The 140,052-nt window shown below is 50.7% G+C and overlaps 5 protein-coding genes and 1 pseudogene across 11 annotated transcripts in view; 1 reads left to right on the forward strand and 5 right to left on the reverse strand.

Annotated features, from left to right (window-relative positions):
- Positions 1-2,627: 2,627 nt before the first annotated feature.
- LOC108386231 (uncharacterized) lies at positions 2,628-10,464 on the reverse strand. 2 transcript variants are annotated; one of them, XM_073220299.1, is made up of 13 exons: positions 10,313-10,464; positions 9,307-9,608; positions 8,642-8,731; positions 8,150-8,304; positions 7,483-8,006; positions 7,006-7,221; positions 6,592-6,695; positions 6,036-6,105; positions 5,241-5,306; positions 4,831-4,899; positions 3,842-3,963; positions 3,627-3,733; positions 2,628-3,261 (listed from the first exon to the last, which is right to left on the reverse strand). In XM_073220299.1, the coding sequence occupies exons 1-12, from the start codon at positions 10,448-10,450 to the stop codon at positions 3,646-3,648; spliced, it is 1,944 nt and encodes a 647-aa protein (XP_073076400.1). In that variant the 5' UTR covers positions 10,451-10,464; the 3' UTR covers positions 2,628-3,261; positions 3,627-3,645. The 2 variants fall into 2 exon arrangements, with proteins under 2 accessions (XP_073076400.1, XP_073076399.1); XM_073220298.1 differs by lacking the exon at positions 2,628-3,261 and having other exon boundaries at positions 3,314-3,733.
- Positions 10,465-22,163: 11,699 nt separating this feature from the next.
- LOC140845420 (ral-GDS-related protein-like) lies at positions 22,164-27,963 on the reverse strand. The gene is made up of 8 exons (XM_073219495.1): positions 27,752-27,963; positions 27,085-27,608; positions 26,608-26,823; positions 26,194-26,297; positions 25,638-25,707; positions 24,843-24,908; positions 24,433-24,501; positions 22,164-23,565 (listed from the first exon to the last, which is right to left on the reverse strand). The coding sequence occupies exons 1-8, from the start codon at positions 27,897-27,899 to the stop codon at positions 23,440-23,442; spliced, it is 1,323 nt and encodes a 440-aa protein (XP_073075596.1). The 5' UTR covers positions 27,900-27,963; the 3' UTR covers positions 22,164-23,439.
- A 14,566-nt stretch (positions 27,964-42,529) lies between these two features.
- LOC140845882 (ral guanine nucleotide dissociation stimulator-like) lies at positions 42,530-47,107 on the reverse strand. The gene is made up of 8 exons (XM_073221043.1): positions 46,689-47,107; positions 46,212-46,427; positions 45,798-45,901; positions 45,241-45,310; positions 44,446-44,511; positions 44,036-44,104; positions 43,047-43,168; positions 42,530-42,938 (listed from the first exon to the last, which is right to left on the reverse strand). Exons 1-8 carry the CDS (start codon positions 46,983-46,985, stop codon positions 42,851-42,853), a joined length of 1,032 nt encoding a protein of 343 aa, XP_073077144.1. The 5' UTR covers positions 46,986-47,107; the 3' UTR covers positions 42,530-42,850.
- Positions 47,108-61,375: 14,268 nt separating this feature from the next.
- LOC140845421 (ral-GDS-related protein-like) lies at positions 61,376-67,175 on the reverse strand. The gene is made up of 8 exons (XM_073219496.1): positions 66,964-67,175; positions 66,297-66,820; positions 65,820-66,035; positions 65,406-65,509; positions 64,850-64,919; positions 64,055-64,120; positions 63,645-63,713; positions 61,376-62,777 (listed from the first exon to the last, which is right to left on the reverse strand). Exons 1-8 carry the CDS (start codon positions 67,109-67,111, stop codon positions 62,652-62,654), a joined length of 1,323 nt encoding a protein of 440 aa, XP_073075597.1. The 5' UTR covers positions 67,112-67,175; the 3' UTR covers positions 61,376-62,651.
- An 8,702-nt stretch (positions 67,176-75,877) lies between these two features.
- Positions 75,878-79,105, reverse strand: LOC108384621 (uncharacterized; annotated as a pseudogene).
- Positions 79,106-98,424: 19,319 nt separating this feature from the next.
- LOC108384620 (ral-GDS-related protein-like) overlaps positions 98,425-140,052 on the forward strand; it is a 41,992-nt gene continuing 364 nt past the window's right edge. The window contains exons 1-14 of one of the 6 annotated variants that reach the window (XM_073220880.1): positions 98,428-105,763; positions 133,045-133,109; positions 133,507-133,628; positions 133,755-133,968; positions 134,203-134,357; positions 134,497-135,020; positions 135,773-135,988; positions 136,255-136,358; positions 136,844-136,913; positions 137,644-137,709; positions 138,051-138,119; positions 138,978-139,099; positions 139,208-139,314; positions 139,679-140,052. The exon at positions 139,679-140,052 is cut by the window's right edge and continues 364 nt beyond it. In XM_073220880.1, the coding sequence (XP_073076981.1) occupies positions 134,508-135,020; positions 135,773-135,988; positions 136,255-136,358; positions 136,844-136,913; positions 137,644-137,709; positions 138,051-138,119; positions 138,978-139,099; positions 139,208-139,295 (1,248 nt within the window). In that variant the 5' untranslated portion in view covers positions 98,428-105,763; positions 133,045-133,109; positions 133,507-133,628; ... (1 more) ...; positions 134,203-134,357; positions 134,497-134,507 and the 3' untranslated portion in view covers positions 139,296-139,314; positions 139,679-140,052. Of the gene's footprint in view, positions 105,764-129,209; positions 129,338-133,044; positions 133,110-133,506; positions 133,969-134,202; positions 134,358-134,496; positions 135,021-135,772; positions 135,989-136,254; positions 136,359-136,843; positions 136,914-137,643; positions 137,710-138,050; positions 138,120-138,977; positions 139,100-139,207; positions 139,315-139,678 lie in introns of those variants that run through there. The other 5 variants (XR_012124709.1, XM_073220877.1, XM_073220879.1 and 2 more) reach the window with 5 other exon arrangements.

The raw sequence follows: 140,052 nt of genomic DNA on the forward strand, positions 1-140,052 counted from the left end.
GCAAGGTCCTGGAGCAACCCCACCTGAAGGCTGATGTTCACAGGGCTCCCTTCTCCTGGGCCAGCCTGAATGCGAGCCCCCTGCAAGGGGGGGAGCTGGCCTCTCCAACAGGAAAAGTTCTCTTTTTTCTACAGTCCTGGGGGCGCCCATCACCAGGGCTCTTGTCAGGGTTGGGGGACTGGGTGGCACGAAGGACAGAAGCAGGGCTGGGCTGGAGCCCTGTGAGTGCATTCACCGCACCGGGGCCAAGGTCGTGGTGGGAAGGAGGCTGGCAGCAGGCTGGAGGACACAGGTCAACGCCCCCAAAGACAACAGCCATACCGACTTGAACGTGCCAGGTCTCCTCTGCCTTCAAATGGGGTCAAGTTTAAATAGGACTTGGGTGGGAGACTGCCCCCCCTGAGAATCCCGTCTGCGGTGGGCTTTTGCTGCCTGCCCCTTCCCTGCTCCCCCAGCTGGCTACCTGCCTCTCCTCCTGCCGCAGACCTGAACGCAGCTCCCTGCTACTTCCTTTCCTGGGCACCACATTCTGTCACCCTCAGCTACACAGTACCTCCTATCTCACTGGCACACACTGGCACGCCGGTCCTGCCATGGGGGTGCAGGGGCACCTGCGTGTGCTGGTGGACCCACCTGGATACCCCCAATCCTGGTCTGGGGGTGCAACGACGGGGCCATGCACTTGCACGTCCAGTCTCCGGTGGGTGGATGAGGCGAAGCCCTGGCATGGCTGGGACACCTGCGGTCGCTGCGCCCCTCCTGGAGCTCCGCCTCCGGCACCGACGCCACAGCTCTGCTGAGCTCGGAAGAAACATTACACACAAGTGTCCGCCAGGTGGCACCCGACAACCGGCGCAAACGCCAGCGGGACGGATCCAAACCGACGGCGGGCGAGAGAGCAGCGCCCGACCCCGTCCCGATGCCCTTAGAGCAATTCTCTCGGCCTCGAGCGGTCACAGCGCGTATGGCGCGGCGTTCGGACATCCGGCACCGCGCGAACCCCACAGCAGAAAGGGGACTTGAAAAATGTCCTGGACACGTTGTGTTGACAACTGGGGCGTCCTGCCTTTCTTTGCAAACTATGTAACAAATAAGAGGTATTTAATATAAAATATACAAGGACTCATACAACTCAGTAGCAAAACCCCCCAATCATACAATTAACACATCACTAATCATCACAAAAATGCAAATAAAAATACAATTAATACATCACTAATCATCAGGGAAATACAAATAAACACCACCGTGAGGTATCACCTCACACCTGTGAGAAGGGCTATCATCAAAAACTCAGGAGACAAATGCTGGTGAAGATGTGCAGAAAAGGGAACCCTTGTGCACTGTTGATGGAAATGTAAATTACTACAGTCACTGTGAGAAACAGAATGGTGGGTTCATTCAAAAATTAAAACTAGAACTACCATGTGATCCAGCAATCTCACTTCCGGGTGTTTTCTGAAGGAAACAAAATAAATATCTTGAAGAAGTATATGTACCACCATGGTCATTGCAGTATCTTCTAAATACCAAGGCATAAAAACTTAAGTGTTTGCTGATGGATAAAGGAATAAAGAAAATGCGGTAAACATATACCATGGAATACTACTCAGCCATAAAAAAGAAGGAAAGCCTGCCAATTACAACAACATGGATGAACCTTCAGGGCATTAAGCTAAGTGAAATCAGCTGGACAGAGAAACACAAATGGGTATGATCTCATTTTTATGTAACATCGAAAAAAAGCTCAACTCAAGAGAGTAGGCTGCTGGTTGCCAGGGGCAGAGCCTGGGGAAGTGAGATGTTCATCAAAGGTTACAAGCTTCCATTTATAAGAGGAATAATTTCTGTGGACCTAATGTACAGCATGGTGACTATAGCTCATGACACTGTATTGTATACTTGAAAGCAGCTTTGATAGTAAATTTTGTGTTCTCAGTGTAACAAGAAAATGGTCATTATGTGAGGTGAAGGATATGTTAACTAACCTTATTGTGGCAAAATTTCACACATAAACAAACATGTATCAAATCATCACATTGTGCACTTTAAAATGCACACAATGTTACATATCAGATGCAGCTCAGTAAGGCACAGAAGAACCCAGAATGAGATAACACCTCATACTTCCTGTCAAAAAGACATCTGAATTCCATGTTCATTGCTGCATTATTCATAAGAACCAAGATATGGACACAACCTAAATATACTTTGATAAAGGAACTTGGGATATACATACAGTGGAATATCATTTAGCCTCCAAGAAATATGGCAATCCTGCCATATGCTACAATGTGGATGAGCTTTGAGGGCATTTCATGCTAACTGAAATTAGCCAGTATCAGAATGACAAATATTGCATAACTCCATTTACATGAGGCTTCTAAAATAGTAAAAAAGGTAGAAACACAGAGTGAAAGCAATGTTGCCAGGGATTAGGTCAGGGTCCCCTGCATCAGAGAGTTTGAGGCTGGGGTGGGGTGGGCTGGGGCACACGAAGTCCGCAGGAGGGGCAGAGCTTTGAGAAGAAAGAGCAGTGTGGTGGCAATCCGTTCAGCATTTATTACATTCTGCACAGGGATGACCCCAACCCCCAGGAACCATAAACCTCAGACACAACACCCAGAGCACACTGTGCCTGCGGAGGCTAATTCTCAGGGATGAGGGTAGGAAGTTGTACAGGCGGCTCCCCTGTAAGCAAGCCCCAGGACCGTGCAACAGACGGCCACCCCTGCACCCTCCGATGCCTCCGCTGGGCACCAGGAGGCTGTGGTCCCTCGCAGCACTGCGCCGTGTCTATGTCCATCCCGGGAAAGACCGGGCCTGGTGAGGACAGCGCCCACCTATTCGTGGAACCCTGTGGCTACGACTCGGTGGATGACGGCGCCCAGGCAGGAGTTGGTGTCACGGCGGGACGCCACCTGCACAAAGGGGAACATCCTCCACACGGTGGGGCAGCTCGCCTCTGTCCAACGGGCCACAAGCAGAGGCGACGACACAGCACGAAGGTGGCCAGGTGCGCCGCAGCTACATACGGGTCCTTGAGGATGCAGCGGCAGCCTGGGGAGCTGCCCGAGTCGGCCAAAGGAGGAGGTGCCAGAGCAGCTGCCCCGGCAGAGGCTCCGGATGAGCAGTGGGAGGAGGAGGAGCAGCAGGCAGACTGGGGCCCTGGGGCGCCAGGTGCCGCCTGCCCGAAGGGGAAGAAGCTCTCCTCCACATGCAGCCAGGACACCAGCAGGGCCGAGGGCCCGATGACAGCAGCTACAGGGCCACGCGGGTGAGCAGAAGAGGCAGGTTATCCCGGGTTCCCCCCATTATCCTGCTTCCACCCCGTCCCCACTGCCCTCTGGGCTCCGGGCCCTGTGCGGAGGGTCCTGTCAATCACCAGCACCCAGGGAGTCCCTGTTACGGGAAGGCTCCTGAGTGTCACCTACTCACGGAGGAGGAAACTGGGTCCCAGAGGGGGCAGGGAACCACCCTTCAGTCTGGCACAACCGATCGGTGAGTGGAGCGGGATTGCAGCCGCACCGGTCTTTAGGACGCCCCCACACCCAGCAGGGCCCAAAGCTTCCCTAAGGCTGGGGAACAGCCCACCCCCTGCCAATTGCCCCAGCCCAGAAACTCACCTGGCCCTGGCCCGTAAGTTTAAATCTTGCGGGACCTGAAGAACTGTAACAGTCCCTTTCTGCCTGCCCTCTGGCCTGGGGGCTCCAGATGGTAGGACAGGCCGTAGCTGCAGGACAGAGGGACACCTGTGAGCCCCTGGAGCCACATGGCAGGGGACCCTTCCCCCAGAGCCTGCCGGCAGCTACAGCCCACACCCCACTCCTGGCAGCCTCACCTCTGGTCCTCACGCAGGAGCTTCACTGTCCGGAAAAAGGACAGGAAGTGCTCCTTGGGCTCCAGGTCATACTGCCTGGCCAGGAACTTGTATGTGAGGATCTCCTCTAGGAAGTCAGTGATCTGGGGCAGAGGAAGGACAGGATGCAGACGAGGAGGGGGTGAGGAGTGGGGCACTGGGGTGGTCCCGGATCTTTGCTCACGGAAACCCACCTTCCTTCCAATGCCATCCAGCCCTGCCTGTTCCCACTGTTGGGTGTCCAGCTCCTCCTCCAGGAATGCGGCCTTGATGCCACCCCATCCCCCACCTAACAAAGCCTTTAGTGTCCTGAGCTCTGCGTGTCTTAACTCTCTCAACACACGTTAGACCCAGGGCATGGCCCGGACAAGGTCCTGCCCAGGGGGTCTTGACTACGTCCCTCACCTTTCATGGCTGGGCACTCAACTCTCTCTATTTTATACCATCACCCTGGAAGACAGCAAGGCGGCCAAAGTACATCGGAAACAGCCCCCTGAGCCCAGAATGAGGCCGGAACGTCCCCACCCTTTCTCAAGGTGTAGGACCGCCAGGGCCCTCCAAGGGGCAGGCCTGCCCAGAAACAGCACCTGGGTCTGGCCCGGGCTCGGGGCTACCGAGAAGCGGGAACTGCACTGGGGAGCTGAGGCCTCAGGCGGGAAGGCACTACCAGCCCCCCGATGTGCTTCCTGCCCTGAAGGAGCAGCATCCCTCCCCCAGGGCAGGACCTGATGGGGAGACCAGTCCTGCCCACATGCTGCCCCCTGGAGCCCTCAGCCCCGCCTGCCCTGGGGCCAGGACCGGGCTTTAGGTGGGTCCTTCTGGTATTCCTGTCGAAGAAGCCCAGGTCCTGGGGTGGAGGGGGGGGGACTCAGGAGGGGGGTGGCTGGTGCTGAGAGGTCCGGGCTCATTGAGGGCTCTCTCCTCCCTAAAGCTCACCATCCTGCCCCCCTGAGCCCTGCCGGGTCACTCACGTCCACATGATGTTCCTGTTGTTTCTCTAAGGCGTCGTACAGGATCAGTCCGAGCGGCGGGATCATGCCCTGTGCCACCGGGGTGGGGAGGTGATGAGTCCCCACCTGCCTCAGGGGCGCCCACAGAGCCTCCCCTGAACCCCACACCCGCAGCCCCCAGCTCCCTTGGATCACCCTGTGCGGCCTCCCCCCTTCCCTTCGCCCTGCTCTCCCCTCCCGGGCCCTCCCAGGGCTGGCTTTTGGCCAATCCCAGGCCCTGTGGGCCTGGCACCTGTCCTCCAACTTCCCCCTGTACCCAGCTGCTCTCGCCCTCCTTCTGGTCACACCGGAGCTGGCAGTTCAGAGCTGGTGGGACCAGGAGCAGGTGCAGGGTCACCCCACCGCCATGACCCTGGCCACCCCACTCTCACCTGCTGCTTCGTATCCTGGGATGCCCTGGGGGACTGTGGCCATTGCCTCACCATGGCCCTCGCCTCCTGCAAGGTGCACGACACTCAGGTGCTCCTGCTCCCCTCCCACGTGCCTCCCACAGCCAGACCGTGGTGGATGGATGCCTTGCCCGAGCCCCCTGGCACCTACGCTATCCCCACCTCCAGCAGGCTCTCAGCCCAGAGCGACCCCAGCTCCAGCACACACTCATACTCATTCGGGTCCTCGGGCCATGGCCACCGCCCTGAGAGGGTCAGGGGAGGTCCCTCTGCCTCCCAGGGTGCCCTGAGCACTCACTGTCACCCGGCTATCAGCACGGCTCCCCTCACATGACCAGGGGGGTGCACAAAGCTGAAGCGCGTCTTGTGCTCCCTGGACCCTGCTCACCTGGGAGGCCCCCCCGCCAGGCTGACGGGAACCCTCCATGTGCACATGGGGAGCCCGAGGCCACAGAGGGGCCGTGACAGGCTCAGGGGACCCAGGGGAGAAGCCGACCTTGCTCAGCCACAGGCCCCAACCCTGCTGCTGACGCCATGCCATCCCCAACCCTGACCAGGGGTCTGTCCCCTGGGTCCTCACTGGATGCCAGGCCCGCAGCCAAGTGGAGCCAGGGAGGGAGACAGACGAGGCCCTCATGGGCCTGGGGGACCCTACTTTCCACATCACCTTCCCCCGCTCACCCTACACTCCTTGAGTCTTCCCCAAAGCTGTGCCACAGCGTGGCAGAGGACTTGCCCAAAGAACCCCTCCGTTCCAGACCTCCAGCCCCCATTTACCTTGAGGAGCTGCTTCCCTTTGAGCCCCTTGTTCCTCTTTTTAAGTTTTCTGTAGATCCAGGAGCTCTTCCTACGGGGAGGGGAGAGGAGGAGGTAGATACATGGCCAGCAGGCAGAGAGTCTCGGGGCCGACCCCTTTTCCTGGGGATCCTACAAGGCCCACTAGCCCGCAGGAGGCTTTCCACCATGGCCCTGAGCCCTGGGGAATCCGTGGCCTTTGGAGGGGGCTGCATGTTTCCACCCAGGGCCTCCATTCCCAGTTCTCCCGGGGGCGAATGTGCTTTGGGCCAGGTCGCTGTCCTTGGGGCAGAGACCTCCTGCTGCAGAGCACAAGCTCCAGATCTCCAATGGGCTTCACCCCACACCTGACATTGCAGGAAACTGATTCCTGCAGGGGTACCCGTGGCCTAATCCACAGCGGGCCCCAAGAGCCCGCCATCCCCGCCCCTAGGCTCTGCCGCCTCCCAGGATGTCCCAGCCCACTGAGGGACACTGCAAGATGTAGGGGTGTCCCTGTCCACTCAGGTGCCCTGGTCCCAGGGACAGGACTACCCACCAGGAAACTTGTCCCCAGGTGCTCTCCAGGCGACGTACAGGAGGGCGCTGCAGGGCGAAGATGATGGCACGGAAGGACTCAAAATTTCTGAGAGCCAGACACTCCTGGGAGGGAAGACAGAGCTGAGAGTGTGGCCGGCTTCTCTGCTCTGGCCCCCCATGAACTCCTGTCCTTAAGGAGACAGACACCCAGGGAGCCCAGCACACCTGGTACCTGCTGAGCAGCCCTCCTGGGTGGAGGACTGTGGCTCAACCCAAGCAAGGGGCCAGGGATGGCTGTCCCACCCCCGGGGTCTGCGAGTCCAGGTCCGCACGCCCCTGGCAGGAGGGCCCAGGGACCATGCAGGGCAGACCGCAGGCACCCATCCTGAGAGCTGGCGAAGGAGGGGACCCCGGGGGCCGTCCCATGACAGACCTTGGCCACCTGGATCCAGAACTCCACCACTCGGGCCCTGTCCTGGGTGGTCGTGCTCGGGCCCCCGAGGCAGGAGGAGATGACCAAATGAAACGTGGTACCAAAGTGCTTGATGACGTTAAGGATGTTGGGGGCCAGGAGCGCAATGGCTTCCCTCAGTGGTTGTCTCTCTACGTAGACCTTGCATTCACCACATTCAACCCTACTGTACAGCTCCTGGGGATGACAAGAGGTGTCATCCAGCTGTGCCCCTGGTGCCCCTGTTCCCAGGCAGGGATCCCTAAGGGCCGGCCCTACTGTCCCCGTGTGGTTAGGGAGGGCTTGGGGGTGAGGAGAGTCTCTCAGGGCACATGGTGAATCCGTGGGGAAGCTGGGACATGTGCCCAGATCACAGGAGTCCACGTCGGGACGGCAGGTCTGGGGCAGCCCGTGACACAGGGAAGGCCCACCCCTGACCCCGGAGCCCGCTCCGCTCACCGCACACATCAGGGTCAGCTGCTCGGCCACCAGGCGTGGGGCAAACACCAGGATGCCCCGCTTCCTCTTCCTCGGCAAATCCGGGGTGCTCATGGCACAGGGGCTGGTGGGCTCCGGGACCACCTCTGGCTCTGCCAGGCACTGTGCCATTCCTGCAGGTGCCATGGGCCCCGCACCTGAGGACTCACGGGGCTCCAGCTCGCGGCCTGAGACCACTCCTGGGATGTCCCAGGGGCTCGCAGCACAGGGGCTGGTGGGCTCTGGACCTGGACCTGGCTCTGCCACGCCTGGTGCCATTCCACCAAGTGCCCTGGGCCCCAGGCCCGCGGGCTCATGGGGCTCCAGCTCAGGGCCTGGCCCCTGGGCTGAGGCCACTGCTGGGACATCCTCTGGCTCTGCAGGGGCTGAGGCAGGTGACACCTCCCGTCGCTCCAGCACAGGGGTCTCAGGGAGCTCCTGGACGGGCTCTAGGCACGAAGCCGGCCCTCCCCGTGTCTCTGGAGCCAGCTGCTTCTGCCGTGGGTCTGGAGCAGGACACAGAGAAATGGTCACCCCGGGCCTGATTCCCCGTACCTTACAATGACAGAAGAGCCCTCCCTCACTGTCTTGAAGGGAACCCCAGTCCGGGAAGCCCACCCTACATGGTCCTCTGGCCGCAGACCCTCACCTTCCAGCTCTGCCACCGTGGGCCCCAGGTGCTCCTCCTGGACCAAGTGGTGGAGGACTTGGTCCACCAGGGTGGATGAAAGCTGGCTGGCATCGATGGTACAGGGCACATGCTCGAGCTCCCAGGCAAGGCACCTATCCCGTCCCATCCTGGGGCTGGGGGAAGGCCGGCGGGTGGCAGAGTGAGAAGCCTGGTCTTTCCAGCCACACTGCCCTCCGAGTCCACCCTTGTGTGGGCCTGGCCGCTGTGCACTCCCCTGCCTGTCCAGGCACCTGCACCTCCCCCTTCCTGACCCTGCGCGTCTGTCCTGGGACCCCATCCTCTCCCATCCTCCCGAATAGGAAGTCCCCAGTCGTCCGCCCGCCCATGGGAATCCAAAGATGAGTGACCTGCTGGGCTCTGCTGTGCGCCCCCTGCCCCAAGGCCTAAATGCCTCCTCCACCCATTTTGTGCACACAGGCAGTGCCCCCTCCTGGCCCAGTGAACGCTCACTTTCTCAGATCCTCCTCTGGCCCCTCTTCATGCCCCCCATTACATGAGGAGGCGGTGAGGGTATCGCCCGTGATGCTTCCCGGCTGTGACCTGCGGATGACGCCTGAAGTGACTGCCCGACTCCACACGGGACGGGGTCCCAGTACTGTGTCTGCTTCCTTCACTCAGTTATGCTAAGTGACCCCAAAGGGTCTGCACAAAGTGGGTGCCGCATACTTATTGTGACTGAAGGTAGTCCTACCCGAACCTTCCCAGGTACCCCTCTGCTGTCCCCAGAGGTCCCTCGTGTGGCCATGATGAGGACAAGGACCGGGCACAGCCACAGGGAATCGTGAGCCTCCATTCCAAAAGGCTGCTTCCCATGTGCTTTTCCAAATGAGCCAGGCTCCAGGCCACTGATGGGTGAGGCCTAAGGCTTTTCATCGGGTACAGAGAAGTAAGCCCCAAAGTGGCCCAGCTTGGCCGGCAGTCCTTTCTGCACTGCCAGGCACCAGGGGAGCCCCTCTAAGCTCCTCCCGTGTTCCCCACGGGCACCCTAACGGGCTGATCGCCAGCCACCCTGCCCGTCAGAGGAGCACGCTGAGGCTCAGACACGTGGGGAAGCTCAAGACACCGCGGGCTGTGGGCAGAGGCCCGTCTGGGCCGAGGAGGGGCTGGATGCTCACCGGGGGAGCCGCTGGCCCGAGGCTGGCTGGTCAGCATCCTTTGCAGAGAGTAGGGGCCAAGAAGCATTCCGGCTGAGGGTTGCCCCTGAAGATGACCTTGCCGTGAACAGCCCCTGCTTCTCTTTCACACGTGTGGGCTGGTCAGCGTCCTCGGGAGGGAGGGTGGCCTCGGGAGCGCTCCGGCTGGTGTCTGGAGCTGGTTCCACGCGTCCCGTGCGCTTTCTCCCCTCCCTCCTCACGCCTGTCCGAGGAACCCTGCGCTTGGGGACCTCAGTCCCATGGGCAGATGGCTCAGGTTCACGCTGAGGGGGGCAGCAGGGAGATAGTCAGTGGGAAACCCAGGAACCACCAGGACAAGGGAGGTTTGCGCTCACCCGAGAGCCCCCAGCCCTCTGGGATGCAAGCAAGGAGAGGCACGGGGTGCCCCCGGGAGCGAGGTTCCAGGCCGTCTGGAGTGGGTCTCTTGACCAATCTCATGGGGCAGCCCTGGGAGGGTCCTGGCAGGTTACCAGGCTTGGAATGGGGTCCTGGGGTGTAGGCAGCGTGCCCCAGGTCCAGGGAGATGGAGTAGGTAAATCCATCCATCGGCTCCTCCTCGCTCCCCAGGGTGGAGCTCTTCAAAGCCGTAGCCTGGTAGCGGGGTAGGAGGCACCCGGGGCTGCGTGGACCTCCCCGCAGGGGGCCATGTGGAACCCAACCCTTGTCCCTGAGATCAGGCACACAGGGCCATCTGCCTAGACATCCAGTCCCTGAGGGAAGGAGAGGACACCCCCTGGGCTCAGGATTAACATGTGGGTGGAAGTACCTGGTCCCAACACTCACCTCCATGTCCTGAATGATGAGACCAGAGCTGTGACACTCACCGCCCCCTCCTCCCCAGCCTTCAGTCCCCCCAAGCCCCACGCCCACTGCACACACACAAGGAGCCGGGGGAAAAGGTCAGCCCGGGATGGCTCCCACAGTGGCCTGGCCCTGGAGGGGCCCGCTCTGGGCTGCCCTGTGTTACCTCGGGGCTCCTCGGGAGACACAGACAGAGGCGTTGGAAGTGTTCTCTCAGCCAACGCCCAGAGCGAGCAGGAGGACTCTCCGTCTCGGCTTCCGTGACTCCCAAGCCTTCAGAAGGCTCCGCACAGCAAGACCGCATGTTGCTCTGTCGAGCGCCTCCGGTCAAGTGAGCAGGACTGGGGTCTGCGGCCGCCAGAATCTGGGTTCCGTCCGGGTCACAATTCAGGTTCTACTGGGCGTGTCTTCAGTGACATCACTTCTTCAAGGGTCCATTTCCTGGGCTGCTCCCTGAATTCAGACCACATGCCCGTCTGGGCTGCTGACTGCCCACCCGCCTGGCCCTTGCCATGCATGAGTACACAGATCTCCACCAGAGCCCTCCCCTCGCTCTTTGGCAATGACACCAGGGTCCCAGCTCTGACGAGACAAGAGCTGAGCTCAGGCTGCTTTTTGTCACCAGTTCCCTGTCCTGCTGAAGCCACAGCACCTCCCAGGAGCTCCCCAATGTCCCAACCTGCACAGGGAGGGTCATGCCAGACATTCCTCCCTAGGGACATCCCCAGGGATACATGGATGACACCTCCAGCTCCTGGGGGCTGGTGTCACGTGTGTCTGTCGCACAGACTCAGTGACGGAAGAATGCCAGCCAGGCTTGGCACGGAGCGTGGACCACCATGCAGGTCAGGCCGGGGTCTGGGCCTTGTGATCCTGGGCAAGTCAGTCTCATGCTAGGTCGTTTTCAGGTTTGCACCTTGAAGGGGTGGCAGTGAGAGGAGATCCAGGTGTTGCCATCTCCTGCCTTCCACCTTCCAAAGGTCCAGGCTGCTCTCAGACTAGGTGCTTTTCACACCAATCAGTAAATGGCTCAGAGTAGCACACTGGAAATGAGGTCTATGCTGCCTCTGAAATCCGAGGTGGTCTACCAGGCTGCTGTGCCCTTTGTGTGTGTGTGGAGGGGAGGAGGGCTCAGATACAGCACCTTATTCATCACCTTAGGAGAGCTTGGCATGCCCACACGATAGACTTCTAGAAACTTCTCTAAGATGAAAGGTCCCTGAATTTTTGTTGGATTTATTTCCCACCTTCTGACACGTGACTGTGCTATCAATATGCCTAGATGAGCTGTACTTCCCGATTACTGGGTCCAATCAGCCTAGTACCATCACTGGGATGGGACAGTGTGACATCTTCTGGAAGGAAAAGGAGATGAAGGTTCCTTCTGACTAAATGACAACCTAAGTCTGGAGGTCTGATATGCCTCTGAGACAGTTTTCTCTCCTTGCCGGCTGAAAGCTAACTGCCCTGCTGGTCTTTACTCATAGGAGGAGAACAGTAGCTGCAATTTGAGACACTCCGATTACAGTGATAATCATGCACTGTCATCTCCAAGATTCGTCCGTTTTCTGAGTAGGCCAAGTGAGTGACTTCAATAAGGGTCTGTGGAAATCACCACCCCGACACCTTCCAAGTCCTTGGTGTTAACTCCAGTCTGTAACCTCTCCTGGAAGGCAGTACTGCTTTCAACATGTACTTTGGAGGGAGTTCTAGAGGCTTGTGCTTGACCCGCCACACAGCAGGCACTCCTGGCCGGCACAGTCCCCTGTGGCTAGCAAGGAGGAAGCCGGGAGCTCTGCGTCCCTGGCAGCTCGGCCCTGTGGGCTCTTGACACTGAAGGAGCGGCCCTGCGGGCACTTGGTCGGGGTACGGGGGGTGCTGCTCCTGATACCGAGACCCGCTCCTCGTCCCTGAGGTCAAATCACAAAACACAGTGACAAGGTTTTGAGGAAAGGAAAGAATAGTTTATTGACTTGCTAGCAAATGAGGGAGTGGCAGGCTCCTGCCTTAGAGAACCACCATCCTCCTGACACACAAGCGGCCAGGGCTTTTCAAGGGGAAATGGTAGGAGAGAGGCTGGGGTGCAGACACATGAAGTAGCAGCTTGCAAGGGTCCAAAGCAGACATTCCTGCACCAATTCACTAGCGTTTTGTTTTTCTTTTCTGCTCCTCCTCAGTCCCCTGGGACAGAATGCTTTTTGAGTCCCTTTTTTAGTGAACTTTACTGGCCTTAATTGTCTCTCATCCCGCTCATATCTATTTTTCTGCCTAACACTCCCAAGACTGACCAGCCTCTCTGTAAACATCCCATAGACGTGCTAACAGGCCCTTCAGGTCTACAGTGTGTGTCACCCAGGCAAGAATCCTGGCTATAATTTCCATTTTCTCCACACGATCCTGCTCCTTTCAAGAAAAAGATGGAGGTCCTGGGTCAGCCCTTCGTAAACATAGCTACTTGACCGGTGGTGGCAGGAAGAATTTCTTCTATCCCTGAGGTTCCCTTAGCTGGAGCAAGAAACAGGTTGACATGAGACAGATTAACAGGAGAAAAAGTAACAAAATTTAATTAAGTACATACAGGGAAGCCATACACATCTGTTCCACAGACAGGGTGCGGGTAAAATTGCAATATTTGCAGAATCTCTTGGCCTGGCTTTAGTGCATGTCCCTATCCACAGCGGTTTCCAAGGGCTGGAGAGAAGTAGTCCGTCTCCATCAGTGGGTAATCACGTGGGCGAGCGAGGGCTTCCCTGGACCAGAGAGCTTGGTGGGAGTATTGGCTCTCCTCTACTGCAACAGGAGAGACAGAGAGAGAGAGAGAGAGAGAGAGAGAGAGAGAGAGAGAGAGACGCAGGGCGACTCCTTGTAGGCAATAAACGGCCTTTGAACATCATTTCTCCCTTTGCCTGATTTCGCTTTCAAAGGTGTTTTGCCCTGGGATCTCCCCTCCCTGGAGTTAGGCAGGGAGAATGAGGTCTGTGTGTCATCTTGAACCAAGGAGAAGGGGTGAGGGTCTGCGACCTCAAAGGGAAAGGGAAGTAATTCACACGAATATAAAACAGAAAACGTCTGATAAAATACTTGATGAGACACAGAAACAATGAGGGGGCAGAACGGGGAATTTTAACAGACTAAAATGATACCGGGGTTCTTGTTCCCAGAGTCAGAGAATGAACTTTGCAAACACTGATCAAGGTAGGAAAGAAAGCCAGGTAGGCTTTTATCTAGGGAGAAAGTGGGAGAAAAGAGCTCCTGGGGCATGCAGGGGGCGGGGGGACAAGAGAGTCCGCGGCCGCCGGCCCCTCCCACCCGCTCACCGCGGGTGCCCCCCCCTCGCCCAGCCCCTTCCCCGCCCCACCGTGACCACCTGCGGCTGCCGGGCCTCGTCCCCCAGCCCCACAGGCGTCCGGGGGCTGGGGGTGGCGGTGGGCACACCCGCCTTCAGCCTGGCATCCCCGCCCAGAGGCAGGGCCAACCCGCGGGCAGGCCGGCGGGTCCCCCACCCCGCAGGCAGGCCGTGGGCTCCCTCCGCAGCGCGGGAGCCCCTAAGCCCTGCGCTCCGATCACCTCCACTCGCCCCCACCCGCCGGCCAGCGCCGGCCTTAGACCCCCCGTCCCCGGGCCCGGGCTGCGCTCCCGGAGGCAGCGCTTTTCCCCTCCTGGCCACGGTAGGGAGGTAGGGCAGGCCCGGCCCCACAGGAGGGGACCACCGTCCGTGGGCCCCTGGTCGCGCCCGTCGTCCAAGGGTGGTGTCCGTGGCCTCGAGCCCCGCCCCCCACCCGGGCACGGAGCGGGCCGAACGCCCCAGGCCACCGGCGGCCCTGGGCACCCTGCTGCCGCGCGTCCCGCGCTGCTCTCCCGCAACAGCAGGTGCGCTCTGCATGTGCCGGGGCGCCCGCGCCGAAGACACGCAGAGGCAGAGGAACCGGGCCGCGCGCTCACACCCATCTCCATGCATAATGATGAAAGTATAAACTCACCAAGAAGATATATTAATGCACCTACTAAAAGCATCCCAAAATGCTAACAGAAAGAAAAGAAAAACTAATATAACTAAACGGAAAGCACAGACAAGTCCATCAATCTACTTGGATATGTCAACACTTTTTTTCTCAGTAACTGATAGGACAAGTAGATAAAAAACAGCAAAGATGCAGAAAAACTGAATGGTATCCACCAACTAGATCTAGGTAACACTAATAGAACATTCCACTCCACAACAACAGAATTTTCAGGAGCATATAACATATTGATCACATAGGTCACAAAACTGAACTAAATTTCAAAGAATTGAAGTCATACAAAATATGTTTGTTCTCTGACCTCTGACCGTAGTGCATTAAATCACAGATCCGTAATAGAAAGATATTTAGAAAATCCCCAATCCCTTGAAAATTAAATAACTTAATAACAGGTGAGTTATTTACAATAGCCAAGAAATGGAAGCAACCTAAGTGTCCCTCAGTAGATGGATGGATAAGGAAGATGTGGTGCATGTATACAATGGAATATTATTCAGCCATAGGAAGAAAATGAATCCTACCATTTGCAACACCATGGACGGAGCTAGAGGGTATTACGCTCAGTGAAATAAGCCAGGCGGAGAAAGACAAGCACCGAATGATTTCACTCGTGTGGAGCATAAGAACAAAGCAAAAACTGAAGGAACAGAACAGCCGCAGACGCACAGAACCCAAGAGTGGACTGACAGTTACCAGAGGGAAAGGGACTCGGGAGGGTAGGTGGGGAGGGAGGGAGGGACAAGGGGAATGAGGGGCAGCAGGATCAGCGCACAGAAGGCAGGGGGGGGCGCGGGGAGGGCGGTACAACACGGAGACGACAAGTAGTGACTCTACAGCGTCTCACTACGCGGATCGTCAGTGACTGTAATGGGGTGTGGGGGGGGGACTGGATAATGGGGGGAATCTAGTAACCACATTGTTGCTCATGTGATTGCGTATTAAGGACACCTAAATAAATTAATTTAAAAAAAACTGACGCGTGGGACGTCTCATGAGAAATTAGAAAGTATATCGAAGAAAATGAAAGCCCGCGCCTGACGGCCCTCGCGGCCAGTGAGCGCGCAGGTCGCCCGCAGGCCCGCCTCCGACTGACGGCACTCGTGGCCAGTAAGCAAGGCGGCGCCGCGGAGCAGGCAGCCATTGGGCGAGCGCGCAGAAGAAGGGAGTCCGGCGGCTGCTGAGTAGCTGCAGGCGCCGCCGCCGCCACATTCAAGAGTCGGTGGCCTCGCGAGCGCCTTAGGCAGAGGCAGCTCCCGCGGCTCCGTCCATGCTCCGGGCCGCCGTCCCGTCCGCACAGCGGGCCCCGCGGACACCGCGTGAGGGTGGACACGCGCTGTGCTCGGCTGCGCCTTCCTCCCGGCGGACCTGCGGCCGAGCGTCCCGGGCGGGCCCCGCTTCAGGGGTGAAGGCGACAGCGACGGCTCTGCGGGCCGGAAGGTACGTGTCCGCGCGGCGCGGCGGGGCCCGGACGGGGCGCGGGGACCTGTGCCTCCGCCTGCGGGCGCGGGAAGCCGGTGAGGGGGCGGCGCGGGTCCCGAGGGCCCGGAGCGGCCGACGCGGGTGGTGGGCCCGGCCGGGGGCCGCGCCGCCGCCCTGCCGCCGCCGCTCGGGACGGGGGTCCGGGGGCCGCGTAGGCGGGAGGCCGGAGGGTGTCCTGCCGCGTGTGGAGGTCCTCGGCGGCGGCCTCGAGGGCGAGGGGCGGGCGAGCTGAGGGGTCAGGCGGGACCCGCGGCGGGGCGGCGGGGGAGAGGCCTCCGGAGGCCGCGCCTTCGGAATTAGAAGTGTTTTCCCGAGGTGCCTGTCGTCCTTGCCGTTGGGGATTCCCGATTCAGTTTCCTTGCCGGTCCCTGGTCTGTTCAGGTTTTGTTTCTTCCTGGGTCAGCCGTGGGAGGTTCAAGGGTACCTTCCTTACTATCTAAGAATCTATCTTAACTCAGTTAAGTATGCTATTACAAACAATCTAAGGGAGGCTGTTTTTTTAATTTTCCCTCCTCATTCTTTATATATTAGGTGTCATATTCTGTACTCTTTGTCTATCCCCTTTTGTTACCTCTAGTGACAGCTATTTAATGTTAGGAACACTTCCATCTGTAGCAGTCCCTCGAAAATACACTGTAGAGATGGTTGGTGGGAGCTAAATTCTCTCAGCTTTTGCTTATCTAGAAATTGTTTAATCCCTCCTTCAAATTTAAACGATAATCTTTTTTTCCAATTTTTTATGAAGTTGTTATTATTATTATTTTTTGGTATCAAGCTTCAGTTACATGAGCAACATTATGTTTACTAGACTCCCCCCATCATCAAGTCCCCCCCACATACCCAATTACAGTCAGTGTCCATCAGCGTAGTAAGATGCTATAGAATCCCTACTTGTCTTCTCTGTGTTGTACAGTACAGCCCTCCCTGTGGCCCCCCTATATTATGTCTGCTAATAGTAATGCCCCTTTTCTTCCACTGATCCCTCCCCTCCCACCCATCCTCCCCAGTCCCTTTCCCTTTGGTAACTGTTAGTCCATTCTTGGGTTCTGTGAGTCTGCTGCTGTTTTGTTCCTTCAGGTTTTTTTTTCATTGGTGTTATACTCCACAGATGAGTGAAATCATTTGGTACTTGTCTTTCTCTGCCTGGCTTATTTCACTGAGCATAATACCCTCTAGCTCCATCTATGTTGTTGCAAATGGTAGGATTTTCTTCTTCTTCTGGCTGAATAATATTCCACTGTGTATATGTACCACATCTTCTTTATCCATTCATCTACTGAGGGACACTTAGGTTGCTTCCATTTCTTGGATATTGTAAATTCTGCTGCGATAAACAGGGGTGCATATGTCTTTTTCAAACTGGGCTGCTGCATTGTTAGGGTAAATTCCTAGGAGTGGAATTCCGGGGTCAATGGTATTTCTATTTGGAGATTTTTCAGGAACCTCCATACTGCTTTCCACATGGTTGAACTAATTTACATTCCCACCAGCTGTGTAAGACAGTTCCCCTTTCTCCACATCCTCGCCAACATTTGTTGTTTGTCTTTGGGATAGTGGTCATCCTTCCTGGTATGAGGCGATGTATCATTGTGGTTTTAATTTGCATCTCTCTGATGATTAGCAATGTGGGCACCTTTTCATGTGCCTGTAGGCCGTCTGAATTTCTTCTTTGGAGAAGTGTCTGTTCTAATCCTGTGCCCATTTTTTAAATGGATTATTTGCTTTTTGTCTGTTGAGGTTCGTGAGCTCTTTATATACTTTGGATGTCAACCCTTTATCGGATCTGTCATTTATGAACATATTCTCCCATACTGTTGGATGTCTTTTTGTTCTGTTGATGGTGTCCTCTGCTGTACAGAAGCTTTTCAGCTTGATATAGTCCCACTTGTTCATTTTTGCTTTTGTTTCTCTTGCCTGAGGAGATATGTTCATGAAGAAGTTGCTCCTGTTTCTGTCCAGGAGATTTTGTCCTATGTTTTTTTCTAAGAGTTTTATGGTTTCATGACTTACATTCAGGTCTTTGACCCATTTTGACTTTCCTTTTGTGTATGGGGTTAGACAATGATCCAGTTTCCTTCTCTTACATGTAGCTGTCCAGTTCTGCCAACACCAGCTGTTGAAGAGGCTGTCATTTCCCCATTATAAACCCATGGCTCCTTTATCGTCTATTAATTGACCGTATATGTTTGGGTTAATATCTGGACTCTCTATTGTGTTCCACTGGTCTGTGGGTCTGTTCTTGTGCCAGTACCAAATTGTCTTGATTACTGTGTCTTTGTAGTAGATCTTGACTTTTTATGAAGATCTACTAAGATCTGAAGTTTGGAAGTGACATCCCCCTGGCTTTATTCTTCCTTCTCAGGATTGCTTTGGCTATTCGGGGTCTTTTGTGTTTCCCTATGAAGTTCAGAAGGATTGATTCTGGTTCATTGAAGAATGCTGTTGGTATTTTGATAGGGTTTGCATTTGAATCTGTAGATTGCCTTAGGTAGGATTACCATTTTGACAATATTAATTCTTCCTAGGTTACTCACAAGTATCCCAAACCTAAAGTCTTCCAAACTTAGTCCATTATCTTCCTCTGCCCACAACTTTCTTACCAGTATCGGTACCTGTTCCCCAGCCATCCCAGGAAGAAACCCGGGAGACGGCTGCGCCTTCCATCCTGCACATAGCGAGTCAGGCCCGGTTCCAATGACGTTGTTCTTTCTCACGTCTGTGTCTCCTCTCAGTTCTCACCACCACACTGGGTTTCCAAGCCCTCACCGTCTCTCACCTAAGCTGTGCAGTGGCTTCCTACTTGACACCCAATCCTTCAGTGCCTCCCACTTAAATTCTTTCCCCTCACTACTGTAGATGACCTACCTATAAGAACGTGATCATATTTCGCTGCTCAAAATCCTTCTCTGACCCTGTATTGCATATGAGATAGAGTCTGCACTTCTTAATAAGGTGCACGGGGCTCTTTGGCACCTTCTGCTTGTCCCTTCTCTAGGGTAAAAATAGCAAACTAAGAATATAGGCATTCTTCAGTGAGATCAGTTAAAAGTCCAAAAAGCCAGGAGTAACTGGCCTGGAATGCTTGAGTATTCCCCAGATAAAGGAAGGTCTCTCGGCATACCCTTGTCTTTATTGTGTTTAGTAAATCACATCATGGTAAGACTCACTTAGCCTGCTAAGAGGCCCAGCTTATTTTTTTACCTTTACCTGTATGCGGTTTTTCCTCCTCCATCCCCTAATCAAGTAATTTGCGGACTGGACAGTTCACTTAGCAAGCTAGCCCAGCCATAAACAGCAGAGTAAAGACAGGAAAGATTCTATCTTAAAGCTAAGATTGCATTTGAAAACCCAGGAAGTGAAGAAGTAAGAATTTTAATGTCCTGCCAATGGGTTTCAACACTGGGTAAGTTTGCTATGGATTCAATGTGACCAAAGAAATGACAGTAAAATGTTCTTGGGGTGAAAGGGTTATACCCAACTTTATTTCCACTGTGGCAGGTCAGTCCCTAACATCCCACCCAATCAGAGCGAATCTGCATGCAGCAAGCGGGTCTCTGCCTCTGGGCCTCCCTGCCTACACAGCCATCCCACACAGCCATCCTCTGGGCCTCTGACCTCAGCGCTGCCACCGCTCCAGCCTCTGCTCTGCTCTCCTGCAGCCTCGCAGCTGTGTCACCGTGTCACCCAGAGCACTGGGTGGGAGCTCTTTTATATAGAGTCAGTAGCAACCTATTGCCCACATGAGTGGTGAGCTAGCTGACTAGGCCCAGGTGAGAATCCTGGCCACAGGAACTTTCATTTTATCCACACTTAGCACAGTCTTTAGCGAACATACAGTAACTCAGCCGACCTTGGAGGCAGGGAGGGCAGTCTTAACTGATATGCTCCTCAACCAGGAAGCTGCTCTCCTGGAGGGAATCCTAGCAGTGCATTTCTTGTGTTAAGCTAATTTTGCAGAATTACCCAGAGGACTGATAAGAAACTTCACGTCTCATCTTGAGACCACTTAACAGGTCCACACCCCTAGCCCTTTGTCACATTCCTGAAAAAATCCTTCCAAGGGGCAACCCCCACCCTTTCAATGCGCCTCTCTCTGAGGTAGCCCACACTCCCCTCTCTCTGAGTGTGCACTTTCTCTCCGTAAATAAAACTTTTACTCTACTTCACTGCTGTGTCTCTGCGTTTCAGTTCTTTGCTGCAGCGGCGGGGACAAGAACCGAGAAAAATGCACAACGCCCTCCTAACAGGAGTCCCAGCCCAGGGGAGGGGTGGGGGAAGGAGAAGGCTGGGAGGGCGGGGGGAGAGGGGTGCGAGCATGGGATCAGAGAGCTTGGGGAGTGTGGAAGGGAAGCCTGGAGGAGGAACTAGGAGGGAATGGCAGCTGGGGAGGGAAGCCGCGGAGCCTCGGTGCTGGTGAGGCAGGGACCGTGGGTGCAGACAGAGCAGGGTGAGGGCCTCCGGAATAAAACCCCTACTGAAACTCCATATTAGACAAGTAAGCAAAGTCAGTCACATTCATTCTCTAAAGTAATATAAGCATTCTTGTGTGGGATTAATTAAAACCAAAAATCCAGGAGTAACTTGGCCTGAAATGTTTGAATATCCCCCACGTAAGAAAAGACCGCAGCATAGCCCATGTCTTCATTGTGTCAATTAAAGGAGGTTATTGTAAAATGTACCGTAGCCTGATAAAAGGCCCAGCTTATTTTCTTTAACTTTACCCAGATGCTGCTTTTCTTCCTCTAGCCCTATTCAAATGATACGCAATGTAGGCAAGTAATACTGGCAAGTAAGCAAAATAATCTGGAAGACTGATAAGAAATTTAGTGTCTCTTCAAAGATAAGCATTCGGGGACCCTTTAGCAGGTCTGCATCCCTGGCTCTTTGTCTCTCACCTGCCTATAAATCCCCTAGACAGCGCATCACCCCGGGGCTATCTTGTCCCCTCCGGGCAGGGGCAAGCCAGGAGCTCTGTCCTCTGCTTTCTCTCTAAATAAAAGCCTCGCACATGCTCTCCTACCTTGAGTGTTTGCAAAGTTCATTCTCTGAGCCTGTGAACAAGAACTCCATCATCAGCTTCTCTGAAGAGCCCGAAGACGGGGAGCCCCCAGAGCCTGTGCCTGGGTGCAGAGTAGCGCACCAGAGGCCAGAGGGCCCTGCCACCTCCCTAGCACACGCCGGGTGGGGAAGGTGCGCTGCAGCCCACAGCCGTGTGAGCCTGGTGGCCCAGCACCAGCAGCCCAGGCTGTGTTGTGCTTGGAGCCCCTGCACACACTGGGAGAGGACGGACCGCTGACCCAGTGAGCACCCAGCAGGCCCAGGGCTGCTGCTTTATTTCGGGGCCCAGAAGCTCTTCTGTGTCAGGTTGAGGCTGGTGGGCCATGCGGATGACAGGTCTGACTTGTGCCACAGCCCTGCCAGGGGCCCGTGTGCCCTCCTCCTGCCCAAACCTACCTCCCTATGTGGCCCGGGAGCCTGAGGTCGTCCCTTGGGACCACCGTGTAGGCAGATGGCTCTGAGGGTGCTGTGGGCAGGGCCAGGGGAAGGAGGGCAGGGTGGCCTGGGTGTCCCGATTTTACCTCCTGTCACCTGGTCACCTGAGGCTGTCAGGAGGGCCCACGTCTGCTTCCCCAGTCCCAATCTGGGGCTCCACCTGCAGCATAAGGCCTGGAGACTCTCCATCCTGGAGCCCCCCAAGGGGGTGTTTGTGCTGATCCTGGAGCTCCCCTCCAGGCCAGGCCTCCCCTCCTGGGAGGGTGAACACATCCTGAGAGTCCTGGGGGAGCGTGTGGGGAGAATCAGAGCCAAGTGCCTCCGCTCAGCCTCCCAAGCCTTTTGTCGCAGACGTGAGGCCTCTCAGCCAGGACCCAGGAGCGGGACACCAGGGGCCTCACACCAGCCTGGCCTGGGGATGGGCGGCTGAGGGGCACCATGGGGGAGGACTGGGAACCCGGGAGCTTTGGGGGGTGCTCTGAGGTGTGAAGCGTGGAGAAAGTGGGCTCAGACAAAGCCCCCCCAGTGGAAGGCATGCACCTCTTGGAGGTGCTTTGAGAGACCAAGTTCAAAGTTTTTCGCAAACGAATTTTCTGGAATGTGTGGAGCAGCTGTGCCTGATTAGATGGGACAGTGCTACACTGGCGCCCTGCAGCCCTGGGATCTACTTGGGTACATCTGCCGTGGTGTTCAAGACTTGAAAAGACACCCTGGGGCTTCTAATCAACAAGTTTCGGTGTCTGATCATAATCTATAGGTGACAGGAAACAAGGTTCAGTTTCTGTTTGAACAGCCCTCCCCAGTGTTGCCGAGGTGTGCCACCCTCGGGCTTAGAGCACCCCGCTCTTCCTCAGCACCTTACGGGGGGAGGACAGAGGATGGAGGACAACCTGGCGGAGGTCAGGGCCCCCCTGCATCAGAGAGTTTGAGGGCTGGGGTGGGGTGGGCTGGGGCACACGAAGTCCGCAGGAGGGGCAGAGCTTTGAGAAGAAAGAGCAGTGTGGTGGCAATCCGTTCAGCATTTATTACATTCTGCACAAGTATGACCCCAACCCCCAGGAACCATAAACCTCAGAGACAACACCCAGACCACACTGCGCCTGGGGAGGCTATTTCTCAGGGATGAGGGGAGGAAGTTGTACAGGGGGCTCCCCTGTAAGCAAGCCCCGGGACCCTGCAACAGTCGGGCACCCCTGCATCCTCGGATGCCTCCGCTGGGCATCAGGAGGCCGTGGTCCCACGCAGCACTGCACCGTGTCTATGTCCATCCCGGGAAAGGCCGGGCCTGGTGAGGACAGCGCCCACCTATTCGTGGAACCCTGTGGCTACGACTCGGTGGATGACGGCACCCAGGCAGGAGTTGGTGTCACGGCGGGACGCCACCTGCACGAAGGGGAACATCCTCCACACGGTGGGGCAGCTCGCCTCTGTCCAACGGGCCACAAGCAGAGGGGACGACACAGCACAAAGGTGGCCAGGTGCGCCGCAGCTACATATGGGTCCTTGAGGATGCAGCGGCAGCCTGGGGAGCTGCCCGAGTCGGCCGACGGAGGAGGTGCCAGAGCAGCTGCCCCGGCAGAGGCTCCGGATGAGCAGCGGGAGGAGGAGGAGCAGCAGGCAGACTGGGGCCCTGGGGCGCCGGGTGCCGCCTGCCCGAAGGGGAAGAAGCCCTCCTCCACATGCAGCCAGGACACCAGCAGGGCCGAGGGCCCGATGACAGCAGCTACAGGGCCACGCGGGTGAGCAGAAGAGGCAGGTTATCCCGGGTTCCCCCCATTATCCTGCTTCCACCCCGTCCCCACTGCCCTCTGGGCTCTGGGCCCTGTGCGGAGGGTCCTGTCAATCACCAGCACCCAGGGAGTCCCTGTTACGGGAAGGCTCCTGAGTGTCACCTACTCACGGAGGAGGAAACTGGGTCCCAGAGGGGGCAGGGAACCACCCTTCAGTCTGGCACAACCGATCGGTGAGTGGAGCGGGATTGCAGCCGCACCGGTCTTTAGGACGCCCCCACACCCAGCAGGGCCCAAAGCTTCCCTAAGGCTGGGGAACAGCCCACCCCCTGCCAATTGCCCCAGCCCAGAAACTCACCTGGCCCTGGCCCGTAAGTTTAAATCTTGCGGGACCTGAAGAACTGTAACAGTCCCTTTCTGCCTGCCCTCTGGCCTGGGGGCTCCAGGTGGTAGGACAGGCCGTAGCTGCAGGACAGAGGGACACCTGTGAGCCCCTGGAGCCACATGGCAGGGGACCCTTCCCCCAGAGCCTGCCGGCAGCTACAGCCCACACCCCACTCCTGGCAGCCTCACCTCTGGTCCTCACGCAGGAGCTTCACTGTCCGGAAAAAGGACAGGAAGTGCTCCTTGGGCTCCAGGTCATACTGCCTGGCCAGGAACTTGTATGTGAGGATCTCCTCTAGGAAGTCAGTGATCTGGGGCAGAGGAAGGACAGGATGCAGACGAGGAGGGGGTGAGGAGTGGGGCACTGGGGTGGTCCCGGATCTTTGCTCACGGAAACCCACCTTCCTTCCAATGCCATCCAGCCCTGCCTGTTCCCACTGTTGGGTGTCCAGCTCCTCCTCCAGGAATGCGGCCTTGATGCCACCCCATCCCCCACCTAACAAAGCCTTTAGTGTCCTGAGCTCTGCGTGTCTTAACTCTCTCAACACACGTTAGACCCAGGGCATGGCCCGGACAAGGTCCTGCCCAGGGGGTCTTGACTACGTCCCTCACCTTTCATGGCTGGGCACTCAACTCTCTCTATTTTATACCATCACCCTGGAAGACAGCAAGGCAGCCAAAGTACATCGGAAACAGCCCCCTGAGCCCAGAATGAGGCCGGAACGTCCCCACCCTTTCTCAAGGTGTAGGACCGCCAGGGCCCTCCAAGGGGCAGGCCTGCCCAGAAACAGCACCTGGGTCTGGCCCAGGCTCGGGGCTACCGAGAAGCGGGAACTGCACTGGGGAGCTGAGGCCTCAGGCGGTAAGGCACTACCAGCCCCCCGATGTGCTTCCTGCCCTGAAGGAGCAGCATCCCTCCCCCAGGGCAGGACCTGATGGGGAGACCAGTCCTGCCCACATGCTGCCCCCTGGAGCCCTCAGCCCCGCCTGCCCTGGGGCCAGGACCGGGCTTTAGGTGGGTCCTTCTGGTATTCCTGTCGAAGAAGGCCAGGTCCTGGGGTGGAGCGGGGGGGACTCAGGATGGGGGTGGCTGGTGCTGAGAGGTCCGGGCTCATTGAGGGCTCTCTCCTCCCTAAAGCTCACCATCCTGCCCCCCTGAGCCCTGCCGGGTCACTCACGTCCACATGATGTTCCTGTTGTTTCTCTAAGGCGTCGTACAGGATCAGTCCGAGCGGCGGGATCATGCCCTGTGCCACCGGGGTGGGGAGGTGATGAGTCCCCACCTGCCTCAGGGGCGCCCACAGAGCCTCCCCTGAACCCCACACCCGCAGCCCCCAGCTCCCTTGGATCACCCTGTGCGGCCTCCCCCCTTCCCTTCGCCCTGCTCTCCCCTCCCGGGCCCTCCCAGGGCTGGCTTTTGGCCAATCCCAGGCCCTGTGGGCCTGGCACCTGTCCTCCAACTTCCCCCTGTACCCAGCTGCTCTCGCCCTCCTTCTGGTCACACCGGAGCTGGCAGTTCAGAGCTGGTGGGACCAGGAGCAGGTGCAGGGTCACCCCACCGCCATGACCCTGGCCACCCCACTCTCACCTGCTGCTTCGTATCCTGGGATGCCCTGGGGGACTGTGGCCATTGCCTCACCATGGCCCTCGCCTCCTGCAAGGTGCACGACACTCAGGTGCTCCTGCTCCCCTCCCACGTGCCTCCCACAGCCAGACCGTGGTGGATGGATGCCTTGCCCGAGCCCCCTGGCACCTACGCTATCCCCACCTCCAGCAGGCTCTCAGCCCAGAGCGACCCCAGCTCCAGCACACACTCATACTCATTCGGGTCCTCGGGCCATGGCCACCGCCCTGAGAGGGTCAGGGGAGGTCCCTCTGCCTCCCAGGGTGCCCTGAGCACTCACTGTCACCCGGCTATCAGCACGGCTCCCCTCACATGACCAGGGGGGTGCACAAAGCTGAAGCGCGTCTTGTGCTCCCTGGACCCTGCTCACCTGGGAGGCCCCCCCGCCAGGCTGACGGGAACCCTCCATGTGCACATGGGGAGCCCGAGGCCACAGAGGGGCCGTGACAGGCTCAGGGGACCCAGGGGAGAAGCCGACCTTGCTCAGCCACAGGCCCCAACCCTGCTGCTGACGCCATGCCATCCCCAACCCTGACCAGGGGTCTGTCCCCTGGGTCCTCACTGGATGCCAGGCCCGCAGCCAAGTGGAGCCAGGGAGGGAGACAGACGAGGCCCTCATGGGCCTGGGGGACCCTACTTTCCACATCACCTTCCCCCGCTCACCCTACACTCCTTGAGTCTTCCCCAAAGCTGTGCCACAGCGTGGCAGAGGACTTGCCCAAAGAACCCCTCCGTTCCAGACCTCCAGCCCCCATTTACCTTGAGGAGCTGCTTCCCTTTGAGCCCCTTGTTCCTCTTTTTAAGTTTTCTGTAGATCCAGGAGCTCTTCCTACGGGGAGGGGAGAGGAGGAGGTAGATACATGGCCAGCAGGCAGAGAGTCTCGGGGCCGACCCCTTTTCCTGGGGATCCTACAAGGCCCACTAGCCCGCAGGAGGCTTTCCACCATGGCCCTGAGCCCTGGGGAATCCGTGGCCTTTGGAGGGGGCTGCATGTTTCCACCCAGGGCCTCCATTCCCAGTTCTCCCGGGGGCGAATGTGCTTTGGGCCAGGTCGCTGTCCTTGGGGCAGAGACCTCCTGCTGCAGAGCACAAGCTCCAGATCTCCAATGGGCTTCACCCCACACCTGACATTGCAGGAAACTGATTCCTGCAGGGGTACCCGTGGCCTAATCCACAGCGGGCCCCAAGAGCCCACCATCCCCGCCCCTAGGCTCTGCCGCCTCCCAGGATGTCCCAGCCCACTGAGGGACACTGCAAGATGTAGGGGTGTCCCTGTCCACTCAGGTGCCCTGGTCCCAGGGACAGGACTACCCACCAGGAAACTTGTCCCCAGGTGCTCTCCAGGCGACGTACAGGAGGGCGCTGCAGGGCGAAGATGATGGCACGGAAGGACTCAAAATTTCTGAGAGCCAGACACTCCTGGGAGGGAAGACAGAGCTGAGAGTGTGGCCGGCTTCTCTGCTCTGGCCCCCCATGAACTCCTGTCCTTAAGGAGACAGACACCCAGGGAGCCCAGCACACCTGGTACCTGCTGAGCAGCCCTCCTGGGTGGAGGACTGTGGCTCAACCCAAGCAAGGGGCCAGGGATGGCTGTCCCACCCCCGGGGTCTGCGAGTCCAGGTCCGCACGCCCCTGGCAGGAGGGCCCAGGGACCATGCAGGGCAGACCGCAGGCACCCATCCTGAGAGCTGGCGAAGGAGGGGACCCCGGGGGCCGTCCCATGACAGACCTTGGCCACCTGGATCCAGAACTCCACCACTCGGGCCCTGTCCTGGGTGGTCGTGCTCGGGCCCCCGAGGCAGGAGGAGATGACCAAATGAAACGTGGTACCAAAGTGCTTGATGACGTTAAGGATGTTGGGGGCCAGGAGCGCAATGGCTTCCCTCAGTGGTTGTCTCTCTACGTAGACCTTGCATTCACCACATTCAACCCTACTGTACAGCTCCTGGGGATGACAAGAGGTGTCATCCAGCTGTGCCCCTGGTGCCCCTGTTCCCAGGCAGGGATCCCTAAGGGCCGGCCCTACTGTCCCCGTGTGGTTAGGGAGGGCTTGGGGGTGAGGAGAGTCTCTCAGGGCACATGGTGAATCCGTGGGGAAGCTGGGACGTGTGCCCAGATCACAGGAGTCCACGTCGGGACGGCAGGTCTGGGGCAGCCCGTGACACAGGGAAGGCCCACCCCTGACCCCGGAGCCCGCTCCGCTCACCGCACACATCAGGGTCAGCTGCTCGGCCACCAGGCGTGGGGCAAACACCAGGATGCCCCGCTTCCTCTTCCTCGGCAAATCCGGGGTGCTCATGGCACAGGGGCTGGTGGGCTCTGGGACCACCTCTGGCTCTGCCAGGCACTGTGCCATTCCTGCAGGTGCCATGGGCCCCGCACCTGAGGACTCACGGGGCTCCAGCTCGCGGCCTGAGACCACTCCTGGGATGTCCCAGGGGCTCGCAGCACAGGGGCTGGTGGGCTCTGGACCTGGACCTGGCTCTGCCACGCCTGGTGCCATTCCACCAAGTGCCCTGGGCCCCAGGCCCGCGGGCTCATGGGGCTCCAGCTCAGGGCCTGGCCCCTGGGCTGAGGCCACTGCTGGGACATCCTCTGGCTCTGCAGGGGCTGAGGCAGGTGACACCTCCCGTCGCTCCAGCACAGGGGTCTCGGGGACCTCCTGGACGGGCTCTAGGCACGAAGCCGGCCCTCCCCGTGTCTCTGGAGCCAGCTGCTTCTGCCGTGGGTCTGGAGCAGGACACAGAGAAATGGTCACCCCGGGCCTGATTCCCCGTACCTTACAATGACAGAAGAGCCCTCCCTCACTGTCTTGAAGGGAACCCCAGTCCGGGAAGCCCACCCTACATGGTCCTCTGGCCGCAGACCCTCACCTTCCAGCTCTGCCACCGTGGGCCCCAGGTGCTCCTCCTGGACCAAGTGGTGGAGGACTTGGTCCACCAGGGTGGATGAAAGCTGGCTGGCATCGATGGTACAGGGCACATGCTCGAGCTCCCAGGCAAGGCACCTATCCCGTCCCATCCTGGGGCTGGGGGAAGGCCGGCGGGTGGCAGAGTGAGAAGCCTGGTCTTTCCAGCCACACTGCCCTCCGAGTCCACCCTTGTGTGGGCCTGGCCGCTGTGCACTCCCCTGCCTGTCCAGGCACCTGCCCCTCCCCCTTCCTGACCCTGCGCGTCTGTCCTGGGACCCCATCCTCTCCCATCCTCCCGAATAGGAAGTCCCCAGTCGTCAGCCCGCCCGTGGGATCCCGAAGATGAGTGACCTGCTGGGCTCTGCTGTGCGCCCCCTGCCCCAAGGCCTACACGCCTCCTCCACCCACTTTGTGCACACAGGCAGTGCCCCCTCCTGGCCCAGTGAACGCTCACTTTCTCAGATCCTCCTCTGGCCCCTCGTCATGCCCCCCATTACATGAGGAGGCGGTGAGGGTATCGCCCGTGATGCTTCCCGGCTGTGACCTGCGGATGACGCCTGAAGTGACTGCCCGACTCCACACGGGACGGGGTCCCAGTACTGTGTCTGCTTCCTTCACTCAGTTATGCTAAGTGACCCCAAAGGGTCTGCACAAAGTGGGTGCCGCATACTTATTGTGACTGAAGGTAGTCCTACCCGAACCTTCCCAGGTACCCCTCTGCTGTCCCCAGAGGTCCCTCGTGTGGCCATGATGAGGACAAGGACCGGGCACAGCCACAGGGAATCGTGAGCCTCCATTCCAAAAGGCTGCTTCCCATGTGCTTTTCCAAATGAGCCAGGCTCCAGGCCACTGATGGGTGAGGCCTAAGGCTTTTCATCGGGTACAGAGAAGTAAGCCCCAAAGTGGCCCAGCTTGGCCGGCAGTCCTTTCTGCACTGCCAGGCACCAGGGGAGCCCCTCTAAGCTCCTCCCGTGTTCCCCACGGGCACCCTAACGGGCTGATCGCCAGCCACCCTGCCCGTCAGAGGAGCACGCTGAGGCTCAGACACGTGGGGAAGCTCAAGACACCGCGGGCTGTGGGCAGAGGCCCGTCTGGGCCGAGGAGGGGCTGGATGCTCACCGGGGGAGCCGCTGGCCCGTGGCTGGCTGGTCAGCATCCTTTGCAGAGAGTAGGGGCCAAGAAGCATTCCGGCTGAGGGTTGCCCCTGAAGATGACCTTGCCGTGAACAGCCCCTGCTTCTCTTTCACACGTGTGGGCTGGTCAGCGTCCTCGGGAGGGAGGGTGGCCTTGGGAGCGCTCCGGCTGGTGTCTGGAGCTGGTTCCACGCGTCCCGTGCGCTTTCTCCCCTCCCTCCTCACGCCTGTCCGAGGAACCCTGCGCTTGGGGACCTCAGTCCCATGGGCAGATGGCTCAGGTTCACGCTGAGGGGGGCAGCAGGGAGATAGTCAGTGGGAAACCCAGGAACCACCAGGACAAGGGAGGTTTGCGCTCACCCGAGAGCCCCCAGCCCTCTGGGATGCAAGCAAGGAGAGGCACGGGGTGCCCCCGGGAGCGAGGTTCCAGGCCGTCTGGAGTGGGTCTCGACCAATCTCATGGGGCAGCCCTGGGAGGGTCCTGGCAGGTTACCAGGCTTGGAATGGGGTCCTGGGGTGTAGGCAGCGTGCCCCAGGTCCAGGGAGATGGAGTAGGTAAATCCATCCATCGGCTCCTCCTCGCTCCCCAGGGTGGAGCTCTTCAAAGCCGTAGCCTGGTAGCGGGATAGGAGGCACCGGGGGCTGCGTGGACCTCCCCGCAGGGGGCCATGTGGAACCCAACCCTTGTCCCTGAGATCAGGCACACAGGGCCATCTGCCTAGACATCCAGTCCCTCGAGGGAAGGAGAGGACACCCCCTGGGCTCAGGATTAACATGTGGGTGGAAGTACCTGGTCCCAACACTCACCTCCATGTCCTGAATGATGAGACCAGAGCTGTGACACTCACCGCTCCCTCCTCCCCAGCCTTCAGTCCCCCCAAGCCCCACGCCCACTGCACACACACAAGGAGCCGGGGGAAAAGGTCAGCCCGGGATGGCTCCCACAGTGGCCTGGCCCTGGAGGGGCCCGCTCTGGGCTGCCCTGTGTTACCTCGGGGCTCCTCGGGAGACACAGACAGAGGCGTTGGAAGTGTTCTCTCAGCCAACGCCCAGAGCGAGCAGGAGGACTCTCCGTCTCGGCTTCCGTGACTCCCAAGCCTTCAGAAGGCTCCGCACAGCAAGACCGCATGTTGCTCTGTCGAGCGCCTCCGGTCAAGTGAGCAGGACTGGGGTCTGCGGCCGCCAGAATCTGGGTTCCGTCCGGGTCACAATTCAGGTTCTACTGGGCGTGTCTTCAGTGACATCACTTCTTCAAGGGTCCATTTCCTGGGCTGCTCCCTGAATTCAGACCACATGCCCGTCTGGGCTGCTGACTGCCCACCCGCCTGGCCCTTGCCATGCATGAGTACACAGATCTCCACCAGAGCCCTCCCCTCGCTCTTTGGCAATGACACCAGGGTCCCAGCTCTGACGAGACAAGAGCTGAGCTCAGGCTGCTTTTTGTCACCAGTTCCCTGTCCTGCTGAAGCCACAGCACCTCCCAGGAGCTCCCCAATGTCCCAACCTGCACAGGGAGGGTCATGCCAGACATTCCTCCCTAGGGACATCCCCAGGGATACATGGATGACACCTCCAGCTCCTGGGGGCTGGTGTCACGTGTGTCTGTCGCACAGACTCAGTGACGGAAGAATGCCAGCCAGGCTTGGCACGGAGCGTGGACCACCACGCAGGTCAGGCCGGGGTCTGGGCCTTGTGATCCTGGGCAAGTCAGTCTCATGCTAGGTCGTTTTCAGGTTTGCACCTTGAAGGGGTGGCAGTGAGAGGAGATCCAGGTGTTGCCATCTCCTGCCTTCCACCTTCCAAAGGTCCAGGCTGCTCTCAAACTAGGTGCTTTTCACACCAATCAGTAAATGGCTCAGAGTAGCACACTGGAAATGAGGTCTATGCTGCCTCTGAAATCCGAGGTGGTCTACCAGGCTGCTGTGCCCTTTGTGTGTGTGTGGAGGGGAGGAGGGCTCAGATACAGCACCTTATTCATCACCTTAGGAGAGCTTGGCATGCCCACACGATAGACTTCTAGAAACTTCTCTAAGATGAAAGGTCCCTGAATTTTTGTTGGATTTATTTCCCACCTTCTGACACGTGACTGTGCTATCAATATGCCTAGATGAGCTGTACTTCCCGATTACTGGGTCCAATCAGCCTAGTACCATCACTGGGATGGGACAGTGTGACATCTTCTGGAAGGAAAAGGAGATGAAGGTTCCTTCTGACTAAATGACAACCTAAGTCTGGAGGTCTGATATGCCTCTGAGACAGTTTTCTCTCCTTGCCGGCTGAAAGCTAACTGCCCTGCTGGTCTTTACTCATAGGAGGAGAACAGTAGCTGCAATTTGAGACACTCCGATTACAGTGATAATCATGCACTGTCATCTCCAAGATTCGTCCGTTTTCTGAGTAGGCCAAGTGAGTGACTTCAATAAGGGTCTGTGGAAATCACCACCCCGACACCTTCCAAGTCCTTGGTGTTAACTCCAGTCTGTAACCTCTCCTGGAAGGCAGTACTGCTTTCAACATGTACTTTGGAGGGAGTTCTAGAGGCTTGTGCTTGACCCGCCACACAGCAGGCACTCCTGGCCGGCACAGTCCCCTGTGGCTAGCAAGGAGGAAGCCGGGAGCTCTGCGTCCCTGGCAGCTCGGCCCTGTGGGCTCTTGACACTGAAGGAGCGGCCCTGCGGGCACTTGGTCGGGGTACGGGGGGTGCTGCTCCTGATACCGAGACCCGCTCCTCGTCCCTGAGGTCAAATCACAAAACACAGTGACAAGGTTTTGAGGAAAGGAAAGAATAGTTTATTGACTTGCTAGCAAATGAGGGAGTGGCAGGCTCCTGCCTTAGAGAACCACCATCCTCCTGACACACAAGCGGCCAGGGCTTTTCAAGGGGAAATGGTAGGAGAGAGGCTGGGGTGCAGACACATGAAGTAGCAGCTTGCAAGGGTCCAAAGCAGACATTCCTGCACCAATTCACTAGCGTTTTGTTTTTCTTTTCTGCTCCTCCTCAGTCCCCTGGGACAGAATGCTTTTTGAGTCCCTTTTTTAGTGAACTTTACTGGCCTTAATTGTCTCTCATCCCGCTCATATCTATTTTTCTGCCTAACACTCCCAAGACTGACCAGCCTCTCTGTAAACATCCCATAGACGTGCTAACAGGCCCTTCAGGTCTACAGTGTGTGTCACCCAGGCAAGAATCCTGGCTATAATTTCCATTTTCTCCACACGATCCTGCTCCTTTCAAGAAAAAGATGGAGGTCCTGGGTCAGCCCTTCGTAAACATAGCTACTTGACCGGTGGTGGCAGGAAGAATTTCTTCTATCCCTGAGGTTCCCTTAGCTGGAGCAAGAAACAGGTTGACATGAGACAGATTAACAGGAGAAAAAGTAACAAAATTTAATTAAGTACATACAGGGAAGCCATACACATCTGTTCCACAGACAGGGTGCGGGTAAAATTGCAATATTTGCAGAATCTCTTGGCCTGGCTTTAGTGCATGTCCCTATCCACAGCGGTTTCCAAGGGCTGGAGAGAAGTAGTCCGTCTCCATCAGTGGGTAATCACGTGGGCGAGCGAGGGCTTCCCTGGACCAGAGAGCTTGGTGGGAGTATTGGCTCTCCTCTACTGCAACAGGAGAGACAGAGAGAGAGAGAGAGAGAGAGAGAGAGAGAGAGAGAGAGAGAGACGCAGGGCGACTCCTTGTAGGCAATAAACGGCCTTTGAACATCATTTCTCCCTTTGCCTGATTTCGCTTTCAAAGGTGTTTTGCCCTGGGATCTCCCCTCCCTGGAGTTAGGCAGGGAGAATGAGGTCTGTGTGTCATCTTGAACCAAGGAGAAGGGGTGAGGGTCTGCGACCTCAAAGGGAAAGGGAAGTAATTCACACGAATATAAAACAGAAAACGTCTGATAAAATACTTGATGAGACACAGAAACAATGAGGGGGCAGAACGGGGAATTTTAACAGACTAAAATGATACCGGGGTTCTTGTTCCCAGAGTCAGAGAATGAACTTTGCAAACACTGATCAAGGTAGGAAAGAAAGCCAGGTAGGCTTTTATCTAGGGAGAAAGTGGGAGAAAAGAGCTCCTGGGGCATGCAGGGGGCGGGGGGACAAGAGAGTCCGCGGCCGCCGGCCCCTCCCACCCGCTCACCGCGGGTGCCCCCCCCTCGCCCAGCCCCTTCCCCGCCCCACCGTGACCACCTGCGGCTGCCGGGCCTCGTCCCCCAGCCCCACAGGCGTCCGGGGGCTGGGGGTGGCGGTGGGCACACCCGCCTTCAGCCTGGCATCCCCGCCCAGAGGCAGGGCCAACCCGCGGGCAGGCCGGCGGGTCCCCCACCCCGCAGGCAGGCCGTGGGCTCCCTCCGCAGCGCGGGAGCCCCTAAGCCCTGCGCTCCGATCACCTCCACTCGCCCCCACCCGCCGGCCAGCGCCGGCCTTAGACCCCCCGTCCCCGGGCCCGGGCTGCGCTCCCGGAGGCAGCGCTTTTCCCCTCCTGGCCACGGTAGGGAGGTAGGGCAGGCCCGGCCCCACAGGAGGGGACCACCGTCCGTGGGCCCCTGGTCGCGCCCGTCGTCCAAGGGTGGTGTCCGTGGCCTCGAGCCCCGCCCCCCACCCGGGCACGGAGCGGGCCGAACGCCCCAGGCCACCGGCGGCCCTGGGCACCCTGCTGCCGCGCGTCCCGCGCTGCTCTCCCGCAACAGCAGGTGCGCTCTGCATGTGCCGGGGCGCCCGCGCCGAAGACACGCAGAGGCAGAGGAACCGGGCCGCGCGCTCACACCCATCTCCATGCATAATGATGAAAGTATAAACTCACCAAGAAGATATATTAATGCACCTACTAAAAGCATCCCAAAATGCTAACAGAAAGAAAAGAAAAACTAATATAACTAAACGGAAAGCACAGACAAGTCCATCAATCTACTTGGATATGTCAACACTTTTTTTCTCAGTAACTGATAGGACAAGTAGATAAAAAACAGCAAAGATGCAGAAAAACTGAATGGTATCCACCAACTAGATCTAGGTAACACTAATAGAACATTCCACTCCACAACAACAGAATTTTCAGGAGCATATAACATATTGATCACATAGGTCACAAAACTGAACTAAATTTCAAAGAATTGAAGTCATACAAAATATGTTTGTTCTCTGACCTCTGACCGTAGTGCATTAAATCACAGATCCGTAATAGAAAGATATTTAGAAAATCCCCAATCCCTTGAAAATTAAATAACTTAATAACAGGTGAGTTATTTACAATAGCCAAGAAATGGAAGCAACCTAAGTGTCCCTCAGTAGATGGATGGATAAGGAAGATGTGGTGCATGTATACAATGGAATATTATTCAGCCATAGGAAGAAAATGAATCCTACCATTTGCAACACCATGGACGGAGCTAGAGGGTATTACGCTCAGTGAAATAAGCCAGGCGGAGAAAGACAAGCACCGAATGATTTCACTCGTGTGGAGCATAAGAACAAAGCAAAAACTGAAGGAACAGAACAGCCGCAGACGCACAGAACCCAAGAGTGGACTGACAGTTACCAGAGGGAAAGGGACTCGGGAGGGTAGGTGGGGAGGGAGGGAGGGACAAGGGGAATGAGGGGCAGCAGGATCAGCGCACAGAAGGCAGGGGGGGGCGCGGGGAGGGCGGTACAACACGGAGACGACAAGTAGTGACTCTACAGCGTCTCACTACGCGGATCGTCAGTGACTGTAATGGGGTGTGTGGGGGGGACTGGATAATGGGGGGAATCTAGTAACCACATTGTTGCTCATGTGATTGCGTATTAAGGACACCTAAATAAATTAATTTAAAAAAAACTGACGCGTGGGACGTCTCATGAGAAATTAGAAAGTATATCGAAGAAAGTGACAGCCCGCGCCTGACGGCCCTCGCGGCCAATGAGCGCGCAGGTCGCCCGCAGGCCCGCCTCCGACTGACGGCACTCGTGGCCAGTAAGCAAGGCGGCGCCGCGGAGCAGGCAGCCATTGGGCGAGCGCGCGGAACCAGTGAGCCCGGCGGCTGCCGAGTAGCTGCAGGCGCCGCCGCCGCCACATTCAAGAGTCGGTGGCCTCGCGAGCGCCCTAGGCAGAGGCAGCTCCCGCGGCTCCGTCCATGCTCCGAGCCGCCGTCCCGTCCGCGCAGCGGGCCCCGCGGAGACCGCGTGAGGGTGGACACGCGCTGTGCTCGGCTGCGCCTTCCTCCCGGCGGACCTGCGGCCGAGCGTCCCGGGCGGGCCCCGCTTCAGGGGTGAAGGCGACAGCGACGGCTCTGCGGGCCGGAAGGTACGTGTCCGCGCGGCGCGGCGGGGCCCGGACGGGGCGCGGGGACCTGTGCCTCCGCCTGCGGGCGCGGGAAGCCGGTGAGGGGGCGGCGCGGGTCCCGAGGGCCCGGAGCGGCCGACGCGGGTGGTGGGCCCGGCCGGGGGCCGCGCCGCCGCCCTGCCGCCGCCGCTCGGGACGGGGGTCCGGGGGCCGCGTAGGCGGGAGGCCGGAGGGTGTCCTGCCGCGTGTGGAGGTCCTCGGCGGCGGCCTCGAGGGCGAGGGGCGGGCGAGCTGAGGGGTCAGGCGGGACCCGCGGCGGGGCGGCGGGGGAGAGGCCTCCGGAGGCCGCGCCTTCGGAATTAGAAGTGTTTTCCCGAGGTGCCTGTCGTCCTTGCCGTTGGGGATTCCCGATTCAGTTTCCTTGCCGGTCCCTGGTCTGTTCAGGTTTTGTTTCTTCCTGGGTCAGCCGTGGGAGGTTCAAGGGTACCTTCCTTACTATCTAAGAATCTATCTTAACTCAGTTAAGTATGCTATTACAAACAATCTAAGGGAGGCTGTTTTTTTAATTTTCCCTCCTCATTCTTTATATATTAGGTGTCATATTCTGTACTCTTTGTCTATCCCCTTTTGTTACCTCTAGTGACAGCTATTTAATGTTAGGAACACTTCCATCTGTAGCAGTCCCTCGAAAATACACTGTAGAGATGGTTGGTGGGAGCTAAATTCTCTCAGCTTTTGCTTATCTAGAAATTGTTTAATCCCTCCTTCAAATTTAAACGATAATCTTTTTTTCCAATTTTTTATGAAGTTGTTATTATTATTATTTTTTGGTATCAAGCTTCAGTTACATGAGCAACATTATGTTTACTAGACTCCCCCCATCATCAAGTCCCCCCCACATACCCAATTACAGTCAGTGTCCATCAGCGTAGTAAGATGCTATAGAATCCCTACTTGTCTTCTCTGTGTTGTACAGTACAGCCCTCCCTGTGGCCCCCCTATATTATGTCTGCTAATAGTAATGCCCCTTTTCTTCCACTGATCCCTCCCCTCCCACCCATCCTCCCCAGTCCCTTTCCCTTTGGTAACTGTTAGTCCATTCTTGGGTTCTGTGAGTCTGCTGCTGTTTTGTTCCTTCAGGTTTTTTTTTCATTGGTGTTATACTCCACAGATGAGTGAAATCATTTGGTACTTGTCTTTCTCTGCCTGGCTTATTTCACTGAGCATAATACCCTCTAGCTCCATCTATGTTGTTGCAAATGGTAGGATTTTCTTCTTCTTCTGGCTGAATAATATTCCACTGTGTATATGTACCACATCTTCTTTATCCATTCATCTACTGAGGGACACTTAGGTTGCTTCCATTTCTTGGATATTGTAAATTCTGCTGCGATAAACAGGGGTGCATATGTCTTTTTCAAACTGGGCTGCTGCATTGTTAGGGTAAATTCCTAGGAGTGGAATTCCGGGGTCAATGGTATTTCTATTTGGAGATTTTTCAGGAACCTCCATACTGCTTTCCACATGGTTGAACTAATTTACATTCCCACCAGCTGTGTAAGACAGTTCCCCTTTCTCCACATCCTCGCCAACATTTGTTGTTTGTCTTTGGGATAGTGGTCATCCTTCCTGGTATGAGGCGATGTATCATTGTGGTTTTAATTTGCATCTCTCTGATGATTAGCAATGTGGGCACCTTTTCATGTGCCTGTAGGCCGTCTGAATTTCTTCTTTGGAGAAGTGTCTGTTCTAATCCTGTGCCCATTTTTTAAATGGATTATTTGCTTTTTGTCTGTTGAGGTTCGTGAGCTCTTTATATACTTTGGATGTCAACCCTTTATCGGATCTGTCATTTATGAACATATTGTCCCATACTGTTGGATGTCTTTTTGTTCTGTTGATGGTGTCCTCTGCTGTACAGAAGCTTTTCAGCTTGATATAGTCCCACTTGTTCATTTTTGCTTTTGTTTCTCTTGCCTGAGGAGATATGTTCATGAAGAAGTTGCTCCTGTTTCTGTCCAGGAGATTTTGTCCTATGTTTTTTTCTAAGAGTTTTATGGTTTCATGACTTACATTCAGGTCTTTGACCCATTTTGACTTTCCTTTTGTGTATGGGGTTAGACAATGATCCAGTTTCAGTCTCTTACATGTAGCTGTCCAGTTCTGCCAACACCAGCTGTTGAAGAGGCTGTCATTTCCCCATTATAAACCCATGGCTCCTTTATCGTCTATTAATTGACCGTATATGTTTGGGTTAATATCTGGACTCTCTATTGTGTTCCACTGGTCTGTGGGTCTGTTCTTGTGCCAGTACCAAATTGTCTTGATTACTGTGTCTTTGTAGTAGATCTTGACTTTTTATGAAGATCTACTAAGATCTGAAGTTTGGAAGTGACATCCCCCTGGCTTTATTCTTCCTTCTCAGGATTGCTTTGGCTATTCGGGGTCTTTTGTGTTTCCCTATGAAGTTCAGAAGGATTGATTCTGGTTCATTGAAGAATGCTGTTGGTATTTTGATAGGGTTTGCATTTGAATCTGTAGATTGCCTTAGGTAGGATTACCATTTTGACAATATTAATTCTTCCTAGGTTACTCACAAGTATCCCAAACCTAAAGTCTTCCAAACTTAGTCCATTATCTTCCTCTGCCCACAGCTTTCTTACCAGTATCGGTACCTGTTCCCCAGCCATCCCAGGAAGAAACCCGGGAGACGGCTGCGCCTTCCATCCTGCACATAGCGAGTCAGGCCCGGTTCCAATGACGTTGTTCTTTCTCACGTCTGTGTCTCCTCTCAGTTCTCACCACCACACTGGGTTTCCAAGCCCTCACCGTCTCTCACCTAAGCTGTGCAGTGGCTTCCTACTTGACACCCAATCCTTCAGTGCCTCCCACTTAAATTCTTTCCCCTCACTACTGTAGATGACCTACCTATAAGAACGTGATCATATTTCGCTGCTCAAAATCCTTCTCTGACCCTGTATTGCATATGAGATAGAGTCTGCACTTCTTAATAAGGTGCACGGGGCTCTTTGGCACCTTCTGCTTGTCCCTTCTCTAGGGTAAAAATAGCAAACTAAGAATATAGGCATTCTTCAGTGAGATCAGTTAAAAGTCCAAAAAGCCAGGAGTAACTGGCCTGGAATGCTTGAGTATTCCCCAGATAAAGGAAGGTCTCTCGGCATACCCTTGTCTTTATTGTGTTTAGTAAATCACATCATGGTAAGACTCACTTAGCCTGCTAAGAGGCCCAGCTTATTTTTTTACCTTTACCTGTATGCGGTTTTTCCTCCTCCATCCCCTAATCAAGTAATTTGCGGACTGGACAGTTCACTTAGCAAGCTAGCCCAGCCATAAACAGCAGAGTAAAGACAGGAAAGATTCTATCTTAAAGCTAAGATTGCATTTGAAAACCCAGGAAGTGAAGAAGTAAGAATTTTAATGTCCTGCCAATGGGTTTCAACACTGGGTAAGTTTGCTATGGATTCAATGTGACCAAAGAAATGACAGTAAAATGTTCTTGGGGTGAAAGGGTTATACCCAACTTTATTTCCACTGTGGCAGGTCAGTCCCTAACATCCCACCCAATCAGAGCGAATCTGCATGCAGCAAGCGGGTCTCTGCCTCTGGGCCTCCCTGCCTACACAGCCATCCCACACAGCCATCCTCTGGGCCTCTGACCTCAGCGCTGCCACCGCTCCAGCCTCTGCTCTGCTCTCCTGCAGCCTCGCAGCTGTGTCACCGTGTCACCCAGAGCACTGGGTGGGAGCTCTTTTATATAGAGTCAGTAGCAACCTATTGCCCACATGAGTGGTGAGCTAGCTGACTAGGCCCAGGTGAGAATCCTGGCCACAGGAACTTTCATTTTATCCACACTTAGCACAGTCTTTAGCGAACATACAGTAACTCAGCCGACCTTGGAGGCAGGGAGGGCAGTCTTAACTGATATGCTCCTCAACCAGGAAGCTGCTCTCCTGGAGGGAATCCTAGCAGTGCATTTCTTGTGTTAAGCTAATTTTGCAGAATTACCCAGAGGACTGATAAGAAACTTCACGTCTCATCTTGAGACCACTTAACAGGTCCACACCCCTAGCCCTTTGTCACATTCCTGAAAAAATCCTTCCAAGGGGCAACCCCCACCCTTTCAATGCGCCTCTCTCTGAGGTAGCCCACACTCCCCTCTCTCTGAGTGTGCACTTTCTCTCCGTAAATAAAACTTTTACTCTACTTCACTGCTGTGTCTCTGCGTTTCAGTTCTTTGCTGCAGCGGCGGGGACAAGAACCGAGAAAAATGCACAACGCCCTCCTAACAGGAGTCCCAGCCCAGGGGAGGGGTGGGGGAAGGAGAAGGCTGGGAGGGCGGGGGGAGAGGGGTGCGAGCATGGGATCAGAGAGCTTGGGGAGTGTGGAAGGGAAGCCTGGAGGAGGAACTAGGAGGGAATGGCAGCTGGGGAGGGAAGCCGCGGAGCCTCGGTGCTGGTGAGGCAGGGACCGTGGGTGCAGACAGAGCAGGGTGAGGGCCTCCGGAATAAAACCCCTACTGAAACTCCATATTAGACAAGTAAGCAAAGTCAGTCACATTCATTCTCTAAAGTAATATAAGCATTCTTGTGTGGGATTAATTAAAACCAAAAATCCAGGAGTAACTTGGCCTGAAATGTTTGAATATCCCCCACGTAAGAAAAGACCGCAGCATAGCCCATGTCTTCATTGTGTCAATTAAAGGAGGTTATTGTAAAATGTACCGTAGCCTGATAAAAGGCCCAGCTTATTTTCTTTAACTTTACCCAGATGCTGCTTTTCTTCCTCTAGCCCTATTCAAATGATACGCAATGTAGGCAAGTAATACTGGCAAGTAAGCAAAATAATCTGGAAGACTGATAAGAAATTTAGTGTCTCTTCAAAGATAAGCATTCGGGGACCCTTTAGCAGGTCTGCATCCCTGGCTCTTTGTCTCTCACCTGCCTATAAATCCCCTAGACAGCGCATCACCCCGGGGCTATCTTGTCCCCTCCGGGCAGGGGCAAGCCAGGAGCTCTGTCCTCTGCTTTCTCTCTAAATAAAAGCCTCGCACATGCTCTCCTACCTTGAGTGTTTGCAAAGTTCATTCTCTGAGCCTGTGAACAAGAACTCCATCATCAGCTTCTCTGAAGAGCCCGAAGACGGGGAGCCCCCAGAGCCTGTGCCTGGGTGCAGAGTAGCGCACCAGAGGCCAGAGGGCCCTGCCACCTCCCTAGCACACGCCGGGTGGGGAAGGTGCGCTGCAGCCCACAACCGTGTGAGCCTGGTGGCCCAGCACCAGCAGCCCAGGCTGTGTTGTGCTTGGAGCCCCTGCACACACTGGGAGAGGACGGACCGCTGACCCAGTGACCACCCAGCAGGCCCAGGGCTGCTGCTTTATTTCGGGGCCCAGAAGCTCTTCTGTGTCAGGTTGAGGCTGGTGGGCCATGCGGATGACAGGTCTGACTTGTGCCACAGCCCTGCCAGGGGCCCGTGTGCCCTCCTCCTGCCCAAACCTACCTCCCTATGTGGCCCGGGAGCCTGAGGTCGTCCCTTGGGACCACCGTGTAGGCAGATGGCTCTGAGGGTGCTGTGGGCAGGGCCAGGGGAAGGAGGGCAGGGTGGCCTGGGTGTCCCGATTTTACCTCCTGTCACCTGGTCACCTGAGGCTGTCAGGAGGGCCCACGTCTGCTTCCCCAGTCCCAATCTGGGGCTCCACCTGCAGCATAAGGCCTGGAGACTCTCCATCCTGGAGCCCCCCAAGGGGGTGTTTGTGCTGATCCTGGAGCTCCCCTCCAGGCCAGGCCTCCCCTCCTGGGAGGGTGAACACATCCTGAGAGTCCTGGGGGAGCGTGTGGGGAGAATCAGAGCCAAGTGCCTCCGCTCAGCCTCCCAAGCCTTTTGTCGCAGACGTGAGGCCTCTCAGCCAGGACCCAGGAGCGGGACACCAGGGGCCTCACACCAGCCTGGCCTGGGGATGGGCGGCTGAGGGGCACCATGGGGGAGGACTGGGAACCCGGGAGCTTTGGGGGGTGCTCTGAGGTGTGAAGCGTGGAGAAAGTGGGCTCAGACAAAGCCCCCCCAGTGGAAGGCATGCACCTCTTGGAGGTGCTTTGAGAGACCAAGTTCAAAGTTTTTCGCAAACGAATTTTCTGGAATGTGTGGAGCAGCTGTGCCTGATTAGATGGGACAGTGCTACACTGGCGCCCTGCAGCCCTGGGATCTACTTGGGTACATCTGCCGTGGTGTTCAAGACTTGAAAAGACACCCTGGGGCTTCTAATCAACAAGTTTCGGTGTCTGATCATAATCTATAGGTGACAGGAAACAAGGTTCAGTTTCTGTTTGAACAGCCCTCCCCAGTGTTGCCGAGGTGTGCCACCCTCGGGCTTAGAGCACCCCGCTCTTCCTCAGCACCTTACGGGGGGAGGACAGAGGATGGAGGACAACCTGGCGGAGGTCAGGGCCCCCCTGCATCAGAGAGTTTGAGGGCTGGGGTGGGGTGGGCTGGGGCACACGAAGTCCGCAGGAGGGGCAGAGCTTTGAGAAGAAAGAGCAGTGTGGTGGCAATCCGTTCAGCATTTATTACATTCTGCACAAGTATGACCCCAACCCCCAGGAACCATAAACCTCAGAGACAACACCCAGACCACACTGCGCCTGGGGAGGCTATTTCTCAGGGATGAGGGGAGGAAGTTGTACAGGGGGCTCCCCTGTAAGCAAGCCCCGGGACGCTGCAACAGTCGGGCACCCCTGCATCCTCGGATGCCTCCGCTGGGCATCAGGAGGCCGTGGTCCCACGCAGCACTGCACCGTGTCTATGTCCATCCCGGGAAAGGCCGGGCCTGGTGAGGACAGCGCCCACCTATTCGTGGAACCCTGTGGCTACGACTCGGTGGATGACGGCACCCAGGCAGGAGTTGGTGTCACGGCGGGACGCCACCTGCACGAAGGGGAACATCCTCCACACGGTGGGGCAGCTCGCCTCTGTCCAACGGGCCACAAGCAGAGGGGACGACACAGCACAAAGGTGGCCAGGTGCGCCGCAGCTACATATGGGTCCTTGAGGATGCAGCGGCAGCCTGGGGAGCTGCCCCAGTCGGCCAAAGGAGGAGGTGCCAGGGCAGCTGCCCCAGCAGAGGCTCCGGATGAGCAGCGGGAGGAGGAGGAGCAGCAGGCAGACTGGGGTCCTGGGGCGCCAGGTGCCGCCTGCCTGAAGGGGAAGAAGCTCTCCTCCACATGCAGCCAGGACACCAGCAGGGCCGAGGGCCCGATGACAGCAGCTACAGGGCCACGCGGGTGAGCAGAAGAGGCAGGTTATCCCGGGTTCCCCCCATTATCCTGCTTCCACCCCGTCCCCACTGCCCTCTGGGCTCCGGGCCCTGTGCGGAGGGTCCTGTCAATCACCAGCACCCAGGGAGTCCCTGTTACGGGAAGGCTCCTGAGTGTCACCTACTCACGGAGGAGGAAACTGGGTCCCAGAGGGGGCAGGGAACCACCCTTCAGTCTGGCACAACCGATCGGTGAGTGGAGCGGGATTGCAGCCGCACCGGTCTTTAGGACGCCCCCACACCCAGCAGGGCCCAAAGCTTCCCTAAGGCTGGGGAACAGCCCACCCCCTGCCAATTGCCCCAGCCCAGAAACTCACCTGGCCCTGGCCCGTAAGTTTAAATCTTGCGGGACCTGAAGAACTGTAACAGTCCCTTTCTGCCTGCCCTCTGGCCTGGGGGCTCCAGATGGTAGGACAGGCCGTAGCTGCAGGACAGAGGGACACCTGTGAGCCCCTGGAGCCACATGGCAGGGGACCCTTCCCCCAGAGCCTGCCGGCAGCTACAGCCCACACCCCACTCCTGGCAGCCTCACCTCTGGTCCTCACGCAGGAGCTTCACTGTCCGGAAAAAGGACAGGAAGTGCTCCTTGGGCTCCAGGTCATACTGCCTGGCCAGGAACTTGTATGTGAGGATCTCCTCTAGGAAGTCAGTGATCTGGGGCAGAGGAAGGACAGGATGCAGACGAGGAGGGGGTGAGGAGTGGGGCACTGGGGTGGTCCCGGATCTTTGCTCACGGAAACCCACCTTCCTTCCAATGCCATCCAGCCCTGCCTGTTCCCACTGTTGGGTGTCCAGCTCCTCCTCCAGGAATGCGGCCTTGATGCCACCCCATACCCCACCTAACAAAGCCTTTAGTGTCCTGAGCTCTGCGTGTCTTAACTCTCTCAACACACGTTAGACCCAGGGCATGGCCCGGACAAGGTCCTGCCCAGGGGGTCTTGACTACGTCCCTCACCTTTCATGGCTGGGCACTCAACTCTCTCTATTTTATACCATCACCCTGGAAGACAGCAAGGCGGCCAAAGTACATCGGAAACAGCCCCCTGAGCCCAGAATGAGGCCGGAACGTCCCCACCCTTTCTCAAGGTGTAGGACCGCCAGGGCCCTCCAAGGGGCAGGCCTGCCCAGAAACAGCACCTGGGTCTGGCCCGGGCTCGGGGCTACCGAGAAGCGGGAACTGCACTGGGGAGCTGAGGCCTCAGGCGGGAAGGCACTACCAGCCCCCCGATGTGCTTCCTGCCCTGAAGGAGCAGCATCCCTCCCCCAGGGCAGGACCTGATGGGGAGACCAGTCCTGCCCACATGCTGCCCCCTGGAGCCCTCAGCCCCGCCTGCCCTGGGGCCAGGACCGGGCTTTAGGTGGGTCCTTCTGGTATTCCTGTCGAAGAAGCCCAGGTCCTGGGGTGGAGGGGGGGGGACTCAGGAGGGGGGTGGCTGGTGCTGAGAGGTCCGGGCTCATTGAGGGCTCTCTCCTCCCTAAAGCTCACCATCCTGCCCCCCTGAGCCCTGCCGGGTCACTCACGTCCACATGATGTTCCTGTTGTTTCTCTAAGGCGTCGTACAGGATCAGTCCGAGCGGCGGGATCATGCCCTGTGCCACCGGGGTGGGGAGGTGATGAGTCCCCACCTGCCTCAGGGGTGCCCACAGAGCCTCCCCTGAACCCCACACCCGCAGCCCCCAGCTCCCTTGGATCACCCTGTGCGGCCTCCCCCCTTCCCTTCGCCCTGCTCTCCCCTCCCGGGCCCTCCCAGGGCTGGCTTTTGGCCAATCCCAGGCCCTGTGGGCCTGGCACCTGTCCTCCAACTTCCCCCTGTACCCAGCTGCTCTCGCCCTCCTTCTGGTCACACCGGAGCTGGCAGTTCAGAGCTGGTGGGACCAGGAGCAGGTGCAGGGTCACCCCACCGCCATGACCCTGGCCACCCCACTCTCACCTGCTGCTTCGTATCCTGGGATGCCCTGGGGGACTGTGGCCATTGCCTCACCATGGCCCTCGCCTCCTGCAAGGTGCACGACACTCAGGTGCTCCTGCTCCCCTCCCACGTGCCTCCCACAGCCAGACCGTGGTGGATGGATGCCTTGCCCGAGCCCCCTGGCACCTACGCTATCCCCACCTCCAGCAGGCTCTCAGCCCAGAGCGACCCCAGCTCCAGCACACACTCATACTCATTCGGGTCCTCGGGCCATGGCCACCGCCCTGAGAGGGTCAGGGGAGGTCCCTCTGCCTCCCAGGGTGCCCTGAGCACTCACTGTCACCCGGCTATCAGCACGGCTCCCCTCACATGACCAGGGGGGTGCACAAAGCTGAAGCGCGTCTTGTGCTCCCTGGACCCTGCTCACCTGGGAGGCCCCCCCGCCAGGCTGACGGGAACCCTCCATGTGCACATGGGGAGCCCGAGGCCACAGAGGGGCCGTGACAGGCTCAGGGGACCCAGGGGAGAAGCCGACCTTGCTCAGCCACAGGCCCCAACCCTGCTGCTGACGCCATGCCATCCCCAACCCTGACCAGGGGTCTGTCCCCTGGGTCCTCACTGGATGCCAGGCCCGCAGCCAAGTGGAGCCAGGGAGGGAGACAGACGAGGCCCTCATGGGCCTGGGGGACCCTACTTTCCACATCACCTTCCCCCGCTCACCCTACACTCCTTGAGTCTTCCCCAAAGCTGTGCCACAGCGTGGCAGAGGACTTGCCCAAAGAACCCCTCCGTTCCAGACCTCCAGCCCCCATTTACCTTGAGGAGCTGCTTCCCTTTGAGCCCCTTGTTCCTCTTTTTAAGTTTTCTGTAGATCCAGGAGCTCTTCCTACGGGGAGGGGAGAGGAGGAGGTAGATACATGGCCAGCAGGCAGAGAGTCTCGGGGCCGACCCCTTTTCCTGGGGATCCTACAAGGCCCACTAGCCCGCAGGAGGCTTTCCACCATGGCCCTGAGCCCTGGGGAATCCGTGGCCTTTGGAGGGGGCTGCATGTTTCCACCCAGGGCCTCCATTCCCAGTTCTCCCGGGGGCGAATGTGCTTTGGGCCAGGTCGCTGTCCTTGGGGCAGAGACCTCCTGCTGCAGAGCACAAGCTCCAGATCTCCAATGGGCTTCACCCCACACCTGACATTGCAGGAAACTGATTCCTGCAGGGGTACCTGTGGCCTAATCCACAGCGGGCCCCCAAGAGCCCGCCATCCCCGCCCCTAGGCTCTGCCGCCTCCCAGGATGTCCCAGCCCACTGAGGGACACTGCAAGATGTAGGGGTGTCCCTGTCCACTCAGGTGCCCTGGTCCCAGGGACAGGACTACCCACCAGGAAACTTGTCCCCAGGTGCTCTCCAGGCGACGTACAGGAGGGCGCTGCAGGGCGAAGATGATGGCACGGAAGGACTCAAAATTTCTGAGAGCCAGACACTCCTGGGAGGGAAGACAGAGCTGAGAGTGTGGCCGGCTTCTCTGCTCTGGCCCCCCATGAACTCCTGTCCTTAAGGAGACAGACACCCAGGGAGCCCAGCACACCTGGTACCTGCTGAGCAGCCCTCCTGGGTGGAGGACTGTGGCTCAACCCAAGCAAGGGGCCAGGGATGGCTGTCCCACCCCCGGGGTCTGCGAGTCCAGGTCCGCACGCCCCTGGCAGGAGGGCCCAGGGACCATGCAGGGCAGACCGCAGGCACCCATCCTGAGAGCTGGCGAAGGAGGGGACCCCGGGGGCCGTCCCATGACAGACCTTGGCCACCTGGATCCAGAACTCCACCACTCGGGCCCTGTCCTGGGTGGTCGTGCTCGGGCCCCCGAGGCAGGAGGAGATGACCAAATGAAACGTGGTACCAAAGTGCTTGATGACGTTAAGGATGTTGGGGGCCAGGAGCGCAATGGCTTCCCTCAGTGGTTGTCTCTCTACGTAGACCTTGCATTCACCACATTCAACCCTACTGTACAGCTCCTGGGGATGACAAGAGGTGTCATCCAGCTGTGCCCCTGGTGCCCCTGTTCCCAGGCAGGGATCCCTAAGGGCCGGCCCTACTGTCCCCGTGTGGTTAGGGAGGGCTTGGGGGTGAGGAGAGTCTCTCAGGGCACATGGTGAATCCGTGGGGAAGCTGGGACGTGTGCCCAGATCACAGGAGTCCACGTCGGGACGGCAGGTCTGGGGCAGCCCGTGACACAGGGAAGGCCCACCCCTGACCCCGGAGCCCGCTCCGCTCACCGCACACATCAGGGTCAGCTGCTCGGCCACCAGGCGTGGGGCAAACACCAGGATGCCCCGCTTCCTCTTCCTCGGCAAATCCGGGGTGCTCATGGCACAGGGGCTGGTGGGCTCCGGGACCACCTCTGGCTCTGCCAGGCACTGTGCCATTCCTGCAGGTGCCATGGGCCCCGCACCTGAGGACTCACGGGGCTCCAGCTCGCGGCCTGAGACCACTCCTGGGATGTCCCAGGGGCTCGCAGCACAGGGGCTGGTGGGCTCTGGACCTGGACCTGGCTCTGCCACGCCTGGTGCCATTCCACCAAGTGCCCTGGGCCCCAGGCCCGCGGGCTCATGGGGCTCCAGCTCAGGGCCTGGCCCCTGGGCTGAGGCCACTGCTGGGACATCCTCTGGCTCTGCAGGGGCTGAGGCAGGTGACACCTCCCGTCGCTCCAGCACAGGGGTCTCAGGGAGCTCCTGGATGGGCTCTAGGCACGAAGCCGGCCCTCCCCGTGTCTCTGGAGCCAGCTGCTTCTGCCGTGGGTCTGGAGCAGGACACAGAGAAATGGTCACCCCGGGCCTGATTCCCCGTGCCTTACAATGACAGAAGAGCCCTCCCTCACTGTCTTGAAGGGAACCCCAGTCCGGGAAGCCCACCCTACATGGTCCTCTGGCCGCAGACCCTCACCTTCCAGCTCTGCCACCGTGGGCCCCAGGTGCTCCTCCTGGACCAAGTGGTGGAGGACTTGGTCCACCAGGGTGGATGAAAGCTGGCTGGCATCGATGGTACAGGGCACATGCTCGAGCTCCCAGGCAAGGCACCTATCCCGTCCCATCCTGGGGCTGGGGGAAGGCCGGCGGGTGGCAGAGTGAGAAGCCTGGTCTTTCCAGCCACACTGCCCTCCGAGTCCACCCTTGTGTGGGCCTGGCCGCTGTGCACTCCCCTGCCTGTCCAGGCACCTGCCCCTCCCCCTTCCTGACCCTGCGCGTCTGTCCTGGGACCCCATCCTCTCCCATCCTCCCGAATAGGAAGTCCCCAGTCGTCAGCCCGCCCGTGGGATCCCGAAGATGAGTGACCTGCTGGGCTCTGCTGTGCGCCCCCTGCCCCAAGGCCTACACGCCTCCTCCACCCACTTTGTGCACACAGGCAGTGCCCCCTCCTGGCCCAGTGAACGCTCACTTTCTCAGATCCTCCTCTGGCCCCTCGTCATGCCCCCCATTACATGAGGAGGCGGTGAGGGTATCGCCCGTGATGCTTCCCGGCTGTGACCTGCGGATGACGCCTGAAGTGACTGCCCGACTCCACACGGGACGGGGTCCCAGTACTGTGTCTGCTTCCTTCACTCAGTTATGCTAAGTGACCCCAAAGGGTCTGCACAAAGTGGGTGCCGCATACTTATTGTGACTGAAGGTAGTCCTACCCGAACCTTCCCAGGTACCCCTCTGCTGTCCCCAGAGGTCCCTCGTGTGGCCATGATGAGGACAAGGACCGGGCACAGCCACAGGGAATCGTGAGCCTCCATTCCAAAAGGCTGCTTCCCATGTGCTTTTCCAAATGAGCCAGGCTCCAGGCCACTGATGGGTGAGGCCTAAGGCTTTTCATCGGGTACAGAGAAGTAAGCCCCAAAGTGGCCCAGCTTGGCCGGCAGTCCTTTCTGCACTGCCAGGCACCAGGGGAGCCCCTCTAAGCTCCTCCCGTGTTCCCCACGGGCACCCTAACGGGCTGATCGCCAGCCACCCTGCCCGTCAGAGGAGCACGCTGAGGCTCAGACACGTGGGGAAGCTCAAGACACCGCGGGCTGTGGGCAGAGGCCCGTCTGGGCCGAGGAGGGGCTGGATGCTCACCGGGGGAGCCGCTGGCCCGTGGCTGGCTGGTCAGCATCCTTTGCAGAGAGTAGGGGCCAAGAAGCATTCCGGCTGAGGGTTGCCCCTGAAGATGACCTTGCCGTGAACAGCCCCTGCTTCTCTTTCACACGTGTGGGCTGGTCAGCGTCCTCGGGAGGGAGGGTGGCCTCGGGAGCGCTCCGGCTGGTGTCTGGAGCTGGTTCCACGCGTCCCGTGCGCTTTCTCCCCTCCCTCCTCACGCCTGTCCGAGGAACCCTGCGCTTGGGGACCTCAGTCCCATGGGCAGATGGCTCAGGTTCACGCTGAGGGGGGCAGCAGGGAGATAGTCAGTGGGAAACCCAGGAACCACCAGGACAAGGGAGGTTTGCGCTCACCCGAGAGCCCCCAGCCCTCTGGGATGCAAGCAAGGAGAGGCACGGGGTGCCCCCGGGAGCGAGGTTCCAGGCCATCTGGAGTGGGTCTCTTGACCAATCTCATGGGGCAGCCCTGGGAGGGTCCTGGCAGGTTACCAGGCTTGGAATGGGGTCCTGGGGTGTAGGCAGCGTGCCCCAGGTCCAGGGAGATGGAGTAGGTAAATCCATCCATCGGCTCCTCCTCGCTCCCCAGGGTGGAGCTCTTCAAAGCCGTAGCCTGGTAGCGGGGTAGGAGGCACCGGGGGCTGCGTGGACCTCCCCGCAGGGGGCCATGTGGAACCCAACCCTTGTCCCTGAGATCAGGCACACAGGGCCATCTGCCTAGACATCCAGTCCCTGAGGGAAGGAGAGGACACCCCCTGGGCTCAGGATTAACATGTGGGTGGAAGTACCTGGTCCCAACACTCACCTCCATGTCCTGAATGATGAGACCAGAGCTGTGACACTCACCGCTCCCTCCTCCCCAGCCTTCAGTCCCCCCAAGCCCCACGCCCACTGCACACACACAAGGAGCCGGGGGAAAAGGTCAGCCCGGGATGGCTCCCACAGTGGCCTGGCCCTGGAGGGGCCCGCTCTGGGCTGCCCTGTGTTACCTCGGGGCTCCTCGGGAGACACAGACAGAGGCGTTGGAAGTGTTCTCTCAGCCAACGCCCAGAGCGAGCAGGAGGACTCTCCGTCTCGGCTTCCGTGACTCCCAAGCCTTCAGAAGGCTCCGCACAGCAAGACCGCATGTTGCTCTGTCGAGCGCCTCCGGTCAAGTGAGCAGGACTGGGGTCTGCGGCCGCCAGAATCTGGGTTCCGTCCGGGTCACAATTCAGGTTCTACTGGGCGTGTCTTCAGTGACATCACTTCTTCAAGGGTCCATTTCCTGGGCTGCTCCCTGAATTCAGACCACATGCCCGTCTGGGCTGCTGACTGCCCACCCGCCTGGCCCTTGCCATGCATGAGTACACAGATCTCCACCAGAGCCCTCCCCTCGCTCTTTGGCAATGACACCAGGGTCCCAGCTCTGACGAGACAAGAGCTGAGCTCAGGCTGCTTTTTGTCACCAGTTCCCTGTCCTGCTGAAGCCACAGCACCTCCCAGGAGCTCCCCAATGTCCCAACCTGCACAGGGAGGGTCATGCCAGACATTCCTCCCTAGGGACATCCCCAGGGATACATGGATGACACCTCCAGCTCCTGGGGGCTGGTGTCACGTGTGTCTGTCGCACAGACTCAGTGACGGAAGAATGCCAGCCAGGCTTGGCACGGAGCGTGGACCACCACGCAGGTCAGGCCGGGGTCTGGGCCTTGTGATCCTGGGCAAGTCAGTCTCATGCTAGGTCGTTTTCAGGTTTGCACCTTGAAGGGGTGGCAGTGAGAGGAGATCCAGGTGTTGCCATCTCCTGCCTTCCACCTTCCAAAGGTCCAGGCTGCTCTCAAACTAGGTGCTTTTCACACCAATCAGTAAATGGCTCAGAGTAGCACACTGGAAATGAGGTCTATGCTGCCTCTGAAATCCGAGGTGGTCTACCAGGCTGCTGTGCCCTTTGTGTGTGTGTGGAGGGGAGGAGGGCTCAGATACAGCACCTTATTCATCACCTTAGGAGAGCTTGGCATGCCCACACGATAGACTTCTAGAAACTTCTCTAAGATGAAAGGTCCCTGAATTTTTGTTGGATTTATTTCCCACCTTCTGACACGTGACTGTGCTATCAATATGCCTAGATGAGCTGTACTTCCCGATTACTGGGTCCAATCAGCCTAGTACCATCACTGGGATGGGACAGTGTGACATCTTCTGGAAGGAAAAGGAGATGAAGGTTCCTTCTGACTAAATGACAACCTAAGTCTGGAGGTCTGATATGCCTCTGAGACAGTTTTCTCTCCTTGCCGGCTGAAAGCTAACTGCCCTGCTGGTCTTTACTCATAGGAGGAGAACAGTAGCTGCAATTTGAGACACTCCGATTACAGTGATAATCATGCACTGTCATCTCCAAGATTCGTCCGTTTTCTGAGTAGGCCAAGTGAGTGACTTCAATAAGGGTCTGTGGAAATCACCACCCCGACACCTTCCAAGTCCTTGGTGTTAACTCCAGTCTGTAACCTCTCCTGGAAGGCAGTACTGCTTTCAACATGTACTTTGGAGGGAGTTCTAGAGGCTTGTGCTTGACCCGCCACACAGCAGGCACTCCTGGCCGGCACAGTCCCCTGTGGCTAGCAAGGAGGAAGCCGGGAGCTCTGCGTCCCTGGCAGCTCGGCCCTGTGGGCTCTTGACACTGAAGGAGCGGCCCTGCGGGCACTTGGTCGGGGTACGGGGGGTGCTGCTCCTGATACCGAGACCCGCTCCTCGTCCCTGAGGTCAAATCACAAAACACAGTGACAAGGTTTTGAGGAAAGGAAAGAATAGTTTATTGACTTGCTAGCAAATGAGGGAGTGGCAGGCTCCTGCCTTAGAGAACCACCATCCTCCTGACACACAAGCGGCCAGGGCTTTTCAAGGGGAAATGGTAGGAGAGAGGCTGGGGTGCAGACACATGAAGTAGCAGCTTGCAAGGGTCCAAAGCAGACATTCCTGCACCAATTCACTAGCGTTTTGTTTTTCTTTTCTGCTCCTCCTCAGTCCCCTGGGACAGAATGCTTTTTGAGTCCCTTTTTTAGTGAACTTTACTGGCCTTAATTGTCTCTCATCCCGCTCATATCTATTTTTCTGCCTAACACTCCCAAGACTGACCAGCCTCTCTGTAAACATCCCATAGACGTGCTAACAGGCCCTTCAGGTCTACAGTGTGTGTCACCCAGGCAAGAATCCTGGCTATAATTTCCATTTTCTCCACACGATCCTGCTCCTTTCAAGAAAAAGATGGAGGTCCTGGGTCAGCCCTTCGTAAACATAGCTACTTGACCGGTGGTGGCAGGAAGAATTTCTTCTATCCCTGAGGTTCCCTTAGCTGGAGCAAGAAACAGGTTGACATGAGACAGATTAACAGGAGAAAAAGTAACAAAATTTAATTAAGTACATACAGGGAAGCCATACACATCTGTTCCACAGACAGGGTGCGGGTAAAATTGCAATATTTGCAGAATCTCTTGGCCTGGCTTTAGTGCATGTCCCTATCCACAGCGGTTTCCAAGGGCTGGAGAGAAGTAGTCCGTCTCCATCAGTGGGTAATCACGTGGGCGAGCGAGGGCTTCCCTGGACCAGAGAGCTTGGTGGGAGTATTGGCTCTCCTCTACTGCAACAGGAGAGACAGAGAGAGAGAGAGAGAGAGAGAGAGAGAGAGAGAGAGAGAGAGACGCAGGGCGACTCCTTGTAGGCAATAAACGGCCTTTGAACATCATTTCTCCCTTTGCCTGATTTCGCTTTCAAAGGTGTTTTGCCCTGGGATCTCCCCTCCCTGGAGTTAGGCAGGGAGAATGAGGTCTGTGTGTCATCTTGAACCAAGGAGAAGGGGTGAGGGTCTGCGACCTCAAAGGGAAAGGGAAGTAATTCACACGAATATAAAACAGAAAACGTCTGATAAAATACTTGATGAGACACAGAAACAATGAGGGGGCAGAACGGGGAATTTTAACAGACTAAAATGATACCGGGGTTCTTGTTCCCAGAGTCAGAGAATGAACTTTGCAAACACTGATCAAGGTAGGAAAGAAAGCCAGGTAGGCTTTTATCTAGGGAGAAAGTGGGAGAAAAGAGCTCCTGGGGCATGCAGGGGGCGGGGGGGACAAGAGAGCCCGCGCCCGCCGCCCCCTCCCACCCGCTCACCGCGGGTGCCCCCCCCTCGCCCAGCCCCTTCCCCGCCCCACCGTGACCACCTGCGGCTGCCGGGCCTCGTCCCCCAGCCCCACAGGCGTCCGGGGGCTGGGGGTGGCGGTGGGCACACCCGCCTTCAGCCTGGCATCCCCGCCCAGAGGCAGGGCCAACCCGCGGGCAGGCCGGCGGGTCCCCCACCCCGCAGGCAGGCCGTGGGCTCCCTCCGCAGCGCGGGAGCCCCTAAGCCCTGCGCTCCGATCACCTCCACTCGCCCCCACCCGCCGGCCAGCGCCGGCCTTAGACCCCCCGTCCCCGGGCCCGGGCTGCGCTCCCGGAGGCAGCGCTTTTCCCCTCCTGGCCACGGTAGGGAGGTAGGGCAGGCCCGGCCCCACAGGAGGGGACCACCGTCCGTGGGCCCCTGGTCGCGCCCGTCGTCCAAGGGTGGTGTCCGTGGCCTCGTGCCCCGCCCCCCCACCCGGGCACGGAGCGGGCCGAACGCCCCAGGCCACCGGCGGCCCTGGGCACCCTGCTGCCGCGCGTCCCGCGCTGCTCTCCCGCAACAGCAGGTGCGCTCTGCATGTGCCGGGGCGCCCGCGCCGAAGACACGCAGAGGCAGAGGAACCGGGCCGCGCGCTCACACCCATCTCCATGCATAATGATGAAAGTATAAACTCACCAAGAAGATATATTAATGCACCTACTAAAAGCATCCCAAAATGCTAACAGAAAGAAAAGAAAAACTAATATAACTAAACGGAAAGCACAGACAAGTCCATCAATCTACTTGGATATGTCAACACTTTTTTTCTCAGTAACTGATAGGACAAGTAGATAAAAAACAGCAAAGATGCAGAAAAACTGAATGGTATCCACCAACTAGATCTAGGTAACACTAATAGAACATTCCACTCCACAACAACAGAATTTTCAGGAGCATATAACATATTGATCACATAGGTCACAAAACTGAACTAAATTTCAAAGAATTGAAGTCATACAAAATATGTTTGTTCTCTGACCTCTGACCGTAGTGCATTAAATCACAGATCCGTAATAGAAAGATATTTAGAAAATCCCCAATCCCTTGAAAATTAAATAACTTAATAACAGGTGAGTTATTTACAATAGCCAAGAAAAGGAAGCAACCTAAATGTCCCTCAGTAGATAGATGGATAAGGGAAGATGTGGTGCATGTATACAATGGAATATTATTCAGCCATAGGAAGAAAATGAATCCTACCATTTGCAACACCATGGACGGAGCTAGAGGGTATTACGCTCAGTGAAATAAGCCAGGCGGAGAAAGACAAGCACCGAATGATTTCACTCGTGTGGAGCATAAGAACAAAGCAAAAACTGAAGGAACAGAACAGCCGCAGACGCACAGAACCCAAGAGTGGACTGACAGTTACCAGAGGGAAAGGGACTCGGGAGGGTAGGTGGGGAGGGAGGGAGGGACAAGGGGAATGAGGGGCAGCAGGATCAGCGCACAGAAGGCAGGGGGGGGCGCGGGGAGGGCGGTACAACACGGAGACGACAAGTAGTGACTCTACAGCGTCTCACTACGCGGATCGTCAGTGACTGTAATGGGGTGTGTGGGGGGGACTGGATAATGGGGGGAATCTAGTAACCACATTGTTGCTCATGTGATTGCGTATTAAGGACACCTAAATAAATTAATTTAAAAAAAACTGACGCGTGGGACGTCTCATGAGAAATTAGAAAGTATATCGAAGAAAGTGACAGCCCGCGCCTGACGGCCCTCGCGGCCAGTGAGCGCGCAGGTCGCCCGCAGGCCCGCCTCCGACTGACGGCACTCGTGGCCAGTAAGCAAGGCGGCGCCGCGGAGCAGGCAGCCATTGGGCGAGCGCGCGGAACCAGTGAGCCCGGCGGCTGCCGAGTAGCTGCAGGCGCCGCCGCCGCCACATTCAAGAGTCGGTGGCCTCGCGAGCGCCCTAGGCAGAGGCAGCTCCCGCGGCTCCGTCCATGCTCCGGGCCGCCGTCCCGTCCGCACAGCGGGCCCCGCGGACACCGCGTGAGGGTGGACACGCGCTGTGCTCGGCTGCGCCTTCCTCCCGGCGGACCTGCGGCCGAGCGTCCCGGGCGGGCCCCGCTTCAGGGGTGAAGGCGACAGCGACGGCTCTGCGGGCCGGAAGGTACGTGTCCGCGCGGCGCGGCGGGGCCCGGACGGGGCGCGGGGACCTGTGCCTCCGCCTGCGGGCGCGGGAAGCCGGTGAGGGGGCGGCGCGGGTCCCGAGGGCCCGGAGCGGCCGACGCGGGTGGTGGGCCCGGCCGGGGGCCGCGCCGCCGCCCTGCCGCCGCCGCTCGGGACGGGGGTCCGGGGGCCGCGTAGGCGGGAGGCCGGAGGGTGTCCTGCCGCGTGTGGAGGTCCTCGGCGGCGGCCTCGAGGGCGAGGGGCGGGCGAGCTGAGGGGTCAGGCGGGACCCGCGGCGGGGCGGCGGGGGGAGAGGCCTCCGGAGGCCGCGCCTTCGGAATTAGAAGTGTTTTCCCGAGGTGCCTGTCGTCCTTGCCGTTGGGGATTCCCGATTCAGTTTCCTTGCCGGTCCCTGGTCTGTTCAGGTTTTGTTTCTTCCTGGGTCAGCCGTGGGAGGTTCAAGGGTACCTTCCTTACTATCTAAGAATCTATCTTAACTCAGTTAAGTATGCTATTACAAACAATCTAAGGGAGGCTGTTTTTTTAATTTTCCCTCCTCATTCTTTATATATTAGGTGTCATATTCTGTACTCTTTGTCTATCCCCTTTTGTTACCTCTAGTGACAGCTATTTAATGTTAGGAACACTTCCATCTGTAGCAGTCCCTCGAAAATACACTGTAGAGATGGTTGGTGGGAGCTAAATTCTCTCAGCTTTTGCTTATCTAGAAATTGTTTAATCCCTCCTTCAAATTTAAACGATAATCTTTTTTTCCAATTTTTTATGAAGTTGTTATTATTATTATTTTTTGGTATCAAGCTTCAGTTACATGAGCAACATTATGTTTACTAGACTCCCCCCATCATCAAGTCCCCCCCACATACCCAATTACAGTCAGTGTCCATCAGCGTAGTAAGATGCTATAGAATCCCTACTTGTCTTCTCTGTGTTGTACAGTACAGCCCTCCCTGTGGCCCCCCTATATTATGTCTGCTAATAGTAATGCCCCTTTTCTTCCACTGATCCCTCCCCTCCCACCCATCCTCCCCAGTCCCTTTCCCTTTGGTAACTGTTAGTCCATTCTTGGGTTCTGTGAGTCTGCTGCTGTTTTGTTCCTTCAGGTTTTTTTTTCATTGGTGTTATACTCCACAGATGAGTGAAATCATTTGGTACTTGTCTTTCTCTGCCTGGCTTATTTCACTGAGCATAATACCCTCTAGCTCCATCTATGTTGTTGCAAATGGTAGGATTTTCTTCTTCTTCTGGCTGAATAATATTCCACTGTGTATATGTACCACATCTTCTTTATCCATTCATCTACTGAGGGACACTTAGGTTGCTTCCATTTCTTGGATATTGTAAATTCTGCTGCGATAAACAGGGGTGCATATGTCTTTTTCAAACTGGGCTGCTGCATTGTTAGGGTAAATTCCTAGGAGTGGAATTCCGGGGTCAATGGTATTTCTATTTGGAGATTTTTCAGGAACCTCCATACTGCTTTCCACATGGTTGAACTAATTTACATTCCCACCAGCTGTGTAAGACAGTTCCCCTTTCTCCACATCCTCGCCAACATTTGTTGTTTGTCTTTGGGATAGTGGTCATCCTTCCTGGTATGAGGCGATGTATCATTGTGGTTTTAATTTGCATCTCTCTGATGATTAGCAATGTGGGCACCTTTTCATGTGCCTGTAGGCCGTCTGAATTTCTTCTTTGGAGAAGTGTCTGTTCTAATCCTGTGCCCATTTTTTAAATGGATTATTTGCTTTTTGTCTGTTGAGGTTCGTGAGCTCTTTATATACTTTGGATGTCAACCCTTTATCGGATCTGTCATTTATGAACATATTGTCCCATACTGTTGGATGTCTTTTTGTTCTGTTGATGGTGTCCTCTGCTGTACAGAAGCTTTTCAGCTTGATATAGTCCCACTTGTTCATTTTTGCTTTTGTTTCTCTTGCCTGAGGAGATATGTTCATGAAGAAGTTGCTCCTGTTTCTGTCCAGGAGATTTTGTCCTATGTTTTTTTCTAAGAGTTTTATGGTTTCATGACTTACATTCAGGTCTTTGACCCATTTTGACTTTCCTTTTGTGTGTGGGGTTAGACAATGATCCAGTTTCAGTCTCTTACATGTAGCTGTCCAGTTCTGCCAACACCAGCTGTTGAAGAGGCTGTCATTTCCCCATTATAAACCCATGGCTCCTTTATCGTCTATTAATTGACCGTATATGTTTGGGTTAATATCTGGACTCTCTATTGTGTTCCACTGGTCTGTGGGTCTGTTCTTGTGCCAGTACCAAATTGTCTTGATTACTGTGTCTTTGTAGTAGATCTTGACTTTTTATGAAGATCTACTAAGATCTGAAGTTTGGAAGTGACATCCCCCTGGCTTTATTCTTCCTTCTCAGGATTGCTTTGGCTATTCGGGGTCTTTTGTGTTTCCCTATGAAGTTCAGAAGGATTGATTCTGGTTCATTGAAGAATGCTGTTGGTATTTTGATAGGGTTTGCATTTGAATCTGTAGATTGCCTTAGGTAGGATTACCATTTTGACAATATTAATTCTTCCTAGGTTACTCACAAGTATCCCAAACCTAAAGTCTTCCAAACTTAGTCCATTATCTTCCTCTGCCCACAACTTTCTTACCAGTATCGGTACCTGTTCCCCAGCCATCCCAGGAAGAAACCCGGGAGACGGCTGCGCCTTCCATCCTGCACATAGCGAGTCAGGCCCGGTTCCAATGACGTTGTTCTTTCTCACGTCTGTGTCTCCTCTCAGTTCTCACCACCACACTGGGTTTCCAAGCCCTCACCGTCTCTCACCTAAGCTGTGCAGTGGCTTCCTACTTGACACCCAATCCTTCAGTGCCTCCCACTTAAATTCTTTCCCCTCACTACTGTAGATGACCTACCTATAAGAACGTGATCATATTTCGCTGCTCAAAATCCTTCTCTGACCCTGTATTGCATATGAGATAGAGTCTGCACTTCTTAATAAGGTGCACGGGGCTCTTTGGCACCTTCTGCTTGTCCCTTCTCTAGGGTAAAAATAGCAAACTAAGAATATAGGCATTCTTCAGTGAGATCAGTTAAAAGTCCAAAAAGCCAGGAGTAACTGGCCTGGAATGCTTGAGTATTCCCCAGATAAAGGAAGGTCTCTCGGCATACCCTTGTCTTTATTGTGTTTAGTAAATCACATCATGGTAAGACTCACTTAGCCTGCTAAGAGGCCCAGCTTATTTTTTTACCTTTACCTGTATGCGGTTTTTCCTCCTCCATCCCCTAATCAAGTAATTTGCGGACTGGACAGTTCACTTAGCAAGCTAGCCCAGCCATAAACAGCAGAGTAAAGACAGGAAAGATTCTATCTTAAAGCTAAGATTGCATTTGAAAACCCAGGAAGTGAAGAAGTAAGAATTTTAATGTCCTGCCAATGGGTTTCAACACTGGGTAAGTTTGCTATGGATTCAATGTGACCAAAGAAATGACAGTAAAATGTTCTTGGGGTGAAAGGGTTATACCCAACTTTATTTCCACTGTGGCAGGTCAGTCCCTAACATCCCACCCAATCAGAGCGAATCTGCATGCAGCAAGCGGGTCTCTGCCTCTGGGCCTCCCTGCCTACACAGCCATCCCACACAGCCATCCTCTGGGCCTCTGACCTCAGCGCTGCCACCGCTCCAGCCTCTGCTCTGCTCTCCTGCAGCCTCGCAGCTGTGTCACCGTGTCACCCAGAGCACTGGGTGGGAGCTCTTTTATATAGAGTCAGTAGCAACCTATTGCCCACATGAGTGGTGAGCTAGCTGACTAGGCCCAGGTGAGAATCCTGGCCACAGGAACTTTCATTTTATCCACACTTAGCACAGTCTTTAGCGAACATACAGTAACTCAGCCGACCTTGGAGGCAGGGAGGGCAGTCTTAACTGATATGCTCCTCAACCAGGAAGCTGCTCTCCTGGAGGGAATCCTAGCAGTGCATTTCTTGTGTTAAGCTAATTTTGCAGAATTACCCAGAGGACTGATAAGAAACTTCACGTCTCATCTTGAGACCACTTAACAGGTCCACACCCCTAGCCCTTTGTCACATTCCTGAAAAAATCCTTCCAAGGGGCAACCCCCACCCTTTCAATGCGCCTCTCTCTGAGGTAGCCCACACTCCCCTCTCTCTGAGTGTGCACTTTCTCTCCGTAAATAAAACTTTTACTCTACTTCACTGCTGTGTCTCTGCGTTTCAGTTCTTTGCTGCAGCGGCGGGGACAAGAACCGAGAAAAATGCACAACGCCCTCCTAACAGGAGTCCCAGCCCAGGGGAGGGGTGGGGGAAGGAGAAGGCTGGGAGGGCGGGGGGAGAGGGGTGCGAGCATGGGATCAGAGAGCTTGGGGAGTGTGGAAGGGAAGCCTGGAGGAGGAACTAGGAGGGAATGGCAGCTGGGGAGGGAAGCCGCGGAGCCTCGGTGCTGGTGAGGCAGGGACCGTGGGTGCAGACAGAGCAGGGTGAGGGCCTCCGGAATAAAACCCCTACTGAAACTCCATATTAGACAAGTAAGCAAAGTCAGTCACATTCATTCTCTAAAGTAATATAAGCATTCTTGTGTGGGATTAATTAAAACCAAAAATCCAGGAGTAACTTGGCCTGAAATGTTTGAATATCCCCCACGTAAGAAAAGACCGCAGCATAGCCCATGTCTTCATTGTGTCAATTAAAGGAGGTTATTGTAAAATGTACCGTAGCCTGATAAAAGGCCCAGCTTATTTTCTTTAACTTTACCCAGATGCTGCTTTTCTTCCTCTAGCCCTATTCAAATGATACGCAATGTAGGCAAGTAATACTGGCAAGTAAGCAAAATAATCTGGAAGACTGATAAGAAATTTAGTGTCTCTTCAAAGATAAGCATTCGGGGACCCTTTAGCAGGTCTGCATCCCTGGCTCTTTGTCTCTCACCTGCCTATAAATCCCCTAGACAGCGCATCACCCCGGGGCTATCTTGTCCCCTCCGGGCAGGGGCAAGCCAGGAGCTCTGTCCTCTGCTTTCTCTCTAAATAAAAGCCTCGCACATGCTCTCCTACCTTGAGTGTTTGCAAAGTTCATTCTCTGAGCCTGTGAACAAGAACTCCATCATCAGCTTCTCTGAAGAGCCCGAAGACGGGGAGCCCCCAGAGCCTGTGCCTGGGTGCAGAGTAGCGCACCAGAGGCCAGAGGGCCCTGCCACCTCCCTAGCACACGCCGGGTGGGGAAGGTGCGCTGCAGCCCACAGCCGTGTGAGCCTGGTGGCCCAGCACCAGCAGCCCAGGCTGTGTTGTGCTTGGAGCCCCTGCACACACTGGGAGAGGACGGACCGCTGACCCAGTGAGCACCCAGCAGGCCCAGGGCTGCTGCTTTATTTCGGGGCCCAGAAGCTCTTCTGTGTCAGGTTGAGGCTGGTGGGCCATGCGGATGACAGGTCTGACTTGTGCCACAGCCCTGCCAGGGGCCCGTGTGCCCTCCTCCTGCCCAAACCTACCTCCCTATGTGGCCCGGGAGCCTGAGGTCGTCCCTTGGGACCACCGTGTAGGCAGATGGCTCTGAGGGTGCTGTGGGCAGGGCCAGGGGAAGGAGGGCAGGGTGGCCTGGGTGTCCCGATTTTACCTCCTGTCACCTGGTCACCTGAGGCTGTCAGGAGGGCCCACGTCTGCTTCCCCAGTCCCAATCTGGGGCTCCACCTGCAGCATAAGGCCTGGAGACTCTCCATCCTGGAGCCCCCCAAGGGGGTGTTTGTGCTGATCCTGGAGCTCCCCTCCAGGCCAGGCCTCCCCTCCTGGGAGGGTGAACACATCCTGAGAGTCCTGGGGGAGCGTGTGGGGAGAATCAGAGCCAAGTGCCTCCGCTCAGCCTCCCAAGCCTTTTGTCGCAGACGTGAGGCCTCTCAGCCAGGACCCAGGAGCGGGACACCAGGGGCCTCACACCAGCCTGGCCTGGGGATGGGCGGCTGAGGGGCACCATGGGGGAGGACTGGGAACCCGGGAGCTTTGGGGGGTGCTCTGAGGTGTGAAGCGTGGAGAAAGTGGGCTCAGACAAAGCCCCCCCAGTGGAAGGCATGCACCTCTTGGAGGTGCTTTGAGAGACCAAGTTCAAAGTTTTTCGCAAACGAATTTTCTGGAATGTGTGGAGCAGCTGTGCCTGATTAGATGGGACAGTGCTACACTGGCGCCCTGCAGCCCTGGGATCTACTTGGGTACATCTGCCGTGGTGTTCAAGACTTGAAAAGACACCCTGGGGCTTCTAATCAACAAGTTTCGGTGTCTGATCATAATCTATAGGTGACAGGAAACAAGGTTCAGTTTCTGTTTGAACAGCCCTCCCCAGTGTTGCCGAGGTGTGCCACCCTCGGGCTTAGAGCACCCCGCTCTTCCTCAGCACCTTACGGGGGGAGGACAGAGGATGGAGGACAACCTGGCGGAGGTCAGGGCCCCCCTGCATCAGAGAGTTTGAGGGCTGGGGTGGGGTGGGCTGGGGCACACGAAGTCCGCAGGAGGGGCAGAGCTTTGAGAAGAAAGAGCAGTGTGGTGGCAATCCGTTCAGCATTTATTACATTCTGCACAAGTATGACCCCAACCCCCAGGAACCATAAACCTCAGAGACAACACCCAGACCACACTGCGCCTGGGGAGGCTATTTCTCAGGGATGAGGGGAGGAAGTTGTACAGGGGGCTCCCCTGTAAGCAAGCCCCGGGACCCTGCAACAGTCGGGCACCCCTGCATCCTCGGATGCCTCCGCTGGGCATCAGGAGGCCGTGGTCCCACGCAGCACTGCACCGTGTCTATGTCCATCCCGGGAAAGGCCGGGCCTGGTGAGGACAGCGCCCACCTATTCGTGGAACCCTGTGGCTACGACTCGGTGGATGACGGCACCCAGGCAGGAGTTGGTGTCACGGCGGGACGCCACCTGCACGAAGGGGAACATCCTCCACACGGTGGGGCAGCTCGCCTCTGTCCAACGGGCCACAAGCAGAGGGGACGACACAGCACAAAGGTGGCCAGGTGCGCCGCAGCTACATATGGGTCCTTGAGGATGCAGCGGCAGCCTGGGGAGCTGCCCGAGTCGGCCGACGGAGGAGGTGCCAGAGCAGCTGCCCCGGCAGAGGCTCCGGATGAGCAGCGGGAGGAGGAGGAGCAGCAGGCAGACTGGGGCCCTGGGGCGCCGGGTGCCGCCTGCCCGAAGGGGAAGAAGCCCTCCTCCACATGCAGCCAGGACACCAGCAGGGCCGAGGGCCCGATGACAGCAGCTACAGGGCCACGCGGGTGAGCAGAAGAGGCAGGTTATCCCGGGTTCCCCCCATTATCCTGCTTCCACCCCGTCCCCACTGCCCTCTGGGCTCTGGGCCCTGTGCGGAGGGTCCTGTCAATCACCAGCACCCAGGGAGTCCCTGTTACGGGAAGGCTCCTGAGTGTCACCTACTCACGGAGGAGGAAACTGGGTCCCAGAGGGGGCAGGGAACCACCCTTCAGTCTGGCACAACCGATCGGTGAGTGGAGCGGGATTGCAGCCGCACCGGTCTTTAGGACGCCCCCACACCCAGCAGGGCCCAAAGCTTCCCTAAGGCTGGGGAACAGCCCACCCCCTGCCAATTGCCCCAGCCCAGAAACTCACCTGGCCCTGGCCCGTAAGTTTAAATCTTGCGGGACCTGAAGAACTGTAACAGTCCCTTTCTGCCTGCCCTCTGGCCTGGGGGCTCCAGGTGGTAGGACAGGCCGTAGCTGCAGGACAGAGGGACACCTGTGAGCCCCTGGAGCCACATGGCAGGGGACCCTTCCCCCAGAGCCTGCCGGCAGCTACAGCCCACACCCCACTCCTGGCAGCCTCACCTCTGGTCCTCACGCAGGAGCTTCACTGTCCGGAAAAAGGACAGGAAGTGCTCCTTGGGCTCCAGGTCATACTGCCTGGCCAGGAACTTGTATGTGAGGATCTCCTCTAGGAAGTCAGTGATCTGGGGCAGAGGAAGGACAGGATGCAGACGAGGAGGGGGTGAGGAGTGGGGCACTGGGGTGGTCCCGGATCTTTGCTCACGGAAACCCACCTTCCTTCCAATGCCATCCAGCCCTGCCTGTTCCCACTGTTGGGTGTCCAGCTCCTCCTCCAGGAATGCGGCCTTGATGCCACCCCATCCCCCACCTAACAAAGCCTTTAGTGTCCTGAGCTCTGCGTGTCTTAACTCTCTCAACACACGTTAGACCCAGGGCATGGCCCGGACAAGGTCCTGCCCAGGGGGTCTTGACTACGTCCCTCACCTTTCATGGCTGGGCACTCAACTCTCTCTATTTTATACCATCACCCTGGAAGACAGCAAGGCAGCCAAAGTACATCGGAAACAGCCCCCTGAGCCCAGAATGAGGCCGGAACGTCCCCACCCTTTCTCAAGGTGTAGGACCGCCAGGGCCCTCCAAGGGGCAGGCCTGCCCAGAAACAGCACCTGGGTCTGGCCCAGGCTCGGGGCTACCGAGAAGCGGGAACTGCACTGGGGAGCTGAGGCCTCAGGCGGTAAGGCACTACCAGCCCCCCGATGTGCTTCCTGCCCTGAAGGAGCAGCATCCCTCCCCCAGGGCAGGACCTGATGGGGAGACCAGTCCTGCCCACATGCTGCCCCCTGGAGCCCTCAGCCCCGCCTGCCCTGGGGCCAGGACCGGGCTTTAGGTGGGTCCTTCTGGTATTCCTGTCGAAGAAGGCCAGGTCCTGGGGTGGAGCGGGGGGGACTCAGGATGGGGGTGGCTGGTGCTGAGAGGTCCGGGCTCATTGAGGGCTCTCTCCTCCCTAAAGCTCACCATCCTGCCCCCCTGAGCCCTGCCGGGTCACTCACGTCCACATGATGTTCCTGTTGTTTCTCTAAGGCGTCGTACAGGATCAGTCCGAGCGGCGGGATCATGCCCTGTGCCACCGGGGTGGGGAGGTGATGAGTCCCCACCTGCCTCAGGGGCGCCCACAGAGCCTCCCCTGAACCCCACACCCGCAGCCCCCAGCTCCCTTGGATCACCCTGTGCGGCCTCCCCCCTTCCCTTCGCCCTGCTCTCCCCTCCCGGGCCCTCCCAGGGCTGGCTTTTGGCCAATCCCAGGCCCTGTGGGCCTGGCACCTGTCCTCCAACTTCCCCCTGTACCCAGCTGCTCTCGCCCTCCTTCTGGTCACACCGGAGCTGGCAGTTCAGAGCTGGTGGGACCAGGAGCAGGTGCAGGGTCACCCCACCGCCATGACCCTGGCCACCCCACTCTCACCTGCTGCTTCGTATCCTGGGATGCCCTGGGGGACTGTGGCCATTGCCTCACCATGGCCCTCGCCTCCTGCAAGGTGCACGACACTCAGGTGCTCCTGCTCCCCTCCCACGTGCCTCCCACAGCCAGACCGTGGTGGATGGATGCCTTGCCCGAGCCCCCTGGCACCTACGCTATCCCCACCTCCAGCAGGCTCTCAGCCCAGAGCGACCCCAGCTCCAGCACACACTCATACTCATTCGGGTCCTCGGGCCATGGCCACCGCCCTGAGAGGGTCAGGGGAGGTCCCTCTGCCTCCCAGGGTGCCCTGAGCACTCACTGTCACCCGGCTATCAGCACGGCTCCCCTCACATGACCAGGGGGGTGCACAAAGCTGAAGCGCGTCTTGTGCTCCCTGGACCCTGCTCACCTGGGAGGCCCCCCCGCCAGGCTGACGGGAACCCTCCATGTGCACATGGGGAGCCCGAGGCCACAGAGGGGCCGTGACAGGCTCAGGGGACCCAGGGGAGAAGCCGACCTTGCTCAGCCACAGGCCCCAACCCTGCTGCTGACGCCATGCCATCCCCAACCCTGACCAGGGGTCTGTCCCCTGGGTCCTCACTGGATGCCAGGCCCGCAGCCAAGTGGAGCCAGGGAGGGAGACAGACGAGGCCCTCATGGGCCTGGGGGACCCTACTTTCCACATCACCTTCCCCCGCTCACCCTACACTCCTTGAGTCTTCCCCAAAGCTGTGCCACAGCGTGGCAGAGGACTTGCCCAAAGAACCCCTCCGTTCCAGACCTCCAGCCCCCATTTACCTTGAGGAGCTGCTTCCCTTTGAGCCCCTTGTTCCTCTTTTTAAGTTTTCTGTAGATCCAGGAGCTCTTCCTACGGGGAGGGGAGAGGAGGAGGTAGATACATGGCCAGCAGGCAGAGAGTCTCGGGGCCGACCCCTTTTCCTGGGGATCCTACAAGGCCCACTAGCCCGCAGGAGGCTTTCCACCATGGCCCTGAGCCCTGGGGAATCCGTGGCCTTTGGAGGGGGCTGCATGTTTCCACCCAGGGCCTCCATTCCCAGTTCTCCCGGGGGCGAATGTGCTTTGGGCCAGGTCGCTGTCCTTGGGGCAGAGACCTCCTGCTGCAGAGCACAAGCTCCAGATCTCCAATGGGCTTCACCCCACACCTGACATTGCAGGAAACTGATTCCTGCAGGGGTACCCGTGGCCTAATCCACAGCGGGCCCCAAGAGCCCACCATCCCCGCCCCTAGGCTCTGCCGCCTCCCAGGATGTCCCAGCCCACTGAGGGACACTGCAAGATGTAGGGGTGTCCCTGTCCACTCAGGTGCCCTGGTCCCAGGGACAGGACTACCCACCAGGAAACTTGTCCCCAGGTGCTCTCCAGGCGACGTACAGGAGGGCGCTGCAGGGCGAAGATGATGGCACGGAAGGACTCAAAATTTCTGAGAGCCAGACACTCCTGGGAGGGAAGACAGAGCTGAGAGTGTGGCCGGCTTCTCTGCTCTGGCCCCCCATGAACTCCTGTCCTTAAGGAGACAGACACCCAGGGAGCCCAGCACACCTGGTACCTGCTGAGCAGCCCTCCTGGGTGGAGGACTGTGGCTCAACCCAAGCAAGGGGCCAGGGATGGCTGTCCCACCCCCGGGGTCTGCGAGTCCAGGTCCGCACGCCCCTGGCAGGAGGGCCCAGGGACCATGCAGGGCAGACCGCAGGCACCCATCCTGAGAGCTGGCGAAGGAGGGGACCCCGGGGGCCGTCCCATGACAGACCTTGGCCACCTGGATCCAGAACTCCACCACTCGGGCCCTGTCCTGGGTGGTCGTGCTCGGGCCCCCGAGGCAGGAGGAGATGACCAAATGAAACGTGGTACCAAAGTGCTTGATGACGTTAAGGATGTTGGGGGCCAGGAGCGCAATGGCTTCCCTCAGTGGTTGTCTCTCTACGTAGACCTTGCATTCACCACATTCAACCCTACTGTACAGCTCCTGGGGATGACAAGAGGTGTCATCCAGCTGTGCCCCTGGTGCCCCTGTTCCCAGGCAGGGATCCCTAAGGGCCGGCCCTACTGTCCCCGTGTGGTTAGGGAGGGCTTGGGGGTGAGGAGAGTCTCTCAGGGCACATGGTGAATCCGTGGGGAAGCTGGGACGTGTGCCCAGATCACAGGAGTCCACGTCGGGACGGCAGGTCTGGGGCAGCCCGTGACACAGGGAAGGCCCACCCCTGACCCCGGAGCCCGCTCCGCTCACCGCACACATCAGGGTCAGCTGCTCGGCCACCAGGCGTGGGGCAAACACCAGGATGCCCCGCTTCCTCTTCCTCGGCAAATCCGGGGTGCTCATGGCACAGGGGCTGGTGGGCTCTGGGACCACCTCTGGCTCTGCCAGGCACTGTGCCATTCCTGCAGGTGCCATGGGCCCCGCACCTGAGGACTCACGGGGCTCCAGCTCGCGGCCTGAGACCACTCCTGGGATGTCCCAGGGGCTCGCAGCACAGGGGCTGGTGGGCTCTGGACCTGGACCTGGCTCTGCCACGCCTGGTGCCATTCCACCAAGTGCCCTGGGCCCCAGGCCCGCGGGCTCATGGGGCTCCAGCTCAGGGCCTGGCCCCTGGGCTGAGGCCACTGCTGGGACATCCTCTGGCTCTGCAGGGGCTGAGGCAGGTGACACCTCCCGTCGCTCCAGCACAGGGGTCTCGGGGACCTCCTGGACGGGCTCTAGGCACGAAGCCGGCCCTCCCCGTGTCTCTGGAGCCAGCTGCTTCTGCCGTGGGTCTGGAGCAGGACACAGAGAAATGGTCACCCCGGGCCTGATTCCCCGTACCTTACAATGACAGAAGAGCCCTCCCTCACTGTCTTGAAGGGAACCCCAGTCCGGGAAGCCCACCCTACATGGTCCTCTGGCCGCAGACCCTCACCTTCCAGCTCTGCCACCGTGGGCCCCAGGTGCTCCTCCTGGACCAAGTGGTGGAGGACTTGGTCCACCAGGGTGGATGAAAGCTGGCTGGCATCGATGGTACAGGGCACATGCTCGAGCTCCCAGGCAAGGCACCTATCCCGTCCCATCCTGGGGCTGGGGGAAGGCCGGCGGGTGGCAGAGTGAGAAGCCTGGTCTTTCCAGCCACACTGCCCTCCGAGTCCACCCTTGTGTGGGCCTGGCCGCTGTGCACTCCCCTGCCTGTCCAGGCACCTGCCCCTCCCCCTTCCTGACCCTGCGCGTCTGTCCTGGGACCCCATCCTCTCCCATCCTCCCGAATAGGAAGTCCCCAGTCGTCAGCCCGCCCGTGGGATCCCGAAGATGAGTGACCTGCTGGGCTCTGCTGTGCGCCCCCTGCCCCAAGGCCTACACGCCTCCTCCACCCACTTTGTGCACACAGGCAGTGCCCCCTCCTGGCCCAGTGAACGCTCACTTTCTCAGATCCTCCTCTGGCCCCTCGTCATGCCCCCCATTACATGAGGAGGCGGTGAGGGTATCGCCCGTGATGCTTCCCGGCTGTGACCTGCGGATGACGCCTGAAGTGACTGCCCGACTCCACACGGGACGGGGTCCCAGTACTGTGTCTGCTTCCTTCACTCAGTTATGCTAAGTGACCCCAAAGGGTCTGCACAAAGTGGGTGCCGCATACTTATTGTGACTGAAGGTAGTCCTACCCGAACCTTCCCAGGTACCCCTCTGCTGTCCCCAGAGGTCCCTCGTGTGGCCATGATGAGGACAAGGACCGGGCACAGCCACAGGGAATCGTGAGCCTCCATTCCAAAAGGCTGCTTCCCATGTGCTTTTCCAAATGAGCCAGGCTCCAGGCCACTGATGGGTGAGGCCTAAGGCTTTTCATCGGGTACAGAGAAGTAAGCCCCAAAGTGGCCCAGCTTGGCCGGCAGTCCTTTCTGCACTGCCAGGCACCAGGGGAGCCCCTCTAAGCTCCTCCCGTGTTCCCCACGGGCACCCTAACGGGCTGATCGCCAGCCACCCTGCCCGTCAGAGGAGCACGCTGAGGCTCAGACACGTGGGGAAGCTCAAGACACCGCGGGCTGTGGGCAGAGGCCCGTCTGGGCCGAGGAGGGGCTGGATGCTCACCGGGGGAGCCGCTGGCCCGTGGCTGGCTGGTCAGCATCCTTTGCAGAGAGTAGGGGCCAAGAAGCATTCCGGCTGAGGGTTGCCCCTGAAGATGACCTTGCCGTGAACAGCCCCTGCTTCTCTTTCACACGTGTGGGCTGGTCAGCGTCCTCGGGAGGGAGGGTGGCCTTGGGAGCGCTCCGGCTGGTGTCTGGAGCTGGTTCCACGCGTCCCGTGCGCTTTCTCCCCTCCCTCCTCACGCCTGTCCGAGGAACCCTGCGCTTGGGGACCTCAGTCCCATGGGCAGATGGCTCAGGTTCACGCTGAGGGGGGCAGCAGGGAGATAGTCAGTGGGAAACCCAGGAACCACCAGGACAAGGGAGGTTTGCGCTCACCCGAGAGCCCCCAGCCCTCTGGGATGCAAGCAAGGAGAGGCACGGGGTGCCCCCGGGAGCGAGGTTCCAGGCCGTCTGGAGTGGGTCTCGACCAATCTCATGGGGCAGCCCTGGGAGGGTCCTGGCAGGTTACCAGGCTTGGAATGGGGTCCTGGGGTGTAGGCAGCGTGCCCCAGGTCCAGGGAGATGGAGTAGGTAAATCCATCCATCGGCTCCTCCTCGCTCCCCAGGGTGGAGCTCTTCAAAGCCGTAGCCTGGTAGCGGGATAGGAGGCACCGGGGGCTGCGTGGACCTCCCCGCAGGGGGCCATGTGGAACCCAACCCTTGTCCCTGAGATCAGGCACACAGGGCCATCTGCCTAGACATCCAGTCCCTCGAGGGAAGGAGAGGACACCCCCTGGGCTCAGGATTAACATGTGGGTGGAAGTACCTGGTCCCAACACTCACCTCCATGTCCTGAATGATGAGACCAGAGCTGTGACACTCACCGCTCCCTCCTCCCCAGCCTTCAGTCCCCCCAAGCCCCACGCCCACTGCACACACACAAGGAGCCGGGGGAAAAGGTCAGCCCGGGATGGCTCCCACAGTGGCCTGGCCCTGGAGGGGCCCGCTCTGGGCTGCCCTGTGTTACCTCGGGGCTCCTCGGGAGACACAGACAGAGGCGTTGGAAGTGTTCTCTCAGCCAACGCCCAGAGCGAGCAGGAGGACTCTCCGTCTCGGCTTCCGTGACTCCCAAGCCTTCAGAAGGCTCCGCACAGCAAGACCGCATGTTGCTCTGTCGAGCGCCTCCGGTCAAGTGAGCAGGACTGGGGTCTGCGGCCGCCAGAATCTGGGTTCCGTCCGGGTCACAATTCAGGTTCTACTGGGCGTGTCTTCAGTGACATCACTTCTTCAAGGGTCCATTTCCTGGGCTGCTCCCTGAATTCAGACCACATGCCCGTCTGGGCTGCTGACTGCCCACCCGCCTGGCCCTTGCCATGCATGAGTACACAGATCTCCACCAGAGCCCTCCCCTCGCTCTTTGGCAATGACACCAGGGTCCCAGCTCTGACGAGACAAGAGCTGAGCTCAGGCTGCTTTTTGTCACCAGTTCCCTGTCCTGCTGAAGCCACAGCACCTCCCAGGAGCTCCCCAATGTCCCAACCTGCACAGGGAGGGTCATGCCAGACATTCCTCCCTAGGGACATCCCCAGGGATACATGGATGACACCTCCAGCTCCTGGGGGCTGGTGTCACGTGTGTCTGTCGCACAGACTCAGTGACGGAAGAATGCCAGCCAGGCTTGGCACGGAGCGTGGACCACCACGCAGGTCAGGCCGGGGTCTGGGCCTTGTGATCCTGGGCAAGTCAGTCTCATGCTAGGTCGTTTTCAGGTTTGCACCTTGAAGGGGTGGCAGTGAGAGGAGATCCAGGTGTTGCCATCTCCTGCCTTCCACCTTCCAAAGGTCCAGGCTGCTCTCAAACTAGGTGCTTTTCACACCAATCAGTAAATGGCTCAGAGTAGCACACTGGAAATGAGGTCTATGCTGCCTCTGAAATCCGAGGTGGTCTACCAGGCTGCTGTGCCCTTTGTGTGTGTGTGGAGGGGAGGAGGGCTCAGATACAGCACCTTATTCATCACCTTAGGAGAGCTTGGCATGCCCACACGATAGACTTCTAGAAACTTCTCTAAGATGAAAGGTCCCTGAATTTTTGTTGGATTTATTTCCCACCTTCTGACACGTGACTGTGCTATCAATATGCCTAGATGAGCTGTACTTCCCGATTACTGGGTCCAATCAGCCTAGTACCATCACTGGGATGGGACAGTGTGACATCTTCTGGAAGGAAAAGGAGATGAAGGTTCCTTCTGACTAAATGACAACCTAAGTCTGGAGGTCTGATATGCCTCTGAGACAGTTTTCTCTCCTTGCCGGCTGAAAGCTAACTGCCCTGCTGGTCTTTACTCATAGGAGGAGAACAGTAGCTGCAATTTGAGACACTCCGATTACAGTGATAATCATGCACTGTCATCTCCAAGATTCGTCCGTTTTCTGAGTAGGCCAAGTGAGTGACTTCAATAAGGGTCTGTGGAAATCACCACCCCGACACCTTCCAAGTCCTTGGTGTTAACTCCAGTCTGTAACCTCTCCTGGAAGGCAGTACTGCTTTCAACATGTACTTTGGAGGGAGTTCTAGAGGCTTGTGCTTGACCCGCCACACAGCAGGCACTCCTGGCCGGCACAGTCCCCTGTGGCTAGCAAGGAGGAAGCCGGGAGCTCTGCGTCCCTGGCAGCTCGGCCCTGTGGGCTCTTGACACTGAAGGAGCGGCCCTGCGGGCACTTGGTCGGGGTACGGGGGTGCTGCTCCTGATATCGAGACCCGCTCCTCGTCCCTGAGGTCAAATCACAAAACACAGTGACAAGGTTTTGAGGAAAGGAAAGAATAGTTTATTGACTTGCTAGCAAACGAGGGAGTGGCAGGCTCCTGCCTTAGAGAACCGCCATCCTCCTGACACACAAGCGGTCAGGAATTTTCAAGGGGAAATGGTAGCAGAGAGGCTGGGGTGTAGACACATGAAGTAGCAGCTTGCAAGGGTCCAAGGAGACATTTCTGTGCTGATTCTCTAGCTTTCTGTTTTTCTTTTCTGCTCCTCCTCAGTCCCCGGGGACAGAATGCTTGGGGTTGAACAAAATCAGCTTTCAGCTTTAACTCTGACCCTGAGACGCAGTAAATCTGGAGAACAAGAATAAACTGCCGCCCCACCCCACCCCCGCCCATTAGTGGACAAAGTTTCTGGGGCTGTTTGAGTTCACTTTCCAGTAAATGTTAGTGTTCAGTTTTGAAGAAAGATTTGATTCCCCTTTTCTTCTATTACAAATTCATTTCTTACTGTTACATTCCCTTAAGAGCAGTGCCAAAACAGATCATGAAATGCCTTGAGGGAGAGTTTCTGACTTTATTCCCCGAAGATGGCCAAAAGTTGAAAAACACAGCTCTAAGCGTTTATTGGAATATCAGTGCTGGCTGACAAGGCAGGAACTGCCACCTGCGGTTCAGATTTCCAGTGGACTTGGCTTATGTGTTCAAATTCTGCAGATGTTGCTGTTAGAATCAGCAAGGGAGTGTCTCCTTGCAACTGCCTGGAGCAGGCAGCCTTGCATTTAATACTCACATGCAGAATTTTCTCAAGAGCCCCTCCCCCACTCTAGCACATGGACAAGCTGGGAAATGAGAAGAGGGGACCCACAGAGGCCTTTATGTCCAGACCTACTGCCCCACTCTTTAGCTCGATGTCATACATACCTCATTTGATCTGTTTTAATATATGTATTAAATAGTATATATTACACAGTATAGTAATACCTCATGTTATTTATCCTTGAACCTCTCATGTATGAAGGGTTCCCATGCATACAAAGTTAAATTTGATATTCTGCTTATCTATCTCATGTCAGTTTAATTATTGCACCAGTGAGAAGAACCTTGAGCTTTTCTTCCCCAACAACCTATGCACTCAGCATGACTTTGTCAAGGTACAACCATGTTGTGGCTAATATCAATTCTTCATTCTTTAAAAAAAAGGAACAGGCCCAAGATGGGGTAACTCAGGCTAAGCCCCATATCTGGGCTTAATAATAAGCCAATATTTAATAATAAAGACTTAATACCTAACCAATTGTAGTTTTGGCCTATCTCAAGACTATGATCTTGATCAGTCAGTTTTGAATTGCTAGTCACCACTAGTGACGCGATCTGCCCCGCAGACTCCCACAGAAAGGTGTCTTAAGCCTAAAGTATCTTTTCTTTCCTGAAAAGCCTTTCCTTCCCTACAGCCCTTCAGAACATGGGATAATGCCTGTTTTTTGTGAATGGCTGAATAAAACCAATTAATCGCCAAATTCACTCAGCTGAATTTTGGTATGTAACAATTTTTATGACCCAATAATATTCCTCTGTACGGATGTATCACACTTTCTTGATCTATTCATGCCTTAATGGACATTTTGATTGTTTCCAGCTTCTGACTATGATAAATAATGTTGCTATAAAATTCATGTACAAGTTTTTTGTCCAAAGATATGCTTTCATTTTTCTTGGGCATATACCTACGAGAGGAAGTAATGGGTCATATGGTATTTCTAGGTTTACTTTCTGAGGAACTGCCAGACTATTTTCCAAAATGACTACACCATTTTATATTCACATCAGTGTGAATATAAAGTTTTCATATTTCTCCATATATTTCTGCATTTATTATCTCACCTTTTGATTCTCGCCATCCCGGTGGTTATGAAGTAGTATCTCACTGGGGTTTTGGTTTGCAGTTCCTCGTTGACTAATGGGATCTTTTCATGAGCCGCTTGCATGTCTTCCTCAAAAAAAATGTGAATCAGATCCTTTGCTGTCTTTAAATTGAGTTATTTGACTTTTTATAATTAAGTTTTAAGAGGTCTTTAGATACTTTCTATTCAAGTCCCTTATGAGATACATGATTTGCATAATTTTCTTCCATCAGTGGATTGTGTTTTACTTTCATGTTTAAAATTTTTCAGGCTAGGCTGTATTTTCATTAAATACATGAATTTACTCCTAATCGCCTTTCACAGAGGTCACAACAATAATTTTGAGAATTATCAGCAAGAAAAAGTGTGTTGTCACACACAGGGCAGCTCTAGACAACTGGTGTACAATGTTGTGCTTATAGTTAATACGGTACACTTGAACATTGTTGTGTAGGTCTCGCGCTGTGTGTTTTACTTCAATAAGAAAATTAATTGGTGTCAAGAGTTTTTTTTTTTTAAGAGTTTTTTTAAATGAAGCTTTTAAATAAAAAAAATTAAAGGGCTTTAAAAAAAAGAGTAACTCATAGCCATCTCCTGAGCAGGAATAAGGCCAGTCAGCACTCCAGTATCGTCAGTAGGCAGCTTCAAATGGATCGCCTCAGTTCCACGTATTATGGGCACTGAAAGAACGGTGCCACAACTCTTCGAGCACTCTCAGCCAGCACTCAGTTCTCAGCCACAGGTAGCTGGGGCCAGGGCTTCAGATGCTGAAATCCCGTTCCTCCCAGGAGGTCAGCCCTGAGCGGGAGCTGAGGTGACAGGCTGGCACATGGTCTAGGCTGCAGTAAGTAGTCTGAAGTGGGGTCTTCACCAGCATAAGCTGGAAGGAGCTATGGAGAGAATAGTGTTGATACAAATACCACACACTCTCCTGTTCCTTACAAATCTTCACAGATTTTCTTGAATGAACAAAAGTTCATCATTCACCATTTGCCTTGTTAAAAAACAAAATTCAACTGTGTACATTTTAAATGTCTTACTGGATTTTTTCAGTGATTCATGAATTGAGCAGTATCCCATTTAGTAAACAGATAGGCACACTGAAGAAGTGTGAAAAAGGAGAGGGTTTTAAAGGCAGGTTGTTGGACAAAGATGTTATTAGCCAAGAGTGGATTCAGGCAAGGTCACCCTCCTTGGGGGTCTGTAGGGGTCTAAGCAGATGGCTTACTTCGCCTGTACTGATGAGGAAATTCCAGACTGGCTGGTTATGATTACACTCCCCACAGAAGCTGTAACTACAATTAGGTTAGCTACTTTAAAAAAATCCTTTAAAATACCTTCTTAGTTATCAAAAGAGACAAACAATATATATTCCTGGCAGTACTTAATGACCACCTCGGACATAAGTGTATTCAAAGAGGGTGCAAAGGATATTTTATTTTCTTATTTCTGCCAGGCACTAGAGATTCAGGATGGCTGACTGGTAAGGGTTCTCATCGTTAGCCACCCCCTGCCTATTTTTCCAGGATCTTTTTCTTCAGGCTTTGATGTCTAACAGAATTTGGCAAGGTTTTTCATTAATTTTAGTTTCGCCTTGACTGTTTAAAGGAATATATCAGTTTATCAGAATACCTCTCAAAGTTTAATCAACTCTGAGAGGAACTCATATGAGGGACCCCCATCAAGGGTAGATTTGGTATTTAAGCTGATGTTGAAGAATCTGTACAAGGTCTTTAAAGATAATCTCTGGTTCAATATCCCACCTGATTACAAAAGAGACGTTGATTTTTCTCAGCCAATGATTTAAATGTTTGGACTCTCAGGAGGGTATAATGGGAGTGGCTTAAGTATTATTTTACATATCTATCATGTCTTTAATTTTTATTGGCCTTTTACAATGAAACTTTAACAAAGCTGTTTTGGAATCTTAAAGCCTTTGGGAAGCTTCTACATACCAATTAAGATAAGTATCCCATTCTGTGCATTTTACTTTGGAAACTTTACTTTCAGTTTCAACACTTCCAAAAGGAATTGATTTTGTCTAATTGAATGTTCCCCATTATGGCCATTGTAAGTGTAGGCTGATTTTTAATAAGATTTTACCATTACTCTGGAACCATAGCTCTTACATATGAAATAAGGTGTGCCAGAGGCGGTATGCTCGACTCTTTGGAATTTAAGTGTTCCTTTTTTTTTCTTTTAGCTACACATTTGGGTCTTTCAGAGCCCAACTAACACCTAAGAGGGATGTGCCGGTGGGTGGGAGATTGTGTGGTGTTTTACAGTGTACCTTCTTGCATGGAAACTTTCCTGAGGTTGGTGGGTGACTCAACGTCAATCTAACCTCTTCCCTGACCAACCTATCCTAACATAGGAGTCTTGGAGTCAGGTGGTGAGCACCGTAACAGCTTTTAAATGCTCGACACGTGCCCACCAATTTTTGTGGCTTTCAGATTCCAAGAAGCCCACTACCAATAATAGCTTTTACCTCATGTGCACCTCAACATACCAGTAGTAACCAAAAAGATATCACTGCAACATGGCCAAGAGAAGGCCCAGTGTGCACCACCACTAATTCCCAATTTGGAGCTGGGGACTTAGGAAAGGACTGAGCCAGCAGACCCCAACAAATGGATTGGCACCGAGGACTGCAAAAAAGAAAATGAGTTTCTGAACTGGACTTACAAGCCAATTAGACTGTGCCCTCAATGCAAAGGCAGCTCAGAACTGAAGGAAAGGATGAGAAAGAGAAAGTGTTCAAAGGGTTCGTGGGAATCATGCCTCTGTTCCTCGTTTTCCCCGAAGTTGCCAGTTATCCTTTGGGTAACTGTTACATCACACTCCTTTATGGTTTACAGTAATTTTTACTGGAATTCATTACACCCCTCTCTTCCTCTACAGGTGTGATCCTGGGAGTGACTAACACAAGGGCCCTGAAAGAAAACGTGATTTCCATTTTTGCTATAAAGAATAAAAGAGAAATTAGTTTCATGACAAAACTGTAACTATAAAATAAGAGATAAAGTTTGAAGAAAAAATACTGAATTGTATGCACATGATAATATTGACTCATAGCATATAATAGACAAAACTGCAAAACTGATCTGAAAATCCATAGTTACAATGGGATATTTTAATATATCCTTTCAGATAAAGAAAAACACAGTATTTGTTGACATTTGATGGCTTCAACAGTTAATAAAATACTTCTATGAAACAACTACAGAAGTGCTCCTTTCACAAAAAAGGAATGTATTTTTAATCGCATACAATCAAACATAATTAAAAATATATTGAGGGATTACATTCAGCTGCAATAGGAAACAGGCTTCCTGAGAGGAAGATGGTGTTTACACTCACATGGAAGGAGTGAGTCAGAGCCACTGGTTCTGTGTACAATGTAGTAAAGAAACAAACTCATTTTGCACCTTTTGACTACATCATTGTAGTTGTCATGGTGAATCACAAAAACATATTCACTAGCACTATTAACAACATAAAGTGTTTCCTATACAAATTGTCATGGTGAATCACAAAAACATATTCACTAGCACTATTAACAACATAAAGTATTTCCTATACAAATTGTCATGGTGAATCACAAAAACATATTCACTAGCACTATTAACAACATAAAGTGTTTCCTATACAAATTAGACCATATACAGATAAAATCTAGAGAAAAGGGGAATCAGAGAACACTCCTACACCCAAAAGTCTCACCTCGTTTCCTAGTGAACACAGGAGGCCTTATAGAAAATTACAAATTCTCCTGGATCTTCGATGTGGATCTGGTTATCATTAGTAACCCAGACCTCTAAGAAAACAGGTATCGAACAGTTGGTGGTTAGGCAAGGGAAAGAATCTGGAGAAGAGGCTGCAAGGTGGTCTTCTTAAAGCTTCTATATTTCTTCTCGCTCCCTGTATAGTGGAGCCAGTATCTGACTAATGCTTTCTTCACTTTAACCTTCAAAATCTCATGCAAGTGAGGCTATTGATGAACTCTAACACAGAACCATAAAGGGGATGTCGTCTGGCAAATCTAGATCCTCACATTACCCACAGAGATATCTCCTACTTTGTCATGTCACAAGGCTCACAAGTCAAGTCTATTTACCAAATACCAGATACCAAATACTAGTCAGAAAGAAGGATCCAAATACGAAAATAATAATTCATATTGAACTATTATCATAAACTATAGAACATAAAAATTTATTCTAACTGTTCATTAGCATGGAAAGCAGAACAGGACTCTTACCCATCATCCTCCCAAAAAGGAACTTCTATCTAATAAAGATAGAATGTATAATGGACCAGGAATATCCAGAAATTGTCATCAAGGTCATTGGAAAATCCCAACAAATACCACACTATCATTTTTCAGTGGCCCCTCAGAATAAATAAACACAGAACAAATAAAACATTATTTTTAAAAAATTAAACCTAATTGCATAATAGAAATACTTCTCTTACAGACCCAACAGGCTTCAAAATGGAAACAAAATATTAACTCCTTTAGTGAATAATTACTAATTATTATTATATACTATTGTTTAAAGATGACTTGCAGGATGTCCACTTCGGAAAGTAATTTACATTCTGCATTCCACTGGTATGCAGAGGCTTAATGAACATAATATATTTAAAACTTTAATAAAACCTTTTCAAGTTCATAGTTTTCTGGAATATTTACATTGTTTCTCATGCTACATACATTTACATTTCTTTTTGGTGTGAGTTTTCACATTGAAGGATGTGGGCCAACTGAAGTCTTTCCTACACTTCAAATTCAAGAAATTTTACACGATGAGTCCTTTCAAGCCTTCAGAAGGAACTGGGATGATAGTAGACTTTCCCAGTCTTCACATTAAATGATATTTCTTGTGTGTGCACTCTCACGTGTCTTTGCATGGTTGCATGAGCAATGAAGGCTTAACCACAATGTTCACATTCATAGGATTTCTCTCCTGTGTGAATGCTTTCATGTTTTTGAAGATAACTGGAACATCTCGATATTTTACTACAACTTTTATATTAATAGAATTTCTCTCCAGTGGGATTTCTTTCATGTCTTAGAAAACGTTGGTAACATCTGAAGACTTTTCCACATTCCAACACACTCATGGGGTTTCTCTCCAGTATGAGTTCTTTCATGTGTTTCTAAGGAATTGTGACATCTATAGGCTTTACCACCTTGCTTACATTCATAGGGTTTCTCTCCTATGTGAGTCCTTACATGGGCTTGCAAACTTTGATAATACCTGAAGGCTTTTCTACATTGTTTACATTCATAGGGTTTCTCTCCAGTGTGAATCATCTCCTGGTATCGAACAGATTGGGAATATCTAAAAGCTTTCCCACATTCCTTGCATTCATATGGTTTCTCTCCAGTATGACTTCTTTCATGTGTTTGTAGGGAATGGTAATATTTGTAGGCTTTTCCACATAGTTCACATTCATAGGGATTCTCTCCACTGTGACTCCTTCCATGTACTCGAAATGCACTGGGAGAAATGAATGCTTCCTCAGACTGCTTACATTATAAGGTCCATGTCCAGTGTGAGTGATACTGTGGACTCGAAGGCTTGAGAGAACACTAAACGCTTTCCCACATTCCTTACACTGATAAGGTTTTTCCCCTGTACAAGTTCTTTGATGTTTTCTAAGAGAACTGACACAAATGAAAGCTTTGGTACACAGCTTACATTCATATGGTTTCTCTCCCGTGTGAGTCCTTTCATGTGTTTGTAAGGTTTGAGGATATCTAAAGAGTTTTCCACGCTGTTTACACTGATAGGGTTTCTCTCCAGTGTGAGCTGTTTCATGTGTTCGCAATGACGCAGAACTAAAGCCCTTCCCACACTCCTTACCCCTGTGCAGAACATCTCCCGTGTGTGTTATCGTATGTCTTCGAAAGGTCGTGGGCCACATGAAGGCTTTGCCTCATTCCTGACATTCGTGGGGCTTTTCTCCAGTGTGAATCCTTTCATGTGTATGAAAGGATGTGTGAAAATGGAAAGCTTTGCCACATTCCTTACACCTGTACTTTTTCTCTCCGTTGTGATTGCTCTTACGGTTTTCAAAAAATTTGAAGTAACTGAAGGCTTTACCACATTCCTTACATTTATATGGCTTCTCTCCATATTTCTGATACTTACATGGTTTGTGTCCAGTGTGACATTTCATGTGTCTATTAAGGGACGACTGACACGTGAAGACTTTTCCACATATGCTGCATTCACATGGTTTGGATTTAGCAGTTTTGTTGTTCAGATTGAGATTTGAAATAAGGTTAAAGATTCCTCCATGTTGACTGCTCTTTTTACTTGTGCACAGTCTCTCTACTTTACGATTTCTGTACAAAATGAGAAGCACATTAATAATGTTTATTAATGAATTCTTAATTATCAGTGAAATATTTGAATTATATTTTTATGATTTGTAGCAGATATGTAGGTTATCTGCCTTTTCTGAATTGTTTCAAATTGAATATAAGGCATGCTCACAAGATGACTTCACCCTAATAATATTCATATACAGTGCTTATTAATACAGTCTCCCAAGTATCCTGTTTTGCAAACACTAAACATCTATGTCACATTTAAAGTATTTAACATTTTCTAAAAATCACTAAATTTGAAGCAAGGGTTATTTGAATTGTTTCCTTGTTTTAAAATTTCCTAACACCAGGATTCTCACATGATACACTATTGTGTATTATGAATGTGACTTATGATAGTTTTCTCCCCTGCTTGTTGTATTGATCTTCAATTTTGTGATGTTCCCATTTTTTTCCCTAAAAGGCAGAGGAAAAATGAAAATATTAGAGATCTTAGAAAAATTATTAATTCTAGGTTCATGATGAGCTGTGACCAGCCTTGTTTATTTGCCAACATCTTTCCCTTCCACAATTCTACATCTAGGAACAATACTGATGAGAAAAAGAAACACTTGTCCTGTAATTGATGAAGTGAAGAAAACTCATCACCCATACCTCCTGAGGCCAGGTTCCTTAAGGTTTCCTGCATCACATCCCTGTAGAGTTTCTTCTGTGAAGGATGCAGTACAGCCCACTCCTCTTGGGTGAAGTTCACAGCCACATCCTCAATGTCCACTGAGTCCTAAAATAACCAAAATATGTGTACCACAGGTCTGTTCAGTTTCCTGGACCCAATTAGAATGTCTGTGTGGGGGGAGGGAGTTTTTCCAAACAAAACCTGCAGCAATTCTCCCAAGCAGAAGGGTGTCCAAGAATTCAACTCAATCCCAACATTATCTTCCTGGAGACAGCATCAAATTCCCCAGGTTAAGGGATCAGTCCTGCATGATTGCCCTCCGTTCCGTCCACCTCCCCGCAACATTCCAACATCCAGTCACAAGTCCCAGGCTCTCACCTGGCCTTCTAACCAGCCTGTAGCTCTGGCTGCAGATCAGTTCCAACGACTTTCCCCTTAGGTTCAGTTAATTTGCTAGAACAGCTCACAGAGCTCAGGAAGACACTCGGCATATGAACGCATGGAAATCACTGACATGATTTTGATGTAATCATGTTGCCTCTTATTTCTCTTTAATGGCAGTGCCCAGAGCCAACTGGAAGATGACAGAAATCCAATACAAATGCAACAAGCACCATAATTTCAAGACCACCATTATCTTGTAAGAAAAACTCTTTCATCTTCCTTATTATACACTATTAACTGCATTCCATGAGGCAGAGGGTCAAAGCTACATAAGGTTTTAATGAGTAAAAACGTAGTGAAAGACTGGACTTTTTTTCCTTCTATCCCTAACACCAAACACCAGAGTCCAGGAGACCTGCAAGTAGTCCAGCTTTAATAGGGTCCAGCCAGCCATGTTGTCCCTAATGTGTTCCAGATCTTTATACGTAGTCAGCGGCAGCTGGAGGAATGAAAATACTCTCATGGGGAATTCCTTTATATTTGAATAATATTTATCACAGACTCAGTCTTTCCTTTCTCTATGTCATTTGATAGGACTAGATAATGTACTGGAACTTGGAGCTCAGACATGAGAAAGAAGGCATGTTTTATGTATAGTTCCTGAAGGGACATAAAGGAAACATCTTCTGAGTTGTGAGGGATGTGACAGACCAAAGAAATGACTCAGATGAGTCCAGCTTGGCAAACAAATGAGTTTTATTAAGTGATTATTTACAGAGCAGTAGATGGCATTCAAGGGCAGCTGCTCTACTAAAGCCACCACTTCCTCACCTGTTAGACTAGCTTTTTATCAGGGAATGGGTAAGGGGCTGTTCGGTAGAAAGACAGACATAAGCAGCCAGGGAATGGGAAGATAAGGTTCAAGGAAAAACTGCCCAGTTAGGGGGTCCCACTTGACGACAGCAAAGGCTTTGCAGGGAGATAACCTCTTTGACTATCAGGACCAAACCAAACTGGTCCCAACCAGGTCTGAACATAGGTACAATCGAACAAAACTAAGAACTGCCCAAACCACACCTTATAATTTCATTAAAATAAAATTGCAAATTTGATCCCTGTCCCTGCATGGGAAAAGACATGCACACCAAGAGGAATGGGTGTATAACTAGAACTGTCAATCAAATGACCTCATCATGTCAAAGAAGCATCTCCCAGCCAGGACCTGATAAACAGACCCTCCCTTAAAAGTCAGGGACCTTTTTCTACCTTGAATCTGGCCCTTTCCTTCCTTGGAATATATTCAAATGAAACTTTTGCTCTGCTTTGCTACTGTGTCTCAGGCATGCCTTTCAATTCTTTGATTCAGCAGAGAGTAGAACTGAGAACAAACTCAACCTTCAACATATTTGGTGCCCCGACTCGGATTTCTGCTCCGACCACTCAGGTGTACTAAATGAAAGCCTCCTGCAGCCTTAACTCTTTATCGGATCTCTTGACTGAATTCTTTCCTTTGAGAAGACATGAACTGCGGAATTCCACAATCCGCTGCCCATTAACAGGACCACATGCGGGGAGCAGGTAAACATGGAGCTTCTGGTTATCCTGAATCTCCTTGGACTCGGTGAACATCCTTGCAGTCTTTGCGTCTTGGGCCTGAATGCAGAGGCAGGGGTGTGGTGCCCCTCTCCTCCCCCTTGGAATGCTGCTCAGCAGTTTGTGTTTTAAAATGGCTACTTTATCAAATTGGCTTTACTCAGGTTTTGATCACCATTACCGTAGTGTGACAACGTAGACCACAAAATCCCTCTACTTATGTGCCTCAGGGCTGCTTGGAGCCAATTTTTTCAACACATAGATACACATGCTGAGCTAATATGTCAGAAGAGTTCTTCATGGCAGAGCACAACACTGTGCCTGGGCCTTGTTGACCCTGGGGAATATGTCGAGTAGAGACTGCAAGATACACTCAAAATCACAATGGCTTGATGGAGAATTTGCCCATGAGGATAAAATACATGAAAGATTCAGCAGTACTTTCTTCCAATGAACCCAAAATCTCCGTTTTCAGATTGCAAGAGCAAGTGCTGCTGGCCAGACACTCTAGTGGCTGCCCTCCCGACTTCCCTAATCCACAGGCTCCCATGTGGGGGACAGGAGCTTGATGACTCTACCCCCACCCCCACACTCTCCCCTCAGCATATGGCTCCTGTAGCTGCTGACGCCACACATGGCCAGTAGTGTATGGAACAGTTTATCACTGCCGTAAGTGAGGCCTCTGGGGAAAGTGAGGCAGGTCTCTCAAGCATTCATGAAACACTTGAGAGCAAGAGTGGGTGTCTGAACTTTTAAAACTGAGGTTAGGGGGTGGACTCACACATAAGAGCAGGTCTTAAGAGGGCTGAATCTCCTGTCACAGTGAAAGAAAGGCGCATGAAGGCACTCATATAACTTTGTACAGATACGGGTCAAAAGGGAATGAGGCCTGATGAGATTTTAAAGCTATCAGCATTCAATCATCAAAAGCTGGAGTCAGAGAGTTCCAGTTTTTGATCTGGCAATTAAGGAACACAGAAGCCACCAGTCTGGACCTCATAAAAAAGGAAAGAAATTTGAAATGAACAACTTTTTGTACATCCATCAAAGTACTGAGGTCACAGGCAAAACACTCTCACCAAAACGGGGAAAGGAGAAATAAAGATGGCATTTGAAAATACGTCCCAAATATTCTGTTCTTAATAAAGCCTGTACCGAAAACAGTCCATTTCACTGGGGGTTAATGCAATGACAAAAGCACAAACATGACAGAATACAATATCCACGACATGTAGGACAATGACAGAGCTAAAATGCATTTAATGGGAATATCTGAAGGCAAAATAGAAATAAAGGAACAGAAAAAGTAAGGTAACAATCACTGAGATATTATATAAATTAAACATAGTATATTGTAGTTCTAAGAAGCTCAGAAAATACTAAGCATGAAAAATGTCAAAAATGCAAGCCAGCATATCATATTCAAACAGAGCAAAGTCAAAGACAAAGGAAATATATTGAAACAATCCACAGGGGGAAATACACCATAGTTACAGAGAAAATAAAAGATTAGGATTAAGTGAAAGTTCTTTTCAGAAACCATGCAAGGAAAAAGTGCATAGAGCATATGAAAAGATGCTCCACATTGCTAATTATCAGGGAAATGAAAATTAAAACCACAATGAAATATCACGTCACACCAGTTAGGATGGCCAACATAGAAAAGAAGAGGAACAACAAATGCTGGTGAGGATGCGGAGAAAGGGGAACCCCCCTACACTGCTGAGGGGAATGTAAGCTAGTTCAACCATTGTGGAAAGCAGTATGGAAGTTCCTCAAAAAACTAAAAATAGAAATACCGTTTGACCCAGAAATCCCACTCCTAGGAATTTACCCTAAGAATTCAGGAGCCCAGTTTCAAAAAGACATATGTGCCCCTATGTTTACTGCAGCACTATTTACAATAGCCAAGAAATGGAAGCAACCCAAGTGTCCATCAGTAGATGAATGGATAAAGAAGACGTGGTGCATATACACAATGGAATATGCTTCAGCCAAGAAGAAAACAAATCCTACCATTTGCAACAACATGGATGGAGCTAGAGGGTATTATGCTCAGGGAAATAAGGCAGGAGAAAGATAAGTACCAAATGATTTCACTCATCTGTGGAGCATAAGAACAAAGCAAAAACTGAAGGAACAAAACAGCAGCAGAATCACAGAACCCAAGAATGGACTGACAGTTGCCAAAGGGAAAGGGACTGGGGAGGGTAGGTGGGGATGGAGGGAGAAGGGGAATAAGGGGCATTATGATTGGCACTCATAATGTAGTGGGGGAGCATGGGGAAGGCAGGATAGCCCAGAGAAGACAAGTAGTGACTCTAGCATATCACTACACTGATGGACAGTGAGTGTAATGGGGTATGTGGGGGGGACTTGATAATGGGGGGAATCTAGTAACCACTATGTTGTATACATTAATTGTATATTAATGATACCAAAATAAAAAGAATGAGTATAAAATTTTAAAAAATATTCCATTGCATAAAAAAAAGAAAGTGCATAGAATGAAATATTTAAAGTTTTGAAAGAAAAAAATCACCCTCTAACTTTCTAACCAAAAAAAAAAGGTCCACTGATAAGATTTCCTAAGTAGACAACTAAGAAAAGATGGAATACAGAAATTACTAATATCAGAAATGAGAAGACAGGGATGTGAACACGAAAAAGAACTTGACACATACAATCCAGCATCCATTTATAAGAAATTAGTAATAGAGAAGAACTCTCTACTTAAGAAAGAATATCTACAGGACACCTGTGGCCAAATGGTGAGAGATTAGATGGGTTTCTCTTAAGATGAAGAACAGGATAAAGACGTTGTCTCTCACTGCTCCTATTCAAGTTTGTATTGGGGCCCTAGCCATGAAAAAATGAAAGAGAAGGTAAGCAGGCTGGGAAGCAAGAAATAACATCATCTTGTTCTGTGTGACGATTGTCTATATAAAACATCTGAAAGAATCCACAACAGAGATCACTCCAGGAATTAAAGACATAACATCAGGGTCAAAGGATACACAAGTCAGTTTCCTTAGACACAAACAAATACAGTCAAGTGATATTTGACAAAAGAATAAGGCAATTCAACAGAAAAAAAGTCTTTTAGACCAATACTGCTGGAAATAGTGGATATCTGCACACAAAATGGACACACATACAAAAGGTATGTAGACACAGACCTTAAACCTTTCACAAAAATTAACTCAAAATAGCTCATAGATCTAAATGTAAAATGAAAAAGTAAAAAACTTCTAGAAGATAACATATGAGAAAATGTAGGTGACTTTGTCTTCGGAGAAGAATTTTTAGAAGCCCAAAAAAAAGTGCAAGAAGGAAAAAAATGGTAAATTTCACTTCATTAAAATGAAAAACTGCTGCTCTGTGGAAGTGTTAAGAGAATGAAAAGACAAGTAACAGATGAGAAGAAAAATCTTTGTAAAACATTTATCTGATAAATGACTGGTATTCAATATAGCCAAAGAACACACAGACTCAACAATAAGAAGACAGATTGACCCAATTAAAAATGGGCAAAAGATCTGAACAGAAATTTCCACAATGTATGGCATATGGTGTGGGACCTAAGGAACCTTCTTACGTCAGAATCCTATGGTCGGCTGAAGACTGCCATGTGTAACAACCAGGAAACACAGGAGGAGGGTCACTGAAGCTGCAACACTTGAGGGACACTGTGAAGGCACGCACAGGAGTGCCTGCTGTTTGGCAATTTCAACATAGTCTAGAACTTTCTGTGGCAGGGATGCCCTCAAGGTGGGCTAATTTGCAGGTACAGTATAGAGGGGCTCAAGTTAAGTTTGTATACAAGGAATATATCACCTCCCCAACACCAAAAGCTCAAAAGGGACTGAAGCTAATGCTTCACAGTATCATGGAGGGAGCAACCGTCTGGCTGCCAAAGAATTTTCAGGAAGTTAACACCAAGGTATGAGGGCCCCATGTTATGTGTGGGTCAATGGCCCATCCATGTTTTATGAGCTCCTTTGTTTCACTATTTGTGTTACATGTGGGTGTGAAGGGAATGCCCTCAGAGGAGGATGCCCTGAGTGTGATGTCATACCTGTGCTCCCGGAGCAAGGCAGACACTGTTCAGACCTTGCCTGCAGAGACTGTGGGATGGCAAGGCCACTGAAGGTCCCTGAGGGTAACCAGGAAAGGGTGTATCATTCCCTTCAGAGCTGAAGGCCATCTGCACCTAAGAAGCTACTGAGATAGGCACTGAACAGAACAGACTTAGCCAAACGTGTGACAGCAGGATATGCACCAGTTGCTGGTTGGAAGGAGTCAGTAATTTCCATCAGAGGTGATTGGGAACATGGGCTTATGTGATGCAGCCACAGCCTCAAGGCTGCAGTGTTCACCGTGAAGTGTCATTCATTCTCCCCAGGTTTAAGAATAGACCAAATAAGGATATTAAAAGGAAAAGCACTGAGGATAATCACGGCTTCCCACATGGTTCTCTTGTAATGATTTTCAAGAATTCAAGGCCCTGTTTCATTTACATTGGGTCACATCAACTCATTTAATTGGCAGTGTGTGTAGATAATTTTAGTGAGATCCCATTTTGTCAAGACAACTTGAAAATAATGAGGACTTCATTTATGAATCATGGATCCAGAGCTTCCTTGCTCACTATGGGATATTTTAGGACAATGAGGAATTTAGGTAAGGTGAGAATTCTAGTGGTTAAAATGAGATATACGTATTTGTCCTCTGTATTACATTCAGCAATTTTCCTTTACTTCTTCAATTATAAGATAAGTTGCTTAAAGATATAAAGCTATAAAAGGATCCTCAGGTATACCTGTAAAACTAGTTTGATTAATTACATAAAGTTTGTGAACTAGTGCCTCATAGAACATGTTAATATTAATCTAAACCCTGTGTGGTAGAACAGCAAAAGCTAGGCAGGAAATTTTCACCTTTTCCCTTATGTAAACTATTTTGATATATTTTGCATTTCCGCTTGGATCAAATTGTGATCCCTTATTTCCTGACCTTTGTTCTTGCTCCCTCCCTATTGTCCTTCCCTGTTTTACATTTCTTTCTTCACTGGATAAACTTTCTGGGAGTGGGTTTCCTCTCTACTTTTTTTTTTTTTTTGGTATCGTTAATGTACAATTACTTGAACAACATTATGGTTACTAGACTCCCCCTATTATTCCTCTCTACCTTTTTAAAAATATTTGTTACTGTTTAAAAGATGAAATCTTGGAGTGGTTTCTTAATTAGGAAAGTTAAAATTTTTAATAAAGCAGAAGTCACTGAATGCAGTGACTAAGCATAGGGACATGTGGTATCAATTTCTCTTATTTTAAATAAATGATGCATTGGAATGTTAAAAACATTCCTAATAAACTAACTGAAGAGGATCCTGACCCAAATATCCTGCTCCACTCCTGTGCTCTTACTCCAGCTACTCTCAAATAACCAGATTTGATTACTGCACCATCCTGTTAGTGTTTTTCCTCCAGAGGACCTCAAACCAGCGCCATCCGGGTTAGAGGTTTCCCACACGACTAGTTGCTTTACAGAATTTAACCAGCCTGGCTTAAATTGAACTACTTACTCCCTGTGCTTGCCACAGTAGAGCCAGGGGTTTTTCTCCCATAACTCAAGAGTCAGGACCCTGTGGCAGCAGAGCAGGGCCAGCCGCAGAGGGGCCTAAGGGACCTGGGGAGCCCTCTGGTATTAGGAGATGGATGGCCTCAGCCTCCCATGGACTGGCTGCCTTTCCCTGTCCTCTTTTCTTTCTCTGAAATACCTGCTGTTTAAATCAATGATTATCTGATGAACACACCACATTCACAGGGTGTAAGCATCCTTGTGCCCTTAGGGCCGGTGGGGTCATCAGCCCACAGGGGGAGGCGTCCCCAGCGCCCAGCGGCCCACAGTGCAGGAGCCTCCAGGCTTTCTTACCAGCCTGTCCAGATCAGAAGCACTGGGGGAAAAGGGAGAGATGAGCCTTAAGTTTTCAGCAGGCAAAGATGAAATATTTGGATCCTAGCCATTCATTATAAGAACAAACACAGGTCAGAAATTTTGCAATGACTTGTTACATAAAGAAACACTAACAGGATGGTGCAGCAATCAAATCTGGTTATTTGAGGGTAGTTGGAGTAGGAACACAGGAGTGAGGCAGGATATTTGGGTCGGGATCTTCTTTAGTTTATTAGGAATGTTTTTAATCTCCCAATGCATTAATATTTAAAATAATGAGAGAAATTGATACCACATGTCCCTATGCTTAATCATTGTATTCAATAACTTTTGCTCTATTAATTATAACTTTCCTAAATAAGAAACCACTCCAAGGTTTGATCTTTTAAACAGAAACAAATAGAAAACTGCAAACTATAAAAACAGAAACCTGATAAATCCCTAACTAAGAGAACAGATGTGTCCCTCCAGTACTAAACATGGAAATTAGAATCAAAGGGCTGCAACCTTCAAATGAGAAAGGAGTCCAAGGAAAGTACAAATATGAGTTGGTTCAGATAAGCATCGGTTACAATTCAGAAGGCGAAAAACCCACATTCAGAAAGTTGAATATATTTCCAAGCCTGGGGTCTAGACTCTCCCGGTTGTGACAGAAGCCCTGGAGTGGGTCAGTCCCTGGGGAAGGAGGGTGGGGACACCGGAGCAGCCACAGGAATGAACTCCGGGTGCTGCACACACCCTCCTCTCCTGCAAGCGTGGACACGCTCCCTCCCCTAGGCTTCCTCTCACCAGTGAGGCAACTCTCAGCCTGACTCAGTTTAGATTCTGACCCAAATCAGCTCCCCAATTCATAAACCCCTCATCCAGGAGAATACATGATTTTCACAGACCTGTCAATGTACACAAATTACAGTGAGTACATGTATAAGATAGATGCAACAATCTAAGACAATGTTTAAAATGTTTAGGCCTAGTGAGACTAAATTTACAACCTCAGAAAGGGTGCAATTTTTCTGTCTACTTTTGTACATTCATCCCCAGCTTTCCAGGGCTCTGCACCTTAAAGCTCCTTCTGTGGGGGGTGTGAGCAGACAGGACACCAGCAGGGAGAGGCTCCCCAGGAAGAACCAACTGGTACTCCCCTTTCTAGGCTTAAGGTGCCCTTGGCTTGGAGACAATGACCTGAAGTGGGCTCTGCTTTCCACAGAAGCTGCTTCAGACCACCATTGAGATTTTAAATACACAAACCCAGTGTTTGAAAATTTCAGCAAAATCACTCAAACCCAGTAAATTTATGTGTAAGGGAGAGAAGAAAATTGAAAATCACTTTTACTAGTTCACCATTAAACCCACAGAAATCTTTCCTTTCAGAAAAAAAGATACCAGTTAAGTATTATTTCCAGGGCAAGTTTGCTTTGTAAATAATTAGTCAGACTTGAACACTTCTTATGTACAGGTCTAAACTCTGTAATTTCATTTGAAATCACCCAAAAGTAAAGGCCAGTCCTCAGAAAATTACTACATATCCTCAGGGGAAGAAAAAGTGAAACCGAAATTCTTAACAAATAGGATGTAATACTGGAAATATTTTATTTTTTTGTGGAATTCATCTCTATTACCTCTTCAGGAATATTTTAAACTGCTTTTTCAATGTCTATTAATTAAATTCATTTTACCTCTATTGAAAAACCGAGACTTAAATGAATCAATACATCTTTTCAGGTTGACAAAACCAGACTGGGGCAGTTCTAACGGGACAGATCACCCAGGGAAGTTTCCAAAGAGATACCTCCACCCAAAGGACTTTCCGTAGGATGTCTGTGCCCAGTACAGGTCCTGGGGGCAGAGGTACAAGGATTTCACGCAACGTCTACAAGGTAGTTATTGTCTGCTTCCCTCTTAGGTAAAATATCCAAGACCATTGGAAAACTGGAAGAAGTCTCAATACTGTTCCTTTTTCAGGAAAGAAAAAAAGGAGAGAGAGAAAAGAAAAGAAAAAAAATATATATCCAGACCAATAAATAAATAAATAAATAAATCTTTAAAAAGGAACATTGGGTACCTCGGTGGAAAAAGATGAACAATTAAAATACTGGGTATGTTTGAAATGAATTCCTCATGACAAATAGTTGATAATGAAATTGGGAATTGCAGAGGATAATCTGGCGTTTGGGGATGTGGAACTGTAAATTTAGGGATTTACTCCCAGTCCTAGGAAATGCTAGGTTGTGGGTAACAACATGGTCGTGGGTTTCAGACCCTGCTTCACAATCATTTGTAGAATTCGGGGAAAAAAGTCATTCCCCTGCAGGGGAAAGGAGGGACTGGGGACCCCACAGCACACATCTCCTCCCACGCACGAGCCCCGGACACCAAGTCACCATCGTCGCCAGCGGCCCCTCCCCGTGGTCACCGCACAACCTGGGGAAGACGCGTGTCTGCAGGCGCAGAGCTGCCCAGAGAGGCTCTGGGGCCCAGGCCAGTAACTGGACAGGACTCCCGGGCCCGGCTGCCGGCCCAGTCTCCACGTCGCAGGCCGGAGGGGCCCGAGGTCCGAGCGGCGCCCTCCGAGGACTCGGGTCGGGACCCCGGAGCTGCCAGCGGGGCGGCCGGGTCCGATCAGGCTCCCCCGCCCCGTCTGCGCTCCCTGGGGCGGCTCGCTCACCATTGCTAGGCCTCCTGGATCGCGTCCTTCCTAGATTCCCACGACCACTGCGGGCCACAGCACGACAGAGGCTGCCGCAGGGCAACCAGCGACCTTTAACGACAGGCGACATAAAGAAGCCCAGCGCGATCCGGGCAGAGAGAGGCTCTCGTCTCGGCGGCACGTCGCCCCGCCCACCTGCCCCAGCGCGCCCCTGATTGGAGAGATCGCAATGACAGACCCCCCCCACCCCACCCCGAGCTTGGGTGACAGAAGGGCAGAAGACTGGGATGACCGGTGGCGCCGAGCGGGTGATGGTCTAGCGTGGAGCGGGTCATCTGTCCCCGCCAGTTAAATAAACTTTTCCTGCGATGGGGTTGACTCCTCTGTCCGCAGCGTTTCGGGGAGTGTGGTTGTAGACATATACAGGGAATTCCTGATTCAGTTTTCAGTTGGAGCAAGTCCGGACTGGAGTGTGGCCCAGGCCAGGCCTGACTGAGCAAGAGGTTAGTTTGTCCTCTAGCGGTCAAGGGCTTGGCACAAGGCTGCGAGGCCGCTCATGGAAATGCACCACCCCCGACCCCCGACCCCGGCCCTTTAGAAACGCGGACACTTAAACATGACCTCACCATCTGCAATAAAGGGTCTGGTCGCATTTGGGTCTGTCGCCCTTGGAAGCATTATCTTCCCCTCTCCCTTACCCACCCCCACTGACAGATCCTTGTGAAAGAGAATGCCAGAGTTGCCAGTCTGAACCCCTCAGCAGAAGCTGGGCTCCGGGACTCTCAGTCAGACCACAAGCTGTGGGATGTGTCCATGAAATTCTCAGATGTACATTGTACATAAAAATAAATTTATTTTATATCAGTCTTGCCTGTGTCCCTAGAGAACTTTGAAATAAACCGCTGTAATATCTCAAAGGCAATTGAATTCCTATTTTCACTGATTAAAAAAAACAACAAAACATCATTAAGTAAATTTGGGACGCATCCAGAAATTCTTCCCATCCCCAGCTTTGAGGTTTAATTGACTAACACAATTATATTTAAAGACATAGCATCATGATTTAAGAGTATTTCACTGCATTGTATAATTGAAATTTGCTAAGAGTGGCACTTAAGTGTTTTCACCACACACACCCCAAAAGATAACTGTGAGGTGATATATGTGTTCACCAATCAGGAAAAATCTTGTATGCCTAGGAGAGTGGATTGGAAAATTCGATTGCATTGCATTATTTTATTGTATTGTACTGTACTTATTTATTTATTTGAAGAACTGTATTGAGATGTAATGCACCCAATAAAACATTTTAATAAATTTAGTATATTTGTACATATGTGCAATCATCACCACAGCTTTTGAATATCTTCATCATCTCAAAAGGAAACTCCTCTGCCCTTTAGCTGTCGCACCCATGCTTCCCAACTTCCTACTCTAATCCGCAGACCCAAACAACCACTAATATACTTTCTGTCTTTATAAATTTCCCTTTTTGGGTCTTCATATGAGTGGAATTGTATCATATCAGTTCTTGTGATTGATGATTGACTATAGTCACTTAGCATAATTTTTTCAAAGGATAAACATGTTGTAGCATGTATCGATAATTCATTCATTTTTATGTCTGTATAATATTCCATTGGTTGGATAAAACACACTGTGTTCATCTATTCATTCATTAATGGCCATTTGGGTAGTTTCCACCTTTTAGCTACTAGGAATACCATTGCTATAAAATTCTGTACATATTGTTATTCCAACATGTGCTTTCACTTTTCTTGGGCACATACCTAGGAGTGCAGCTGATGGGTTACATGGTGATTCTAGAGTTAATCTCTGAGAAAATCCCAGACCTTTTTCCAGAGTGGCTACGTCATTTTATATTTGTACCACCCATGTATGTGAGTTCAAATTTTCCATATATCCTCAACAAAACTCATTGTGAGTATCTCACATCCTCATTCTAGCCATCCTCAAGGTTGTGAAGTATTATCTTATTGGGACTTTGATTTGCATATTCCTGATGACTAGTGATATCCACCTTCCTGTCATGTGCTCTTGGTCACTTGCATATCTTCCTTGAAAAAATGTGTATCAAATGCTTAAATAAAATATTTAAATTGATTTGACTTTTTTATAATTAATCAGAAGTATTTGGGTGTTTTTGATAAAATTTCCTTATCAGATACATGATTGCAAATGTTTCCATGCTGAGGGCTGTGTTTTCATTCTCTTGCCTTACAGTGTTGACTTTTAATTGTGGTAATATGCACATATCATAAAATTTACATTTCTGCCATTTTTAAGTGGATAGTCCACTAGCGTGAAATACACTGACATCGTGAAACCAGTCTCCAGAACTGTTTTCATTTTCCAAAACTGAAACTATCCCATTAGAAAACAACTCCTCATTCTCCCCTTACCAGTCTCGGCAAAAACCATTCTACTGTTTGTCTCTATGAGTATGACTACTCTAGGGACCTTATAAGAGTGGAAACATACAGTGTTTGACCTTTTTTGACAAGCTGATTTCACTTAGATAATGACCTTAAGGTTCATTCATGCTGTAGCACATGTCAGATCAGCTTTCTTTTAAAAGGCTGAATACTTCTCTGGTGTACGTGTATATACCAACTTTTTATCCATTCAACTGCTGATGGACACTTGAGTTAATTCCACCTTTGGCTATGCTAATATGAACAGGAGTGAACAAATATCTATTTGAGTCCTTGCTTTTAATTCAACTTCAATCTCCAGAAGTAAAATTGCTAGATCAGAGGGTAACTCACTCTGTAATTTTTTGCAGAATTGCTTTGTTGTTTTTAATACCTGCAGTGTGATTTTATATTCCTAGCAATAGTGGGCAAAGGTTCAAAGATTGTTTTTACTTTGTTTTTTTTAATTGAAGTATCATTGAGATACAATCATATTGATTTCAAATACCCAACACAGTGGTTCAACAGTTACCCATATTATTAAATCACTGCAACTAGTGCAGTTACTATCTGTCAACATAGGAAGATGTTACGGAATCATTGGCTAAATTTTCCATGCTGTACTACTATCCCTGTGACCAACTTATAATTGAGAATTTTGTGCTCCTTTACCTCCCTCACCATCCCCAATCACCCACTCAAACCCTTCCCATATGGTAACCACCAGTCACTTTTCAGTGTCTCTGTCTATTGCTATTTTGTTCATTTTATTTTGCTTTGGTTTTATTTTCCACAAATAAGTGAAATCATATGGTATTTGTCTTTCTCCATCTGGCTTATTTCACTTAGCATAATACCCCCTAGGTCTATCCATGTTGTGGTAAATGGCAGATTTTTTTTATGGCTGAATAATATTCCATTTTGTATATACACCACTTCTTCTTTACCCATTCATCTATTGATGAACACTTAGGTTGCTTCCATATCTTGGCTATTGTATCTAATGTGGCACTAAACACAGGGGTGCCTATATCTTTTTGAATCAGAGATTTTGTTTTCTTCAGGTAAATTCCTAGAAGTGGAATTACTGGGTCAAACAGTATTTCCATTTTGAGTTTTCCGAGGAACCTCCATACTGCTTTCCACAGTGGTTGCACTAATTTACATTCTCACCAACAATGTAGGAGGGTTTCCATTTGTCCACATCCTCACCAACACTTGTTATTTCTTGTCTTTTGTATAGTGGCCATTCTAACTGGTGTGAGATCGTATCTCACTGTGGTTTTGATCTGCATTTCTCTGATGATTAGTGATGTGGATCATCTTTTCATGTGCCTGTTGGTCACCTGTATTTCATCTTTGAAGAAATGTCTGTTTGGATCCTCTGCCCATTTTTTAATTGGGTTATTATTATTAATTTTTTTGGTGTTGAGTTGTATGAGTTCTTTATATATTTTTATGTTAACCCTATATTGGATAAATTGTTTACAAATATATTCTCCCATACCGTAGGTTGCCTTTTTGTTCTGCTGATGGTGTCCTTTGCTGTACAGAGAAGCTCTTTAGTTTGATCTAGTCTCACCTGCTCATTTTTTATTTTGTTTCCCTTGCCTGAGCAGATGTGTCCAGGAAAAAATTGCTCGTGCTTATGTTCAAGAGATTTCTGCCTATGCTCTCTTCTAAGAGTTTTATGGTTACATGTCTTATACTCAGGTCTTTGATCCATTTCAAGTTTACTTTTCTGTATGGGGCTAGACAGTAATCCAGTTTCATTTTCTTGCACATAGCTGTCCAGTTTTCCAAATACCAGTTATTGAAGAGAATCTTTTCCCTGTTGTCTATTCATTGCTCCTCTATAATATATTAATGAACCATATGTACATGGGTTTATGTCTGGGTTCTCTGTTCTGTTCCACCAATCTATAGGTCTCTTCTTGCACCAGTACCATACCATTTTGATTAGTGTAGCTTTGTAGCATAGCTTTCAGTCAGGGAGTATAATCCCCCCACTTAGCTGCTTCTCGGTACTGCTTTAGCATGTTTTCCTTTCTTGATAGTGTCATTCAGAGCACAAAATTCATTGATTTGATGAAGTCTGAATTACCCATATTGCCCCTTCCGCCCATTTTTGCTCTTCGTGTCTTACCTGATAACTGCCAAATCTAAGGTCAGGAATTTTTTCCTATGTTTTGGCTAAGTGTGTTGTAGTTTATGCTTATGTTTAAGCTTATCCTTTCTGATAAATTATTGTATGTAGTGTCATGTTAGGACAAAACCTCTTACTTTTGCATATGGCTATCCAGTTGGCCCAGCACCAATTTATGAAACGAATATTCTTGCCCCATTTTTGGTACTTAAAAAAATCAGTTAACCATAGATATATGGGTCTACTTCTAAAATCTCAGTCTATTCCATTGATCTGTATATCTATTATTGTATCAATACCATAGTCTCTTGATTACTGTTCCAGATTAGAAAATTTCACATCAAGAAATATTAGTCATACCACTTTGTTTTTTTATTTTAAGATTACTTTGGCTATTCCGGTCCCTTTGCAATTCCATTTAATTTTATGAAACAGTTTGCTTATTTATATAAAGGAATAAACTGGGATCATGATAGATATTGTGTTAAAGGTCTAGATCTTTGGGGGAAGGACCATTTCAATAATGTTAAGCCTTCTGATCCATGAAATTGGGATGTTTTTCCATTTATTGATATTAATTTCTTTCATCCACATCTTGTAGTTTTCCAAGTATGCATTTCTACTTCTTTTGCTAAATTTATTCTTAAGTATTTTGTTGCTGTTATTTTATTATGAATGTATTTCTTAGTTTTGTTTCAGATTGTTCATTGCAAGTGTTTAGAAATACAATGAATTTTTGTATTTTGATGTATCCTACCACTTTGCTGAACTCAATTCTAAGTTTTTCTAAACACTGTTTTCTAAAAACAAGATATCTCATCAGGAATTAGAGATAGTTTTACATTCCTAACCAATGTTTATGCATTTTACTTCCTTTTCTTGCATAATGGTTTGGGCTAAAATCTCCAGGGTATTTTCAAATAGAAGTACCGAGTCAAGATATCCTTGTTTTGTCTCTTTTAAAATTAGGATGGAGACAGGATTTCACATGTATTCTGCGAGGGGAAAGCACCCAGTTTTACACCTTTAAAAAATAGTATTGGTTTTGGGTTTGCTATCGATGCTCTTTATGAGGTTAGGAAATTTCCTTCTACTGCAGGTAATCTGAGTGCTTTAATCATGAAAGGGTATTGGATTTTGTCAATTAGTTTCTCTGAGCCTACTCAGATGATCTTGCCATTCATGCTTTTTAATCTACTGATATCCTGTATTATGTTAATGTCTTTGACATAGTAATACAACCCTTCATCCATAGATAAATCTCAGTCGATCATGGTGCATAATTCTTTTATATATTGTTGGATGAGGTTTGCTAGTGTTACACTGGCCTCACAGAATACGTGTGAAGTGCTGTCTCCAACCTAATTTTTAAAAGAGTTTTTATAGAATCAGTATTAAATAATCTTTGAATGTTTTGGATAATTCTATGTTGAAGCCATCTGTGTTTTTAAGCTGACTTAGTGAGTAGTCCTTTGTAACTAATTTAACCCCTTCACTTGTTATAGGTCTATTCAGATTTTCCACTTATTTTTGATTTTGGTTTGTCTTTTGAGGAATTTGTCCATTTCATCTGAGCTATCTGATGTGTTGCCAAACAATTGCTCATGGAATCCTTTTATAATCCTTTTTATTTCTGTAATGTCAATAGAAATATCCCCGCATCCATTCTGAGTCTACGGATTTGAGTCTTCTCTCTTTTCCTCTAGGTCCATCCAACGAAATATTTGTCAATCTTGTTGATTTTTTCATAGAAGCCACATGTGGTTTCATTGGTTTTCTTTATGGGTCTCCTACCCTCTATTTTCTTAATTTCTTCTTTAGTTTTATTATTTCCTTTTCCCTTATTTTCAGTTTCCCTGTATTTTCATCCTCTCAAATGTGTTAAGATAGAAGGTTAGATCATAAATTCGTGATCTTTGTTCTTTGTTAGTTTAGGCATTTATGGGTATAATTTTTTTCTATGCAGTGTTTTAGATGTAGGCAATAAATTTTGTAACTGGGTCCCCATTTTCATTCATTAAAACACAATAAAGTATTAAAAAGGCATAAATGCAAAGATAACAACTAGAATAGAAATGCAAACCTTCTTAATTTGCAAAATAACAAGGCATGCAGGTCTCCTAAAGTAAGAAACAGCAAACAAGACAAACTTTACATGATTATAAACCTTATGAAGTCTAGGAGAAATGACACCTAGTAACGACAAACATATCTAGTGCTCACATCATGGTTTCTACTTTTATTACTTTAAAAAAAGGAACTAAAGCTTCTTGGAGAAGTGTGGTTGTAGGACTAGGAAGGAATAAAAGAGATGATCCCGGAGCGTCTTATAATACCAGAAAGTGCTTAAACAACTCACAATTAAGACTGCATGTCAAAGGGACAGAGGGAAAACTGATAGAGCTCCCAAAGGCCTGATTAAAAATTATATTTTTATTTGAGCAGAAAATTAAATGGTGTATTAGGTTTTAACCCAAAGTAGAAAATAAATATCTACATCCCTATCAATATCAGTAAATGAGTGGATAAATAAATAAATACAGGAGATAAGTAAATCTCCCACACAGAATTCTAATATATTGCATGGAGTTACTCTTCCCTCGAGGAGGGGAGGCATAACACCCTATTCCTTAAGTGTGGTTTCTGTATAATTAATACCTTGCAAAGAATACGGCATGCAATGGGAGAGAGAATAACACTAGCAAGGAGAATTCGAGAAACATGACCTCAGTCTTATGATCAAAGTCATGTTAAGAATACCGACTCTTGACAGGATGGGATGGAAATGATACTTTACCTTTGGAATCTTTCTCTCCAAACACATGATCCTAGTGTAGTGATGGGAAATGAACTCAAGCAAATCCCAGTGTGAAACCCTTTTAAAAATACCCAATCAGTACCCCTTCGAAACCTGTTACTGAGTCCAGGCTCATGCCACTTGTCTCACACAGGCCTATAAGTCAAGAAACAAGGCACTGGGGCAAGGAAAGTGGCTTTACAGGAAAACGAGCAGACCAAGAGGATGGTGGATTCATGTCCTAAAGCACCATCTCAACTCAGGGTTGATTGCAAGCTTAGTTTATGCTAAGGAAAGGGGGAGCGGGAGGGAGAGCAGGTTAGGAGTGACTGTAGGCTGCAGACATCTGGACACCAGTGAGGGTCTGAAGAGAGCTGAGGAACTCTGTGTCCTTTGTTAGGAACGATATTCTTAAAACTCCTTGACAAGGCAATCATTATTTTCATATATATTTCCCTACCTCCCGGAGGAGGCAAGCTTCAGGGAAAGAGCTATTCGCAGAAATCTCAAACTGTATACACACTTCCTTTCAATGCTTAAGAAGCCTGTGTGCAAAGGCTGCAGGGCTGAGCAGAAGCCCTTTTCCTTTTTTTTTTAATTTTTATTTTGGCTCAAAGGTTAAAGCCGCAAAAGAGATAAATGTGCCAAGCTTTTTCTATTGTTACAAACCCTCAAGTTAATCAATAACAAGGATACTCGGACAAACTCTCATGGACAAGAAGAGGCTAAGGACACTTGACGATAAGTGTAATGCGATAGCCTGAATGTTCTCCTAGAACATAAAAATGACACTAGGGAGAAATGAAGGACATTTGAATATGTATGGACGTCATTAATAATACTTTATCAATATTGGTCCTAAGAATACAAAATTTCTTGTACCATTGTAAGGTAATAGGGGACCTGGGTGCAGGTATATGGGAATGCTCTGTAGTATCTTCGAAATGTTTCTGTAAATCTTAAAATATCTTGTAAAATATCAAGTATTATAAAGAACATTATGACAAAGTTGGGGCCAACATACCATTCACATATGAATGGGTTTAAGAAACGTCTTAAAAGAGAAATATTTTTTCATTTGGTTCACAAAACAAGATGCAAGGGTATATAATATACAGAAGAAATGTATAAAAGAAAAACAACTACTAAGGTGAAAAATAAGATGGGCAGAGGTCTATCAGGCAAATGTAAATAAAAGGAGAGCAGAGAAAATGTTCCTGATATCCACTAGAGTAGAAATCCAGCCTCACCTATTAAACTGGGTAATAAAGGACATTTTGATACTAAAAGCCACAATTCACAGTGAAGATACAACATACGCATAGGATGTATCTCGGCTATCATTAACCTAAAAAAAGGAAACCACACCACAGCTATTTATTCTACCAGCAAAATGGATTTATTCAGAAATAGCTGGGAATTGCAATTCTGCACCTGCAAGCTACCGCAAATCCATAGGCAAGTCCCACAAACAAAGGGAGTAGTGTTATTTTTATTTTATGGGGAAGGAGAGAAAGTTGGGAGTTGTTTTGAATGTAAGTCCCTGGAGAAGAGGAAGAGCCCGGGTTGTTGGTGGTTTCCCATCAGTTGAGTTGCTGGAGTAGCTGATTTCTTCTAAGAGAAGCAGTGTAGGCCTTTTCCTACCAGGGCCTGTAACGGATGATTCTTCCTTTAATTGATGTCAAATGGTTCCACTCCCCCTTCTAGGGTGTCCTCCTCTAAGTATATTCTGGCCCTCATGTTTGCCATGATGGAGATAAACGAGCACCTGCTCCTACCAAACGGCCCGTAAGACATCATGTCTACTATGCCAGCCACTGTGAAAAGGGCCTTTGAGAGCACAGACTGTGACCTTGAAACAGGACCAGACTGTCTCTGCTGTTCTTTGAGAAGCAGAACAATTCTGCCTACCCGTGCAGAATGCACATCAACATTTTTGGCCCAGATGGGGCCTCTACTGGAACTTTCCACAGACGCAGATGAAAGCAGGTTGAGAAAGGACAGGCATGAGATGGAGTTTCCTCCACACCAGTGTCCATGAAGCTCAACTGTGTAAGAGAATGGAGCCAGACGTAGGCATCATCCTCAGTGAATGTACCCTCTTAGTACAGTGGGTCATTCACCTGAGGTGGAGATGAGTGTGAAAACGGATAAAGAGAAGCCCCACTGACATGGCATCAGAAGGCTGCAGGTGGAGCTCTCATGCCCAACACTCCTTATCAATTGCAGACTCCACTGGAAGGAAAAAAACAGACACAACTCAAACTATTCTGGCTACTTGGACCCCAGAAGGAGGAGGGAAGAGTTTCCTGCCTGACCTGGAAACAGCCCAGCCAATGAGAGACTGTTACAACTCAGCCAATGAGCAGACGTGACACATGGGACTCCCAGTTTCCTCCATGGACTTTCTGCTTAGAACAGTCCTCTCAACTCTCCACCCTTCTCTATAAAAGAGCATTCCTCTCCTTCCTTCTCCGTACTCGCCAGTGGTTTTGCCACAGATTGCTCGCTAGCGAGTCTCTGCTGTTGCTGAAAAAACCCATTTCGCTGGTAAAATAAGTGACAGTTTTATTTTTAAGGTTAACAGGAGTTAGGAAATTAAAAAACAAAACTACCTGACAAACAAAAAATAGGGGCATTCCTGATGTTAGGAAATTAGTGATTGCCAGGAAACCTGCTTCTAGACTATTGTTTTACATATAGTTCTTAAAGAGAAGATAAAAAACAGATAATGAAGTGGAAAGATCTTCTCCATCCCTCAGTTCTTCATGTGGAATATCCACAGAGCTTTTCTCCCTACATTGTATGAATGACTCATACTATGTTCTTCCTTGTGTGATGAGTACTGGTTGAAAACTGGACCCTCCTTTTCCCGGTACTTTGAGATCACGTTGGTTCTTTGGCTCTGCCCCTCAGTAGCCATCTGTCAGAAGACCTCCAGGGATGCTTGTGTCCCTGGGCGTGGGGTGGGAGGTTATTGCTGCAGTTGGGGTGGGGCTGTTTGTCTCAGATGCTGTTAAAGGTGAGCATTTCCTTAGGGAGTTGCGAGAGAAAATAGTGAGACCCGGTATCTATGCGTACTGAGTGGAGAGGATGCCTGTCACAGAGGAATTCCGTCATTGCCAGAATGAACATTACTCTGGAATATCACACTCACCAATCAGCGGATTATTCCCATGAAACTCAGTTTTCTGATAAGTCTCATTATAGACGGATTGAATAGTGTAACCGCGAGTGAGAACGGATCATGACCACAGAGAGTGATTTAACCGCCGTTGAGAATAAGTCCCCGCTTATTATCCGCGGGATATACATTTTCTCACGTTAGGAACATTTTCTAAAGCTAATAATTATCTAAAGTTAGCGATTCTTAATAGTCGGAAATCATTTTTCTTCCGAAACCATGTCTTGTTTTTGGTTCCAATGCTCTTTTTCTGAGTGGGACTGAAGTTCTGGAACAATGCCCGCTGAATGCATCCCTGGTCTTTGTGCCTGTGCACCGTTTTGGCAAAACCACGTCAGACTCCAGTTTTCAACAAAGATCAAAATGGGGGATCTTACAGAAGAATCCAGACCCACGCGTGTGTTCGCAGCCCTAGGTTTCAACAACATCCCAGGCGGAGAGATGTGGCCGGCGTTCTGTCCGGACAGCGGACGTCAGGCCGGCTGTCACTCAGGCACGAAAGGGCGAGGTCTCGTGAACTGTCTGATCAGAGGTGGCGAAGGGGGCGGGGCGACGGCAGCAGCTGTGGCCTCAGCAGCTGTGGCTGAAGGCTCCCTCTGCTTGCGATCTAGGGGTCGCTCGCCTTCATGGCTCCCTGGGCTCTGCAGCCGGTTCTGTCGCTGTGACTCGCCCTGGTTATGGGAGTCTAGGAAGGACGCCGGGGGACCCAGGAGGCCTAGCAATAGTGAGCGTGCAGGCCTGATCGTCCCAAGACCGAGTGGAACCAGCAGTGGCAGGACCCGGCCGCGCCGCGGACAGCTCCGGGGTCTGGACCCGAGTCCGCCGGGGGCGCCGCTCGGACCCCGGGCCCCTCCGGCCCGCGGCGTGGGGGCTGGGCCGGCAGCCGGGCTCGGCGTCCTGTCCTGTCCCTGCGCGCAGACCCGGAGCCTCCCTGGGCGGCTCTGCACCCACAGCCCCCCGCCTCTCCCCAGGTTGTGCGGTGACCACCTGGAGGGCCTCAGGGACGATCGTGCCTGGGCCTCGGGATTCCGCACGCGTGAGGAGCTGTGGTCTGTGCGGTCTCTAGGGGTCTCAAATCCACGACTCTGTCCCCCAGCCTAGCTCTTCCTAGAACCGGCAGTAAAATCCTAAATTTCCAGTTCTCTCCCGCCTTCCCAAACGCCCACTTACCGTCTCCAATTGATAGCCGTTTCCAGCTAATACTCGTATGAGTGCATTTCCAACAGATTTTAAGTGTTGTATTTCCACAGTGAGTGAATGGTTGTTTCAACAAGGTTTATTTTTTGTCTGTGGATATTTTAGGAGAGACGGAAGCAGAGAAAAAACACTTCAAACTCTCCCGCGTGAAATCCACATGCCTCCCCCCAGCCCCCAGGATCTGGCCTGGGAATAGCCGTCCTGTGAGAAGTGCTGCGAGTGGAGGTTCCTCTTGGGAAACTGTCCCGGGTGATGGGTCCTGTTAGCACAGTCTCACATCAGCACACCCCCTCCCTGAGCCTGTCACCTTTAAAAGACATTCACTTTATTTTTCGCTCCGTTTTTCAATGAATAAGAACTTATTTATGCAGTAGAGGTTATACCATGGCATCAACTATTTACTAAGAAGAAGAAGAGGTGAATTTCAGGAAAAATATTCCAGTACGACATTGCAAGAATCAAAATTTTCCATTTCCTTTTTTCCTCCCTTCAGTGTGTTTAGTGATATTCTGAGGTCTGTTATTTTGAGTGAGTTCAAAAGGATTCCCAGGGCTTAGACTTGCATCAAGTATTAATAGCTTATAAAAAAGTCTTACCATGGAAGCAATAATTAACATACTTTTTTTTTTAGAATAAGATAGACACTTGTGGGTTTTCCTGTTGAGGTAGTAAAATACCTTAGATTTTCTTTCTTCCTTTCCACATGAAACACTGAGTTTGATTTACTCTTGATTGTTCAAACAATGGCCTTGTGTAAAATGTCAGTGGTGGTTCAGAGCACCTCCAGGGGGAAGCAGAGGCCTGAGGGCAGTGTCCCTAAGCTAAGGCCCTCTTTAAGAAGCCTTCAAATAGAAGTAGCCCTTAGCTGAGGGCCCGTAGTTCTTCCGGGAGTGCGTCCCCGCTGCAGGTGTCCTGCCTACTCACACCCACCAAGGAGACAGCCCTTTAGGCTCAGAGAACGAAGCCATGGAAATCTGGGGAAGCACGTGGGATGGCGGTTGGGTAGGAGACAAGACTGTGACACACCCTCTCTGAGGTTGTAACTGTGGTTCCCTTGGGCCTGTTTCAAGATATAAGGTTGGAGTTTTGCAACCAGCACTCAGTGTTACTTGTTTATATTGAGAAAGTCTCAGGTGGTTTGTATCCTGGATCAAGGGTCATGAGTTTGGGGGTTCATTTGGGTCAGAACTTTACACTGAATCCTGCTGAGAGGTTCCTCCCTGGTGAGAATAGAAGCCTGAGAGGTTTCCATAATATTTCCATGAGGCCTGGGGGAGAGGAGGGTATGTACAGGTCCCAGTGTGGATTCCTGTGGCTCAGGTGTCACCATCTCCTTCCTCAAAGTCGGGCCCATTCCAGAGCTTCTGTCTCAACCGGGAGACTCTAGAATGTGGAACCTTGTGAATGTGGTTTTCCCTCTGCCCTCTGGGAAGTAGGCTGCTGATCTGTGCTCATTTCAATCTTTCCTTTCTTTGGGCTCCTGTGCCTACTGAATAAAGCAGCCTTTTGGCTGTAAGTTTCCCTTAGCATTTGAGCTCAGAAACTGTATGTCAATTGAGAGATGCATGTATGGAAAGCTGTGGAATCAAATAGAGGTTTTGTTCCTTTAAGGCAAGAGAACCTCAAGATGGGAGCTGAATGTATTTAAGTTTGCAGGTACATTGTTCATTTTTAGGTCAGGTTTTGTATGTGCATGTTTCTAGAGAACATGGATTTTTTTTTTAAAGCCTAAAGCAGTTGAATTGCTATTTTATTTATGGAGGAAAAGTACTTGAAGCTTATGTAAATGTTTGAAATTCCTACTTGAAGGGGCTCAACTGAAATTCCTAATGCATTATAATATGCTACTTGTTCCTAAAAGCACCCCCAGTGTGAGATACGGGGAGGACAAATTATGATATCCCATGTCCTTTTAGTTAGAAAGAGATTTCAAATTCTTCATTTTGTATGGTTTGCACTTTTGTAACTATTCGTGGTTAAGGAATTGCATCTTAGAATGGTTTCGTGTGTACAAAAGTTAAAATTAAAGACTACTAAATAATAGTAAAATATAGCATACATAAATTTGTTTACTTTAAATAAATTCATATGCTAGGAAAGTCTAATTTCAGAAAACACACCACAAACTTATCTTTGTTCCCTCCAGTGCTATTACTCTAGCCACCCGCAAATGCAGTTTTGGTTATTTGTTGATAGTTGATACTCTCATTAGTATTTCTTGCATGTCATTCAGTCTGCTCTTAAGTCCTTCCAGAGATTGTTTTATTTCTGCTTCGTAGTGACCTATGATTCTATTTAGCAAGTGCCTTTTAAAAACTTTCTTCTGACAGCTTCCTAAAGTCAAGTTCAAAAAGGAACTTTTTACCTCTAGTTCACTCTGATATTTTCCAGAGGGCCCCTTTCCCGACCCCTCCCCTCATAAAGAGCCCGCCAAAAACCCTGGCAATAAAAAGCCTCTTGACCTGTTAAGAGGCTCTTTCCTTTGCTCTGCTGGCCAGGACACTGGGGGCCGTCTCAGGTTCAGCAAGAAACCTGCTGGGACTGTTGAGTTCGCATATCCGCTCTTTTCCTTCATCTATCCCCTCTCATCTTTCAGTATAAGTATCTCAAATAATGATGTTGTAATCTTTAAAAATACACAATTTTATTAGTCAGCAATACATAGGTATAGGTATAGTTGGAAAGGGTGGGGCGGGGGAAAGACTTTACAGTTGCTCCACACATTTACATAATGGTAGACTAGTTTTCTTCTATTAGTGAAAATAAGAACTCACTTGTTTTAGGGATATTATAGTCATTTACATTTAAAAGTTCTCTAGGAACATAAGTAAAACTGACCTAACTCTCCGTCCAGTGTAAGATGTGAATTAATGAAACCTGGTATTTTAATGGACTGACCTCACAGAATGTGATTAGACCGAGAGGAGCACCTGAGCCCAGCGGGGTTCTAGATTCCCACGAGCCTAGTACTCTGGGATTCTCTAAAGGATCCTGCGCGTGGAAGGTAGAGACGGGATGGGTGAAAGGCCCGATTCCGGCAAGGAAACATCAAAATGGCGCCAGACTCTTTATTACAGATGGTGACGTCTGCGTTTCTAAACAGGAGTCAGAGATCCACGAGGGGCCTCGAACTTAACGCCAAGCTCTTGACCCGCAGAGCTTGACCCGCAGAGGACAGATGTTCAACCCAGTTGTTCAATCGGGACTGGCCTGTCTGGACTCGCTCCAATTGTTAACGGAATCAGGAACTCCCACTACAAGCCTGTGACCACGCGTCCCGAAAGGTCTGCGGGAACCCACGCGCCAGCGGCAACCCACAAAGGTCCTGTTGAAATGCTAATGCAGCAGGCGAGCACCTGCTCCGGGGCGGGGCCGGAAGCTGCTGGGGCGGAGCCACGCGGCCGGCCGCTCTGCTGTCACTCAGGCGCAGCCTCGGAAAATGTCCAGTCAGGAGCGCCGCTGGTCAGGTAGGTGGGGCGCCGCCACCCATGTGGACGGCCTGACTTGCTCCGGCGGACAAAGGGGTCAGTGGTCCTAGCGCCTGACGCTCCCAGCTTCCTCACCTCAGTCCGTGTTCCGCTGTGACCCGCCCTGGTCGTGGGAGTCAAGGAAGGACGCCGGGAGACCGAGGAGGCCTAGCAATGGTGAGCGAGCTGCCCCGCGGGGCGGGGACCGGGCGGAGGGGCCGGTGGGACCCGGCCGTGGCGGGAACCGGGCAGCCCCGCGGGCAGTTCTGGGGACCGGGTCTGAGTCGCCGGGGGCGCTGCTGGGACCTCGGCAGCGTGGACCACAGGCGTCCTGCCCCGTCGCTGCGCGCTGCCCCGGAGCCTCCCTGGGTTGCTCTGCGCGCCCAGCCCCGCGTCTCCCGGGTTGTGCCGTGACCACGGAGAGGAGAGTGGCTCAGGGACTCTGCCTCCTGGGCTTGTGCGTGGGGAGGAGCTGTGCTCATCTCCCCGCCGGGTGTGGTGGTGGTGGCGGCGTTTTCTCCTGGGTTTTCCAAACGCCTGGGTAGCCGTCTCGGATCCATGACCCTGTCCCCCCAGCGTAAGCTCTTGTTACGGCTGGCAATAAATATCTCAATTTTCAGTTCCCTCCCGCCTTCCCAAGACAACCTCCCCTTACTGATACACAGCAGCATCATTTGTACTTCGGGGTGCATTTCAAACAATCCTTTTTCCTATGAAGCCATGGATGGCTACTTTTTTTTTTTTTAGATGGTTGCTTTTTAAAGGTTTACTTTTTGTTTCTGGGTATTTTACAGGAGGAAAGCAGAGAATAAATACCTGGATTTATTTTGCCTGAAATCCTTGTTCCTCTCCCCCAAGATCTAGCCTGGACCGAGGCATCCTATGGGAAGTCCCGTGGATGGAGGTGTCTGTGTGGAGACTTTTCCTGGGTGATTTTTTTCACCACGTGGCCCTTTGTTAGTACATTACTGTTCAACTGTTTAAACATCCTGGTGGGAATAAATCACATTTAGCTTTGATGCTTTTTCTAATAAAAGGAATAGATAACGGAATTTTCTGGTGAAAACTGACTGTAAAAGTGTGTGGGTAACGTAACATTTCTCGAATATCTCTCCTGGCTTTAGTACATCAGCATATCAGGCGTTCAGAGGTGGAAAGAAGTATGGCTTCAGGGCATTTGCATCATTCCTCGGGGGTGGGGAGAAGTTCGTCTCAAGTGCTTTAGAGTTTTCTAGCCTCCAATCCATATTGTGGGTAAAACTGCAATATTTCCAGAGTCTGTCTCTGGCCTTAACCATCTCCTTATCAGTAGGTGTTTACAAGGAGTGGAGAGAAGCTGTACTCAGTCATTTCCATATCAATGGGTGGTCCCTTGGGGAGAGGTGAGCATGCGCAGTGAGGGGCAGTAGCTGCTAGAGAGGGACGGACAGAGCCACGCTTCCTGTAAGCAATAAACGGGTTTCTCCCACATCATTTTTTCCCGTTGACTGGTTTGGGTTTAAACGGTTTATTCTCCCCGGACTGGAAACACGCGTCCCCTCGGAGCTACACCCGTAAACTCTGGGTTTGCATGATTTTGCTGCATTGTTCAAATGCTAGGCTTGTGTCCCAAATAATCAGTGGTGGCCCGAAGTCCCTCCAGTATGGAGCAGAGAAGCCCGTGGTCTGTGACTCTGTGGTAAGGCTCCCTAGAGCCTGCGAAGGGAAGTACTTGGCGGGCGCAGTTGGTTCTTCCTGGAGATCCTCCCCCTGCCGGAGTCCTGCCTGTTCACCCCCAACTGTGGAGGAGCTTTTATATGAGAAGGTGCAGCGCCCTGGCACGCTGGGGATGCACTTTTTGAGTTTCTAGTCGTGGTTTCCTGGGCTTAGAAATTTTAAGACATTATTTATGCTTGAGTTTTTCACCCACAGTGGAGGTGCGCACCGAGCATGAGAAGTCTGAAAATCGGTTGTTTTTGTCTCCTGGACGAGGCGTTGATGAATTTGGAAGTTGATGCGGATCAGAACCTCAAGCTGTCAGCCTGAGAGTTGCGTCACTGCTGAGTGGAAGCCTGGGGGAGGGAGCACGTCCAGGCTTGCTGGAGAGGAGGGTGTGTGCAGCTCCCAGAGTTCATTCCTGCGGCTGCTCTGTTGTCCCCTTCCCCCACCCGCCCCTGGGAATGGCCCACTCCAGGGCTTCTGTCTCAGCTGGGAGAGCCTATTGACTCCCAGTTTGCGAGTAAATTCAACTGTATGAATGTGGTTTTGCCTTTGCGATGCTGGGAAGCAGGCTGTTACCTGTTTTGATTCTCATTTGAATTTCTTTCCTTGGAGTCCTTTCTCCACTGAATATTGCAGCTTTTTGATTTTAGTTTCTGTTAGGTCTTGGCCTCTTAGTATGTTAGACGACTGACTTACACAGTGTGCATAAAGCAAGAAAATTACGGAATGAAAAAGGAAAAAAATTTTTTCATTTAAGCAAGAGAACTTAAGATGTGAGATGGTTTTAAATTGTCAGGTGCATTTTCCGTGTTTAGATCAGTGTTAGTATGTGTAGAGAACTTTGATATTTAAAAGGCTATGCTATTCCTAAGGCAAATGAATACTTTAATGGATGTGAGAAACAATTGACTTTCTACTTTAACTGATATGAGGAAAACACTTCAAATCTTAAATATATCTCTCGAAATTCCTAGTACATTTAGATGCTTAATTACAAAGTTCTTATGTTTAGTAATATGCTACTTGTTCCTGAAAATGTCCCAGTGTGAAATAAAGATGAAGGACAAAACAATATAATGCCTCTTGCCCTTTTAGTTAGAAAGGGATTTTTAAATATTGCATGGTTTCCAGTTTCTTATCTGTTAGCGTTTAAAGGATTAAATCTTGGAGTTGTTTCCTGTGTAGAAAAGTTGATGAATCAAAATGATAATGATTAAGCATATGAAAATCTAGTGTATGTAAATTTTTCTTATTTTAAATAAATAATGTGCGGGAAGGTTAAAAAAATTGTAAGATAGGATATTAACTTCAGAGGACCCCGTGCCTGCATCTCCTGTTCCACTCTTGCGTTCTTATGCTGCTACCCCCAGATAACCAGTTTTGATCACTACTTCATCATCCTGTTAAGTGTTTCCTTGGGTACAAACAAGCCATGGCTAATACACATTTTTCTTAACCGTGTTTGTTCTTGTAATGAGTGGTCAGGGGCCGCATATTTAATGTTTGCCATCTGAAAACATAAGGCTCATGCCTCCCTTTTGTCTGAATGCTTCTGATCCGGACGGGCTGTTAGAAAGCCTGGAGGCTCCTGCACTGTGAGCCACTGGGGACTGAGGACGCCTCCTCCTCTGGGCTCTGCTGCCCTGTGACCCCACCCAGCCAGGTTCTTTATCCAGGGGACTGAGTTGGCAGTTGTAATCCCTCGTCCTTTGGGAGGAGTATGGAAATGCGGTCCACCTTGCAGTGTCCAGTGTCTGTATATTGGCCAGAACATACCTGTGTTTAGAGTGAACATGTGACTGAGGCTGGGGTCACCCTGACATTGTGGGGAGAGTTCTTAGTGATGTGATGTACAAAGATGCTTATACCCTTGAAAGTGGTGAGCCCAAAAGATCACTTCTTAAAGAGCATTAAGTTCAAAGAGAGAAAAAAGAACAGAGACAGGGACAAGTGGCCAGTTCTTGGGAGGCTGAAGCCACTCTCCTGATACCAGAGGGCTCCCAGGCCCTTAAGCACCTCTGCTGCTGGCCCTGCTCTGCTGCCACAGGGTCCTGACCCTCTGGCCTGTTGCAGACACACCCATAGCCTCACTGTGGCACCGCAAAGGGGACAGTTCCTAGCAGTTTAAGCTCAGAGTACTTAAATGATACAAAGCAGTAGTTGTCATGGAGGCCTCTCCCTGGTGACACTGATTTGAGGCCCTCAGGAGAAAAAAATATATATATATATGAACAGGGTAGAAAGGACACCTCCCCCCCAAGTATATCCAATGATCTGTCATGCAAAATGGGGAAGGGACAATAGGGAAGGAGAAAAGTGGCACTGAAACCAAAGATCCTCATCTGACCCGGCTGGAAATCCAAAATACACTGGAAGAATTTACTGACAACAAAATAAGTAAAAGGTCTTTCTTGGCTTTACTTTCTTGGCGCTCTACTGTATAGCTTTTGAATTAATGTTAATGTCTCTTGTAATGCACTAGTTCACAAAACTTCCTGTAATTTATCAAACTGGCTTTCAAATTAAAAGTTTACCAGGGGATTTCACTAAATGTAACAGAGGCCAAATAGGTATGCCTCATTTTAACTGCCAGAGCTCCCACCTTGCCTAAACCCCTCATAGTCATATCACACATTGTCCTAATACCCCACAGCGAGCACAGAAGCTCTGACCACGTGATTCATAAAGTAAACCTAAGTACTTCCAAATTGGCTTGACAAAATGGGGCCCACTGAAATTATCTCCCCAATTAAGTTAGGTTATAGAATCTGTGTGTATTAAACAGTGCTTTAAAATAATGAAAACCATTATAAGGAACCTCCATAGGAAGATTAATCAAGTGCTTTTCCTTTCAATAGCCTTATTTGGTGTGTTCTTAAACATGGAAAGAATGAATGGTACCTCACTTTGATTTTCCACAAGCTGATTATCCCCAGACCCCAAATTACAGAAATTCCTGACTCCATCCAATCAGCAACTGGTAAATATTGTGCTGCCTCACATTTAGCCAAGTCTGTTTGGTTCAGCGCCTGCTCTACCATGTATTCGGGTGTATTTGGCCTCCACCTCCAGGGTGTGTTCACCTCCAGGGGTACCTCATCAGCCTTGCCATCCCACAGGCTACGCAGGCAGGGTCTGAACCGAACCTGCCTTGCTCCAGGTATGACATGACATGACAATGGTACCTTCCTCTGAGGATATCAAGGATCTCATACTAAGTAGATGGGTCATTGACCCACACAGAATATGAGGCCCTAACACCTTGGTTAAGTTCCTGAAAATTCTTTAATGATCAGACGGCTGCCCCCTGCCTGACACTGAAGAAATACCTGTAGTCCCTTTTGGCAACCAAGGCACCTACTTGGTTCTTTTGGTGTTCAGGAGCTAACTAACGGACTCCTTGTTTACAAATTTTACCTGAGCCCACTTAATGCTTCTGCCACCTGCAGGAGGTTGCCCTGTTCTGTTTAGTCCATTTAATGATGCCATGGTGTTGGCAGAGGTCACCACTGCCCCAGACAGGGAGATCCCTCAGGTTCCTTGAAATTAACTGGATGCACAGCACTGGGGGAGCTCACAGACTTTGAGGACATCCCAGGATTCCTACATGATGCTCAGTGGAGAGTCGGGGCTCTTCATCCGGATACATCCCTGGTAAAGGACCAAACCCAAGGGGCCCACAGCTGACCAGACATCAGTCAGTTATCTTACTGTGTCCAAAATTCAGCCCCATCCTTTCATGAAGGGAAAAAACCATGACATTTATTTCATTAAAACAGAACTGTTTCAGGAAAATATTGTGAGAATTGGAAGACAAGTCAGACTTTGGGACGATTGTCAAAAGAACTGGGCTTGTGGTAGAAGAACTGTAGGAATCTCTTGACTTGGAGATAACCCTAAACATACATCTAGGCGACTGTCTCGTCTGCATGTATGGGCATGCCGGAGTTCCGGGCACTACTGCTGCCCACCACGACCCGTCACAGAATAAGCAGTGCAGCTGTCCAACCAGGCATCCAGTGGAAGTTTCACCTCATTGGTCTCATGCATTGGGCATCATACTGGCTTATTCTAATTGGTAGAATGAAAGATGTTGGGTTTGAATCATCAGAGGTGATCGTAATGAGTCAGTCTTAGTTGTTTTTCATTAAATACAAGTCGGGGGTTTTTTAGAGCAGTTTTAGGTTTACAGAAAAATTGATCAGGGGGTTCCCACATAACCTGTATGCATCCACACAGTTCATTACTTTTTACCACTTCTGTGAGTGTGGCACATTTGTTAAAATGGCTGGTGTTACAGGACCTATGGGTTTTGGCAAACATTTAATGACTTCTATCTGTTATTTCTGTGTCATGTAAGTTAGTTTCATTTCCCTAAAATTCCCTTTGGCTCTATTCATCCTTCCCTCCAGCCCCCAAATCCTTCACAACCAGAGAACTTTTTCCTGGCTGATAGTTTTATCTTTCCCAGAATGCCATACATTTGGGATCATATGGTATGTAGCCCTGGGAGACTGGCTACTTTCACTTAGGGACATACTTGAAGTTTCCTCCATGTGTTTTAAAATCTCATTTCTTTTTATCACTGAACAGGATTTCATCCTAGTAGTATATAGACTACGAAGTGTTTACCCATCCAACCCTTGCAAACTATTTTGCTTAACTCTAACTCTTGCCGTTTATGATTAAAGTACTGACAAAAATTCATGTGTAAGTTTTTTCATAATCATAAGGTATCAACTCAGGTCAATGTCAAAGAGTGTGATTGCTGGATCTATGTACCAAGAGTATATTTAGTTTCGACAGGAAGTTCCTGTCTTCCAGTGTAGGCATGCCAAAGTTCGTTCCTACCAGCAAGGACTAAAGATTGCCTGTAGCTTCGCATCCTCACCAATATCTGGTGTTCTGGGTGTTTTGAATTTTTGGCATTTAATAGTTGTTACACCTGATTGTTTGCTTTGTAATTCCCCATTGACATGTATTGGGCACGTTTTTGTGTACTTATTTCCCTTGTGTATTTTTCTAAAGTGACTTGTCTATTTGAATTTTTTTGCCCATTTTGAATTGTTTTGTTGTCTTACTGAGTTTAAGGGTTCTTTGTATATCTTGGATGCCATTTATCAGATAAATGTTCTATAGATCTTTTCCCCTAGTTTGTGGCTTGTCTTCATTTTCTTAACACTTTCCCAGAGCAGGAGTTTTTGATTTTAATGAAGTGAAGCTTACCTTTTCTTTTTTTTACTTAATGGATTTTTTTTTGGTGCTGTGTTTGAAACTTCATCACTAAGGACGAAGTCGTGTAGATTTTCTCCTCTATTTTATCTTCTAGGAGTGTTTTAGTTTTGTATTTTGTATTAGTCTATGATCTATTTTGAGTTAGTGTTTGAAAAATTTAATGCTGGCATCTATGTTCCTTTTGTGTGTGTGCGTGTGTTTTGCTTAAGTATATCCATTATTTCCAGCAGTATTTATTTAAAATTTCCCTTTTTGATTGAGTTACTTTTATTCCTTTGTCAAAGATAAGTTCCCTGTGTGGGTAAATGAACTGATTTATATGTCGTTAAACCTCACTGTTACCTCTTAGTAATTCCTGGAGTGATCTCTCTTGTGAATTCTCTCAAACTTTTTATATAGGCAGTCATGTCCTACAGAACAGTTATATTTCTTGCTTCACAATCTGTACCTTTCACTTGCTTTTGAGATAATAGTGAGTCATAAGAAATACATATTTGGTCATTCATATGACCAAATATATTTCCCGTATATGTGGTCTTCATCCACAGTTCCTGAAAACACTGTACAGAGTCCTAAAGGTGAAATGGGTGTTTTGTTATGTTAATGAGACTTGCCCCCCAGCGCGTGCACACACAGGGCAGGGGCTACAGGCAGAGTCAGCCAGTGGCCAATGTAGTCAATTATGAGCATGCAGTGAAGCCCCTGCGAAGGCGTAAGGCTCTCTGCTCTGCCCTTGCTGTGCTGTCTGCGGCGCTGTTTGATCCTGCTTCTCATCTGGGGAGAGCTGCGAGGCCTGGGGAGCCAGGACTCCTCCACGTGCCACCGGGCCAGGCCCCAAGCTCCGTGAGGATGGAAGCTCCTTTATTTGGGACCTTGCCCTATGTGTCTCTTCTTCTGTTAACTTGTTCCCTTATGGTATCCTTTATTAAACTGCTAACCATGTTTTCCTGAATTCTGTGAGATGCTCTAGCAAATTAATCGAACCTAGGGGAGAGGTCATTGGAACCTCGAATCTGTAGCCTGCAGGTCAGAAGCACAGGGATCTAACTGGCTGGGCCCTGTGATGGCGCCTGGAGTGGGGGTGGGGGACAGTCTTGTTAAGGACGGAGCCCTTAACCTGGGGAATCTGGTGCCTCTCCAGGAGGTAGCATCAGAATTGAGGTGAGTTCTTGGACACCTGGCTGGTGTTGGAGAACTGCTTGGTGCTAGTATGTGTGGGAAGACCCCCTCTCACATACTGAGACACACTGGAATTAGGTCCAGGAACCTGAACAGGGTTTTATAGTAGTATTACTGCTGTGTATAATATTGTTGTTACATATATATATGTAGGAGGAAAACCTACACCATTACATTTGGTGTCAGACAAGCGGGATTTACACCTTTTCTTATTTCATGCCTAGGCCTTCCAATATGATGTTGAGTGAGAGCAGTGAGAGAAAGCTTCTACCCTGTTCGTATTATCAGTAGCCCGTCTAGTTTCTCATCATTTAGTGTGACTTTAGTCACAGGTGTCCTATAGATGTTCTTTCTCCAGCGGGGAGAGTGCCTCTCTCTTACTGTAGTGTCTTATCATAAATGGATGTTGAATTGTACCAAATTCTTGTTCACTTCTGATATTAGTAATTTCTGTGTTTACTCTTTTCTCAGTTATCTTGACTAGATACATACAAATTTTATTTAATCTTCTCAGTGGACCAACTTTGGTTTTGAAAACTAAGAGAACATTATGTTTTGGTTTTTTTCAAAACTTGAAATATTTCAATCTACTCTCTTTTTGCTACATGATTCTTGAAAAGAAGCCAGTTTAATTCTCTTTTCTCTATAACAAAGATGTGTTTTCCCTTAGGCTGTTTTCCAGTATATTCACTTTGCTTTTTTTCTTTTCTCTGGCTTCAGTACGATGCACATGGTGTGTGGTTTTGGTCTCTTTCATGTTTACTGTTCTCTGAGCTTCCTGGAGATACAATTTGTTGTTTGTGATTAATTTAGAAACTATTAGTGATTGTTTTCCTCACTTATTCTGTTCCTTTCTGTGTGTCTTTTCGCTCAGGCTGTTCCCAGTATGTGTTTCCTAGGCCTGCCTTCAGCGCTGTACAGTTGGTGGGTCTTGTGTTCTGCCTTGTTGCTCTTTGTCTTTGCATTATCCTCTAGTGAGACAGATTGCCTTCAGTACGGGCCCGTGAAGAACAGATTATTTGGGGTGTATTTTTGTACACCATTTTTATTTTATGTTTCCGAGTTTTGAAGAGTTGTTTGCCTGTGACCTCAGTAGGTCTAAGAAGAGTTGTTCATTAAAGTGTTTCTGTTTTTACCTCTGCGGTTGGTAATGACAGCTCCGTTGTTTTAAATGCCAGGCCAGAAGCCAGAATCCTCTGACTATTTTTTGAAAATTAACTGCTGAGAGCTTGGAGGCCTCATTCCCCTTTGAACACATCTTTGTTTTTGTTTCCCCGCTTTAACCACATCTATACCTTGGCTCTTTAGCGGTGGTGAGATTCAGTCTGTATGAAGTACTGTTCTTATGTGTAAACCCTAACCCTTGACCCCTCACATAAACACTATTAAAAAAAATCTAGGTACCTTTCCTTGTTCTGTGAAGCCATTTCATATGCTAGAGAGGACTGCCTAACTTTTCCCGGGTACTTACTTCAGTTATGGAAGTAGTAACCCCTTTTGTACACCATTGGCAATGTAAGGTGTCATCAGCTAAGGATTCATAGGCTCGGGTAGAATCATGCTCCTGTATACCGCATGAGCGCTTAGGAATTGGAGAATATGGGGGGACTGTCTCTAGAATGGCTGGCTGGGAAACTCTCTACTGCAGTTTGAGAATTGGAGCTATGGTCTCAAACCACTGTGATTCTCAGTGAACACACTTGCAATCTGTAACGACCTGTTTCTCCAGGTCAGCAGGGCGCCCTGTTAGGGCTTCATAGGAAAGAGCCCTTCTGGCATGTGGAAATCTCAGTGTTGTTTATGTGTGCTAAAAACTGTCTAGAAAAATCTCAGAGGCACATGTGTGCGTGGATTTTGTGGTATGAGTTTTCATCCCTTATGCATCTGAGCTCTAAATTCCAAATAACTTTACAGCCCCATTAAATCAGACAGAGAAAGAAAGAACTGATTCTCTAATAAATATTGCACATTAAAACAAGTGCTTTTCCACAAGGATATGTACATTTAGCTAGGAAATCTGATTACTTCTAATAGCACAGAATACTTCAGGGTGATACGGCCAGGTGTTCTTCTGGACCCCCATGTGTGGTGATGGGGATAGAAGAAAAGATTACAGTCCTTTGCTATGATTTTATTTATTAAAACTATGTGGATTTAACCCTTTACCTCTAAGAGTGCTCTAAATGGTAGGCATAGATGCTGTAAGGAAGGAGAGGAAAGAATTTTTCTCACAAGGAAGCAGTAGTCTTAAAATGATCGTGTTTCTTTTTTTCTTTTGCATTTTTGTCACTTCACTTCCCACAGTGCTGTGGACCCAGTCAGGTTAAAAAAAAACTAAGAAATAATGTGATCACGTAAAAATGTATATATAATTTCCACATGATGTGATTCTGTTAAATTGGAGGCAGTGTGCAGAGAACGTCTGTGATCAAATCATAGAATAAATGTTTGGAGAAGTCAGAATCCTACATAACTTTCCTATAACTGGGATATACATGTCCTGTGCTGCTACTCATAACGCCTACTGCACACATTGGGATTTTAGGTCTCAGTGGCCATGGAGGATGTGGCTGTGAACTTCACAGCGGAGGAGTGGGCTGTACTGGGCCCCGCACAGAAGGGACCTCACACAGGAGCGATGAGGGAGACCTTCAGGGGCCCGGCCTCAGTAGGTGAGGGTGTCGGCTTAGGCCTCCCCTTTCTCAGAGAGCAAGTATTTCTTGCCCGCCTGCATTGTTCCAAGCTGTGGAACACAGGCAGTGAGGATGCTGGTGAATAAACTACGCTGGTCAGGTAACAGTAGACAGAGAACCCAATCGTTTTTCTGTAAGTTCAAATTTTGGAATCATTTCCTTTGGTCTGAATTTTAGAAAAAATGGGAAGATCATGGCATGGAAGAAAAATATAAAAACCAGGGAAGAAAGCTAAGGTAAGTTCCACTTACAATAGAAAGAGGTGTCTCATCTGAGAATCCTTGATATGTTAGGAAATTTTAAAAGAAGGAAAGAAGACAAACTATACTTCAAATTTACTTTATCTTAGAGAATTTTCACCAAAAGTACCTCCTTAATGTATGACATAGATGTTCAGTGTCTGCAAAATAGTTCAGCTGAAAACTGTAATAAACGCTATGTATGATTATCAGTTATAGTTTTGATAACAACAAGGGTGAAGTCCTCTCAAAAACATTCTTTATATTCAACTTGAAACAATTCAGAAAATGCAGATAACCACTTTTGTCGCTTATGATAAATCATAAAAATGTACTTCACATACCCCAATAATAAATATAAAATGGTTAATAAGGAAATCACCACCAGTGTGCTTCCTGTTTCCTACAGAAATCACAGGGTGGAGAGACTCTGAAAGTAAAGAGGGTGGTCAATAGGGAGAAATCTTCAGACTTATTCCAAATCTCAATCTGAACAGCAAAACTCCTGGGGGGACACCACATGAATGCAGTGTGTGTGTGGAAAAGTCTTTATGTGTCATTCATCCCTTAATATACACATGAGATGTCACACGGACACAAACCATATGAGTATCAGACAGATGGAGAGAAGCCATATACGTGTAAAGAATGTGGCAAAGCCTTCAATTACCACAAATTTTGTGAAAACCATAAGAGAAGTCATAATGGAGGAGAAAAGTATAAATGTAAAGAATGTGGAAAAGCCTTCCATTTTCTCCCGGCCTTTATAAAATATGAAAAGATTCATACTGGAGGAAAACCTCATGAATGTAAGGAATGTGGAAAAGCCTTCATGTGTACCACAACTTTGTAAAGACACATTACACACAGGGGAGATGTTCCTTGTAAGTGTAAGATATGTGGTAAAATTTTTAGTTGTCCCACTGCATTGCAAACACATGGAACAGTTCACACTGTTGAGAAACCCTCTCAGTTGAAACAGTGTGGAAAAATCTTTAGACGTTGTAAAAGCTTACATACACATCTAAGGACTCACACAGTGAAACCCTATGAATGTAATCAATGTGGTAAAGCTTTCATTTCTCATCTAGGTTTTCAAATACACAAATTCACAATGGTGAGAAAAAGTATAAATGTGAGGAATGTGGGAAAGCCTTTATGAGGCCTTCAGCCTATGGAAGACACATGATAATGCACACAGGAGATGCTTAAAAATGTGAGGAATGTGGGAGAGCCTTTAGTTGTTCCACCTCACTGCAAATACATAAAAGAACTCACACTGGAGATAAACCCTATCAATGGAAACAGTAGAAAAAACTCTTTAGATATCAACAAACTTTACATAAACATCTGAGGACTCACACAGGAGAGATACCCTATAAATGTAAGCAGTGTGATAAAGCTTTCATTTCTCATCTGGGCCTGCAAATACATGAAAACTCATACTGGAGAGAAACCCTATGAGTGTCAGGAATGTGGGAAAGCCTTTATTTCTCAAGGACTCAAACACACGTAATTAGTCATACTGTAGATAGATCTTATAAGGAATGTGAGAGCATTTCTTACTCCCAGTTGATTTCAAATACATCAGAAGGATTCATTAGAGAGAAACCATATGAGTGTAAATAATGTGGTACAGCCTTCAGTTATTCCTTGAAATTACATGGAAGAACTCATACTGGAGAGAACCCCTATGAGTGCAAGGAATTTGGCAAAGCCTCCCATCACCAAACCTTAGAAATACACATGAGATTGTACACTGGAGAGAAATCCTATCAATGTGAAGTATGTGAAAAGGCCTTCATATATCCGTCAGTTTTTCAGACACATGAGAACACATACAGGAAGGTAGGTTAGCATTTCCACAGTTCATTTTGAAGGCATGAATGGAGTCATACTAGAGAGAAACCCTGAAAATGTCAGGAATGTGGGAAAGCCTTAATTTCTTTATGCAAACCTCAAGCAACACATGAGAATGCAAACTGGAGAAAACAAATGAGAAGAATCTGTCATCCCACTTCCTTCAGAAGTCATAGAAGTCACTGAAAAAAACCGTGAGTGTAAACAGCACTGGAAACTTTTACTGTGAAAACTCCCACCAAAAAGAAATGTGTAAACATGAGAAAGCATCATGGAAATTAATCCACATAGAATGTTGTAGAAAACTTTTCCACATGATTGTTATAGAAGTTGCAAATACATTCTGTTTACCAAGCAGGTTTTTCGAAATATATCATTGGAATGTGGATTTCTTTTTTTTTTAAGGCAGAAAAACATTATCTTTATTTGCACATGACATTATCATCTATAAAAATACTTCAGCGGAATTTATAAAACTGCTTGAACTCACAAGTGAGTCCAGCAAAACTGAAGGACAAAGATCAACACTCAAAAGTCAATTATATATGCTAGTAATGTGCAAATGGAAGCTGAAATTATTTTTTCAAATACTCTTTACAACTGCATAAAAAATGTTGAACGTGTTGACAACATGTATGCAAGACCTGTATGTTGGAAAGTACAAAACAAGAAAAATCAAGGAAACCCAAATGGACAATATATCCTGTTCATGGGTTGGAAGACTCAACGCTGTCGAGATATCCATTCTCTTCAGAGTGATCTGTAGATTCAAGGCCATACAAATAAAATCCTCAGCAGTTTTTTGAAAGAAATTAATCTGATCCTAAAATATGGAAAGGCGAATGACATAGGACAGCCAGAACAACCCTAAAAGGAACAAAGATGGCGAATGAATACTATCTGACCTCAAGTCTCAGTCTAAAACTACAGCAAACAGGGTATTGTGCTCTTGGTGAGCAGATAGACAAACATGAATGAACCACAGTAGAGTACAGAAATAGACAAACACACCCGGACAACTGCTTTCCTTTTTTTATCAAATGTACATTAGAGTGGTTTCACTGTCCCCTCTCCCTCTCCTGCCCACTTCCCTCCCCTAGGTGACCGCTAGTCACTTTCCAGTGTCTGAGTCTAATGCTGTTTTGTTCCTTCTGTTTTTGCATTGTTTTTATATTCTACAAAGAAGTGAAATCACGGTTTTTGTCTTTTTCTGCCTGTCTTATTTCACTGGGCATAATATCCTCTAGATCCACCCATGTTGCAGATGTCAGGATTTCTTTTCTGGCTGAATAATCCATTATGTATATGTACCACATCTTTATCCAGTGATCTACTGATGGACACTTAGGTTGCTTCCATATCTAGCCCATTGGAAGTAGTGCACAAATGAACATAGGGATGCATGTATATTTTTTGAATCAGGGATTTTGTTTTTTTCAGGTAAATTCCTAGGAGTGGAATTACTGGGTCAAATGATATTTCTGTTTTTAGTTTTTTGGGTGACCCTCCATACTGCTTTCCACAGTAGGTAGACCAATTTACAGTCCCACCAGTAGTGTAGAGGGGTTCCTATTTCTGCCCACCCTCTCCAGCATTTGTTATTTATTTTTTGGATAGTGGCCCTTCTAACTGGTGTGAGGTTATATATCATTGTGGTTTTAATTTGCATATCCTGACTAGTGATATGGAGCATCTTTTCATGTGCCTGTTGGCCATTTTTTTTGGAGAAGTCCCTGTTCAGGTCTTCCACCCATTTTTTGATAGGTTGTTTTTTGTGTGTTGAAGTTTGAGTTCTTCATGTATTTTGAATGTTAACCCCTCATCATATGAGTCATTTACAAATACATTCTCCCATACTATAGGGTACCTTTTTGTTCTGATAGTGTCCTTTGCTGTTCAGAAGGTTTGTAGTTTGGAGTCCCAGTTGTTCATTTTTTATTTTATGTTGTCCAAGGAGATGTGTTCAGGAAGAAGTTGCTCATGTTTATATTTAAGAGGTTTTTGCTTGTTTTCTTCTAAGAGCTTTATGGTTTCATGACTTACATTCAAACCTTTGATCCATTTCAAGTTTACTTTTGTGTATGGAGTTAAACAATCCAGTTTCATTCTCTTACATGTAGCTGTCCAGTTTTGCCAACACGAGTTGTTGAAGAGGCTGTTTCTTCCCCATTGTATGTTCATGGCTCCTTTATCATATATTAATTGACCATAGATGCATGGGTTTATATCTGGGCTCTCTATTTTGCTGCATTGATCTGTGGGTCTGTTCTTGTGCCATTACCACACTGTCTTGAATACCATAGGTTTGTAGTAGAGCTTGAAGTCAGGTTGCATAATCCCCCCAGCTTTGTTCTTCTTAGGATTGCCCAGGTCATTCAGACTCCACTGTGGTTCTGTGTGAATTTTAGAACTATTTGTTCTAGTTCATTGAAGAATACTATTGGTGTTTTGATTGGGGTGCACTGAATCTGTAAATTGCTTTTGGCAGGATGGCCATTTTGACAATAGAAATTCTTCCTTTCCATGATTACAGGATCTCCATCTTTTGGGGTCTTCCTTAAAACCTCTCTCATGAGGGTCATGTAGTCCTCAGAGTACAGGTCTTTCACCTCCTTGGTCAGATGCGATTGTAAATGGAGTTGTTTTCATGATTTCTCTTTCTGCTAGTTCATTGTTAGGGTGTAGGAATGCAAGATTTCTGTGTATTAACCCTGCATCCTGCAACCCCACTGAACTCAGTCATTAGTTCCAATTAGTCCTTTGGTGGATTCTGTAGGGTTTTCTATGTATAATATGTCATCTACAAATAGAATTTAACTTCTTCCTTACCAATTTGGATGCCTTTTACTTTTTGTGTTGTCTGATTGCTGTGGCTAGGACCCCCTGGAGTGTGTATTTCTACTACTTTCAGAAGTGAATGTGGAGGTGAGATCTTTATGTGTCTCCTTTCAACTTAAGTTTAATAGGTAGTTTTATTAAGTCAGTTAACATTTTCTCTTTCCCTTTTGAAGTCTGTTGGATCTAAGAGTGAATTGAACTGTATTTATAATATGTAGTTACGTATAATTTAAATTTTGTATTCTGTGTTAAGGGGCCATTTAAAAATGGCTGTTTGGTAATTGTTGGGATATTCCTACTGGTCTTGTGTGGCAGTTCCTGGACATCCCTTATCCATTGTATATATTGTACCTTTTTTTAAGTTAAGGTATCATTGATATGCACTTATGAAGGTTTCACAAGAAAAACAATGTGATTACATTCACCCTTATTATTGAGTGTCCACCCCCATAACCCATTGCAGTCACTGTCCATCAGTGTAGCAAAATATATTGTACCCTTTTTACTGAGAAAGCTACTGTTTGAGGGAGGTGGGTATAGGAATATTTTTCCACTTTTTACATAATAAATAAACAGTTGAAATGAAACTTCATGTGTGGCTGCTTTATCAAAGAGTATAGTTTCATACAAATTATTATTTTCATTATTTGGGCCTTTGCTCTGTCTTTCATTTTGAGTGGTATTTGGTGAATAATCTTTGAATTAAAAGAGCCTTGTGATAGAACAAAAGAGATCTTGAGATATCCCACTGTGGGCAATGTGGGAAACTAGATTTTCCAGAATCATCCATCCCCTTTATGGGTCTGTATTAGAATTCACTCGTAGTGTCATTTGCAAGAGATTTGGAGTGCACAAGCAAAGAAGGCATTAGTCAGATTTTGGAACACCATTTGGAAGAGATAATAAGGAGCTTTAAAGGACCCTGTTTAAGTGTCCAGATTCTTCGCCCTTCTAATCAAGAGTATCCTCAAAACCACCAGTTGCTTGATTTCTGTTCTTAGATGTGTAGGTTTCCACCGTGTCCTCACAAGTTTCACATTGAATAGCATCCACCAGAGTTTGTAGTTTTGTCTAAGGCCTTGTGTCCATTGGGAATCTTAATTCAGACTTTTGTGTTTGGGAATGTTCTCTGATTCCCCTCTTCTCGAGATTATATTTGTATTAAGTTCACAGTTTTATGGGAAACCCATTATGCTGTTAAAAGTGCTAGTTCATATGTTTTCCTGATTCACGATGACGTCTACAGTGGCGCATTCAGAAAGAATGGCCTGGGAGCTTCCCTACTGGATTGTGCACTGGTTGCCTTGACCCAGTCCTTGTGTGTGAGCATTAGCCCCTTCGTAATGTCAGCGAGGCTGTGTGTCTCCTGTTATTTCTTACTGTAGTCACTCAGTACGGTTTCAAATTTGAATTTATTTAAAACTATGCTTTTGTCAAAGGAACACGTCTGTAGTTTTTTTCATAGAAATACTAATTTTTCTAAGCTGTCGTATGATGACAAATTTTATGTTTCTCGTGAGGATATATATCAAGATACCCCATTATAACTGGGGATTTCCATATAAATCTTGATGTTTTCTTAATCATCATACAGTATGTTTCAATATCGTGTACATACAAATTCAGGTAGTTTTTCCTCAAACATTTTATTTTTTATCGTGTTATAAGTTAACAAATTTTGTCTCAAATAATTTGTCATGCATTCTTTTTTTTTTTTTGCTATCATTAATATACAATTACATGGGCAATATTGTGGTTACTAGACTCCCCCTATTATCAAGTCCCCACCACATACCCCATTACAGTCACTGTCCATCTGTCATGCATTCTTAATACGAGAAACTTTACTCGGTTTTTCAGGACCTTCTTCCAAGTGACGTGTAGGATCACACTTGCAGTCAAAGGAGTATAATGAACTCTAATAAGAATAAGCACAAACCATAAAGGAGTGTGAGGTATAAAGTAACCAGGTGCTCAAAAAGACTTCTTAAAAGACTTTGGATTGTGTTAGAGGATTTAGTGGTTATTCAAGAAACCAAGTCATTTTTCTGTGTTGAATGCTGTGAGGAGGTAAACTTTATTCTATCATTGGTAACCATAATTATTTTTAAAAAGGCAAAAATATAGTGGAGATAAATTTGTAAAAAGCCCTGGTGATATTAGTAATAGGAATAATTTTATTGTTCAGAATTTTATATTTTACCATTTTTAGAGATACTGTTACAAACCCCCCTTATAAATGTCTTGATCTGTAATAGTGATCACCTTTAATGGAGGTACGTGACATTTTTCTCTTAATAGGAAAATAGTTGCCCTTACAGTGAATAGAGGCTACCTCCTGGTCCGCTGAAACAGCTCTCATGTTTCTAACACTGACTTTCTAACTTGAAAATAATTTTGTAGAATAAAGAAGCAACATGAAGTGGTACATTTCAATAAAGGGAGGAGCCTCAATGAGTGACAATGTCATTATTGATCAACTGAGTTTCCACCACGTCTTCAACACTGTTCTAGAATCTTCTTGGGTGTGGAAGTAACAGCAATGCAAAGAAGTCCTCCATTCCCGTGATTAAAGATATTGTATAAACATAAAGGTATAGACATGGTTCTTTATTTTTGCAATAAAATGTTATGTATGTGGAAAAAGTCATGTTTGGACATTTTATTTGGGCCTTGAGACTTGCTATTCATTTTGGCCACAATATCTGTGGTATTATTTGTGTTTAGCATCATCTAAGGATATTTATGTTTTTAAGTTTAAAAAAATTTTTATTTTGGTGTTGTCCAGAATTAAACTGTGGGGTTCCTTCCATTCAAGCAAACAGTTATATTCATCTAAACCATTCAAGCCCACACTAAGTATATTTTGTGAGTAGAGTGATATCTATGCAAATGTACTCTGGTATCTCAGTGGAAAATCCATAAAGAGCTATGGATATTTAGAGGAAATTGTTCAATGGAATAATTGAGGTGAGCTGTAGAAAGAGCATTATTTTTAGTAATATCCTAATTGTAGTGTAAAATATGTTAGTGATTTTCATCATAGGAGTGGCTGGAAGTCTTTAGTTTCAATAATCTGTAAGATCCTATAGCCTATGCTGGCGTTCAAAGGTTTCATTTCCATGTGCTTAGGTTTCCAGCACACGTTGCAGAAGAGTGGGACACAAAAGCACTAGCTGCTCTTACAGAGCCAAGGAGTGTGGTGTCCTGTGGAGGGAATTCATTCAGTGGCTACCACGTGGGTATTTTGTGGTGATGGGACTCCATCTTTTAATGGCATTATTACTCTATATTTGTGAAACTCCTAAATATAATGTAAAATATATATATTTAATACAAAATTAAAAACAATCACTTTTCATGCTAGGAAAGTAATAAACTCTCCTAAACTTTTTTATATGTTCGCCTCTTTCCACAACTGTGGAATCCTACTTAGAAATAATCGAACACCCAGACAAGAACCACATGGGTCACAAAGTCTTGCCAACTTGCCTTTCTGAGAACTCACCCTCTGGGATATCGCCCGCCCTCATCGCACACACAGAAATTGAGGCAGCGTGAGAGGAATCTGTCTTTGAGTGTAAACATCGTGGAGGGCGCTGTGCTTCTGAGCTGCATAGGGTTGTCCCCGGTGGGCTCTTCCTGGCTCATTGTCCCTCATGTGCATCAGCATCATTTCCGCCCATTGCTATTTTTAGACCATCCTCAGCTCTTTGTTTCCCAACTTAAGCCCGTCTGTTCCTGCTGTCTTGGAAACATCTTTAGAAATACATGCATGCCTCACTGGAGAATTTCTGTACAATGCCAGGGGCCTGTTAGCTGAGAGGGTGAAGCAAGCAGTGGTAGAATCTATACCATAGGCCCGTTCCCCTCAGCCACAGCAATCTTAGCTGTTATACATCGATATGCTTATGTATTCTTGTGACACTTAACTTTGGGGAAACAAATGGTTCTAGAGTTTTGCTGAAATAATAGACTTCACATGCTATTACCATAAATTTAGGTGCATTCCTTTACTCCTGAAAAAACTTACCCATGGTGGATATAAATGACCAGAAACAGTTATTAACTATTATTGCACACAGCTTGTGCATTTACTTCCGTCAACTGACAATCTTTTTGTAAGTAGAGGCACTGTAAGGCTCAGTTTATTCTCCAAAGTCAGCTTTCCATTTTACCTTCATCATTGCTGAACAGAAGTTGGGCTCAAGTCTCGGCTGGATTTAGTCAAACTACTGGCCATTGTGTCAGCAATAGTATTTCACACTTAATGAAGTGTAAAACATGGTTTTGTAAACACTCAGGAATTTTCTCAATTTTGTTTGTATATGATGTGATGTTACAGCTTTGTAGGGCCATTGTAATTTATTTTAAACAGCATTCTGATATGGGCTGTATTTTAAATGAATCGGGCTTGCATTGCAGTGTGAGGAGCTCTACCAGCACACTCTTCAGTTGAAGTCTTGCAAATTACCATTTAAATAATCATTTAAAAGTCTCTGGAATGATTGTAAAGGTAAGTGGGAAATGAGGAACATCTACTCACAGGATTCTCTGAAAATTTTGGACTAAGGTACGAATCTGTGGTATTTAAACCATGACTGCTCCGTCCTTCCACCCTCAGGTCACCTAGGTGCACACCCCACTCTAGCACGGTACAGCCAAGAAGACGACGTTGTGTTCGTCCAACTTCCTTTCGGAGGTCTTTTTTCTGGGAATAGGATTTCATTGTTTTTCATCCTGATCTAACTATACACATTCGATGAGAGAACATTTTACATAGCTTATGCTTGTGAAGTGGGGGTGTGCTTCTTGCACCCGTCCCCTACTCACATAATGGAGGTCTAGCATGTGTGCTGAGAACACTGGGACTCGGCTCATAAAAGGGTGGTCCCGTGTAAGGGGAAAAAAGCATTCAGCGTTAAGGCGGCATCATCCCTATCGATGTAACATTTTCTCCATTTTACTTTCTATCTATTTTGTCCCCATGGAAGGTAGTAACTTACCCATTTCCCCCACCTCCCAGCAGGGTGTCTTATAACTAAAATTTTATAGCTATAAACATACTAGTCAAACAGCTTTTTACATTTCTTCAACACTTGTTATTTCTGAAAGGACTAACTGTGAATACATCAATGACTGTGCCTTTTGATACCCCACAATAGCTCTACCTGCCTTAGCCCTTCAGGACACCACGAGCTCCTCGTCAGAAACACTCCCAGTATTTTGAAAACATTCAGTGATGTCTGTCTGCTTGGTATCAACTTCGGGTTTAATCTGTACAAATCCAACGTCCTCTGCGTCTGCTGAAACATCCCCTTATAATCTTCATTCCCATACCGGGCTTAGTCCGTAAAGATGTATTACAATGTAGAAAGCTATCAAGCGTATCGAGTATTTAGCTATGCAACCTTAGACCCGACACGGAAATTTTAAACCGTCTTTTAGAGCCAACATAACTTTCCATCAAAACTGCCCTGAATATATTTTAAGGTTGCTAACTTCAACTTCAGAATTCCTCATTTTCCAAAAACAGGAGAATTATGATCAATAACAATCTTTGTTTAAATCACTCTATTCCTAGGATGCTGGTCATGAAAGTTAAGTTTTAAACAGGCCAAGCAAAAAGCTAAATATTTTGTAAATGCCTACTATTCATATCAATTCATATTCATGCCAATTATGTAGCCTGTTCCATATATTACCAAATTCTGTATGTTAGTTTGTAATCCATTTCTTTTTTCACAAACACAAAGATACAATTTCACTGAAAAATTCGGTCTCTAATACACTATTATTTCCCTAATATGTGTAAAGTCCAAGTTCACTGTGACAATAACGTCCCCACCTATGCTTCGACTCTGTGTGTATTTCCTACATCTATCATTCAGTATTTCATACATACTTCCCTACCTGTACTTTGACTTACACATCACTCTGAGAAACTGATGCTTGCCCTATTTTCACACCTTTATGAATGCCAGCCCATCATTCCAAATTTTAAAAATAACACAGACTGAGAGATAGAAAGATGGATGTGCCGATGGACAGATGATCAATCAGGTATAATAACAATATGAAGTAGCAGAAACTAGGTGGTAGGCGTTGGAGTGTTCCATGTGGAATCCTGCCGATTTCACTGAGCATTTGAAAATGTTATGATGAAACCTTGGGAGAACAACCGCCCATTTGCAAGGCCCACCTTACCAGCCACCACAGGACCCCATTTTTCTCCAAGGCATTTAACCCTTCCTACGACCTATCAGTTGTTTATGTGTGCACAACTCATCTCCCGGCAGGATTCACGTTTGAATCATTTTTCTCTCATTCAATTCCATCTATTACATCATCTTGTACACAACGACCATTCAACACATGACAAAAAAAATACTTATGGAAAAAAAAATAGTCACTGTTTATTTTACTAATAAAATTGTTCTCACATAATACAGACAGCTATCATCTGCAATACATAGGAAACTGAACCAGAAAAAACCTGTCTGTATTCCGAGAAAAAAAATGGCCCAACCAAGTATTTGCAATCTAAGATGTTAGAATGATTCAGGGAAGTAGTGAGACGCTGTAGAGTCACTACAGGTTGTCTCCGTGTTGTATCGCCCTCCCCGCTCCCCACCCTGCATTATGTGTGCTGATCCCGATGCCCCTCATTCCCCTTCTCCATCCCCACCCACACTCCCCAGTCCCTTTCCGTTTGGTAACTGTCAGTCCGTTCTTGGGTTCTGTGAGTCCGTTGTGGTTCCCTCAGTTTTTGCTTTGATCTTATGCCCCACAGATGAGAGAAATCATATGATACTTGTCTTTTTCCGCCAGGCTTATTTCCCCGAGCGTAATACCCTCTGGCTCCGTCCATGTTGTTGTAAATGGTAGGATTCGTTTTCTTCCTATGGCTGAATAATATTCCATTGTGTATATGCACCATCTCTTCTTTATTCATTCATCTACTGATGGACACTTAGGTTGTTTCCATTCCTTGGCTATTGTAAAGAACTCACGTGTTATTAAGTTACTTAATTTTCAAGTGCCTGGAGATTTTCTAGATATCTTTCTAAAGGAACAAAACAGGAGCCGACTAAAAGAACCCAAGCATGGACTGACAGTTACCAAACGGAGTGGGACTGGAGAGGTGGGTGGGAATGGAGAAATAAGGGGGAAAACGGGCATTATGATTAGCACACATAATATAGCGGGGGGACACGAGAAAGGCAGTAAATACAGAGAAGACAAGTAATTACTCTAGCATCTCACTACGCTGATGGACAGTGACTGTAATGGGGTGTGTGGGGAGACTTGATAATGGGGGGAATCTAGTAAGCACATTGTTGCTCATGTGACTGTGTACTAATGACACGGAAATAAATAAATAAACAAATAATAACACGTGGGTCATGTCAAGAAAAATTAGTAAGTACATGAAACAAAATGAGAGCTCCCACCTCACAGGTCTCGCGACCAATGAGCGTGCAGCTTCCCGCGCATCCCCGCCTCCGCGGGAAGGCCGCCGCGGCCAGTGAGCGGGGGGAACAAGGCTCAGGCCCTCCCCCGACTGACAGCACTGGAAGCCAATGAGGGAGCGGTTCGGCGGGGCAGGTAGCCACTGGGCGCGCGCGCAGGAAACGTCTCCGGCGGCTGCGTAGTAGCTGCAGGCGCCGAAGCGGCCGTTTGAAGAGTCAGTAGGTTTGCGAGCTCCGCCTGGCGGAGCTGCCCACGCTGTTCAGTCCGTGCTCCGGTCCGCCGTCCCGTCCGCGCAGCGAGTCCGGCGGAGCCCAGATGGTGGACCGCCGCTGTATTCGATGCGCCTTCCTCCCGGCGCGCAAGCCCAGGCGGCACCGGCGATCGGCCCGGACTTCGAGCCGCCGCCCCGGCCGGACCTGCGCTCGTCCAGCTCTGCCTCCTCCAGCCTTGCACCGTCGTACCTGCTGCGGAGCGTCCAGAGCGGGCCCCGCTTCAGGGATGAAGGCGACAGCGACGGCTCTGCGAGTCGGAAGGTACGCCGCCGCGGGCCCCGGAGGGGGCGCGTGGACCCCAGCCTCCGCCTGCGGGAGCGGCGGACCGGTGAGGGGGCGGCCGTGCGAGGGGCTCGGCGGGCCCGCAGGCCTCGCGGGGCCGGGGGCCGGCCGACGCGGGTGGTGGACTCGCGGGGCCCGGCGTGGGGCCCCGCCGCCGACGTGACACTGCCGCGCGGGCCGGGTTCGCAGGCGGAGGGGGCGGGCCGTGCCGCGCAGACGGGGAGGCCGGCGGGCGTCTTGCCCTGTGCGCCGTTTTCAGTCGGCGGCCTCGGGGGCGAGGGCCGGGCGAGCCGAGGGTCGGTGGGACCCGCGGACGGGCTGCGGGGGAGAGGCCGCCGGACGCAGCGCCTCCAGGATTAACAACTGTTTCCTGAGGCTCCTGTCGTCCCTGTCATTTGGGATTACCGGTGCCGTTTCCTTGCTGGTCATTGGTCTGTTCAGATTTTCTGTTTCTTCCTAGGTCACCCTTGGAAGGTTGCATTTTCCTAGAAAGCTGACCATTTCTTCTAGGTTGTCCTGTTTGTTACTATATAATTTTTCATAGTATTCTCTAATCTTCATATTTCAGTGGTGTCACTAGTGATTTTTCCTTTCTCATTTCCGATTCTGTTCATGTGCGTAGTCTCTTTTTTTGTTGATAAGTCTGGCTAGGAGTTTATCTATTTTGTTTATTTTCTCGAAGAACCAGTTCCTGCTTTCATTCATTCTGTTGTTTTATTCTTCTCAATTTTATTTATTTTTGCTCAAATCATTATTATGTCCCTCCTTCTCCTGACTTTGGGCTTCATTTGTTCATCTTTTTCTAGTTCAGTTAATTGTGAGTTTATACTGTTCATATGGGATTGTTGTTCTTTCTTGAGGTACGCCTACTTCCTTCTTACCACCGCTTTCGCTGAGTCCCACAGATTTTGCGTTGTGTGAATTATTGTGATTATTTCTATCCATGTATTGCTTGATCTCTGTTTTTATTTGGTCATTGATCTACTGGTCATTTAGGAGCATGTTGTTAAGCCTCCATGTGATTGTAGGCCATTTCGTCATCTTTGTGTATTTCATTTCTAGTTTCATACCCTTGTGGTCTGAGAAGCTGGTTGGTACAATTTCAATCTTTTCGAATTTTCTTAGGCTCTTTTTGTGGCCTAGTATATGATCTATTCTTGAAAATCTTCCATGTGCACTTGAGAAGAATGTGTATCCTGCTGCTTTTGAGTGGAGAGTTCTGTAGATGTGTAAGGTCCATCTGTTGTAATGTGTTGTTCACTGCCTCTGTGTCCTTATTTTCTGTCTGGTTGATCTGTTCTTTGGAGTGAGTGGAGTGTTGAGGTCCCCTAAAATGAATGCATTGCATTCTATTTCCCCTTTCAATTCTGTTAGTATTTGTTTCACATATGTAGGTGCTCCTCTGTTGGGTGCCTAGATATTTATAATGGTTATATCCTCTTGTTGGATTGACCCCCTTTTATCATTACATAATATCCGTCCTTGTCTCTTGTGACTTTCTTTGTTCTAAAGTCTATTTTGCTCAATACAAGTACTGCAACACCTGCTTTTTTCTCCCTATTAGTTGCATGAAATATCTTTTTCCATCCCTTCACTCTTAGTCTGTGTATGTCTTTGGGTTTGAAGTGAGTCTCTTGTAGACAGTATATACATGGGTCTTATTTTTTATCCATTCAGTGACTGTGTGTTTTGATTGGTGTATTCAGACCATTTACATTTAGGCTGATTATCGATAGGTATATACTTACTGCCATTGCAGGCTTTAGTTCGTGGTTACCAAAAGGTAAAGGGTACCTTCCTTACTACCTAAGAATCTAGCTTAACTCACTTAAGTATGCTATTACAAAGACAATCTAAAGGTTGTTTTTTTTTTCCCCTCCTCATTCTTTGTATACTAGGTATGGTATTCTGTACTCTTTGTATGTCCCTCTTTATTACCTCTGGTGACAGCTATTTAACCTTAGGAACACTTCCATCTATAGCAGTCCCTGCAAAATACACTGTAGAGATGGGTGGTGCGAGCTAAATTTTCTCAGCTTTTGCTTGTCTGGAAATTGTTTAATCCCTCCTTAAAATTTAAATGATAATAGTTTCTATTTTTATTTTTTATTCAGTTGTTATAATTTTTTGTATGATTAATCTACAATTACATGAGCAACATTATGTTTACTAGACTCCCTCGATCGTCAAGTGACCCCCACTTACCGTTTATAATCAGTGTCGATCAGTGTAGTAACATGCTATAGAATCACTACTTGTCTTGTCTGTGTTGTACAGCCCACCTAATGCCCCCCCCCGACATTATGTCTCCTAAAAGCAATGCCCCTTTTTTCCTGCTTAACCCTCCCTTCCCACAACCATCCTCCCCAGTCCCTTTCCCTTTGGTAACTGTTAGTCCATTCTTGGTCTCTGTGATTCTGCTGCTGTTTTGTTCCTTCAGTTTTTCTTTTGTTCTTATACTCCACATATGAGTGAAATCATTTGGTGCTTGCCTCTCTCTGACTGGCTTATTTCACTGAGCATAATACCCTCTAGCTCCATCCATGTTGTTGTAAAGGGCAGGATTTGTTTTCTTCTTATGGCTGGATAATATTCCATTGTGTATATGTACCGCATGTTCTTTAGCCGTTCATCTACTGATGGACACTTAGGTTGCTTCCATTTCTTGGCTATTGTAAATAGTGCTGTGATAAACATAGGGGTGCATCTGTCTTTTTCAAACTGGGCTGCTGCATTCTTAGGGTAAATTCCTAGAGGTGGATTGTTGAGTATTTATGCATGTATGTTTGTCAGCGATATTGTTCTGTAACTTTCTTTTTTTGTGGTGTCTTTGCCTGGTTTTGGTATTAAGGTGATGCTGGCCTCATAGAATGAGTTTGGAAGTATTGCTGGTTCTTCTACTTTTTGGAAAAGTTTAAGGACGATGACTATTAGATCTTCAGTACATGTTTGATTAAAGTCAGCAGTGCAGTCATCTGGTTCAGGTGTTTTCTTCTTAGGTAGTTTTTTGATTACCAGTTCAATTTTGTTCCTAGTCATTGGTCTGTTCAGATTTTCTGTTCTTTCTGGGTTAGCCTTGGAGGGTTGCATTTTTCTAGAAAGTTGTCCATTTCTTGTAGGTTATCCAGTGTGTTGGCATATAATTTTTCATGGTATTCTCTCCTAATTCTTTGTGTTTCTGTAGTGATTTTTCCTTTCTCATTTCTGATTCTGTTTGTGTGTGCAGGCTCTCTTTTTTTCTTGATTAGTCTGGCTAGGGGTTTATCAATTTTGTATATTTTCTCGAAGAATCAGCTTCTGCTTTCATCGATTCTTTGTATTGTTTCATTCTCCTCAGTTTTATTTATTTCTGGTCCAATCTTTATTGTGTTCCTCCACCTGCTGACTATGGGCCCCATTTGCTCTTCTTTTTCTTGTTGTGATAGTTTTCAGTTTAGACTGTTCATATGGGATTGTTCTTCTCTCCTGAGGGAGACCTGTATTGCAATATACTTCCCTCTTAGCACCGCCTTGTCTGTGTCCCACCAATTTTGCGTAGTTCAATTTTTATTGTTGTCATTTGTCTCCATATATTGCTTGATCTCTGTTTTTATTCGGTCATTGATCCGTTGGTTGTTTAGGAGCATGTTGTGAATCCGCCATGCGGTGGTAGGCTTTTTCATTTTATTTGCGTGATTTATTTCTAGTTTCATACCCTTGTGGTGTGAGAAGCTGCATCGTTTTTGGGGGCTCGTCCGGGATAACTTCGGAGGTGAGTATAGGCATCCGAGCCTGCCTTTTCTTTCACTGTCCTTATAGAAGGAAGCCATCTATGGACCACAACATCGGGCGCTCGTCAGCCACTTAAGTGGGACTAGCCCGGCTGCCGATCTGAAAGTCTCGAGCGCCAGGTTCCCCTGCGTCTCCCTCAGTGGATCCCCCGTCTCCCTTGGGAGCCGGGAAAGTCACCTGAGTGGAGGCCAGGATTCCCCTTCAGAGGCATCTCCCTGGATGCGAGGGACTGAGGAAGGCCGTGGGCACCTGCGAGAGTCTAGGCTGAGGATGCACTTCAGCGGCTTCTCAAAGGCCCGCGTGTCTGGAATCAGACCCCGACAGCCCGACTGGGTATCCACGAGGAGTGTCTCTCTTTCTGTCTGCCTGACTTCCAGCCTGCTTCTCCGGGCCGCCCCAGCCTCTGGGTGAGGCAAGGGTGCTGTTTACTTCCTTTACTCACTCGATGTGTGCCTCTAACTTCGTCAGTGCCACGGACCCCGATGCTCAGCACCGCAAGGTAGGAGATCCATGTAGGGTGGGCTTTCCGGACTGGGGTTCCCTTCAAGGCAGTGAGGGATCTTCTGTCATTGTAAGGCGCGAGGAATAAGGCCCAGGGTGACCCTTTCTCTGTGTCCTGCTTCAGACCCACGGCAGATGCAGCTGGCTCCACAGACACGGGGAGGGCCGGCATGGTGGCTAGAGCCCGTCCAGGAGCTCCCTGAGACCCCTGTGCTGGAGCGACAGCCGGTGTCACCTGCATCAGCCCCTGCAGAGCCAGAGGATGTCCCAGCAGTGGCCTTAGCCCCCCTGGCAGGCCCTGAGCTGGAGCCCCAGGAGCCCACAGCAGAGCCTAGCAGGTCAGTCATCTTTGGAATCCCATGGGCGGCCTGACAACTGGGGACTTCCTATTCGGGAGGATGGGAGAGGATGGGGTCCCAGGACAAACACGCAGGGTCAGGAAGGAGGACGGGCAGGTGCCTGGACAGGCAGGGGAGGGCACAGTTGCCAGGCCCACACAAGGGTGGACCCGGAGGGCAGTGTGGCTGGAAGGACCAGGCTTCTCACTCTGCCACCCCCCGGCCTTACCCCAGCCCCAGGATTGGATGGGCTAGGCGCCTTGCCTGGGAGCCCGAGCATGTGCCCTGCGCCATCGATGCCAGCCAGCTTTCATCCACCCTGGTGGGCTGAGTCCTCCACCACTTGGTCCAGGAGGAGCACTTGGGGCCCACGGTGGCAGAGTTGGAAGGTGAGGGGCTGCGGCCAGAGGACCATGTAGGGTGGGCTTCCCGGACTGGGGTTCCCTTCAAGGCAGTGTGGGCTCTTCTGTGATTATAAGGCGCGGGGAATCAGCCCCGGGGTGACCCTTTCTCTGTGTCCTCGTCCAGACCTACGGCAGATGCACCTGGCTCCAGAGACACGGGGAGGGCCGACTTCATGGCTAGAGCCCGTCCAGGAGCTCCCTGAGACCCCTGTGCTGGAGCGACGGCCAGTGTCACCTGCTTCAGCCCCTGCAGAGCCGGAGGATGTCCCAGCAGAGGCCTCAGCCCAGGGGCCAGGCCCTGAACTGGAGCCCCATGAGCCTTCGGGCCTGGGGCCCAGGGCACTCGCTAGAATGGCACCAGGCGTGGCAGAGCCAGTTCCAGATCCAGAGCCCACCAGCCCCAGTGCTGCGAGCCCCTGGGATATTACAGGAGTGGTCTCAGGCCCCGAACTGGAGCCCCATGAGTCCTCGGGCACGGGGCCCATGGCACCTGCAGGAATGGCACAGGGCCGGGCAGAGCCACAGGTGGTCCTGGAGCCCACCAGCCCCTGTACCGTGAGCACCCGGGATTTGCCGAAGGAGGAGGAGCAGACCATCCTGGCATTTGCCCCACGCCTGGTGGCCGAGCAGCTGACCCTGATGTGTGCGGTGAGCGGAGCAGGATCTCAGGGTCGGGGGTGGGCTTTCCCTGTGTCACGGGCTGCCCCAGACCTGCCATTCCGACGTGGACTCCTGTGATCTGGGCACATGTCCCAGCTTCCCCACGGATTCAGCATGTGCCCTGGGAGACTCTCCTCACCCCTATGCCCTTACTGACCACATGGGGACAGTATGGCTGGCCCTTAGGGATCCTTACAGACCAATGAGAAGGAGCGGAGGGAAGGTGTGCAGAGCCTGGCTGGGCTGGGAGGGGCAGGGCAGGGGAGGGGTGCTCAGGGAGGTGCTGCCAGGGCCTTAGGTCCTCGGGCCATTGGCCTGGCAGGCTCCTATGGCCTCCGCACTTCAGAGGCCCCTGCCATGGACCTGACTGCGTGGGAGACACAGACACCAACAAAGGCCCTGGGTGGAGTTGTTTCAGGGGAAACTGCACCTGAGTGGGGATCGGGATCCACGGGGTGGCAGCATGAGAGGCAGATGCCCCAGGATGGCAGGGTGAGCCGCCTTGTGCCTCAGGGAAGACGTGAGTGAGGGTGCCTGTGAGCAAAGCCCCTCTGTGTCCCATCACTCTGGGGTCCTGTGCATCTGGTCCTGGGCGCCTCAGTGGACGGGGTCTGAAGTCTGGATGGCCACAAGGCTCACAGCACATCCCCAGCTGCCTGTGCCCCAGCTCTGACCAGTGACCCAGCCTGGGAACAGGGGCACCAGGGGCACAGCTGGATGACACCTCTTGTCATCCCCAGGAGCTGTACAGTAGGGTTGAACGTGGTGAATGCAAGGTCTATGTAGAGAGACATCCACTGAGGGAATCCATTGTACTCCTGAACCCCAACATCCTTAACGTCATCAAGCACTTTGGTACCACGTTTCATTTTGTCATCTCCTCCTGCCTCGGGGGCCCGAGCACGACAGCCCAGGACAGGGCCCGAGTGGTGGAGTTCTGGATCCAGGTGGCCAAGGTCTGTCATGGGACGGCCCCCGGGGTCCCCTCCTTTGCCAGCTCTCAGGATGGGTGCCTGTGGACCTGGACTAGCAGGCCCCGGGGGTGGGACAGCCATCCCTGGACCCTTCCTTGGGTTGAGCCACAGTCCTCCACCCAGGAGGGCTGCTCAGCAGGTACCAGGTGTGCTGGGCTCCCTGGGTGTCTATCTTCCTAAGGACAGGAGTTCATAGGGGGATAGAGCAGAGAAGCAGGCCACGCTCTCAGCTCTGTCTTCCCTCCCAGGAGTGTCTGGCTCTCAGAAATTTCGGGTCCTTCCGTGCCATCATCGTCGCCCTGCAGCACCCTCATGTACGTCGCCTGGAGAACACCTGGGGACATGTTTCCTGGTGGGTAGTCCTGTCCCTGGGACCGGGGCACCTGAGTGGACAGGGACACGCCTACATCTTGCGGTGTCCCTCAGTGTGCTGAGACTTCCTGGGAGGTGGCAGAGCATAGGGGCGGGGATGGCGGGCTCTTCTGGCTCCCTGTGGGTTAGGCCAGGGGTACCCGTGCAGGAATCAGTTTCCTCCAATGTCAGGTGTGGGGTGAAGCCCATTGGAGATCTGGAGCTTGTGCTCTGCAGCAGGAGGTCTCTGCCCCAAGGACAGCGACCTGGCCCAAAGCAGATTCGCCCCCGGGAGAACAGGGAATGGAGGCCCTGGGTGGAAACATGAAGCCCCCTCTGCAGGCCACAGATTTCCAGGGCTCAGGGCCGTGGTGGGAAGCCTCCTGTGGGGTAGTGGGCCTTCTAGGATCCCTGGGAAAAGGGGTCGGCCCCGAGACTCTCCGCCTGCTGGCCGCATGTGTCCCTCCTCCTCTCCCCTCCCCGTAGGAAGAGCTCCTGGATCTACAGAAAACTTAAAAAGAGGAACAAGGGGCTTAAAGGGAAGCAGCTCCTCGAGGTAAATGGGGGCTGGATGTCTGGAAGGGAGGGGTTCTTGGGGCAAATCCTCTGCTGCGCTGCGGCACAGCTTTGGGAAAGACTCGAGGAGTGCGGGGTGTGCAGGGGAAGTTGATAGGGAAAGTAGGGTCCCCCAGGCCCATGAGGGCCTCGTCTGTCTCCCTCCCTTGTTCTACTTGACTGCGGGCCTGACATCCACTGAGGACCCAGGGGACAGTCCCCCGGTCAGGGCTGGGGCTGGTGTGGCGTCGGCAGCAGGGTTGGGGCCTGTGGCTGAGCAAGGTCGGCTTCTCCCCTGGGTCCCCTGAGCCTGTCATGACCCCTCTGTGGCCTCAGGCTCCCCATGTGTACATGGAGGGTTGCCGTCAGCCTGGCGGGCGGGCCTCCCAGGTGAGCAAGGGTTCAGAGACCACAAGAAGTGCTTCAGCTTTGTGCACCCCCCTGGTCATGTGAGGGGAGCCGTGCTGATTGCCGGGTGACAGTGAGTGCTCAGGGCACCCTGGGAGGCAGAGGGGCCTCCCCTGACCCTCTCATGGCGGTGTCCATGGCCCAAGGACCCGCATGAGTATGAGTGTGTGCCGGAGGTGGGGTTGCTCTGGGCTGAGAGCCTGCTGGAGGTGGGGATACCGTAGGTGCCAGGGGGCTCGGGCAAGGCATCCATCCACCACGGTCTGGCTGTGGGAGGCACGTGGGAGGGGAGCATGAGCACCTGAGTGTCGTGCACCTTGCAGGACGCGAGGGCCATAGTGAGGAAATGGCACCAGTCCCCCAGGGCATCCCAGGATATGAAGAAGCAGGTGAGAGTGGGGTGGCCAGGGTCAGGGCGGTGGGGTGACCTTGCACCTGCTCCTGGTCCCACCAGCTCTGAACTGCCAGCTCTGGTGTGACCAGAAGGGGGGCGAGAGCAGCTGGGTACAGGGGGAAGTTGGAGGACAGGTGCCGGGCCCACAGGTCCTGGGAATGGCCAAAAGCCAGCCCTGGGAGGGCCCGGGAGGGGAGAGCAGGGCGAAGGGAAGGGGGGAGGCCGCACAGGGTGGTCCAAGGGAGCTGGGGGCTGCGGGTGTGGGGTTCAGGGGAGGCTCTGTGGGCGCCCCTGAGGCAGGTGGGGACTCATCACCTCCCCACCCCGGTCGCACAGGGCATGATCCCGCCGCTCGCACTGATCCTGTACGATGCCTTAGAGAAACAACAGGAACATCATGTGGATGTGAGTGACCCGGCAGGGCTCAGGGGGGCAGGATGGTGGGGTTTAGCGAGGAGAGAGCCCCCAGTGAGCCCGAACCTCTCCGCACCAGTCACCCCCTCCTGAGTCCCCCCTCTACCCCAGGACCTGGGCTTCTTGGAGAGGACTGCCAGAAGGGCCCACCTAAGCCCCGGTCCTGGCCCCAGGGCAGGCGGGGCTGAGGGCTCCAGGGGGAAGCCTGTGGGCAGGACTGGTCTCCCCGTCAGGCCCTGCCCAGGGGGAGGGATGCTGCTCCTTCAGAGCAGGAAGCACATCGGGGGCTGGCAGTGCCTTCCCGCCTGAGGCCTCAGCTCCCCAATGCAGTTCCCGCTTCTCGGTAGCCCCGAGCCCAGGCCAGGCCCGGGTGCTGTTTCTGGGCAGGCCTGCCCCTTGGAGAGCCCTGGCGGTCCTCCACCTTGAGAAAGGGTGGGGACGTACCGGCCTCATTCTGGGCTCAGGGGGCTGTTTCAATGTACTTTTGCCACCTTGCTGCCTTCCAGGGTGATGGTATAAAATAGAGAGTTGAGTGCCCAGTCATGAAAGGTGAGGGATGTAGTCAAGACCCCCTGGACAGGACCTTGTCTGGGCCATCCCCTGGGTCTAACGTGTGTTGAGAGTTAAGACACGGAGAGCTCAGGAGACTAAAGGCTTTGTAAGGTGGGGGATTGGGAGGCATCAAGGCCACCTTCCTGGAGGAGGAGCTGGAGACCCAACAGTGGGAACAGGCAAGGCTGGATGGCATTGGAAGGAAGGCAGGTTTCTGTGAGCATAGATTTGGGATCATCCCAGTGCCCCACTCCTCACCCCCCTCCTCGTCTGCATCCTGTCCTTCCTCTGCCCCAGGTCACTGACTTTGTAGTGGAGCTCCTCACATACAAGTTCCTGGCCAGGCAGTATGACCTGGAGCCCAAGGAGCACTTCCTGTCCTTTTTCCGGAGAGTGAAGCTCCTGCATGAGGACCAGAGGTGAGGCTGCCAGGAGTGGGGTGTGGGCTGTATCTGCCGGCAGGCTCTGGGGGAAGGGTCCCCTGCCATGGGGCTCCAGGGGCTCACAGGTGTCCCTCTGTCCTGCAGCTACGGCCTGTCCTGCCAGCTGGAGCCCCCAGGTCAGAGGGCAGGCAGAAAAGGACTGTTTAAGTGCTTCAGGTCCCTCAGGATTTAAACTTATGGGCCAGGGCCAGGTGAGTTTCTGGGCTGGGGCAATCAGCAGGGGGTGGGCTGTTCCCCAGCCTCAGGGAAGCTTTGGGCCATGCACGGTGTGGGGGCGTCCTAAAGACCGGTGCGGCTGCAATCCCGCTCCACTGCCGATCGGTTGTGCCAGACTGAAGGGTGGTTCCCGGCCCCCTCTGGGACCCAGTTTCCTCCTCTGTGAGTAGGTGACGCTCAGAAGCCTTCCCGTAACAGGGACTCCCTGGGTGCTGGTGATTGACAGGACCCTCTGCACAGGGCCTGGAGCCCAGAGGGCAGTGGGGATGGGGTGGAAGCAGGATAATGGGGGGAACCCGGGATAACCTGTCTCTTCTGCTCACCCGCGTGGCCCTGTAGCTGCTGTCATCGGGCCCTCGGCCCTGCTGGTGTCCTGGCTGCATGTGGAGGAGACCTTCTTCCCCTTCGGGCAGGCGGCACCTGGCGCCCCAGGACCCCAGCCTGCCTGCTGCTCCTCCTCCTCCCGCTGCTCATCCCGAGCCTCTGCCGGGGCAGCTGCTCTGGCACCTCCTCCGTCGGCAGACTCGGGCAGCTCCCCAGGCTGCCGCTGCATCCTCAAGGACCCGTATGTAGCTGCGGCGCACCTGGCCACCTTCGTGCTGTGTCGTCCCCTCTGCTTCTGGCCCGTTGGACAGAGGTGAGCCGCCCCACCGTGTGGAGGATGTTCCCCTTCGTACAGGTGGCCTCCCGCCATGACACCAACTTGTCCCTGG

This window comes from Manis javanica, chromosome 13 (genome assembly GCF_040802235.1).
Source record: "Manis javanica isolate MJ-LG chromosome 13, MJ_LKY, whole genome shotgun sequence".
Taxonomy (NCBI): domain Eukaryota; kingdom Metazoa; phylum Chordata; class Mammalia; order Pholidota; family Manidae; genus Manis; species Manis javanica.

Bases quoted from the DNA above. Each gene is read 5' to 3' on its own strand.
- LOC108386231 (XM_073220299.1), bottom strand. From the start codon at position 10,450: ATGCGGTCTTGCTGTGCGGAGCCTTCTGAAGGCTTGGGAGTCACGGAA. The intron at 9,609-10,312 runs GTAACACAGGGC...TGCCCCCCTCAG, and splicing joins GTCTCCCGAGGAGCCCCGAG to CGTGAACCTGAGCCATCTGC. The intron at 3,964-4,830 runs GTGAGTGACCCG...CCTCTGCCCCAG, and splicing joins AACAGGAACATCATGTGGAC to ATCACTGACTTCCTAGAGGA.
- LOC140845420 (XM_073219495.1), bottom strand. From the start codon at position 27,899: ATGGGACGGGATAGGTGCCTTGCCTGGGAGCTCGAGCATGTGCCCTGT. The intron at 24,909-25,637 runs GTAAATGGGGGC...TGCACCTTGCAG, and splicing joins AAGGGAAGCAGCTCCTCAAG to GAGGCGAGGGCCATGGTGAG. The intron at 23,566-24,432 runs GTGAGTGACCCG...CCTCTGCCCCAG, and splicing joins AACAGGAACATCATGTGGAC to ATCACTGACTTCCTAGAGGA.
- LOC140845882 (XM_073221043.1), bottom strand. From the start codon at position 46,985: ATGGCACCAGGCGTGGCAGAGCCAGGTCCAGGTCCAGAGCCCACCAGC. The intron at 45,902-46,211 runs GTCTGTCATGGG...CTTCCCTCCCAG, and splicing joins TCTGGATCCAGGTGGCCAAG to GAGTGTCTGGCTCTCAGAAA. The intron at 44,105-44,445 runs GTGAGAGTGGGG...CCGGTGGCACAG, and splicing joins CCCAGGATACGAAGCAGCAG to GGCATGATCCCGCCGCTCGG.
- LOC140845421 (XM_073219496.1), bottom strand. From the start codon at position 67,111: ATGGGACGGGATAGGTGCCTTGCCTGGGAGCTCGAGCATGTGCCCTGT. The intron at 65,510-65,819 runs GTCTGTCATGGG...CTTCCCTCCCAG, and splicing joins TCTGGATCCAGGTGGCCAAG to GAGTGTCTGGCTCTCAGAAA. The intron at 64,121-64,849 runs GTAAATGGGGGC...TGCACCTTGCAG, and splicing joins AAGGGAAGCAGCTCCTCAAG to GAGGCGAGGGCCATGGTGAG.